Below are 141,907 nucleotides of genomic sequence, written 5' to 3' on the forward strand. Positions count from 1 at the left end.
GTGGTTTGATGATTCTTCAAAAAAATTAATATAGAGCTATGTGTGGTAATGTACATTTGTAATCCTGACACTTGGGAAGTAAAGGCAAAAGGACAGGGGAGTTCAAGAGTTCAAGGTCAGCCTAGCTTACAGGAGACTCTGTCTACAAACAAACAAAAGTCCCCAAAGTTAAGTAGGGAATTACATAACCCAGCAATTACATTATGAAGTGTGGACCCAAGAGAATTGAAGCCATCCAATCAAACAAGTTGTGTTATAGAAGTTATCCGAAAATCATCTACCTAATGAGACTTGTATGTAAGGATGCTCATAGCAGTGATGTGTTCACAGTAGCAAAAGGGTAGGACCTACCCGAGAGTCCATCCGTGGATGAACGGCTAAAGTAATTCAACAATTAAAAGAAGTGAAATATTGGGCGGGCATGATAGTGCACGCCTTTAATTCCAGCACTTGGGAGGCAGAGGGAGGTGGATCTCTGTGAGTTCGAGGCCAGCCTGGTCTACAAAGCTAATCCAAAACAGCCAGGTCTACACAGAAAAGAAAAAAGAAAGAAAGAAATAAAGAAGAGAAATAAATATTAGCTAAACATACATATATGCAAAAACCAAAAACATACAAAGTGAAAGGAGCCAGATACAGAAGGTCACATACTGTTTCATTTTATTTGCCTGGAATGTTCAGGATCCAAAAATCCATGGAAAGAAACAACAGGTTAGTGCCTGCCAGGGGAGAGAACCTAAGTGCCTGGTTCCTGAGGGTAGAATGTCTTTTATAGTTGGTAAAAGTGTTTTAGAACTAGACAGAGGTGTGATTGCACCACTGGAAAAACACTAAAGGGTGCTGGAGTATGCGCACAGTGCTTTTTTTTTCCTTAGTTACATTTTATCTATTTTTAAAAAGCAGAGTACTTGGATCCCACTTTCAATTTTATTTTATTTTAGTCATTACTATTGTGTGTAAGAGAGTGCAGGCCCCTGCATGTCACAGCACTTGTGTAGACGGGTGTTTACCTCCCTCCCTGGCTTCCGGGATCCAACTTGGGCTGCCGCCCTTGCTTGAGAAATGCTTTCACCTGCTTAGCCATCTCACAGGTTGAACGCTCTTTTCATAGACACCTATTCTCACTTGATACATAGGACATGATCTGAATTTTTTGACAAGAGGCTCAAACACTTTTGATAAGCAGCCCAGGGAGATGCATCATTAAACTACTTTAAGCATCCTATATTTGCTGGGCATAAGGGTACACATCATAACCCCAGCATTCAGGAGGGAGGGCCGTAAGGCTGAGCCTAGTCTGGCCTAAAGAGCAAAACCTTGCCACAAGCAAACAAACTACCAACCTCTTGTTAATGTCCACTTAAGCTTCTCTTTTGCTAACATAAATCAGAACTGTAAACTTCCCTGCACCCCTTTCCCCCTGGACCGGCTAGTTTTATGTCCGCTTGACACAGACGAAAGTCATTTGGGAAGAGGGACCCTCAATTGACAAACTGCCCTCAGCAGATCGGCCTGTAAACATATCTACAGAGCACATTCCTAATTAGTAATTGAGGCAGGAGGGTCCAGTCTGTTGTGGGCAATGCCATCCCTGGGCCCATGGTCCCAAATAGTACAAGAAAGCAGGCACATGCCTTTAATCCCAGTTTTTGGGAGACAGAGACAGGTAGATCTCTATGAGTTTGAGGCCAGCCTAGTCTACATAGTGAGTTCCAGGACAGCCAGTGCTACCTAGATGAGATCCTGTCTCAAAACAAAACAAAACATAACAACAAAAACCAAACAAACAAACAAACAAACAAAGCAGGCTGAACAAACCACCATGGGTAAGCCAGTAAGTAGCACTCCTCCATGGCTTCTGCATCAATTCCTGCCTCTGAGTTCCTGCCTCTGAGTCATTTCCTGCCTCTGAGTGAGTTCCTGCCTCTGAGTTTCTGCCTCTGAGTTCCCGCCTTCTGTTCCTGCTCTGATTTCTCTGGACGACGGACTATGAGATGTAAAATGAAATAAACCCCTTTCGTCCCAAGTTACTTTTTGTCATGGTGTTTTACTACAGCAACAGAAACCATAACTAAAACATGCCCTTAAATTGTAAACTTCATGGAGATATTTTATGTCTTTATTGTTTATCATAATATCCCCAGTATCTACAGTATTTAGGAAAAAGACACATGAATATCATATGGGATCAGTAGACCCTGGGTGAAATGTTGTGGCACATCCAACAGAGAAGACTGCTTGTTTAAGCCAATGGAAAGTCTTTATTAGCTGGCCATCGACTACACTGGATGTTTGGGATCCCAGTCTAGCCCAAGCCTATCTCAAGGTGAACTCTTAAGTACAAAACAAACAAACAAACAAACCACAAACATATCTTGGGTTGACATACTTCAGTTAGCAAGAACCATTAGCCAGAAGTACAGACGCCAAAAGGGAAGGCCAGTACATTTAGAGACATTCCCAGAACTAGGTACTTTGATGGATTAGGTCTTTGTTTTCACTTTGGCAGGTGGTGCTGTCTACATGCTGAGTTTTACACCCTGAGTGGTACTTCCATCATGAAGTCATGGAGTCAGTTGTGCTAATATCTGGGGGTTGGGGGGCGGGTGGCAATTCGGAATTGAATGACTGAACTAAATTAACAACAACGAATCAGAGTAAAGTGAGAGGTACCCTAACGGGTCATGAGCTCAGACATCCACAGTGGCAGTGGCTTCAAGCTTTCATCCTGTCGCTGGTACTTTCGCTGGCCAGGGGCTGTGTCAACATACAGGGTGGAAACAGGCGGTGCTGTAGTTTCCATGTTAGTCCCAAAAGTCAACTTGAGAATTGTCACTGTAACTATCTTAAGGGGAGGCCTCCAAGAAAGACTTAAGTCATGAGCACTCTGACAGTGGTTTGTCACTTTCCCTCTTTCTGGTCCTGTCTTTCTGCTTGCTGTGTTTGCTAGTAATCCCTTTTTGCCATCTTATAGTCCAGCAGAAAGGTCCTTGTCATATGTAGCTGCTTTTCTTTTCTTTTTTTTTTTTAATTTCATGTGCACTGGTGTTTGGCCTACATATATGTACGTATTAGGTATTGGAACTGAAAGTTCTTGGAACTGGAGTTACCGACGGTTGTGAGCTGCCATGTGGTTGCTGGGAATTGAAGCCTGGGTCCTCTAGAAGAGCAGCCAGTGCTCTTAACCACTGAGCCATCTCTCCAACCCCCATGCGTAGCTTCTTGATTTTCAATTCTCAAGCCTCCAATACCAAGAGAAGAACACACTTCTGTTGTTTGTGCCTCACTCTGTGGCATTGTGTTATAACAACACAAAGCAGACAGAAATACATTGGAAAAAGAGGCCTTTCCCAGTATCCCAAAGTAGGCTCTGTCTGGGAAGGCAGATCTTGGAGCTTATGACAAGCCTGGTCAGAGCAGTCTTGGCTCTGAGACCCTCAAAAGGATTACATCCAGAGGGGCACAGTTCTGTTGGCATCTCCTGGCTAGAAGACTCTGGCAAGATTTTCCTGGCCTCCCTGGCTGACTCCGGGGCCTTTTGGCTGGGTGAGCACTCTCGCTCTTGGCCACTTCCACAGTCCCTGTAGAGCACACAGTCAGCAGAATGTCTTCCCTCCCCATCAATGAGACGGGCTTGGGCCAACCCACTGTCGCCTGGGTGGGCTTCTGAAGTCTCACCCACCCTGCAGGAAGCCACGACAGAGCCTGGTGGGTTTAGGTGAGGCATCCAGGGGGTCTGCTGGAACCCCCGACCTAGTCCCTTCCTTTGACCCAACACAGATGGAACTTTCTCCTTTCTGCTCTTCTCCCTCTCACCACATGCCCTGGAGTCAACCAATTCCCTCGTTGTTCCTTCCCTCTGTGTCTTTTCTCGGCGGGGAAGGGGGTTCAGAGTAATGTTTTCCAACTCTGCACTGAGTTTGTAACTGTCAGTTTATCTAAATCAGCAAACGCCTCTACCCCAATATATGTATCCACACAAAAATAGGCAGTCAATGCTTCAAACCAAATGGCCTTCCCTTAATGTTTGCCAGTGACTAGGTGGCTTCAGATCATCCCCTCCACATGAAAATCTCTTCCACTGAGTGTGTCCTGCCCACCAGGCAGGATTGGTAGAGCTTAAACTGCATTATCTCCCTCAGTTCACACACAACGTACCAGGTAAGTTATGTTTAAATAATGTTATTGTGAAGTGTAACAAAGCCAGAAGATGCCCAAAATGTACGTAAGAGCAGTTATCCCCCCCTCCCCCGCATATGATTATCTGTCTCACATGTCTGTTATGAATATTCTCTCTCTCTGTGATTTTGGGATCAAATTAGGGCCCTGCTCATGCTAGGCAAGCACTCTACCTCGGAGCTATAGATCCAGCATCTCTTGTTTTTCTATTTTTGGATTTGTATGTGATGTGTATGCTCTATTTCAACAATCTCAAGGACAAATTATGGATTGGATGAGTCTGCTTTAGTTTCCCAATGAAGTCATGTTTTCAGCCTAGGTGGCTTTGGGGCAAAGTGAAGAGGGACAGTCTTTTATATGATCTAATCTTGTCACTGCACACATTTTGAGTGTCCACTTCCTGTGTGCCTGAAAGCACATGCCAAAGTCTCACACGGTTTATCATTCAAAGGGGTTCCAGAAAACAGCGTTCATGGGTGAAGGTTATGGAGGCATCCAAAGGCTCGATAAGCATAGAATCAAATCAGTCTCAGATACCCAGCTGTTATGTGCCTAGCCAGGAGAGGGTCCCTCCAGAACAGGTAGAGGTCAGGCTGGGTGAGACTGCATAGGGAAGGCATGTCAACCCCAGAGCCAGGTACTGTAGTTTAGTGCTATACTTCAAGTGAGCCCAGGTGTTGTAGAATGCTGTTGTCCTGAAATAGCATAGCTGTTGTCCAGTCGTACTCTCAGCAGCTATGAGAGCCACACAAGCTGGGCCCGCTAACATCAATAACAGAGGGAGGAGACTTTGATAGGCTCTGCCCCTCCCCAAGGATAACAAGTACATCGGCAAATACTGGTTGTTGGGGGTGGGGAACTTTTCTTTAACAGTGTACCTTCCCATAAGTTGATAGTGTTCCTGTGGATAAACCATCACCCATGCTCCCAACTAAACTCATTGGTTCATCAGGCTAAACTTGGCTAAATTTTTTTCTTCAGTCTGTGGTTTGTTTCCTACCTGGGATGAAGACATTTGTTCGTTCTTCTCAGGAAAAGGACGCACAACATGGGGAACTCCATTCTGCTCAGAACTGACCTTCATAGCTATAGATAAGGACCGTGATAGGTCTCAAGGGGTGTGGTCTATGGAAACTGTGGTTTGGTTTGTTTGGTTGGTTGGTTGGTTTTCTGACACAGGGTTTCTCTGTGTAGCCTTGGCTGTCCTAGACCTGCTTTGTAGACCAGGCTGGCCTCAAATTCACAGCGATCCGCCTGCCTCTGCCTCCCAAGTGCTGAGATTAAAGGTATGTACCACCATGCCTGGCTGAAACTGTGGTTCTTTTCCCCCCACCCCCTTTTGGTTTTTTGAGACAGGGTTTCTCTGTGTACTCTTGGCTGACCTGGACTCACTTTGTAGACCAGGCTAGCCTCAAACTCACAGCAATCCGCCTGCCTCTGCCTCTCGAGTGCTGGGATTAAAGGCGTGCCCCACCACGACTGGCTGAAACTGTGGTTCTTAACATTCAAATACTCCTATGCCATAATCTCCAGGGCTCTTTTCTGGGGTAGGGTGAGATAGGGTCTCACTGTGTAGCCTTGGCTGTCCGGGAACTCTCTATGTAGCCCAGGCTGGCCTCAAACTCAGAGATTTGCCTGTCTTTGCTTCTCAAGTGCTGGGATATAAGACCACCACACCTGGCTTTACAGGGCTTTTAATGTCTCAAAGTATCTTCCAATGAAATAAGTATCTGTAAAGGTGAAGCACACTGCCTGTCAGAGAGGCTAGTATGGATTAGGAGGTTAAGGGACCCATTGGATGACTTCCGGATTTCTCCCAAGTTTGAACCTATTTTTCAAATTCAATGAATACTGTTCTCAGTTATCCATCATTTTGAACCCTTAACTCCTAGTTTTTTTCCTTCTGCTTCATGGGGAAAAGGCTCTGATCTTGGCCAGGCAAATGGTTTCACGTGGAGTCCTGGGGGAGGAGATGGAATGGAGAAGTGATTGGTAGAGACGCAGGCTTGGATGGGAATGACTTGGACAATGCCCTAAGTTGTTTCTGCATCGTTTTTCTTTTTCTGTAACGCATACTGGTATCAAGAAGGATGTAGTAATTATTCCTATTTTATATGTAAGAAACCCACAGCTCTAAAAAAGTTAATTTGTTCAAGAATTCCCTCTGGAAAGTCATCAAGGTTCAGTCTGACTCCAGAGTTGGAGTTTGTAATTACTGATAAATCACTATTGGGGTGGAAGGGTACAGCGTGAACGGGGAGAGGCACCATCATATTAATATAGATGTCCACTGTTAGATGTTTCCTAGTACCCAGGGGGTGAAAAGCAAAGTGTATGTTAGTATGAAAGGATTGGAATGCAACGTTGAGAGGGAGTGAAAAGCAAAGTGTATGTTAGTATGAAAGGATTGGAATGCAACGTTGAGAGGGAGCAGGAAGCACGAGGAACGGTCCGCACTACCCCCCCCCCTCCGCCTTCCTCCCTTCCTCACTCTACCTCTCTCCCTGCCTCTGGAAGGCTCGAAAAGGCAGAATCGCCACGTTAGCGCAGGCCCGCAGAGCCTGCCCCTCATCGAGGACGCCCAGCACCCCCTCTGCAGGACACCACTGCATCTCCCTGCCCCCAGCAGCCAAGGCTTGCAAGAGGGAGGAGGGCTGCAGCGGTTGCCACGGTTTATGCTTCTCTAGAGCTTCGAAGCAAGATTTCCCCAAAAAGCCATATTAAATAAATAAAGGGAAATTCAGCAGATGGGAACATGAATCAATGAAAACTCCCATATGAGTGAGAAGATTTATGTCAAAAAACAAAACATCAACATCTGGGAGCTGCCTCGTCTCATCTTGGTTGTTCGTTTGGAATGGATTCTTGGTGTCGTTTTCCCCCTCTTTCTGGCAGTGAGAAAAGGCAGGAGGAAGAGGGAAAAAAAGAAGAAGAAGAATGAAACTCATTTAAAAAATAGTCGTTTTAAATCAGAGACGAAAGCCCTCTTTCCCGCCCCATGTCGGGAGGGGATGTGATGCAGGCGGCCGGGCTGTGGGCTGGCTGCTGGAGCCTGGGACCGAGAGGCCCCTGCCGGACGCCGCTGGGCGCCCCTGCCACGGGACCCCCGCAGCTCGCGGCTGCAGCCGGGACAGCTGCGGCGACCGCGCGCACACGCACCAGCGCCCTCCGCACTGCGGTCACGTCCTACGAGTGGAAACCCAGGCCTGAGATTCTGTGACAGCTGCACCGGGCGGTTAACCCCGCCATCAGGGAACTCAGGACTGCGGGAGCCTGGGTTGCCAAGGAGTAGCCCGCCTTTGAGATGCTCGCCTGCCCGCTTTTAGTTCTTTGGCTGGACCACACAGGGTTTAGGAGGGAAGGTGCTGGGTCCTGACGTCTAGATTCAAATCTTAGCTGCTACAGCCCGCTGATCGCCTTTGAGCAGATTTACCTTCGTGAGGCAGCGTGAGAATAATAGTACCAGGCTCCTAGAGGATTGTGGGTGGTAAATGACAAAAGCACACAAGGTGCTTAGCACAGCGTACATATACACAAAATTGAAAAAATGTGAGCTATTATCATTAGGACAGAGGCTCACATCTGAGTCTCATTGTGGCTCTGCAGGATGCGTTCTCCCAGCTCTGCAGCCCTGTAGAAGCCTTGACCAGCTCTGTCACTCCGGCTCCAGTTGCACTAACTTTGTCTTTTGCCCAACAGCTTGGTTCCTCTCGGCCCGAGGCCTTCTGTGGAAGGTTCTTTTTCACCTTTGGCTTCAGTACAGCCTACCCTTCACATCATCCAGGAGACTCTTATTGCTTCGCTTCTTCCCTCCCCCCCAAATGTGCTTTCTCTGTTAGAGCCTGGCCTTCTCCTTCCCTGCAAGGCTCCTGAATGAAATGTATCCTTAGCTTGGTTATGTCCATCAATCCAACAGTTCGCTCCATAAGGTCGGTAGTGCAATCTACTGTGGTCCTTGTGGTTTTTTTGGCCCCCAGGCCAAGCCAGTGACAGAAGCTCCTTCAAGTGCAGTAACCGACCAGAGCGGAAGGTGAGTCACCAAAGCCAGATGAAATTCTGAGGACGACTCCCTCCTTCCAGCCCTGTCATCGCCTTCCTTCGCCCCTCCTCCTCTTCCTCTGTGTTCTCATCTCTCATGACAGGGTCTCACACTGTAAACCAGGCTGCCCTTGAATTTACAGAGATCTGCCTGCCTCTGCCTCCAGTGCTGGGATTAAAGGGGCACGCCGCCACACCTGGCCTTTTCTTCTTGTATTGTTTTATGTACACAGGCATTTTCCCTGCAAATATGTGTGCCATGTGGGAGCCTAGTGCCCATGCAGGACAGAAGCGTAGGTCAGATATGTGGCAGCTTGGAACCAAACTCTGGTCCTCTGCAAAGGAAGCCAGTACTCTCTCAACTGCTGAGCCATCCATCTCTGCAGCCCCTGTGTTCTGGGTCTTCTAAACTGTTCCTCGCCAACCAATTCCTCCCAGTAGAAAAGTCATATTCCTAATACCAAATATGCCAGGCCCTGTGCTGGGTACCAAGTACACAGACACATATAATCTGATCTTTGACCTAGTGGAGTTCAGGCCAAAGGTAGAAATGGACATGCGAACAGAGGGCAACACAGATGGGAGGGGGACAGACAGCAGAGTGTAAAGGGTGGAAGGATAGCTGTTCCACAAAGAACCAGGGCCCTTGGCTCCAAGAGGTAAAGGTGGATCAAGCTGAGTGTTTTCTCTGCATTACCATTGTAAAACTCAGGGCCAGTATGAAGGCCTATCATTACCCCTGCAGCACAGAGGAAGCATAAAGGAATTAACTTGCCCAGGGCCACAAAGATAGCAAATGGCAGCAGAGGGATTGAAATGGGCAGGTTCTGACTCACAGCCAGAGCTGTGAACTACTTAGCCACGTTGCCTGGGAGCAAACAGCTGTGAGGCTGCCCTCCCTGCCCCACCCCCAGCTCTGTGCCTGGTGGGTGTGGGAGCTGCAGTTCCAGCTGCGGGAGTGCCACTGCTCACTCACTCGGGAGCAGGCAGGGAGAGCAGGGCTCTTAGACCCGAGGAAGCCGAACACCCTGTTCCACACTTAGAGACCAGTGAGAAGATGTGCACAAGGGTGCAGAGGGAACCTGCAAGAGCTCAGCAGAATCGGGAGCGCCTCTGGCTGCTGGCTGCTGGCTGCTGGCACTTGAGGAAGGCCCCAGTCTGAGCCTGGCACGATGCCCTGAGCATGCTGCTCTCACCCCTCTCACCTCCTGTAAGCACTGCGGAGCTCGCTACACCTCTCGCCAGCCACCCCCAGCTTTTTTTTTTTTTTTAAGGCCGGATCCCTGTTTCTGTGCCACTCTTCCATGGCAGCCGTACCTAGAGCCTCAGTGTTAGCACAGGCTTTGGGAGCTGGGAGGGCGTCTTCTGAGCTGAGAGCTGGCTGAGGCCAGACAGGGCTTTCTTCAACGCTCTGATGAGACCACCTCCCCAGCACTCAGAAGCCTGAATCCTCCCCAAATATCTGAAATGTCTTTATTTTCTAAAAATTATATTTATTGAATATGTGTGTGAGAGTCTGCATGAGAGTGTGCATGCCACAACACACCCATCGAGGTCAGAGGGCAGCTCGCAGGAGTACCCTCTCTCTGTCTACGGTGTGGTTCCCCGGGACAGAACTCCCTCCGGCTGTCAGGTTTGTGGCAAGTGCTCTTACCACAAGCTGAGCCATCTCACTAGCTATTCTTTCTTACTTAAAAACATTTATTTGGATTATTTTATGTGTATGAGTATTTTGCCCCTATGTATGTCTATGTACCACAGTGTTATAAAAGGTTGTGAGCCACCATGTTGGTGCTGGGGATCGAACCTGGGTCCTCTGCAGGAACGCGAGGTGCAATGTCTCCAACTCTCCTGTCCTAGAGTCTCATGTCGCCAGGCTCGCCTTTAATTTGCTACGTAGCTGAAGATGCAATTTCTGACCCTCTTGCCTGCACCTCTCAAGTGCCTGCATCACGGGTGTGCGGCACATCACGCAGGTTTCCGTAGTACTAAAGAATGAACTCAGTGCTTCCAAGCATGGCACCAACTGAGCCGCATCCCTAGCTTCAGGTAACTGGAGAAGTCCAACAGGTGGATCTGAGGTCACAGCAGAGCACCTGGGACCTCAGATGTCCAGCATCTCAGGGGAAGCTTCTCATGAGACACATTGAAGCGCCTGATGCAAGAGGGTGATTTTTGCAGGACCTAGTGATCAGCTGGGTGTGGGAGTGTCTGACACCTTTGGGCTGTTTGTACAGATCACAAGAAATCCATAAGGCAGGCTGGGGAGGGGCTCGTTCTGTTGGCTCCAGAATCCACATTTCTGGGTTTCTTGGGTTCTGGCTGTATCCTGCTCTTGGGATCGTTAGCTGTCCACCCCCACCCCTCCAGATTTGGATGCAACTTTTACAGACGCTAGCTTCAGTGAGCCTTCAGTATTGACAACAACGGCCAAACTAACATGGGGAACACAGAGATGGGAGTGGAGGCATCCCAGAGTTCGAGGTGGCTTTCCTGGACCACTCGGAGAAATGCAGACAGGAATAAGGAAGTGGGATGATGAGTCTTTGTAGGTGAGATTGAAGGAGTAATATGGTCAACCCAGTCACATATTCTGGGTCCAAATGTACCCTGGTGGCTAATAACACGGGCTTTGATGACCCCAGTGTCCAGTGCAACAGAAAGACAGAAGTGGATGATAAGGCTGAAACCCACGGATTCATACAGAAAAAAGAGGCAGCATTTGTGCTGAGAAATTTGGCAGTGGAGACAAAGAAACAGACTGATAATTGAAGAAGCAGGAGGATCAATTAAATGACTTGGCCAAGATAGGACAGGCCTGTGTATATTTCATAGGCAGAAAGCAAAAACATAGTGAGGAAATGCATGATTTGATATGAGGATCAGGGTAATTATCCTGCCAAGGTTGTAGAAGAGACAGGAGAGGGATGGGCCTGAGAACAAACAACTTGTCTTAGAACAAAAAAGCTCAAACTTAGCCGGGTGTGGTGGCGCATGCCTTTAATCCCAGCACTCGGGAGACAGAAGCAGGTAGATCGCTGTGAGTTCGAGGCCAGCCTGGTCTACAAAGTGAGTCTAGGACAGCCAAGGCTACACAGAGAAACCCTGTCTCAAAAAACAAAAAACCAAACCAAACAAACAAAAAGCTCAAACTTCTCCAACTGAGCCTGGGTTCTTGTGTTTTCCTCTAGGACACAATCAGGCCCTATACCTATTAGTATGGTGTGTGACTAAATCCAAGCATGTTCACAGTGGCTCTCAAGTTCCCTCCCCACCCCACCCCACCCCCCCCCCCGGCCTCATCATACAGTCATCACTCCCTGTGCTTTCTCATGAGATGGGCACTCTTTCATTAGTCCCACGATACAGATAAGAGAGCCGAAGGAAAAGATAATAATTAACCTGACCAAGATAGCCAGGCGGTCAGTGGAGGCGCTGTGCTGGATGGCACACAACCCCTGCTCTTCTACACAGCTTCTTCATACTTCAAAGAGTTGAAAATGGCTGCCTCCAGGGAGCCGGACCGAGGGTAGAGAGCATGTAGCGGAGGTCTGCTGCTTTTTGATATAGCCCTTTAGTACTATTTGACTTCTTGCTAGAGTAGAAACTCTTTTAACGACCTTCTTTGCCCTCTTCTACATTACCTTTTCATTGGTAATGAAAAGATAATTTCAATTTCATATATCTTTTTATCTGAGAGGTCAGTGGCACGCCCCCTGCTCCTTGCCAGCAGGTTCTTCCTCAGCACATTTCACACCCAAGTATAAATTGTTTGACCACCTGACCAACCCCAAGTCCAGGCTCCTACCAGGCAGCAGGTTTTCTGCAAAATGTTCTTTTAAAAATAAACGAAGCGAAACAAAACATTTGTAAGAAGGAGTTTGCATTTAAAAAAAAAAAAAAATCCTGCTAGTAAAAAGCAAAAGGAACTGATATCAGTGTTGAGGTAATGACTAAGCCTTCAGTGACAAATGTGAGGGTCCTGCCTGAAAAGGGACAGGGTGACAGTGAGGACTTGACCTCTTTCCTAGATCCAATCTATTCCACACAGCAGCTGCACACATAGATACACACACAGTCCCTATTTGCTACATATCTGAGGATGACCTTGAACTTCTGATCCCCCTAATGCCTTTGGCTAGTGTTGGGATTATAGATATGTGCCATGATGCCTTGTTTATGAAGTCCTGGGGAACTGAGCACAATTCTTCATGCATTCTCAAAACAAGGGCTGGAGAGATGGTTCAGAAGTTAAGAACACTGGCTGCTCTTTCAGAGGTCCTGAGTTCAATTCCCAGCAACCACATGGTAGGCTTGCAACCATCTGTAAAGAGATCTGGTGCCCTCTTCTGGCCTGCAGGTGTATATGGGGCAGAGCACTGTATACATAAAAAACAAATCTTAAAAAAAAAAAAAAAAAAAAAAGACCCTGTCTTAAAGGAATGAGGTGGTGAGTTACATATCTCTGCATTTAATGCTGCCCACTGCACAAACAAGCTGCTTTGACTTGCTTTGCTGTTGAGACAGGGTCTCCTAGGCTGCCTGTAACTCACCATGTAGACTAGGCTCCCCTCAAATTCATGGCAATCCTCCTGCCTCAGCCTCCTAGTCTCCTGAGTGCTGGGATTGTTGGCATCTGCCACCATAGTGGGTCACATTCATCTTTTTTCCTTTTTAAAATTTATTATTAGTAGTATTTATTCAGATTACATCCCAATTGTTATCCCCTCGCTCATGTCTTCCGGTTCCCACCCTCCCTCCGTCTTCTGCCCTATTCCCCTCTGACCTCTGACCTCAGACCTCTGACCCTCCTCCCCCACCATCTCACATCCATTTTTTTTAAGTTGTTAAGTACTCTAGGCATCCTCTAGCACTGAATAAACTCTTATAAACTTGATAAGTACAAATTAAAAATGTCTACAAAATAAAGGCAACAACAAATGTCTACAATGCTCCCTGTTGTAGGAACAGAATGGCTTGTATACACATCACCAGAAGTAATTTACTAGGTACCCAGACAATAGGTTCTTAATGACAACAGCTGGCTTTGCAAGAGGATTGAATCAACTTGACTTTGGGCCATAATCCAAGAAACAGAGTGTGCGAGCAGCAGCAGAAGATGGCTGATGGCTCCAGGTCTTGGCGCTTCTAGTAAAGGCAAAAGTCGGTGTCGCTCTGACAGTGTTACTGAGGGTTACACTGATCAAGTGAATGGATGTGAGGATTCCAGCGCCCGTCACACTACTCACTCAGGTAGTCTCCTGATGGTCCCAAGAGTCTGGGGAGAAAATAATGATCCTTCTTTCCCCTGGAGCATGGGAAACTCACCCATGGCCACATCCTCAAAAAGACAGCCATTTCCCCTCTTCCACCTAAGGGGTGGGGCCTGGAGAGTAGCTCTCTCAACTATATCAGAATTTGAGCTGGCTTGATCTTCGGTGGATGACCAGAGCTGATGAGCTCATGAATATGACAGCCACATCATGACCTGAAGCCGTGTCTTCCTCCTTCTAGACAGTATCTTACTAGTTATCTGACTGGCCTTGAACTCACAATCCACCTGCTTCAGTCAACCAAGTGTTAGGATTACTGGTGGGATTACTGGTGTGTGCCGCCATCTCTGGCCATAATGCCATTTTGTGTATGGTGGCAGATACCTTATTCTCTTTTCAAGCCCCTTCAGCTAACTTCAAATATGTCAGGACCTGAAGGAAGGTATGTGGAAGGAACACATTTTTGCTCCAATCAGTAATCCCATGATTAGGGTCTGGTGCATCTGGCTGTGTGCAGTTAAAAGACATTATGTAAACATATTTTGTGGGTTAAGTCCCACGTGGGACATAAAATGGGAAGATGCCACCCCTGCCCTGAGGGAGAGAATTGAGGAGACTAAGTCACACAGATGAGCTAATTAAATAACAGGACAACTTATAATTAGTACTAAGCTGTGTAGTAAAAAAGAAGCATACAGGGCCTGGGAAGGAGAGAGACGTGGTGAGCACTGGAGAGTCTTCACTGCAGAGCGGCGATCCAGCTGAGCCTTGAGGAGGAAAGCCAACTGAAGACAGGCTGAGAGGAAGAAGAGCCCAGAAGTCCCAGGAGGAAGAGCTGAACCAGCACTTGTGGTTTGCTTTTAGACAGCACGTGGACTACCAAAGGTGGCTGCCCCAACTCCCCAAGCAAGAACACTTCCAAGTAGCTGCCCACACTCAGGCTCCTGGAGTTTCATGTGGTTTTTTCCTGATAAACACCCTGTGTTTGAAGGACCAACTCGAAAGCGAACCTGTCTGAATCCGTCCAGCTAACCCCCCAGCTCGCTGCTCATGCTTCTGTTTAAAGTCCCCTGCTCAGCTGGGCATGGTAGCGCATGCCTGTAATCCCAGCACTTGGGAGGCAGAGGCAGAGGCAGGCAGATCACTGCTGGTTCGAGGCCAGCCTGATCTACAAAGCGAGTCTAGGATAGCCAAGGCTATACAGAGAAACCCTGTGTTGGAAAAACAAAAACAGACAAATAAAGTCCCCTGCTCACCGCCCTCCACTAGTATAGTTAACACTAATTTGTATCTCTTGGGCACTTTCTATGTCCCAGGACCTATGTAAACATTTATGTTGTTTTGACTCTCACAATTGTGTAAGGTATTGTTTCTGCTATTTTACAGGTAACAGGCTTAGTGTGCTTTAAGAACGCTGCAGCGATAACAAAGCTAGGAAACCAGAAAGCTGGTATTCAAAGCAGTATTTGTGGGACTAGAGCCCATTTGCTTTTTGTCAGTGCTAGAGAAGAGACTGAACTCGGCCTTGTCCAGGATAGGCCTGGCCTCTGACTCTGAGCTGTAACTTCAGCCGTACAGACTCTGTTCTTTCTTTCTGCGACAGGATCTCACTATAGGACTCAGAATGGCCTGGATTCATTATGTCTTGAATTTGTGATCCTCCTATCTTATCCTCCCCACTAGTGTCAGGTTCTAAGAACTCCTTTGTTTGTTTGTTTGTTTTTGTTTTTAGATAGGCTCTCAAGTAGCGCAGGCTAGCCTAGAACTACGTAGCTCAGGAATGACCTTGAACTACTGATCCTCCTATCTCCTCTCCTAAAGCCTCATGTCACCATACCCTACTTCAGTCTACTCTGAATGTACTGGAGCCACGTATTCTGGAAGGCCACAAATGCTTTTCATCAATCTGTCTTCTCAGATCCTAGATTGGTGGCTGGCATATGGCTCGAGATTGTTCAGCAGACAAACACAACTTTCACACCACATGCCTGGGTCTAAGAGTAGGTACACCCAGTACTGTTTTATCCCAGACACTTCCACCCACCTAAAAGTCATGTATTCCAGGGAAGGAAGGAGTGAGGAAGTCTCCACACCTTACATTCTTTTCACAGAATTCCAGAGTGGTCAAAGTGGGGCCAGTTTATAAATACCAACATTGGCTGCAACTGAACTGGAAGGCTCAGACAGAACAGGGCCTGTGACTCCTCGGGTATTTTTTTTAAAAAAGACTTATTTATTATTTATTAAGGATATAGCTTTTTGCCTGAATTTAGACCTGCAGGCCAGAAGAGGGGACCAGATCTCATTATAGATGGTTGTGAGTCACCATGTGGTTGCTGGGAATTGAACTCAGGACCTTTGGAAGAGCAGGCAGTGCTCTTAACCTCTGAGCCATCTCTCCAGTCCTCCTCAGGTATTTTGAAAGGAGCAGCCAATCAAACACCTCAGCCTGTCAGAATAAGAACAAATAGTCGAGACTGCTCCAGCTGAACCTATCCATGCCCAGAGGTCCAGACAACAGAATGCCAGCAGCGAGGGGGCAGGGAAATAGTGCTACACAGCTACCTGGGATCTCTTAACTCTGGCCCCCTCTCACTCCTCCTCCCCCAAGTTCTCCTAACTTTTTATTGACTTTGTGTCAGACCAAACCAGGATTCCTGGCTTAGAGGACAAAAAGAATTACAGGACTAGCCATGGTGACGAAGAACTGGAGATTATTAAGAATAACTTTAGGCCGGACATGGTGGCGCATGCCTTTAATTCCAACACTCAGGAGGCAGAGGTAGGGGGATCTCTGTGAGTTCGAGGCCAGCCTGGTCTACAAAGCAAGACCAGGGCAGCCAGGACTACAAGAGAAACGGTCTCAAAATAAAAAAACCCAAACAAGAATAACTTTAATATAGGCATTAAGGCTTAGAAGGCACACAAGGAAACAAAGGCAATACCAACGTGTAAATATGGACTCCTCAAGGGAGAGTAGCAATTGTCTTTGGATTAGCCATATACCTCTTTGGTGGTTAAGTTACAACTGAAAAATGGCGTGGTTAAGAACACTCCACTTGCTGGGCATGGTGGCGCACGCCTTTAATCCCAGCACTTGGGGGGCAGAGCCAGACAGATCTCTGTGAGTTCGAGGCCAACGTGGTCTTTTACAAAGCGAGCCCTGAACAGTGAAGGCTACACAGAGAAACCGTCTTGAAAAAAAAAAAAGACACTCCACTTCTCTCTCTTCTGCTAAGTGAATTTATAGGGTGGTTCGTTGGATGGAATTACAATCTAACAGTAAAACCAGGTGCCACTAGGGTTGCATAGGGTTCAGTACATGTCCTTTGCCTGTAAACTGGGGTTCTGGTGAAATTCTAGAGAAACAATAGTTTATGGCTGACAAGGGAAGGGAAAAAGGCCTTAAACAACTGTTAACTGTGCTGGAATTCTTGCCGGACCGCTGGCGAAGATTTGTCTTTCATTCCTGCCTCAGAAAGTGGACAGCCTAACGGTAGAGACAAAACCGGGCCAAAGCTAGAACCAGGGGAGCAAAACCTGCCCTGGGTACTTCGTTCCACCAATTGGCCACCATCCGGGATACGCGTACGCTCACGACTCCTGCAATGGCGACGACAGAGGACGACAACTCGGCCCTGGATCCGCATTACGTCCTTGTAGCTCTCACCTCGCCGGCGCCAAGCCCGCCCCATCCGTTACTTCCTCCCCACAGCGCCATCCTTCCGGCAGAGCTTCTTGCTGATTGGCTGGCTGAGGACTCGGCCACTGGAGACAGTGCAGCGTCCACTCTGGTCCCTGTCCCGTGGCCTCGATTTCTCGGCTGCGAGCTCTCTATGGTTCTGGCACGACATGTGGCGCCTGACGGGGCTCCTGGGGCGAGGTAGGGGTCGTCAGCAGGTCAAGTTCCAGCAGGCGATTGACTCGGAACTGCAGTGAGCAGCGATCGGTGGGAAGGCCACCATAGCGGCAGTGGGTGGGGTTAGACCCAGGGAAGGCGGGACATTGGGGGCGAGTCTCCATTTCAGGCGCTCGGGGCCGTTGGAATTGAGACGTGGTAGGATGAAGTAGGGGAGAAGGGTGGAGCTTAGATCCAGGGAGGTGGGTGGAGCTCTAGAAAGAGAGGAGTCAATGAGAGAAAGCCAATGGAAAGATGGGAGTTTAGAGACATGCGTCTAGTCTAGTGAGACTGTGTCCCTGTAGAAGTTTGGGTTCTAGAACAGAAGTTACCACTTGCGTCAGAACTCCGCGAGAACCTTTTCAAAATAAACATGCTTCATCCTTAGGGGTCTTGCTTTATTAGTTCAGGGTGGTGTTATCCCGGGTTCCCTAGTAAGCTAAAGATTTCTGTCTGTAACCTGGTTTAAGAACTACTGCAAGGGCTAGGGGGCCAGGCTCAGTGGTAGAGGACTTGCCTAAAATGTTGGGAGGTCTTCAGCAAACACTGCACAGATGTCAGTGATTCCTGGCCTTCTGGGGGAAGGCTCCCTCACGGACTGGAAGGAAGATTGTGGAGGCCATCGTTCTTCAGTCTATCCCTGTTTGAGTGACTGACGCTTGTTTCTACAGCTCTTCCCCGCCTGCTAGGACCTGGTTTCCAAGGGGTAACACCAAGGCCCACTAGTTCAGATGGGCCTCAGACGACCTCTACTACCCTGCTGCTCCCCAGGCCCAGCCTTGAAAGGTGAGAGACTTATATTGTGTCACACGTGGCCTTCTGCTCCCATTTTGTACAGAACTTAATAGATTTCTAATTGTACCATCTAGGTCAGGCTCTCATGGTCCAAAGAGGGACAGGGACCCAAAGTACCATGGCTGGAAAGATGCCTTCCACTGGGTGTCTGCTCATGTCTCCCCGAACACTCTGCGGGATGCCATCTCATGGGTAAGGCTTCCCCAGCCCCTGTCCTGTACCTTCAGCGTAGGCAAGAATGATCTTGCAAGGGGAAGTACCCCCACCCCACCCCAGAAACAAGGGCAAGATGGTGTTCGCGTGCAAGGCCTGTGACCCTGAGCGTACTCCCGGAAACATTGCTGTGCCTTCAGCCTCTGCAGTGCATTTAGTCTTCTCCGTTTGGTAGACATTTATTTAACACTTCTCAGCTAAGCACTAGGGACACAACAGAAAACAAGAAAGAGAGAATTCTGAACTGGGTGCTTTCAGTGGCACATGCTTTTCAGGAGGATTGCTGTGAGTTCAAGGCCAGCCTGGTCTACAAAGCTAGTCCAGGACAGCCAAGGCTACGTAGAGAAACCCTGTCTCTGAAAAAGAAAGAAAGAAAGAAAAAAGAAAGAAAGATTCTTGCCTTCATGGAGCTTAGTGTAAATGATAATAAATTTCTGATAGATAACATGACTTACCATTGAACTGTTAAACATGCATTATCTTGTTTAATATTTACAAAAGTCTTATAAGGGAAATTTAACCTTCATCTCATATACAAGGACACTCAGACTTTGGAATTGGAGTCACGTGGCTCTTTTTGTATTTGTTTGTTCATTTGTTTCCAAGACAGGGTTTCTCTCTGTTGCCTTGGCTGCCCTGGACTCAATTTGCAGACCAAGTTAGCCTCGAACTCACATCAAAGAACTCACATCAATCACCTGGCTCTGCTTCCCTGAGTGCTGGGATTAAAGGCGTGTGCCACCGCGCCCAGCTCTAGTTACATGCCTCTTAGGTTGAAGAACCAGATTTTATTGGCCCGATAGTCAAGCTGTACTCTACTTCATGGCTGCCTCACCAAGTATATCTTATAGAATCACCTAATCCTATGCCTACTGCATGAGAGCCACTCAGTAAATTATTTGTTGAACTAGATCTCTAAGATTGGGACTTCATCACAAATATTAGTTCTCATGCCAGGTGGTGGTGGTGCACACATTTAGTCCCAGCACTCTGGAGGCAGAGGCAGGTGCGTCTCTGAATTCCAGGCCAGCCTGGTCTAGAGAGTGAGTTCCAGGACGGCCAAGGCTACACAGAGAAACCCTGTCTCAGAAAACACACACTAGGTCTCCTACGGTAGAATCTTGACCCCACAAGCAGTGTTCCATGTAGAGACTGTAGCAATAAGGTATTCTGAATGCTACATCCCATCCTGATACTTGATGCTCTCTACTTTAGGCAAGTGACTTGACCCCTCTGAGTCTCACCTTTTTATTTTATATTTTAAAGTATTTTTTATCTAATGTGCATTAGTGTTTTGTCTTCATTTATATCTGTGTGAGGGGGTCAGATTCCCTGGAACTAGAGTTGCAAATAGTTGCGTGTTGCCATGTGGGTCCTGGGAATTGAACCCGGGTCCTCTGGATGAACAACCAGTGCTCCTAACTATTGAGCCATCTCTCCAGTCCCTGTCCCCCACTCCCTTTTAACGTATAATTAGGTGTCATCAGCAGAGCTGAACATGGACTATCTCTGTGGCTCTTTGGGTCTCTGTGGACTGGAGGCAGATTATACCATACAGAAAGGGGTACTTTTCCGTTTTGTCAAAGATCTGAGCCCTAGGTCAGTACCGCATGCCTGGAGGGGAAGCTTTTTAGTACTCTTCCCTCCGGGCTCTATGTAGCCCCTGGTTTTTTTCTTCTTGGGGTTTAACATAATTGTTAGGTTATTGTATTTGTTTCTCAGTGTGTTTGGGTTTTGTCTTTTTCAACAAAAGATACAAATGTCATGAGGGCACAGATGCTGTCTGACTTACTTGCTATAGCATGTAGTTCCTGTTGCAACAAAGAAGTATTGGGGTGTCTCCAGCACAGCACAGGAAGATAGGGGTGAACAAGCAGCGCCTGGGATAGGAGATAGCTCAGCTGTTCTGTGTCACCTTCTCTAACTTCCACTTGTACATATGTGCTCTTGTGCCTTAGTTGGGGACTCCAACTTGTCCCTATATTTTTAGGCTAAGCTCCAATTTACCCCAGCGTCTTTATGGCCTACCTAGATCCTTTTAGTCTCTCACTTGCTAGCACATGCATTCAGCATGCATTTTTTCCCCCAGGTACCTATTCTCATGTAACACTACCCTGGGCTCCAGGGATACCAGAATGTGCATGGGCCATGGGCCCTGCCTCTGCCATGCTTACAAACTAAATAGGAGTGACAGACCCTAAGTGAATAATTGAAAAGGACTGCAGAACACCAAAGGCCAGGCTCAAGTACTGTGAAAGTACATGGTGTGGAGCCGCCCCAGTTAGTCAGGAAAGGCTACCGAGCAGATGGTGATTGACTGGTGGGGGCTATGTTACTGATGTACCGCTTTCTTTCCCAGGGCACTCTGGCCGTGCTGGGCTTGCACCTGGCAAGGCAGATCCACTTCCACGCACCCCTGGTAGGAGGACCCCAGCCAGCTGAACACTGCTCTTGGCACAGTGCCCTTAACCGCTTCCTCCCCTCTTCCTGGTGGCACCCATACGCCTGTGAGTTCTCGACCCTCAAGGGGCACTTGAGGCAGGCGGGGAGTTTCTCTTGGCCAGGAAGTGTCTCTGGCCACACCTCAGGAAAAGAGCCATCAGCAGCTCCTTGCCTTTCCTATCAGAAGTCAGAGGAAGAGGAGTGTGGGGAAGGGCTGTCCACACTGGGTGTGGTCATGCCTGTTCCTCAGTGCTCCTCAGTGTCCTTCTATCACCTCCCAGAGAGGAAGCCCCATGGCCTAGGCTACTGTAGACCATGGGTGTGGCTTCCTGCCCAATCCTCAACTAATTGGGTTCAGCCCTGCAATCACTCATCAGCAACTGAATCTATTGAGTGTGTATTTTGGTTTGCATGCAGAAAGCATAGAGCCTCAAGATTGAGGCAGTCTGGAGTCAGAGTGTAAAAATTCTAATCCCAGCCAGGCATGGTGGCATACACCTTTAATCCCAGCACTTGGGAGGCAGAGACAGGCAGATGTCTGTAAATTCAAGGCCAGCCTGGTCTACAAAGCTAGTCCAGGATAGCTAGATCTACACAGAGAAACTGTCTGGGGAAGTTCTAATCCTACATCAACTACTTACTAACTATTCTTGTGTATCTAAAGAAATCAGTTTTTAATATCCCTGTGCCTCAGTTCCTTCATCCGGAAAATGGAGTAATAATAAATGTTACCACCAAATGAGGTTATTTTGTGTCAAGGACTTAGCACATCACCTAGCACATAGTATGCACTTGGTCACTATTGGTTGGAGTATTAGTTCTTGTCCTATGAGAACAGATTGTCGGCGTTAGCATTAAGCAGAAAGCTGGGTGCTAGGCTACAATGGTGAATGAGGCAGGCACTCCCTACCACTGCAAGAATTCAAGTGATCTGTGCTCAGGATGGGAGGTCAGCCAAAGTATGGATCCCTGTGGAGAAAGGCCAGTCACGGGAGAGGAAGAGTGGGAGGAAGGTGTCTCAGAGGGTTCACGATTTTTCCTCTGGCCTCTCAGATCTCAGAGAGGACTGACTGGCAAGCCCTTACCCCCTCCCCCCCCAAAACTGACCCCTTTCTCGCCTAACCTTGCTGCCTCTCCCCAGCGCTTCGGAGGCACGTTCTTCCAAGGCCTGACTGTACAGCTCCCAGGGACATTGGCCTCAGGCAACCAAGGCTGGGCCAGGAAGAAGCCTCAGCTCGGCCCCAGTGTGTTCCTGCAGACAGCTCCCTGACAGCTGGCCTGAACCTACCTGAGGAAGGTTCGACCTCATCTAATACCTACAGTTGGGGAGGGGCAGGATGGACCTAACACCCACAGAAGGGGGAGGGGGTTACCTGTGTGTCCAGGTAACCAAATGTCATTCCTGTGAGGCCTCTTGCTTTCTGGGGTGACTTGAGAGTTACTAGACACAGACAGGGCAGACTGGGAGAGAAAAGAAGGGAGAAGTCGTACCCTTCTCCCCCTGACCACCCGGGTGTCGGCCTGTCCCTTACAGAGCCCAGTGACTTTGGCTTCCTGCATGCCAGCGAGGACTTCACATCCCAGGCACAGGCAGCTGAGGCCCACCCCGCTGGAGAAAAAAATGTACGGTCCAGGTTTGGTACCCTGGATGCCACTCCACTCTTGGGGCGGGTGGAGACCGAAGTGAACTGCATCTTGAAGCTGCTTTCTGTTTCTTCCCCACTCCAGGAACAAGACAAGCCCAAGGCTCTTCCCCTAGAGGAGGCTGTGATGTCCATCCAGCAACTCTTTCAGCTCAGCGTTGCCATCGCTTTCAACTTCCTGGGTATCTGGTTCCCTGCCTCAAGGCAGGAGGATGAGGAGATGGAAAGGGCATTGGGTGGCTGGAATATAGTCAGAGTAGGGAATGGTTTAAACAAGAGAGGTTTATCTTCTTTCTGGTAGGTAGACCAGATGTGGCATAGTGGTTCAGTGGGGCCAGGAACCCATCCTTATTCATATGTGTTCGCCAATCTTTTTATTTTTTTGAGACAGGGTTTTCTCTGTGTAACAGTCTTGGCTGTCCTGGGACTCCACTCTGTAGACAAAGCTGGCCTAGAACTCAGAGATCCACTTGCCTCTGCCTCCTGAGTGCTGAGATTAAAGGCATGTACCACCACCACCTGGCTTGTTCAGCCAGTCTTAAAACTAGCTCCCATCTTGAGTTCTGTATTAGTGTTCCAGCTCCGGCCCTCCTGTATATATTCTTGACAGCTGGGAGGAAGGAGCCAGTAAACTAGAGGACTACTCCTTTCCTTTAAGGGCATGACCTTGAAGTTGCCCTTCATGGGGGTACATAAGCCACAGGTAGGCTTATAAGCCATCTGTTATAGAGGAGGCTGAGAAGTGTCTTCAGTTGAATGGCCATGTGCGTCCTTGAAAATTCTGTCCTGTGTAGGCAGTAGAAAATTATTTTAGAGGACACCCAGCATTCTGCCACACTTAGCAGAGAGCAGGTTCCTGCAGTTTGCAGCAGGCCCCAGGTGCATAATGGGTAGGAATCCTTATTAAATCTAGGAACTCCTCATGACTCTGCTATTTGTCCTGGTTCTGTGGTGACCTGGCTCATGTCTCAAGCCACCTAAGGTGAAACCCCGAGTTCCCAGCAGCACCTGTTGAGAGGCCGGGGGTCATTCAGGTGTATTTACTGTACATTTGTTCACTGTGTGCTAGCCCCTGCTCTGTGTTCTGGAGATACTGGTGCTTCTCTACTCTCATAGTGTCCACGTGTGAATTAAAGGATGGTAAACAGTAAGCTGGAATGGTAGAGTGGCGAATAACCTCAGTTCCAGCACTCTGCGGGCAGTGGCAAGCAGATCTTTTGAGTTGGAGGCCAGCCTGGTCTATATAGTGTGTTCCAGGAGAGCCAGGGCTACATAAAGAGGCCCTGGTTCAAAAAAGAGAAACATTAAGCTGGCAAATAAAAAGAATTTCGGATGATAAATGTTATGAAATAATCGAACAAGAGGATGTTTTAGTAACTTAGGCAAGGAACAACTTTTCATGTAGAAGTATGCTGACAGGGAGAGCCTTGAGCTAAGCCTGGCTGACCAAAGCAGGCTGCTCTGGTTCCCATCTGGAGAAAGCTTCCCAGTAGAAGGAAAAGTGAGAGCAAAAGCCATGAGGCAGCATTGAGTTTTACTTGTTAAGGGACAAAGGAGAGGTGAGTGTGGCTGGAACTCAGCCATCGCAGGAAGGACGGGAGGATGAAGTCAGAAGCACGCAGGAGCCAGGTCCAGTAAGGTTTTCTGAGCCCAGAAAGAGAGGAGGGATTTTGTGAGACAGGAAGACACTGTGGAGGAGGAAGAAGGGTGGTCACGTGATCTGACTGACTTCCAAAGATCAGTGTGGCTGTTTACAGACCAGCGTGGATGGAGCTGGGCCAGAAGAGAAACAGGAGACCAGGCTGGAAGACTTGCAAAGAACTAAGCAAGATGTGGTGTGGGCTTAGCTGTGACTAGAGGAAGCAGAGGGCAGAGGAGCAGAGGGATCCGGGTTCCTCTTGCTGAGCAGCGCTGCCACTCACCCTTGTGTCTCCTGTCTCCTTCCCAAGGACAGAGGAAGGACTCTGCTCTGTGGACAGTGACTTTTCAGGAAGCAGGGAAGTAAGTTTAAGTAACTCTGCTTGCCGAGTGGTATGCAACTTTTTCCTGTTTGGCTTTTTGAGATTTTTTGAGGGGCAGGTTCTTCTCAGAACCCTCTTGCCCATTCCTCCATTCATATATTCATTTATTCAGCAAATGCTGAGCCCTGTGGCGGAACACAAAGGCAGCACAAGCTATAATCATATTTTGCATTTATGTAGAATTTTCATCCCGTGCAAAATTACTTCTCCGTTCTTGTTCTGCCTGCCTCGAGGATTTTACAGTATAATTGAGGAGACAGGGCTTTATTCTTTTGTGCCAGCTGCGTCCATAGACAAAGGTTTGGTATATTAGGAAAGTGCTAAAAACGAGTTTAAACCCTGAGTGTGGTCTGAGGTTCTAGAGCAGAAATGACGGGAGGCCGGTGATAGACACAGAACACAACGTCTCAGGCAGGAGACAGTTGGAGCGAAGATGAAAACTGACAAAGTTGAGTCCTTCCTTTTCCCTTAACACCTGGGCAAAGCCTCCTGCCTCCTGAAAAGGACTTCAGAGTTAGCATGTCAGGCAGGTGTTGGGCTGGCTTCTGTAAAAGACTAGCTGAGCAGGATCACCTGTGGGATTCAAGCACTCTGTGGAAACCCTCTTTGGCTAACATAAGCCCAAGATCTCTGGGATCTCTTGACCCGTTGAGCCTTAGGGGGTTGGGAATCAAGGAAAGTCCAGAGACCCAGGGGCCAGTGCTGATAGTGTTTCAAGGTCGGTGCTATCAGAATATACTTAAGGGTTCTTTTCTCTCTGTGACAAGCTTCTCGGCCTGATTAAGAGTCACACTCCAGACAAAGTCTCATTGGTGGGCGCACAGGCATATTGATTGTACAGCCCAGAGGAGGGGTTGTTCCCAAAGGGCAGCCAGAACTATTGGCCAGATCAGCAAGCAGAGCCATCACATCTCTGGCACGGAGCCCTCCAGCCCCACCACCATTTCTCTGGCAGCAGTGAGCCCCGCTGGAAAAGTAAATGCTGCACACGTGAAGAAAGGCATTCTGGGAGGAGATGAGCAGCCATGAGGGTCTGGTTGAGGCTGTAGAAGGTCACAGTGGGAACTGTGTACTCCATGCTCGCCTACAGGGACAGAGAACGTAAAGACGGGGGACTACATGGCAGCCTTCTCCTACTTCCAGAAAGCCGCAGACCGTGGCTACAGCAAAGCACAGTACAATGTGGGCTTGTGTCTGGAGCATGGCAGAGGCACCCCCAGGGACCTCAGCAAGGTACAGTTCCTCCCCAGACCCTGTGAGTTCAAAAAGCAGAAGAGGTCAATAGTCCGCTCCTCTCCCTGACTCTGTTGGAGCCCAGCTATGATTCCAAAGCAAGACATTCCTAACTGACAGCAATGCACTCAGAGCCAGGTGCGGCTGCACACACCTGTAATCCCAGCACTCAGGAGGCAGAGGCAGGCGGATCTACGAGTTCGAGGCCAGCCTGGTCTACAAAGAGAGTCCAGGACAGCCAAGGCTACACAGAGAAAGCCTGTGTCCAAAAGCAAAAACAAAGAAAGAAAGAAAGAAAAAAAGACAAAAGAAAAGTACTCAGGGAAGGCAGACATTTTGCCTTCCTTTGCAACTGTATTCTCAGAGCCTAGATTGTGCCTTGACAAAGAAATTAATTTTAAGATAGAAAGACAAGTATGCAAGGGTGTCATATGTAAAATATTTTGTTGAGCTGTATGTGAAAGGAAAGGGGAAAATCAACTTACTGTTCTTATATGTCTTTGGGACCTTAATGATATATCAGGTCTATATCAACAGGGAAGGACATTCATAGTGTACTGTTTTGTCTTTCACTGTATGAGTGTATATTCATACTTAAATGTATAGGGCTAGAGTTGGCTCAGGAGTTGAGGACTAGCTGCTCTTTCAGAAGACTCAGGTTTGATTCCCAGCACCCACAATGTGGCTCACAACCAGCTATTACTCGGGTTCTAGGAGATCTGACATCCTCTTTGGCTTCCACAGGCACTGTACAAATGTGGTGTACACACATACATGCAGGCAAAATACCCATGGACACAATAAAATCAACTATACACACACACACACAATATAGTCATATACAAACATACATGTGTAAATTTATACAAAGAATCGTCTTAATTGAGCATTGTAACACACACTTGTAATTCCATCACTCTGGAGGTTGAGGCAGGAGGATTTCCACACTGGCCAATCTGGGCTCTATAGGTAGTAACAGGCTGCAGGAACTCTATGTCAAGACTTCATCTCAAAAAAGACAATAGATCAAAAACTGATACTTTTTAGGAGATAGGATATTTTAGGATGTTACATTTGTATTTTGGGTTACCAGTTAAATTTTGACTTACCAGCATTTACCTGACTAACCTACAATGACTGTGTATTTATTTGAATGATTTTTAAAACTTCATTCAAAGAAAGAGGCAAGTTGCGTGCATACTGATTATTTCTCCCATTGCCCTAGGCGATCCTCTTTTACCACCTGGCTGCCATCCAGGGCCATAGCTTGGCTCAGTACCGCTATGCCCGGTGCTTGTTGCAGAGTCCAGGCACTTTGTCAGACCCCGAGCAGCAGAGGGCAGTGTCTATGCTGAAGCAGGCTGCAGACTCTGGCTTAACAGAGGTGAGTGCCCTGGTGGGGTTGATTCTAAGTGAGGTACATGGAGCCTGAAAGTGAACAAGATGCCCTTTTCCTTCCTCCCCAACAGGCCCAAGCTTTCCTTGGGGTGCTTTTTACCAAGGAGCCACACCTGGATGAGCAGAGGGCTGTGAAATACCTTTGGCTGGCAGCCAGCAATGGGGTAAGTATGAGATCTCTGGTTCATGCATGTTAGGGATCAAGTCTGAGAAGAAAAGGGATTTGGGAAATGGTTCTGAGCTCTGGCCTTACAATATGTTTTCCGGGAGCCTTGGGCTGATTCAATAATGCTATCAATAGTGCTATTCAATAATGTCATGGTTTCCACTGCCCCACTCTGCGACCTTGGACAAGGCCACTGGGGTGCTGATCTTTTTTTTTTTAAAGATGTATTTATTATGTATACAGTGCTCTGCCTGCATGTACACCTGCAGGCCAGAAGAGGGCATCAGATCACATTATAGATGGTTGTGAGCCACCATGTGGTTGCTGGGAATTGAACTCAGGACCTCTGGAAGAACAGTCAGTGCTCTTAACCTCTGAGCCATCTCTCCAACCCTGGGGTGCTGATCATAAAGGTGGGGAGATGGCTCAGCTGAAGTTGGAACTACCTGTTCTCTCAGACATTGCGAAGTGTGACACATCAGGGCGGCTGCCACCAGCCACCCGACCTGTTGCTGCACATTCCCCATATATTAGCCATCGCTTCTTGATTTACCTTTTAAAAAAGTATGAAGTGCCCACCTTAACGTCTGCTACTTCACAGGGTTGATGGAAGTGTCAGACCAAGGTATGAGAGTTCTCTAAGTGGTGCCCATAACTAGCGACCATGTGGGGAAGTCAGATACGTGGAGAAAGGGGATACCGGTTGTCTGGCGTGGTGTTGGCATTCAGGTGGCATTGCCCAGTTTGTTCCACAGGAAATCTGGGCGTTGATGAGGAATGCCAGGGGGGTGACTTCTTGGATCTCAGGAGCACTAGGTGAAAATGCCAGGGTGATCTGTGGTTCATCGGATTCCTCCAGTGGTTTGGAGCAGTATGTGTGTTCACTTGCACCTGGAAGGGTCCGGAGTCCTGGACTGGAGCAGGCAGTGTGCGCAGTGCCATTTCCCTGCATAGGCCACTACTGCTTCTCTTTGTTCTTTGGCTGGCAGGCTGACAGCATTATTGAATCAGAATCTTTACCCATAGCCACTCTATGCTGCCCATAGTATGTGTGATACCTGACAGAAGAGGGCGGCTAGGCCAGCCAGTGACCACACTGACTGCTTTTCCTCTGGAAGAGTGGGCCTGGTGTCCAGATGCCCACTGGCCTCCTAGGGTAAGGCCAGCATGCTAAACGGAGGGGCGTACACAGGGGCTGTGTTGGGGTACAGCCCTTCCACTCTTGAACTTTTCAGAAACTAGGTCACTCAGAGCTTCTACTGAGCAGTGCTATGGGGGTAGGGCTTACATATGCCTGTTGCTATGTTCTGCCCTGGCCTGTAGCGCCAAATCTACTGTATTTATTATAGACTTTACCCTGCATATCGCATACGTGGGGACAGAGTATGTGGCTGAAACTTGTGGAACATATAGGAGAAATGGGACCATGGTTGGGAGGCTATAGATTTTTTTTTTTTTTAAATTGGGGGATTCAATATGCTAAAAGCTCTCTAGAAGGGGAAGAGAGCTCAGTGGTGTGAGTAGCCAGAGGGGAGTGTGATGCTAGAGCAAATATTTCTCCTGTTACCCAGAGCCAGGGCCTCTGAGGGAGGCAGATCTGGCTTTGGGAAACCTCCCTGCAGGCTGGCCTTCTGCTCTGTCACTTTTCCTTTCCATCTAGGGACAAACTGTTCTGTGGTCTTTTTCATCCAGTCCCAGCAAGAGAAGCCCTCACGCTGGCAGGGTCTAATCTCCCCAGGCAGAGGAGCCTGACTCCTCGGGCACGCACTGGGCCACTAGCATTTCATGGTTAAGGAGCTTGGAATGTGCAGGCCGCATGGATGAAGGCCCAGCATGCCTACCTGGCTCCGCCTCGCTACTTGCTGAGCATTCTGGTTCTTCAGTGTGTCTGTCTTCTCCTTTAGGACTCTCAGAGCAGATTCCACTTGGGAATTTGCTATGAGAAGGGTCTCGGTGTACAGAGGAATGTGGGAGAGGCTGTGAAATGCTACCAGCAGTCGGCAGCTATGGGGAGCAAACCCGCCCAGAAAAGGCTTCGGACCCTCTTTAGCGTGGAGATAGCAGGTAATGCAAGTCAAGACCTTAGTCCGTCCAAGCTTAGTGCCCTGGGATAAAAAAAAAATCGCAGGTCCCAGTGGTCTCAGGTCTCCATGTGAGTCCTGGCCCTAGTGGTAGGTAGAAGGCTAGCTTTCAGAGCGAAGTAAACTTGTGTTTTGTCCTCTGCTAACCCTGAACTTGGACTCCATGCTTTTCAGCTGTAGTTTCTTATCCAGCAATCAGAGAAACAGTAGAACTTAACTCCTTAGCTTGTTGTAAGCACTAAGTTTCAGGAAAATAAAGGTCTTAGCACAAGTAGCCATGGTGGTGCATGCCAGAAGCTATAAAATTTGGGATGCTGGGGCATATGTTCCAAGGTTGCCTTGGTAACATAGCAAGATACTGCCTTAAAAAAAAAAAAAAAGCATAGCAGAGTGTAGCACACAGTAAGTATTCAATAAACCAATAAATGATGGTGGTTGTCATGGCTTTTTAGGAGAGCCAATGTCTTGAGGCTGCCTGAGCTACCTTTCTAGGGCTTTGAGAACCCAACTCACTTTTGAGTCACTGGAGCTGACTCCATTAACAAGGCCAGGGGAGCCAGGTCCTCTGAAAAGCCCCTGTCCCACAGCCATGATGGGACACGCATTTAATCGAGGGCAAAGGAAGGTACATTTCTGAGTTCAAGGTCAGTATAATCTACACAGTGTTCCAGGACAAAAGGACGAGAGAGAGAGAGAGAGAGAGAGAGAGAGAGAGAGAGAGAGAGAGAGAGAGAGACACTAACAACTAACAAACTAAAACTAAAACTAACAAAGTCCCTGCACTGAAAACTGCTTGAGTAAGCATTGCTGTCATCTCTTTTGTAGCCCCAGGCCCCGGCCATCTGGCCACTACAGGATTGAAGTCTTTCTCGAGCCCCTCCCTCTGTACCCTGAACCCCCTGTTGGCAGGTGCCTCCGGCCTCCCTCGTGCCTCAAGCACTGGGAGCCTTGGCCTCCTCTGCAGAAGTGGCCATCTTGGAACCAACAGTGGTGCCCCCAGCAGGGCCATACCGTCCTTGGAAAGGAGTCTTGTGAGACTGGGTTTCGGCTAAGGTGAGATTAAAGCAGCCCTGGCAATGCCTCGTGGGCTAGGAAGAGGATGGGCTGAAGGTCGGGTGGCAAAGACTGGGTGTTAGTGTCCCTTCTTAGGGTAGCAGTTCTGGTTGGTGCTCCGGTGGCACCTATTTCAAGTGCATGGCTAACTTGGGGCCTTTTTTCCACTTGAGCCTTGAACACAGCAAAAATATTCCTTCAGTGACCCCAGAGACCCCCTGCTTGTCACCTTCACCTTTAATTTTTGAGCAAATAACTAACTTCTGTACCTGTGCCTCAGTTTCCTCACCCTTAGATACCATAGTTTGCCAACAACCTTTGATGTATACATGCCCTTGGTGTTTTACAGGAATTTTTTGTGGCATGAAATTAAGATGCTTTGCTTTAGTGACATGCTTAATATATAATGCCAAATATAATAAACATGCTGGCCTGAAGTTCTTCTGCACTTGTAAACAAAGAGAACCTTAAAAAAAAAATTAGGGAATTGACATAAAACAGATGTCAAATGGAGAGCAGACCCAAAAAGGTGGCAGAAGTGTGGAGATGTTCCCATGAGTGGTTGAAGCTTGGGGAATCCTGAGTAGCACCAACATTGTCACCTTGTCCATTCCAATGATCTCGTGATCATTTTCATCTTTGATGTGGGAGGGAGGGGTAGCCTGAGTGCTTACATGTGTCTGGTTTTTTTTGTTTTTTTTTTTCAGACCTCCACCTTAATGATGGAGCCTGAGAGTTCTCCGAGACCACAACTTGAATCCCAAAGAAGAGGCCAGTTAGCTACTCACCTTCCCAGAACCCATCAGCATCTCCTCAGCACCATAAAGAAGAGATAAGAACGTGTGTAAAGACCCAGGCTCTGGCGCTGCCACCTGGAAGCAGTGACCTGTTTTTTCCAACATTGTTCCCTCAGTTGTAGACCAAGGGCAGCAGCGTGTGCCCCCTGCCTTAAAGGACTGAGGTGCAGCCATTTTACTGCAGAAAGGACCTTACTCCTTGCTTAGGTTCCTGAAGCCAGAGTGGTGCCTGCAGTTCCATGGCCTTAAGAGTCACCAGGCAGCCGGTCATGGTGGCGCACGCCTTTAATCCCAGCACTTGGGAGGCAGAGGCAAGGAGATCTCTGTAAGTTCGAGTCCACGACAGTTAAGGCTACACAGAGAAACCCTGTCTCGGAAAAAAAAAAAAGTCACCAGGCAGCTGGCCATGGTGGCCCATCCCTTTGATCCCAACACTCAGGAGGCAGAATCAGGCAGATCTCTATGGGTTCCAGGGTAGCCAAGGCTATTACAGAGAAACCATGTCTTGAACCACCACCACCATCAAAAAAAAAAAAAAAAAAAAGAGGATGAGGTCTAGCCTAGACTTCTGGTCTACCAGTGCACACTGCAGTGTTATTTGAAATTATTGTCACCCTGCAAACATGGGGGGATCAGTAAAGATTAGCCATGTGGAATCTTGGAGCCAGAGAGTAGAGGCCATGAGTCCTTTTTTGGGAAAGGTCAGCTAGGACCATACAAGTGCTTAATAAAACAGATGGTGGATTGTCTCTTAGTCTTGCCTTTGCGTGTGCTGGGGAGAGCCAGGGAGATGGGCAGGGGAGCTGGAAGCTGAGGCTCCATCCTCTTCTCTAAACTCTCCATTAACCAATTTAAAGGGTCTTAAAAGCTCTCCAAGAGAGAGACTTTGAAAAAAAAAATTACTTCTGAGTCAACGCTAATGACTCCAATTACTGAATTTGTGAATAGCTGTTCCCTAGCTTCTGGAAATTAGCCCAAGTTCAATAGCAGAAATGTGATTGTGAGTAGGGGGTGGGAGGAACTGAGGACCAGCTCCACTCCCTGCACTCCCCCACAACTATCTCCTTGCCTGGCCAGCCTGGTCAGTTCAAAGATAGAAGACTTTGGTTGGGAAGGTAGCGCATTTTCTTTCTTTCTTTTCTTTTCTTATTTTTTTTGGTAGTGCATTTTCTGCTGCCCACCCCTACCTCTCTCAGCTTCTGTGAGCTCTTAGCGACAGCGTGCCAGCACCTTCCTTCCCCTGAAGCCCTAGTGTCTTCCCTGTTCCCTGCTTCCTTCTCAGATTTGCCCTATACACCGACTTCACCTCCATTGGACACCTTACATGCTGCCTTCCACAGAGCATGCTCCTTAGACGGGGCCACTGAGAACAGTGTCCCATGCAAAAGTGAAGCCCTGCAGTATACTAACCTCTGCTGCAAAAATAAGTAAGAAAGGTTGCTGTGGTCGAATGAGTTTGAGAGGCGATGCCCTAGTCGGCCCCTTTTCAATAGGTTCACACATCAGAATAGTCAGTTCCCAGAAATCCTCAGTAAGATGAAGGTTCATCACGGAGACAACAGAGCCTTGCTGGGTGCCCTGAGGAGTGTCACCACCAGTATTCCCAGGAGTCTCACTAAGATCATTTGGGTCCCTTGAGCCCTGCTTACCATGGGTCCAGGTATCCTGCAGTGATAGTGCTCTCCCTGCCCAGATAAACACAGACTGCCTGGGTACCCAAGTTGGGGAGGGGTAGAGTATTTTTAACTTCTCTAGCCTCAGAAGAGCCTCTGCCTGGGGAGAGAGAAAGGTAGATAGAAGTTGTAAGAGATATTATCAGGGGGCCCAAACCTATGGCTGTGCAGTCATTGTGGCCTCAATGCAGTCCTGCAGTCTCCAGACAGCCCCAGGGGACAGACTTCACGGGCAGCCCCAACTGCTGGGCTTCTGCCATTCAAATTCTGTTAATGACTCATCAGTTCCCTGAGAGAAAATGTGAGGACAGGGAGGTGACCTCACAGCAGGGCCTGCTGGGTTTGAGTGCTGGGGCTCGGGGGAGATGCAGGGTTCCAGGCCCGGCCTTAGAACCTGTTCCCTGCCTGTGAGACTGTTGAGCAAAGCTGTACTGATGCTCTGTCCAGGAAGCCATGATGCTGTACTGGGAACACAGCCATTCTGATCATTACCTCATCATTGCTAAGTATATGCAAGGCACATAGTAGGTGCTTGGCAAATGGTGATTTTATGCGTCCCATCTACTCTGTGCCCAGCAACAAGCCTACACGTAGTAAGTGCTTTAAATAGTTTTATGGATGGATGAATGGTTCTTTATGCCTTTTGTCCTCTGTGCCTTTCTCCTCTCTATGCTACTTCTGGCCCTTAGAAATTGCTCAAGAAATGCAAAATATAGCTAAGTGGTGGTGGCTTATGTTTGTAATCTTAGCACTCAAAAGGCTGAGGCAAGATTACCTATAGTTCAAGGCCTACAGTGAGAGTCTCTGGGGGATGTTTATATGTGCCTCATAGTATATACACCATTCTCCGGAGGAACTAGACGATGCTGACCTACTTGGCAGGTAAATATGATGGGCCACATCCTATGCTAAGACTTCCTCCTCCCCCATCCTGTCATTTTTGGGAATTTGGTTCCCTCCAGAGTCCCAAGGGTAGTGTTGCCGTCGTATTCTTGTTTCAGCCAGAGGAGAGGTAGGGTCAGTGAGCTGCCAAGCTGACATTGGGTGACAGGCGGGAAGGCTGCCTGTCAATCTGAGCTGCCCGCAGGCTGAGTAAGCGAACACTGCATCGCACTCTGGTGCTGAAGAACCGTTGACTATTGATTTAAAAAAAAAATGTCCCTCTGTGCTTTCCAAATTAAGACGACATTTAACTGAGTGCTTGCTGGCTCGCCTGCTCTCTCTGTCTCCCAGGGGACAGAACCCATCTTGGTGGAAACTGCTTCAAATATGTCCAAAGCCTCAGCTTTGACATCTTGTCTGATGTCAAGAAATTTCTGTAACCTTCCTGTTCAACACACCCAGTTCTGTCACCATATGTACTGCCTCACTCTGAGCCTATTGCAGGGAAAAGTGCTGGTGTCAGCGTGCTAGGAAGGGACGCGTGATGCAGGGTACAGCACCAGCTCTCACAGCACACCCCCACTCTGACAAAACAGCACTGCCCCACAGATCTCTGGGTTCTGCAGGGAAGGCTGAGGACTCAGAAGCTGCAGTGGTCCTTCATCTTAGTGAAGTCAGGGTCCACTTTGAAAATCTGGTCAAAGCACTATTCCAGCCCAAAGGAAAACACATCCCATCCCTGCTCTGCCTGCAGTTTAGCCTTTCCTAGCTCTTGAAGCCCAAACACCATAGGTTAAGAACCTGCAGTGGAAGCCAGGTATGGTGGCTTCCATGTCTGATAACACCACTCCGGATGCTGAAGAAAGAGAGTTGCCAAGTGTTCAAGTCCATGGCTACACAGTAAGTTCCAAGTTGGCCTAGGTTACACTATGAGACCATCTTTAAAATTAATAATAATAATAATAATAATAATAATAATAATAATAATAATAATAATAATAATCAGTCTAATGGATGGCTCAGCAAAGGAAGATGCTTGACCCTAAAGCCTGACAACCTGATTTGGATTCTTGAAACCAACATGGTAGTAGGGAAAAACTGACCCCTACAAGTTGCCCTCTGACCTCCACACACATGCCCTGTGGCTTGTATTCCACCCACCTCTGCCACAAATAATACAAATTTAAGTGGCCAGACATGGTAACGAGTGTCCTTAATCCTGCATTCAGGAGGCAGAGGCAGGCAGATGTTGGTGAGATGGAGGGAGGCCAGTCTGCTGTCTGGTCTACCAGGCCAACCAGGGTTACACAGTAAAAACCTATTCTGCTGTTGGTTTGGTTGGTTTTGATTTTTCCAGACAGGGTCTCTCTGTGTAGCCCTGGCTATCCTGGGACTCATTCTGTAGACCAGGCTGGCCTCAAATACACAGAGATCCACTTGCCCCTGCCTCTCAAATGCTGGGATTAAAGGTGTGTCCCACCACTGCTTGATGAGACCCTATTTTAAAAAACAAAACAAAAAACTCCACTGTGATGTAGGATACTATATCAGATCCAAAATCCCTGACCCCAGATCTTGCTTTGCAGCATGTGTGCTGTGTGGCACATCACTCGTTGTTTTGTCTTTTCAGATGAGGAGCGGAGAGCTGAGCTCTCCTGCACTGGTGATCCCAGGACTTGGGAGATGGAGTCAGCAGGGTCAAGGAAAGTTCAGACTATGTGTCTGCAATGGTTCAATGTCATGGAGCCGTGCTGCGTAAACTTTTACAAGTCACATGCCTATTTGGGAATGTGCTAAGAACTTTGTATCTTCTGCTCAGATAAAAATGCTTACACACAAAGTTTGTCTGGCACACAGGGGTCCAAGGCCTGGAGTTTTAAGACTAGAATAATGCAAAGGTTTAGTGTTTGGGTTTTCTGTTTTGTTTTTTGGGAGGTTTTTGTTTTGTTTTGTTTTGTTTTGTTTTGTGTTGTTTTTTGAGTTAGAGTTCCTCTGGGTAGCCCTGGCTATACTGGAACTTACACTGTAGACCAGGCTGGTCTCAAACTCAAGAGATCTGCCTGTGCTGGGGTTAAAGGCATGCACCACCACTACCCGGCTTGGTGTAATATTTCTCTGGAGTCTCAGCTTTTGTTCCAGAATTCCTGGGTCATCTGTCCACTCTATCTCTCCCCAACCTGCAAATCCTAGGGTAGCGTCAGCATGGTCTACCCCCCCCCCCCTTTTTTTTTTTAATACAGTATTCAGCCTGCACATGAGTCATATGGCCAGAAGAGGGCACCAGATCTCATTACACATGGTTGTGAGCTACCATGTGGTTGCTGGGAATTGAACTCAGTTTCTTTGGAAGAACAGCCAGAGCTCTTAACCTCTGATCCATCTCTCCAGTCCCCATAGTCTACTTTTATACTATAGTCTTCAGACTTTGCTTTTAGATGGTAGAACTATCCCCACTCCCTTAGTCCTACCTGGAGTACCAACATAAATAAAAGGAAACTCTGATGCAGTTGTTTAACCCATTTATTCATTCATATACCTACTCAACAGGTATTTCAAGTGCCATCTGTGCCAGGCATCCAGCCTGGAATCCAACAGCTCTGTGAGCCAGCTTGACAATGACAGGGCTTGTAAGATCACCCTGACCTCAGTGAGATGACCAGAGACCCAGACCTTGCCTCTGAAACACTTGACATCTTCAGGTCTCATATGTAAGATGGAATTAACATCACTGCATTCTAAGTATGTGCAACAGTCACCAGCCCTTGAGGGGACTGTGGCTAGCCCATCTACTGATGACAGTCTAGAACACTGAGCTCCTGAAGATGGCAGGTAAAGCAGATGTTATCTTCTGCCTTCAGGATCCAGGAGAGCCCCCACACTATCCTAAACCAGCTGTGATTGCTTGGAAATTTCCAGGAACAAAAAGCCTTGGAAAAATATTAGTCCTTTCTTCACTCTTCCCAACCCCAGATGAATGGCTGCTGCCAGTATGGATTTCATAGACCCAGTTTACATCCCATCCTCTGGGGCCTCAAATCTGCCCATAGAGAAAGACTTCCTCAGCTGAGGCTTCAGGTAAGACTTCTGCATTGAAGGACAGAAAAGGACGGACTGGCACTGGGCAGATGCAAGCACCTTTAATCCTGTGCTTGGAGCACAGAGTCTATGGACCTGAGTGCCTTCTATCTGCAGGTCCGGTCCTCACCTCACGGAGTTCCTTTTCTCTTCCTTGGTTGGCAATCTAGTGCCATGGCTGATGGCACGGACTTTGGTCCTGAGCACAAATCAACCTAGAGCCTGCCTCTATACCCTGCTCAATCTTGGGGAGGACACTCAACTTTTCCAAGCTTCCTTCCTGTGAAATGGGTATAATGACACCACCAACTAAGCATGTTGTGGGGGAAAAAAAATCAAATTAAAGCCTAGTTCCTGACTCACATAAATACTCTATTTACAGTCTTGCTTGATTTAGTCCTGTCTGGCTGAGAAGCATACTGTTGAGTAACATAGTGGAATGGAGTCAAGGACACACATGTCCATCATCTGCGTACCTGTCATTGTCATCCAGCGTGACCTACTCATGCAATGACCCAACAGGAGTTTCATACCAGGAGTTAGATGACAAACAGCCCTCACTCTGGTACTCTGTCCTCCCTCCTGTTGAGTGCAAACAGGAGAAGGAGCTGCAGTTTTTCCTTTATTAGTAGGTCAGAGAGCATTGCTTGGCTCCCCCAGGAGCCAGCCCTCTGCCTTCAGTAGCCAACCAGGCCATCCTCCTGCTTAGGATACTACACTCTGTGGAGTCTGTTCCTCCTGAGGGCCACCTCTTTACACTCTGTATTTGTTTTACCACAAACAGCAGAAAGAGAAACAAGCAGTCCGTGTCTTCTATAAAGCTCAGCCACCCATTCCATTACAAGGTCAGCTGCTTGTCAGTTAGTCCCCAGCTCCTGCCTCCTCTGTGGAGGAATAGCATAGGATCAGTCACCCTAAAGTTAGGGCTATCTCTGGCCAGTGAGTTCTACACTTTTAGAAACCAGCTCATTCCCTGAGATCCTCAAGACCTGAGTGCCCTAACATTTCCCAGAGGACCCGGTTCCTGGAACCAAAGGCATCCCAACCAAGCGTGTTCACAGATTCCTGCCACAGCCAAGACTGCCCTCACCTGCCCTCTTTCTACTCAGCTGTGCTTCTGAGCCCGAGGCCGCGCTGGTGGCCAGGTCTAGACTGAGGGTCCTGCCGCACACTGACAGCCGCCGCAGAGCAGCGGACGCAGCTTCCACTGGCACAGTGTGCTGCTCCAACAGCATCTCCAGCAGAGAGCTCATTTCTGACACGAAAGTGCTGGCCAGCCGCGTGCCTGTTGGGCTTAGCTCGGGTCCTGGTCCGGCTGTCTTGCCGAATGTCTGGAAGGTTCTTGGTTCCTCTGAAGCTGCAACGTCAGGGGAAGACAAATTGTCTCGGTAATTGGTGGTGAGGGACAATGACAGTCTCGCCATCCAGGCTGGGTCAGGGGGACTCAGCTTGTCCAGGGCTAGACCTGCAGAGAGGAAGGAGGGACACGGTGAGGCCAGATGCAGGGACGGGCTGGGAAGCCAGGCAGGGTGGGGCTGTGAGTGGGACAAGAACAGTGACAAAGGAGGAAAGGAAATGGTGGGGGACACACTACGGCGAGAGGGGGACAGACAGGAAGGAAGAGGGCTTGACAGGCAAGCTCTCTGGGCAGGAAAGCTGCTGACCAAAGCAGCCGGAAGAGCTAAGTTAGGAGGAGGCGTGAGGACAAATAGAATTGGCCTGTTTCAGCCTGGCATTGAGGAACCATGGGAAACTGAGGCAACAGAGTTAGAGCAAATTTGGTTTTTTGGGGGGAGGGGTTGGTTTTGGTTTTTCGAGACAGGGTTTCTCTGTGTAATCTTGGCTGTCCTGGACTCGCTTTGTAGACTTTGTAGTCTGGTGTCGAACTTAGAGAGATCCTCCTGCCTCTGCTTCCCCAGTGCTGGGATTAAAGGTGTGCGCCACCCAACAAGAGTTAGAGCAAATTTGAAGCCAGTCTCACTTATGCTTCAAGTTTCAGGCTAGCCAAGGCTGCACCATGAGACCCTATCTCAAAAACAACAAACAAAGCCGGGCGTGGTGGCGCACGCCTTTAATCCCAGCACTCGGGAGGCAGAGGCAGGCGGATCGCTGTGAGTTCGAAGCCAGCCTGGTCTACAAAGTGAGTCCAGGACAGCCAAGGGTACACAGAGAAACCCTGTCTCAAAAAACCAAAAAAAAAAAAAAGAAAAAAAAAAAAAAAAAAAAAAAACAACAAACAAAACCCAAAGAAATAATAATGACCGCTTATCAACTGCTCACACGCCAAGAAATTGCATAATTAGCTCATTTCACCTACCCAGGCCTTTGAGGTAAAGAGTCTTAGCTCCATTTTAAGGATGAGGAAACTGAGCCAGGTGCAGTGGTGAACTCCTGTAATCCCAGCACTCTGGGAGGCAGAGGTAGGCTGATCTCTGAGTTCGAAGCCAGCCTGGTCTACACAGGAAGTCCAGGACAGTCAAGACTACATGGAGAAACCCTGTCTCAAAAAACCAAAAACAAAGAAAGAAAGAAAGAAAGAAAAAGAAAAAAAAGAAACGACCCTCAAAGAGTCTTGTCTACTAGGCAACCAAAACTAGACTGGACCTAGGTAGGTCTGGTGACTTTGAAGCCCCTGGTAGTCCCCAACCCTACCCACTCTCTAGAAAGCATGCTCTTCCTGCTCCTCGGGGACTCCTAGGCTCCGCCTCTGGAATTCCCAAGGCTGCCAGGGCCTGCATTGTCACTACCTGGCCCCTATCACCTCCCCCTCACACTGTAGCTTTTCCAAAGGCAGGAAATCCTGGTCTAGTGTCCAGCTGAAAAGGGGCTGCCTGCCTGAGGACTGTCCTGGGAAAGGGACAGGGCAGTGGCAGCGACAGCCTGGTATTTGAGGCCTAAAGGACACCAGCCTGTCTCCTAGATCTCATGCTACCTCACACTTCTTTTCTCATTTCTCCAACAGAAAGTTTTGTCTCAAAATAATAATTCTAAAGGCTGGATGTGTTGTTATATGCCTGTGATCCTAGCACTCAGGAGGCTGAGACAGGAGGATTACTGCGAGTTCCAGAATAGAATAGGTTACACATGGAGTAGTAGGCCTGCTAGGACTACAGAAGACTCTTTCTCAATCAGAACAAACAAACAAGCATGAATTCCAGCCCCCAAAGCAAGAAGATGCTGGAAGGAAATAAGGCAAAATGTTAACTGAAATTCTCTGGCATGAATGATCTGTCCTTTTTTTATTTGTTTGTTTTTGCTTATATTTCCTAAATTGCCAGAATGCTACTTTCGCAATTTGAAAAGGTTATTCAGGGTGCAGCTAATCATTATTTGTATTAGTGAATGACCTCTTCCTGGTTCTTGTCTTCAGTTCTGGACTGTACAGGATGGGCCTGCTCTCCCCCACCCTGCCCCGCCCCCACCCGGGGACTTAGTGGATGTCTGTTGTATGATAAATGGACAGGATTATTGACCCTTGACATTGGGAGACTATGTAAACATTGTAGTTCCCTGAGACTCAGACATAAGGGTTGCAACTCCTACTGGTACAGACCCCAGCCTTTCCTTGTTTATGTCAGCTTCAGAGGAGAGTGGGAAATCACGGGGCATAAGAGAACAGCTGGAACCTGAGTTGTGTTCACTGTGTAACTTTCATTATGAAATTAGTGAGCTGATGGCAACTAGTAAAGTACTCATCATTACCTCTGTGTGTGTGTGTGTGTGTGTGTGTGTGTGTGTGTGTGTGTGTAGCCTTGGCTGTCCTGAACTCTGTTGACCAGGCTGGCCTCCAACTCACAGAGATCTGCCTGTCTCTGCCTCCTGGAGTGCTGGGACTACAGGCGTGTGCATAGGGTTTTTTTTTTATCTGATCACAAGGTCCCCAATCCTAAGCACACCCCTCAGGAGCCCCAGGGCATCAAGTTATTGGACACCAAAGTCTTTCCCATCCCTTTTTCCTTCTTCCAAAGTCACCTTGCCCAGTACCTTCCGGGCTGTGGGGAGGAGCCCACAGGTTCCAGCCACAGCTGGTCCATGATAGAATTCATGATAGATAGCCACCAGCCATGTGTGGATACTGAGCCCTTGAAGTGTAGCTGGTATGACTAAGGACTCGATATTTCATTTTATTTAACTTCACTTAATTTAAACTTAAATAGCCATATGTGGCCAGTGGCTATCATATTGAACAGCACAGTCCTAAAATTTAGAGCCATATCGCCTATGTTAATAGCTATTAGCTGTATGACCCTCAGCCAATTATTAAACACTCTTGACCTTCAGCTTTTTTTTTTTTTTTTTACTTTATGAAATGGGGATAATGAATAGCCCCTTTCTCTTCACATCTTCTCCAGAGAAACTTACAATAGGTGACTTGTGCTTAAAAAGCACTCTGCCCATGCTAGTTATGGTTTTTTAGCCCCAGAAAGGGTAAAACCCCTAGCATGCTTTGCATCCAGGTGGGATATGTGAGAAGTAAACCAGCTGCAGAAAGAGGACGGGGAAGAGCGCCACCTAAAGGAGGCAAGCCGGGTTCCACTGAGGGTGCTTAGCTGGCTGAATCTTGCATTAAAATTCACATTATGTTTTTATTCTTGTTTGTCTTTTGTTTTTTGAAAGGGTTTCTCTGTGTAGCCTGGCTATCCTGGAACTCGTTCTGTAGGCTAGGTCAGCCTCGAACGGCCAGGCTAACCCCAAATTCACAGGTCCAGCTGCCTCTGCCTGAGCCTCCCAAGTGCTGAGATTAAAGGCGTGCACCACCACCACCTGGTTTCCTACCATGTTTACTGTTACTGTTAAAACTAATTGCTTTGTTTTCCTCCTCTACCTCCTTTCCTTTATTCCATCTCCTCCTCTTTCTCCATTGTTATTGTTTGTTTTTTAAACAGGGTCTTATGTAGCTCAGACTAGACCAGAATTCATGCTGTAACCCAAGGAGGACCTTGAACTGTGACTCTCCTTCCTCCACTCCCAAACTGTGGGACTACAGGCGTGCATCAACAAGCCCATTTAATATGGTGTTTGGGGGTGAACTTAGGAGCACTCCACCAAACCAAACTAATTTTTTTCTACCTTTTTTTTTTTTTGTTAATTTAGCTTCAGTGAGCTAATTAAGGAGTCATCTCCTGTCTGGAGGGAAAGGTTACTTAAATACATCAAAGGCAATGGTGCAGGTATGTTGATACTATGCGGGTTTGGGCACCCCAGCCAGGAGCGAGGAGACTCTGGCAGGTGCGCTTGCTTCCTGAGCCGTGTTCCCTTGTACACTGCACTTGATATTATCTGCCCCCCAACCCCTCTACCCCCCAACCCCTCCACCCCCCACTCCCTCGCCCCTGCTGGTTTTTGGTTTTTCAAGACGGTTTCTCTGTGCAGCCCAGCATCTGTTCATTATTTTTAACAACGTTTTTTAAAAAGTAGAACCTGGAAGCCGGGAGTGGTGGTGCACACCTTTAATCCCAGCACTTGGGAGGCAGAGGCAGGTGGATCTCTGTGAGTTTGAGGCCAGCCTGGTCTACAAAGTGGGTCCAGGACAGCCAAGGCTACACAGAAAAACCCTGTCTCGAAAAAACAAAACAAAACAAAACAAAAATATAGAACCTGGGGCCTGGAGAGATGGCTCAGCAATTAAGCACTGGCTGCTTTCCCAGAAGACCAGGGTTCAATTCCCAGCACCTACATGGCAACTCACCACTTTCTGTAAGCGCAGTTCTAGGGGATTCAACACCCCCACAAAGACAAATGTGCAGGCAAAACACCAATGCACCGAAGGGAAAAGCAAATACATATCTTTAAAAAAAAATAGAAAGTCTGGTCATTAAACAAAGGAAAGCTGGGCACGGTGCCCCACGCCTATGATCCCAGTACTTGGGAAGTTGAGCCTCCTGAAAAAGAATTCAAGGGTAGCCTGGGCTACATATTGACAGAATGAAACCCTGTCTCAACTAACTAAACCTACCACCACATCACTAAATAAACAGATAAATAACCATTTTCTGAGACTGCAGAGGAACTAAAACACCAGCCACAACCCTCTCACAGTGAACTGGCCATGCCCCTCTTCACAGTGGACTGGCCGTGCCCCTCTTCACAGTCCTTTGAGCAGAACTCTGGAGCCCGAATGCGTGGGAAGACAATGGACGCACAGACAGCACAAGGGTGACCCCAGGGCATCCCTACCTGTATGGGGGTCCAACAGGCTAGACAGCTCTTCTTCTAGAAGTCGTTTCACAGAAAGGTCCTCCTCAGCAGCCAGGGGCCCTTCTTCCAAGTCAGGTTCTGCTTGAGCACCCGGCCGGATGCCTAGGCCATCTGTGTCTGGGATGGGAGCCCTGTGAAGAAAGCCAACCAGGTTTCACATGAGGAATTCCCATATAACTGTCTGTTCATGGCAGGGTCTGTCATCTATACAGGGAGCTGGTGCAGAGCCTGGCTTACTGAGTCAGGGTGAACTGGGAATTACCCTCCCAGCCTTGCTGGTGACTCTTTCCTCTCCCGTGAAGTGGGGGGTCATAAGTAGTAACGTTCATGGGGTTTTGTAAGATGAGACTGTGTAGGTGAAAGGTTTAGCGTAGTGCCCTGCAACAGTGTCAACAGTAGACTCACAGAGGAGGAACAATGCCATTGGGAGAATTGCTCACTACGGGCCTGGCCCCTCACACCTCGGAGGAGTGTGGCACAGAATGACACTTAGTAAAACTTCTTCAGCTAACTTTGCCATCTACCCAGCACCAGCCAGTCAAGGTTCTTCTGCCTTCCTTGTTCCTTGTTTTCTTGTCAAGTGCTCAGAACGTGGCCTGGCGCGCACTGGGCGCTGGATGGACACTACAGAGTGAGCGACTGCACCTTCCTTCCTTAAGCCGCGTCTCAGAGCAAAGGATGCACCTGGACAGGGTACCCTTAACCTACACACATCTACACCTGCACCCCAACTTCCTGGCTTTACCTGATGCTCAAGGCCTCTCACAGTCACCTCAGGATAAACCCTGGTTCTCAGGGGAAACATCTTCCTGAGGGCCTCTAAGGCCCATGAGGCCTAGCTGATTTTTATTGTCCTCATTTCCCGCTGTGACCATTTGTGCTGCTATTAAGAGGTCAGCCAGAAGGTAGCAAGCTGGGGGTAATAGGAACAACTACCCTAAGCCAGGCCTTGTGCCATGCAAGGCACAGGTACTCACTCATTGGAACCGCTCAAGCCTGTACAGAAGGCTCATTCCCGTTTTACCAACGAGAAAATGTTTTTGCAGCTTGCCTAAGGACCGCGTGGGCTACGTAATTAAGCAAGAATTCAGATCTGGACCCATGACTCCAGAATGTGAGTACTGCTATGGCTCCGGAAAGCATGCCAAAAAGCAAAGGCCTTTAAAACTGCCCCTCTGACCTCCTATTCCGGAGCTTCCACCCCATGCAAGGAGATAGCAATCTAGAATTCCTTTCCTAAAGTAGGCCATAGAAACTAGAACTTTCCCCAAAGCCAACTATAAAACCTAAAAACATGACTTGAATTTCCCCCTGACTTTCTGTGGAAGAGCTGGCAATTAAAAAAAAAAAAATCTCTGACCTGCCTAGCTTGATTGCACGTCTTAAGTCTCTCATTCCAGAAAGGCTCAAGGAATGCTTGGTGGAACAGTCAAGAAGCTATACAGATAGACCTTGCTGGGACTTCCCCCTTGGTCTGAATTTCAATTTGATCACACTCTTTTTATCCAGTTATATTTTCACAGGTATCCCTGAAGCACTGAATACAATCTTTTTTTTTTAAGATTTATTTATTTGTGTACTGGTGTATATAGCACTGTGCCTACATGTACGACTGCATGACAGAAGAAAGCACCAGACAGAAGAGACCATCAGATTCATTACAGATGGTTCTGAACCACCATGTGGTTGCTGAGAATTGAACTCAGGGCCTCTGGACGAACAGCCAGTGTTCTTAACCCCTGAGCCATCTCTCCAGCCCCCACTGAACCCAATCTTAAAAATAGGTCTTTGAAGCCAGGCATGGTTGTGCACACCTTTAATCCCAGCACTCAGGAGGCAGAGGCAGGTGGATCTTTGTGAGTTTGAAGCCAGCCTATTCTACAAAGTGAGTCTAGGATGGACAGCTAAGGTTTCACAGAGAAACCCTGTCTCAAAAAACAAAACAAAAGCCGGGCGGTGGTGGCACATGCCTTTAATCCCAGCACATGGGAGGCAGAGGCAGGCAGATCACTGTGAGTTCGAGGCCAGCCTGGTCTACTAAGTGAGTCCAGGACAGCCAAGGCTACACAGAGAAACCCTATCTCGAAAAACCAAAGCCAAAAACCAAAAACCAAAACAAAACAAAAAATAGGTCTTTGGATCTTCAATCTAAAAGCTGATGTATCATATAAAACTATGATTTTAAAAAAAGTTGTTATGGGGCTGGAGAGATGGCTCAGAGGTTAAGAGCACTGTCTGCTCTTCCAGATGTCCTGAGTTCAATTCCCAGCAACCACATGGTGGCTCACAACCATCTATAACGAGATCTGGTGCCCTCTTCTGGTGGGCAGGCACACATACAGACAGAACATTGTATACATAATAAATAATCTTTAAAAAAAAAAAAAAAGTTGTTATGGAGCCCATGAGATAGAAGTCTCAGTGGCTAAGGGTACTTGCTACCAAACCCAATGACCTGAGTTCAAGCCTTAGTACTTATATGATGGAAAGAGAACAAAGACATCCATGTGCTGTCCTCTGTCCTCCACACACATGTCCACCCACTCATATGCAAAATAAATACATGTAATATAATTTTAAAAACTTTTTAGGCCGGGAGTGTGACACACACCTTTAATCCCTGCACTGGGAAGACAGAGTCAGGCAGATTGCTGTGGGTTCAAGGCCAACTTGGTCTATAAAGTGAGTCCAGGACAGCCAAGGCTACACAGAGAAACCCTGTCTCAAAAACAACAACAAACAACAAAAATTTATGGATATTCTCCTGTCATTGGTCTATTGCCAGTTTATTTCCACAGACTCAAATGTTGAACCTGCAGAAAGAAAATCTGTCTCTCCATGCACGGTGAGGAATAGGATTTGATATCCTCTTAAGGCCTCCTCAATTCCAGTACTGCCCTAAGGGCTACACCCTCCCATCTACAGCCTTATATAGTGTGTTTGTGGGCAAAGAGAAAGAATGGTGAAAGCTGCAGATTTCAAACCAATCAAGTAGCCAGGGGACAGATAGTCAGAGAGGTAAGAGATGAGGTCATTTCCTTAGTGACACTGGGACCTGTAAATATCATAAATACAGTGCCCTCCCCCCAGGATGGAGCTTCCGGAGTGGGGGACTGGGTGCTGCCTGCTGCACGTACCTGCCTGGGCTGGGTCCCTAGGGTATGCTCAGCCTTCCACACCTCACCAAGGCTAGGGTCCCTGAGGAGCCTGTGCTGTGGGTGCTCTGTGTTGCTTACCTGCTGCCGCCAGGCTTGGCCGAGTATTTATTTCCTCGGTGGTTTGGTTTGGGCTGGAATTGGCCCTGATGCAGCAAGGACAGCAGCTGGGAGATTTGCTACAAGACAGGAAAAATCTGTTGACTCCACACAATTCCGACCGTGCACGCTTCCTCGCCGGATGTTTCCCTCAATGCTGGTGCTTTCTTTTTATAGTTTTTCCTCTGGCTTCAGATGCTTCTGTGATCAGATAGGGGGGTGGGGGTGGGGAACGGACCTGTGTGACTGAGCAAGGGACCTGGGGGAGGGTGCTTCCTGGCTTTGTCATGTCACTGCAGGCCCGGGGCAGCTGAAGGAGCTAGCATGGGGACCCGTGGACCCATCCCCCACAAGATCATCCCCTGGACTTTGAGGGTTGGAGTGAAAAAGGCATTTCCTGATGTTACAGCTGTTACTTTGATAAGGATTGTCTTCCAGTCATTTTTTCTCCCTTTGAGCAGTATTCAAGCATTCTGGCCAATTTGTGTAGGGGGAAAAAAAAAAAATATATATATATATATATATATATATGCATATATATGTGTGTGTGTGTATGAATATATATATATATATATGACTGCATTGTACGGGGAAGAAATACTCTCATTTATCTAATTCATTTATTCACCCTGTCAGTCAATGGCCATATATTTAAAAGCATTTCTTTGTGCCAGGCATAGTATTTCTGTGGGGCTTGTAAGAACAAGAAGGGGACACCCCACACACACACACACTGTTGTCTTTGGAAGTTCATGGTTTACAAGGAAAGCAGTGAGAAGGGTGACAGACTGTAGTTGAGTTCTGGGAAGAGGTGAGTGAGGTGTGTAGGAGCAGAGGTCTCAAACCTATTTTGGAGAAGGCAGGAAGCAGGGAGGTACTGCTGAAGACAATTATTCACTTACTTTCTCGTCTTTTTGAGACAGGATGTCACTATGCTGCTCAGGCTGGCCTTGAACCCTTGCCTTAGCATCCTGAGGGCTGGAGCTACAGGCACGTGCCACAAAACCTGGCTTTCAGGCAATTCAACAAACCTCTATTTTTTTTTTTTTTTTTAAAATTCTGGCTGTGCACCAGGAACTCCTGCAGAGACCTAAGGCTGCACAGGAATTCCGCCAGAGACTAAGGGCAGGGAGTGGGGGAGGGGGGGAAGGGGTGGCAGAGGGATGAGGGGTGGGGGGTGGGGTATCTAAACCTTAAGAGAAGACAGCTTCTGTTAAGGGTTCTCAAAGACCAGAAAAATGGTAGGGTTTCGGAAGGTGGGAGAAGGGGGGACTGTCTAGCTGTCAGCCCTCCACCCTAAGGTACTAGAGAGGAAGCTGACCTAGTCTTGGCAGGCTGAGCTCTTCTTCAGGGTCAGGAGCTTCGGAACTGATTTTGAGATCTACTGACACCCTCAGCTTTGTCACCTCTCACCTCTGAAGTGGGCTCACATTCTCCACAGCACTGTCAGTGTTAATAAGATATATTGATATTAAAAATGTCCTGCAGAGCCTGGCTTTGGTGGCACACGTCTTTAATCCCAGCACTTGGGAGGCAGAGGCAGGTGGATTGCTCTGAGTTCAAGGCCACCTTGGTCTACAAAGCAAGTCCAGGATAGTCAAGGCTACACAGAGAAACTCTGTCTTGAAAAACCAAAATAAAAAAACAAAAAGAAAGAAAGAAAGAAAGAAAGAAAAAAAAAAAAAAATGTCCTGCAGACTCAGGAAGATAACGTCTCAAAATGCTGCTTCTGGACAGCAGGGCTGGGATTTCACTGTGACTTGGGAGAGTAAGGATCCCATAGCCTGCCTCAGGTAGATCCTGCCTCCCCACCAGACCCAGAAGCCCTTAGAAGGCAGATACCTGCTACCTTTTACCCAAGGAACACTAGGTGAATGACACCTGAAGGCCACAGCCAGTGCTGCATGCTGGCATCCAGAGTCATTTCGCAGTTAGAACCCAAACTCTGGAGTGGAATCAGGCTCACATTCTAAATCTGTTCCTGCCTAGCCTCCCATCTCCACAGTCCTAGAAAATCATTTTTGAATTCTGTGCCTCAGTTTCCTCAGCAAGGGGGGGGGGGTGGTATAATAATGAGACTAGTGGTTGTGATATTTAAATGAGCTGAGGTATGTGACTCACTTGTTGATAGAGCCTGTGGTAGCACTTAGTAATCACCTGGTGACAACTAATCTCACTCGTGCCACACAATAGCCGCAGGAAGGAGACACCACCCCATGCATTTTGTAGAGATGGAACCTGAGCTTCACGTCCTTGTGGCAATAAGGCCTGGAACTTGAACTCACATCTGACTTGTGAGGCTAAACTGTCAAAAAGGCCCTGGACCTTGAACATCTTACTCTCACCCTCCAGTTGGTTCTAGATGGGTACCTTTCTATCCATCACTTTAGTGTGTCTGCTCTCTGCCGTCATGTCCTGTGGTGTGGCATTAAGAGTTCATTCAAAAAGCAACTGGTGGATGGATGAGTGAATGAATGAAGTCGTTGGCTGAAGGGTAAGATTCCTGAGAGAATAATAGCTAAGCCACCTCCAGGCATTTTCCTGGGAAGAGGGTTGGGGAGGAAGCTGTGTCCTTGCTCCATAAGAAACCTGAGCTGCTAGCCTGGCCCAACAGAAGTATGTCTCTGACGCACAGGCTAGTACAGTGAAAGCTCTCTGGACACCAGAGAAGCAGTTAGGGCTGTGTTAGGCACCATCCCTGAGAAGACCTCCATCTGTGTTAATCCAGAGACATGAACCAGATTGTCCCTCACCGTTCCATTAATCCTCTCCTTCAGGGCAGCAGAGACCAAGTATGTCTGCCATTGTAATTCCCTTCTCTTTTTCTTTTTTTTCTTTTCTTTCTTTCTTTCTTTCTTTCTTTCTTTTTTTTTTTTGAGACAGGGTTTCTCTGTGTAGCCTTGGCTGTCCTGGACTCACTTTGTAGACCAGGCTGGCCTCGAATTCACAGCGATTTGATCTGCCTACCTCTGCCTCCTGAGTGCTGGGGTTAAAGGTGTGTGCCACCATGCTGTAGATAAAGAAAATAAGCCTCCAACTGTCACAGGGTCATTTTCTACGTCCTTCAGTTCTAGGTTGCCATGTCTGAACTTGGGTCTGCCTACCTTGCAGGGTTGTTTTCTACTGGCTCTTTCTGTGGACCCAGTTGGTAAGCTTTGGGGGTGTCTCAGGAAAGTCAAATGCAGCCTCTGGAGCATGGGACAGTGGTACCTAGGCCTGACTCCTTCACAGGGAGGTTGCCTAACCAAGATGAAGCAGTTTGTAGCAGGGATAGAGAGGTGCTTTGTGGCAGTGACAGTATCCATGCACTACTACAGGCCAAACAGACACAGTGGTCCAAGCGTTTCTGCCACTAATTGATTCGCTTGGTTTTCATGCAGACTTGGGAGGGAGCGTGCTGATAAGGTGGATACTTTCAATAGAGAAGCTGAGTGACTTCTCTATGAGCCTCAGGTGGGAAGGGGTAGAGCTAGGATTTGAACCCAGGCAACCTTACTCCAAAGTCTCTGCTGTGTGGCTATATGTGCCAAACATGCTTAAGCACTTTGCATGGCTGGCCTGCACCTCAGTACAACTCTGCAAGGCACACACTTCCCACTGCCATACCTAGTTCACCATGAAGGAAACTGAGGCCCCAGACCACACGGCTAAGATCTGTTAGCCTGGCCACTGTGCCCTTAACTTCTGCATCACAATGCGCTGGGTGAGTCTAAGGATGAACATTGGAAATGAGAATGTCTAATGTTCTTGGGGCGGGGGTTCTGATGCTTCTTTCTGGGGGTGACCAGAAAAAGAGCTGCCCATGCCAGAGGTACCTGGACAGGAGGCGAATCCCCAGCAAGCTCCTCCACAGGGTTCCGTTCTGCAAAGGCAGCCACAGATAGTCGGACCAGGCTCCTCAGAATCTGATGAGGACTGGACTCTCCCTTAGGGGACACTTTGCCATTGAGATTCCGCTGTCGTCTCAGGGTTGCAGAGGAGGCTGATGGACTCTGTGGGGCTTCCTCGCTGCCTTGGTCTCCGGCCAGCCTCGCTATGGGGCTGCCAGGTACCTTCAGAGGCCTGAAGGGTGGCTGGCCCAGGGCAGGTGGGGACTCAGGAAGGCTTAGGTTCTCTCGGGAGGCGTTCCTCTGCCTGGGATGGTTGAAAAGGAAGTTGAAGGTGTCCTGCAGCACCTCCTGGCTCTCTGCCAGTGCTCCTTGGTTGCCTTGGTTACGCAGGGTCCTGTATAGGGTTGGTGTGAGGTGGAAGGGGGCCTGCAGACAGGAGTCCCAGCCCGCCTCCATCAATGCCTCCTTACTGGTATCCTTGTGAGATGGCCTAACTTCATCAGGCTCATCCTCCTGGGCCCTGAGCATAGGCACCAGGTGGATATCTGCCTTCTGAATGTGTTTCTGGGGCCTCTTGGGCTGGTGGCGGTACGTGGACTCAGCTTCACGACAGTTGTAGGCCCTATTATCATTTTTCTGTGTCCGGCAGATGGACACGAACAGAGCCAAGATCAACCCGAAGACGGCCAGCAGTACAGCCAGGCAGATCATCACCAGCTCTGGTATGCTCAGGACCCTGGGCTTGTGACCAGAGTCCCTCAGGTGGTCCACACTGGTGACAAACAGGACCCTCAACAGAATTCGGGTCTGCAAGGAGGGGCTGCCCTGGTCCTCTACCACTATCCCTAGGTCCCACTGACTCCCAATGAGGCTGCTGGCGTTGGTGACATTAATGAATAGCTGCCCCGAGGACGGGCTGAGGACAAAGAGATGAGCATCATTCCCACTCTGAAGGCTGTAGAGGAGCTCCCCATTGGCCCCTGAGTCTGCATCTCTTGCCCCAATTGTCACCAAAAGAAAAGACCAGGAGCTGTGGGTAGCCATTAGTGGTGTACCAGTACCTGCTAGATCCAAGCCACTGGGATCCTCGACAGGCAACAGAAGGTGGCCTGTGGAGGCATTTACGAGCACCGAAAGGGTGGCTTTGCCTTCACTGAGCACAGGATGAATCACTTCCGGGGCATTATCATTGGCATCCAAGAGGCTAACCCACACCGAGATGCTGGATGCGAGCTGGGGTTGCCCTCTGTCCTCTGCTACCACCTGGAACTCAAAGCCTGCATTCTGTTCATAGTCCAGTGATTTCTGAGCAGTGACTTCTCCCGTTTCGGAGTCAATAGCTACTAAGTGAGAAGCGGGCGAGTTCTTGATGCGGTATGACACTTTTCCGTTACTGCCCAAGTCAGCATCGTGAGCTTTGATAGTGGTGAGGTGAAGAAAGGGTGGGTTGTTTTCCCACATGGAGACCTCGTACCGGCTTTTCTCAAACACAGGGGCGTTGTCATTGACATCCCTGACCTGAATTTGGAGTTCCTTCTCAGCTGATAAAGGCTGGGGTCCTTGGTCTTGGGCGAATACAGTGAGAGTGTATATGGGCCACTGCTCTCTGTCCAGTGTGGCATTGGTGAGCAGCATGTACGTGTTGCCATTCGTCCTTTTCAACCTGAAGTGGCCCAGCTCTTGATTCAGCCAACAGTGGACCAGACCGTTGTTTCCTGAGTCCAAGTCATTTGCACTGACAAGGGCAATGAAACTGTCCCTGGGAAGATCTTCTGGCACCAGCGACATCTGGGAAGCCCATGTGACGTGGATGCTTGGAGCATTGTCATTGACATCCAGAACTTTGATGAGAACTTTGCAGTGCCCAGGGATGGAATTGGGACCCAGGTCCCTTGCCTGGACATTCACCTCATAGGCAGGGTTCTTCTCATAGTCTAGGGGTTGGCTCAGAATGATCTGGCCTGTCTTGGCATCTACACCAAAGGTGTTCATCACCTCTGGGGACACGTGCTTGCCAAAGAAGAACTCTATCTCCCCGTTGGGACCTTGGTCCGGGTCCGTAGCAGTCAGGTTTATGAGAACGGTGCCAGGGGCAGTGTCTTCTGGGATTTCTAGTGCTAGTGAACTCTCTGCAAACACCGGGCTGTTGTCATTGGAATCCAGGACATTGACCTTGACCACGCTGGTGCCTGACTTGGGGGGATTCCCATTGTCGTGGGCAGTCAGCACCAGCTCAAAAGACGAGTGGACTTCCCGGTCCAACTCCTTCACCACCACAAGTTCCGCGTGTTTGGTCTCATCAGGCCCCACAATAACATCCAGGGCAAAGTGTTCACTGGGAGACAGGGAGTAGGAATTCAAGCTGTTAGGACCAGTGTCTTGGTCAAGGGCTCTGTCCAAGGGGATTCGTGTGTGCAGAGAGGCACTCTCAGAGATTTCCAGCTCCTGTTCACCTTTGGGAAACTGAGGCTGGTGGTCATTGATGTCCAGCACCTGAATCTCCACATGAATCAGAGCCCCGGTGGCCAGCACATCAAAGGACATCAGGCAGGGCTCTTGCTGCCTGCATAGCTTCTCACGGTCCAGCCGGCTGGAAGTGCTAAGCAGGCCATCCTCAGAGTTCATCTGAATAGGCAGTGCCTGAGGCAGCTGCAGGATCTGGAAGGCTTCTCCTGCCTTCCCATGCCTCTCCTCCACTCCCGGTTCGTGGGATAGTTTCCCTATCTCTGTGCCAGACGGCACTTCCTCTGTCACTTGGAATTTCACTGTGAGAGTGGCCACCTCCTGACAATCCCCTGAAAGGAACAAGTAGCTTCCTGGTCCCAAGAGCCCTAGCAAGAACGGCACAAGTAGCATCATGCTTACCGCAGGGACGGCTGGACGTGTCCCCCAGTGGTTCCTGAATACCTCAGTCAGCCTGGCTCTTCCACTTCAGATCTGCCGGTACAGGTTTGTCCCATAATTAGAAGATGCTGGGAGAAGCAGGATCCCCAAGCAAGGCCATCTTCGTGACAAGTGATCAGAGAGGTCCCATGCCACAACAGATGAATTGCTAGAGACGGTCCCCGCTCCGCTGCAGCACCAGCTGGTCCACTTAGCAGTGATGGGCAAGTACCGGCCTGAGAGAGACTTGACCTAGTAAAACAGGATGTAGGGATCTGACTTCCAAACAGTTACCAGGCTGGGGAAGCGGAGAAGCAGATTTTTCCTATGGAAACCCCACCTACAGGAAAAGGGAGGGCTGGGAGTTTCAATGGCAATTAGAGAAAGAGCATTTCCTGTGAGGCAGAGAGGCCTGTTGCTGAAGAGGATGAGGCCGGGGCTCCTGGGACAGGCTGGATGAGAAGGTGCTAGTCCAGGCAGCAAAGCAGCCAGTGAGCAGCAGGGAATCACTGTGTGGCCAAGTGAGCAAAGAACTTGACCTATACCGATGTCCCTCTAGGGCATGTCAGCCTCCTCATCGCTCTTCCTCATCTCCTTTTTTTGCTTACTTTCCTCCCCTGTTCTTCTACCTTCTGCCCCTGTCTTTTCCCGCACTCGTTGGACATTCGTCCTCAAACTTGACCCCATATTTGTTTCTCTAAAAAGAGCTATGATTAGTAGAACAGCCACAGGAGCTAAATGGCGTGGGTTCAAATGCTGACTTTGCAACTTATCAGCTGGGTCTTCTGGGACAAATGGCTTGACTTCTCTCGAGTTTCTATTCCTTCCTCTTGGGGGTGGGGGTGTGCAGAATAGTTGTCTTCCCAGTAGGACCGGATGAGATGATGTATAGAATCCCTTGGCCTGGTCATGGTCCCAAATCACAAACAATAATGTTGTTTGGCTAAGGGTACTGTGGACAACATAGCCTATCTTACCTGTGACTGGAGTTCTTAACATTGGCCATGGGGCAGTTTTTGTTCATATTGACCCCTGAGGGTGCCAATGGCTCTACGGACGCTGTAAGGACCTGTCTGCTCTGACTACTAAGGCTCCCTACCCACCCCCACCCCCACCCCCTTCCCTTCCTCAGATCCTTGAAATCCATTGTTCTCTGCATCTGGTCCAACTTGAGTCCCTGGCTGGGGAACCCCCAGCCTCTCTTCCTCTGTCGAGAACTTTTCACGTTTCCTTCTCCCACACCTTCCCCCCTTTCATCTGTCTTTCCTTCCCTTCCTCCAATTCTTCTCAACCCACTCTTGTGGATGAGAGTCCTATGAACAACAGCTTCTTCGCTGCCTCCACCCCCACCCCTGCACTTAAGGTAGGTTCTTCCTGCTGTTCACCTTCTCACTTGGGCGAGGCGCAGAAGGCAGAGGAGTGGGAAGGTGGCTTGCATGGCCTTGGTGGCTTCTGTTTTCCTCCTCAGTGTGTTGCCTCCGATATTCTTCCAGCCTTATGCCCAAGCCTTATGTAGGTTTATTCTGGAGGTCTGTGAAATATTTGAAATGGCAGAAATTAAGGTCAACTTCCCAAAGATGGGTGTCTGCTGCTGAGTCCTTGGGGCCAGAGATGCCCCATTTGGACATAGTGACACCACTCAGGGTTTGCTGGCATGGAGACCCATAGCAGTCAGGCTGGGGGTGGCTGAAGGTTAGCCACATGCACTCCCTCCCCTTCCCTCTGCCCTTTCTTTCCTTCCATCCTGCAGTTCACTCACGGAGTTTGCTTAACCATCTCACTGAGCCCACTGAGCCATGGCTAGGGTCCTGAGTTCATAGGGACATTTCCTATGGCATAGCTTTGGGGACTACTGGACCCTCACAGACTTAGAGCACAAGTGACTTGAGTCTCTGGGCCTCCCTTTCCTTCTCTGACAACGTGTTGTCATCTATTTTATAAGTTTAGAGTAAGGATGAAAAAAGTGACACACACGGAGGCCTGGATGTGGGGCCTGGCAGAATGCACTCACCAGGCAAGGACCACCATCTTCTCTTTTTCATCTTGCAGGTTTAATGGCTCATATGCAAATGTGAAAAGTACTTTATGCATTTACCTTTCTGCTTTTTTTTTTTCTTTTTTTTTTTTTTCTTCTCCCATGGTCTGGTCTCTCTTAGTTCTGAGTGGGTAGGATGCAGCCTGCACTAACAAGGAAGCCATGTGGTCCCCTCAGAGCAGACAGGAACACGGTGGGTGCTCATTGCCCTCTGAGGACAAGCCTACATGATGACTTCACTGTCTGACTCTTACCCATCCTACTACCGCACCAAGACCATGAACCCGAAGGGCTTACAGGCAATGTGGAGGTAGGAAAAGTGAAAAACATGAGCCCAATGCAGTTGCTGTGGCCTGGGGCCTGAGAGTCAATGGCAGTGCCTCAGGGCAGGTGCTCAGTGAGCCCTGGTGGACAGGAGTAGTTCATTAGGAAAGGGGAAGAGCAGAAAAAGGCCAGGCAGGCTAAAGAGGCAAACTGGGCAGAGGCTGAAGTGCCCAAGCTGGGTCCTTTCGCTGAATCTGGAGGGTGTGTATGACACAGAAGGAGGAAATGGGACCAGGGTCCCTTGATGATGAAAAGCCAGGGTTCCCATAGGAAGGACCTAAAACTTGTTCTGGAGGCTGGAGGAGATGTGTGAAGGCTCAAAAGCAGGACAGCGAGCTCAGCAATGACTTGCCAGCCTCTGTCCTGAGTGATTTACCTATGTCCTCTCATTTTGACCCCACAGCCAAGTCATCAGGCTAAAGACGATGACACGCAGGAAACCTGTCCAAGGTCCTACAGATGTGCTTTCTGGAAAGCCTCTTCAGCTGCACTCGGCAAGGTAGCAGAGAGAGGGGGGAAGAGGCCAGCTGAGAGTCTACAGGAGACAGGGCCCAGATGCAGAAAATGTTTCCAGAACGGAGACGTTTCCAGAATGCCATCTGGTGGCCAAAGGCAGAGAAGAAGACAGAGGCTCGAAGGTGATAGTCACCACCCTGGCAGGGTTTACAGAGCTGTGCTGCACAGAAGATGAACATAACCAGAAAAGACACCACTAATAATAATACATCTTTTTTTTTTTTTTTTTTTGGTTTTTCGAGACAAGGTTTCTCTGTGTAGCCTTGGCCATCCTGGACTCACTTTGTAGACCAGGCTGGCCTCAAACTCACAGCGATCCGCCTGCCTCTGCCTCTGCCTCCCGAGTGCTGGGATTAAAGGTGTGCGCCACCACGCCCGGCTTTAATGCTATTCTTGAAGTTGTTATTCATAGCAAGTTGGAGGTCAGCCTGGGCTACATGAGACCCTGTCTCAAAATAGCAACAACAGCAAAAGATAACCAGTGCCCGGAAGAATGGAGGTCATGATTCTATGTGTGTTATTTATATTTTTGAAAAGCAATTGCTGTGCATGTATAGCAATGCTATATATAATTATATATAATAAAAGCCAGGCGTGGTGGCACATGCCTTTAATCCCAGTACTCGGGAAGCAGAGGCAGGTGGATCGCTGTGAGTTTGAGGCTAGCCTGGTCTACAAAGTGAGTCCAGGACAGCCAAGGCTACACAGAGAAACCCTGTTTCGAAAAACAAAAACAGAGAGAGAGAGAGAGAGAGAGAGAGAGAGAGAGAGAGAGAGAGAGAGAGAGAGAGACTCTGCCTCTCGAGCACTGAGATTAAAGGCATGTTATGTATGTGGGGTTTTTTTCCTTATTGCTATGTGTTTGTTTTATTGGCATTGGTGACATAAAGCTAAGCCGCCCCTTGAAAAGGTTTATAAAACAAGACATCAGACTGTTCACAGGTGGCTGCCTCTGGGAACAAGGCCTCCATTTTACTGTTTTCATCCTTCCTTCTTCTGAGGGAAGCTGACCTTTTGCAGCAGCCCGCCAAAGAGTGAGTGGAGCCATCACTGGAGTTTGTCTAGAGAGATTTCATTTCCTTGAATTTTGGAAAAAGTTTGGAAGGAGCAGAGGTGGTTATTTGAAATATGTTTGGAACAGCTGAGCATAGCTGCCCTCATGTCCTGGAGAGTTTAAGACCAGGGTAGATTAGGCCTTGTGACTGATGTATTGGCTCACCCAAGCATTGAGTGGACTCCTTGACCATAGGGAGGAGCTGAGAGGTGAAACAAGAAAGATGCGTGTGAACTGGAGGATCTTTTCAGAGCGCTTGGAACCTCCAAGGCTCACACTTGTAAGACGCAGCACGATCTCGTGGGACATTGAGAGGACAGGTAGATAAAGGCTAAGCCCACCCACTCGGGATAGACCTTCTGCTCTGGCCTTCTGGATTGGCTCTTCCTGAGATTGCTCTCTAAGACAGTTCCAGTGAGGCTTGGCAGCATTGTTCTCAGGAAGGTGGCCGGGCCGCCCGAGGCCACCCTCCTTTTAGAGTTAGACCTTGCTGAAGTGAGAGCCAGGAGTCTTGACTAGGGGACTCAGCTTTGTTATTCTGGGTCACTTGCCCCTGGCATGGCACTTCGGGACTTTACTAGGACAGGTGACAAATGTCAAATCTCACACCATGGCACCTCTTTTTAGACAAGTGCAGAAAGAAAAATGGACTTTGCAAGGAGAAATTTGCCAAGATATCAGACTTTTCAAGAGCTGTAAAAGGTGTTCTGTCTTTTCTAAGAGTGGTAGTCCTCAAAGGGGCCACACATGGGAATGACTTGGAAAGCTTTGCAAAATGCCAGAGGCAGGGTAAGGAAATTTGTATTTCTCCTTTCCCAGTCTGCCAAGGATGGTTTTTTAATTTCTAGCTCAATTATGGCACCTTTCAGAAGGCCTCTACTTTCAAATCACTGGGGCAGGGCTGGGGAGATTATGCTGTCTACATAATAAGATGAAAATAATAGCAATGAGCCGGGCGTGGTGGCGCACGCCTTTAATCCCAGCACTCGGGAGGCAGAGGCAGGCAGATCGCTGTGAGTTCGAGGCCAGGCTGGTCTACAAAGTGAGTCCAGGATGGCCAAGGCTACACAGAGAAACCCTGTCTGGAAAAACCAAATAATAATAATAATAATAATAATAATAGCAATGAAAATTGACGACTGTCTGGTGAGAGCACTACTGGAGAAAGTAGGCTGAAAAGGGAGTAGAAGATGAATAGGACTTTGGAAGATGTTTCGGCAAACTATGGCACTCCTTCATGACTTTCAGGAAAAATGTAAAAAATAGATTGTTGTTGTTGTTGTTTTGAGACAGGGTTTCTCTGTGTAGCCTTGGCTGTCCTGGACTTGCTTTGTAGACCAGGCTGGCCTCGAACTCAAATCAATCCTCCTGTTTCTTTGTCCCGAGTGCTGGGATTAAAGGCATGTGCTACCGTGCCCGGCCGATTGATGGTATTTCCAATCTCTCATCCCAATATTCAGACGGGAAGGCACTAATGTACTTCTTTCTTTATTTAATTTTGGTTTTGTTTTCTTTTGTTGTTGTTGTTTTTTGTTTTGTTTTGTTTTGAGACAAGGTTTCTCTGTGTTATCTTGGCCATCCTGGACTCGCTTTGTAGACTAGGCTGGCCTTGAACTCACAGTGATCCACCTGCCTCTACCTCTCAATTGTTTATTTTTGTTTTCAATACATGGTTTCTCTGTGTAGCCCTGGCTGTCCTGAAACTCACTCTGTAGACCAGGCTGGTCTCAAACTCAGGGAGACCTGCCTGCCTCTGTCTCCCAAGTTCTGGGATTGCATGGGCCACCACTGCCTGGCTTAATTTACTTGTTTCAATTCTGTTTTCTGTTTGTTTGAGTTGTTATTATTATTGTTTGAGCTCAGGCTGGCCTTGAACTCCTCGTCTTCCTGCCTTATCTCTCAGGTCCTGGGGTTACAGGTGTGTGTCTCTGCTCCTGGCTTATAGACTTCAATTCTAATATTCTACAGGCGATTCTGTAGCCTCCACCCCAGCTGGACTGGCAACACTGATTAGTTTCTCAGAAGAACCAGCAGCCTCAGAAAGCCAAGTTCTACGACAGATGACACTATAGCTTCACCAGGAAGTGAGATGCTTCCTGACTCAACATCCCCCAGGTCACCTTCTCTCCTGAAGCCTATGTCTCTCTGACCTCTGTAAGAGGAGACAGGAAGACAGACCTGCTTCTGTCTCCACATTGTGCATAGTTCTCTGCTCCTTAGACCCCACCTTTGGCTTTCCTTCCTTCTGGCTCCCAGGTGTAGCATGTCTCCAGTACTGTCCTCAACCCTCTCCTAAGCATTATTGGACCAGATACGGCCAGATTTGGCATACAAAAATGCAGGATGCCCAGGGTTAATCCTGATCTACACAGTGAATTTGAAAATGTATCAGTAAACACAAAAAAATCAAACACTGACTAGGAGCATCATCTGCGCATGAATATTCATAAGCTGACTCTGTCGGTTGGCCTTGTTATACACTCAGCATTTCTGGGTCAGCCTGGGATCGAACTGTTCCCATACTGAAAGAACCAGCCCAGAGGAAGCCCAGATCACACTCCGTCATTAAATCATTCAGTCACCCAATCATTCATTTATTTGATGAAACTCAGCATGTTTGTCTCTGTTTACAAGGTCACTTTTTAGGGGGCAAGGGAAATAGCTCCAGTTGACCCACATTTTTCCTCCCTCTGAACCCTGGGTTTGGATTCTTTTTTTTTTCCCTTCGTATGGAATCTAATCAGCCTAATCCTCTCCTTGCTCCAGAAAGGCTCTTGCAGGAAGGAAAATGAGCCTTCCCATCGTTACATAAATTCTCACGGGGCTTCCCTTTACAAGTTTTTGACAGCTAGGAGTTGAGCCCGGAGCTCCAAGAGAAACTGCCACGTGCTGATTTATGATGGCAGCTGCTGCTAAACCTCACCCTCGTTCCTCCTCACAGACTTGTGCTACCTTGAGGTTACAAAACTCTTTTCACTCATATTCGAGGGAATAATAATAAAGTGCCAGGTTGCAAGTATAAACATGATCATTCTGTGCCTGTTATTGTAATCAAATTTTACCTCGCATCACAAGTACAGGCAATACTCCATGCTGTCAGCCACCTGAAGCCTCTAGAGAGATCTATCTTTAAATCATCCTGGGATGACCCAGGGACGGTTTGGACCACTCTGATCCAGGAAGCTGGCCACACCCGTGATCTGACAATTTTTCCTTACAGGCTCAACTGACCACTTATTTGTGGAAAGTGTTGAGTTGGCCCAAGCATGGCACTGGGGATAATGATGTGGGCTCAGGACTTCTACTGTCCAGGATCATAGCTTGGCTCAGTCATTTACACTGTCAGAGACAATGGCAAATCAATGGCCTTCTCCTCAACTTTAGGGTTGAGGATTTAGCTCAGTGTTAGAGCACTTGCCAGCAATTTCAAGGCCCTGGGTTCCATCTTCAGCTTTAAAACAGGGCACACGGGCATGCGTGCATGAGGGGGTGGCTGGAGAGATGGCTCAAAAGTTAAGAGAACTGTCTGCTCTTCCAGAGGTCCTGAGTTCAGTTCCCAGCAACCACATGGTAGCTCATAACAATCTATACTGAGATCTAGTGCCCTCTTCTGGTGTATAGGTGTACATGCAAATATAGCGCGCGCGCACACACACACATGCACACACACACATAATAAAATATTTAAAAAAATAAAACAGTGTTAAGGGGCTAAAGGTGTCTCAGTGATTAGGAGCATGCGCTGCTCTTGTAGAGGACCCAAGCTTGGTTCCCAACATCCATGTTACATGTCTCACAAGCACCTGTCACTGCAGTTCTAAGGGGATCCGAAGCCTCTGACCTCATATACAGAGAGAGAGACACACACACAATTAAAATGTATAATAATAATAAAATAGGGATGATGACAACTAAGATGATAGTGACAATGGCTGTGTTGGGTTACTGTGTTTAGCTCAGTCAGTACCTACTACCTCTTGCATGCTTAGTGTCCTGTTAATTACTCATAACAGAGTGATTTGCATACTTCTATTTGTCATTTGCTTGTTTTGTTTTGTCTTTAGGATGAAACCTCCACTAAAACAAAACAAAACAATCAAGTTTTCAGATTCCCTTAAGATCTACAGGATAAACAACTACACAGCAACAAGTGACCACAGAGAGTCAATATGGGCCACTGGGGTGTCTTACTTTACTTTCTAATACTGCAGGGTAACCCAACCCCTTCACTCTCGAATCTTTTTCTTTGTTTTGTTTTGTTTTTTGGCTTTTCAAGACAGGGTTTCTCTGTGTTAGCCTTGGCTGTCCTGGACTCCCTTTGTAGACCAGGCTAACCTTGAACTCACAGCGATCCCCATGCCTCTGCCTCCCGAGTGCTGGGATTAAAGCCCTGTGCCATCACACCTGGCTTCACTCTCGAATCTTTTGTGCCTCTAAAGCCAGCACCACTTAAATGACACTGCCAAGGGCAGCTGCCAGCTTGGATGGACCTTGTGCACTTGAATCACATGAATCTTTATTCAGCTATGTTGTAGAGGCAGAAAACAACTTATGCTCTTTTGCAAGTGGGAAGCTAAGCTGGGTGTGGTCTTGCCCTGAGGTCCATTCCTTTTTTCCAGTGCAGAACCTGAGGCCTCTTCTAAGCACTTTACCTCTTAGCACAACCCTGGCTGTAATATTAAGTCTCCTGGTGTTCTCTTTCTCTTCAAACTGTATTTTATTTATTTATTTATGTTTTTTTGAGACAGGGTTTCTTTGTGTAACAACTCTGGCTATCCTGTCCAAGCTGGCCTTGAACTCACGGAGATCTACCTGCCTCTGACTCCCAAATGCCGGGATTAAAGGTGTGCACTACCACTGCCCAGCCAAATTGTAAATTTTGTATCTCTCTCTCTCTCTGCCTCACTGGCTCTTTTTTGTTTGTTTGTTTGTTTGTGGTTTTGTTTTTTGAGATAGAGTTTCTCTGTGTAGACTTGGCTGTCCTGTAACTCGCTCTGTAGACTCGGCTGGACTTGAACTCACAGAGATCTGCTTGCATCTGCCTCCAGAATACTGGCATTAAAGGCATGCAGCACCACACCCGGCTCACTTGCTCTTTTTTATTATAGACCTGAATAGTGGTTATTAGTAATAACCACACCACAAATTCAGTGTTCCAGTCTTGACCTTTCCTCCACCGAATAAATGAGTCCATTGCTGCTTATCAGCCTCAGGCATGCTCCAAGGAAAAGGGTGGAAGACAGCCACATCCTCCCTTACAATATCACAGGAGTGGCGGCTAGCACAAGTGCTGATATTTTTCCCCTCTAAAAATCTCTAGAGCTGAGCCTCCACAGCCCCCATTGCTCTCAGGATCAGCACTCTCTTTCAAGATTCCCAAGACAGCCCATTACACTCTGCTTAAAGCAGCCAACCGCGTTTCTAGTCCTGCACATTCCTCAGAAAATAAAATACAATAAAAAGTTAGGTTCTTTCCAGCAACAGCCCACTATCTGGTATGAACATCTATCTTAGTTACTTTCTATTGATGTGATGAAACACCACGACTAAGGCAACTTAGAGAAAAAGGTTTGTTTGGGCTCACCGCTTTAGAGGGATGAGAGTCCATCATGTACGTACAGAAGCACGGCAGCAAGCGGCTGGCCTGGCGGTGGGAGCAGGAAGCTGGGGGCTTACATCCTGAGCTGCAAGTACGAGTGAGAGAGGAAAACCCTAGAGTGTTAGAGCCCGCCTCCAGTGACGCACTTCCTGCAGCCAGGTCACAAAGCCCACACTTCCCCAAACAGAGGTACCACCTGGGGAACCAAGTGTTCAAATGCCTGAGACTATACTATGAGGCATAGTTCTGATTTAAACCACCACAGTGATAGAATTCTTGGCGTATATATATATATATATATAGTCCCTGGGTTCAATACTCAGAGCTGGAAAAATTAAAAACTTAAAAGTCAATGATATGCTGGGCGAAGTGGCACACACCTGTAATCCCAGCACTTGGGAGGCAGAAGCAGGAGGATCTCTGTGAGTTTGAGGCCAGCCTGGTCTCCAAAGTGAGCCCAGGCCAACCAAGGCTACACAGAGAAACCCTGTCTTGAACGGGGAAAAAAGCAATGGTTCTTCTGTTCTAGGCAGGGGTCACAAGCACCCAGTCTTCTTCAGGGGCTGGGCAGAAATTTTCTTTCCATATGCCATTGTCTAAGCATGAAGGGACTGGTCTAGGGAAAACTGTGAATGGTGGCCCCTGAGAAGGAGGCTGTGATCCTAGGAAGGGAGTCTGGATGTCCAGAGGAGGGCACTGAGTGTGGGGCTGGTGATGGCCTATTGACCTCTATCGTAACTATCCCACTGTGTGACTCACGCCCACTCTCTACTCATCTGACTCCGCTCACACACTCCATCCTTTCACAGCCTGGGCGCCTCATCTGCAGACGGAGGATGGCATTAGGTCTCTTCCACACTCTGCATTCTTTTTGCTTGTTTGTTTTTTGAGATAGGGTTTCTCTGTGTAGCCGTGGCTGTCCTAGACTCGCTTTGTAGACCAGGCTGGCCTTGAACTCACAGTGATTCGCCTGCCTCTGCCTCCCAAGTGCTGGGATTAAAGGCGTGTGCCACCAGACCTGGCTCTGTGTGTGTGTGTGTGTGTGTGTGTGTGTGTGTGTGTTTTAACCTATCACTATGCAGTAAATCTATTATTTATTTAGCCATTTATTTAGTTTTTATTTATTTATTTTTGGGATAGGGTCTTATTCTGTAGCCATACAAACTGGGGTTTGCTTCCCTATGTAGCCCAGGCTAGCCTCAAACTAACAGCAATCCTGAGCTTCCTAAATGCTGGGGTTGATTACAGGCCTGTGCCACCATGCCTGGCTTTATTAAGTCATAAAGTTTGAACTAGCTTCCATAGAGCCTATTTTACAGCTTTGGGGCAGAACTATTTCTTCCTCTGCATTATTGAGTGCAGCAAATTCTAATCCTCTCACAGGCTACAGGAGAGAGTTGGACTGCTAGGAATCACCTCATCTTGGCAACATCACTGTAACAGTATTGGAAACATCACTTCATCCTAGTAACACAATTTCTTTCTTTACAAAATAAGGAGGCAAAATTACTTAAGTCATGGGGTCCTGGGCTTTTAAATGAGGTAACGAGTATAAAATGCTTAATAGACTAGAGAGTTGGTCACAAGGGAAAAGTTCAATCTGAAAAACTAACTAAGCACATGAAACCAAAGAGAGAAAAGCCTGCTGTTTTCATGGAGTCCAAAGACAAAATTTATTAAAAGGTTCTAGCCAATCTTTTTCTTAAAACTCTAAGACTTCAATTTGCTTTTAACTTGCATCAAATTATTGTTTCTGCTTTGAAACACTCTCTTCCTTCCTTTCAGTGCTGTGACCTCTGGTGTGAGGTCATGGCATGATGTCACAATCTAGCCTCAGCTCCAACCTTGGGACTCTCTTGAGCTGATTCTTGAATCCCTTTGCTCTTTACATCTGAGAGGCCTCCAGGTATTTGGTCTCGTTGCAGGGTCTCCTTTCTCTCTTTAAAGGGGTATGTGTTTCACTCGGTATCTATCCCAGAGAATCTCACTTGGTTAAGACCTTAGGAATCCTGTACTTGGCCTAGAGTCCCAGATCTGCAATTCACTTTTTGTTTTTGTTTTCCAGTTGGGGGAGGAGAATACAGAATGAGAACACAGGAGTTTATTAGATCATTAAGAGCACACTAGCTTGATGGCCTCAGGAGTAGAACAACATTTCTGTGCTCTGTTTAAATGTCAGGACCAATGCTATGGAAGTTCCCTCTTGTTTAATGGAGATATAATTTACCTGTACTAAAAAGTAACCCTTAAAAAATATACAGTCAGAGCCGGGCGTGGTGGCGCACACCTTTAATCCTAGCACTTGGGAGGCAGAGGCAGGCGGATCACTGTGAGTTTGAGGCCAGCCTGGTCTACATATTGAGTCCAGGACAGCCAAGGCTACACAGAGAAACTCTGTCTCGAAAAACAAAACAAAACAAAAAAAATATAGATAGATAGATATAGATATACAGTCAGGCAGGCTGGTGGTGGCACATGCCTTTAATCCCAGCACTTGGGAGGCAGAGGCAGGCAGATCTCTGTGAGTTCGAGGCCAGCCTGGTCTACAGAGTGAGTCCAGGACAGCCAAGGCTACACAGAGAAACCCTGTCTCTAAAAACCAAAATGAAAAAAACCAAAAACAGTCTCTGGTGTCTAATATATCCATCAAGTTGTACAATGGTTACTGCTAATTCCATATTATTTTGTTTTGTTTTTTTTGAGAGGGTTTCTCTGTGTAGCCTTGACTATCCTGGACTCATTTTGACGATCAGGCTGGCCTTGAACTCACAGAGATCCACCTGCTTCTGCCTCCCAAGTGCTGGGATTAAACGCCTGTGCCACCCACCCAGCCTAATTCCACATTATTCTCAGCCTCAAAAAATACACATTAACAGTTACATCCCACCTCTCCCTCCTGCTAACCACTGGTCTACTTGCTACCACATTGCTTACTACAGACATTTCATATAAGTGGGAAAATATACAGTGTGACCGTCTATATCTGACTTCACTTGACACAGTTTCCAGGTTCATCCATGTTGGAGCACATATCAGTATATTATTTTTAATTGCTGAATAATATTCCATTGTTGGATAGACCACATTTTGTTCATTCCTTGATGGAGCTTTGGATTTTCATTTTTTGGCTCCTGTATACATTGATCAAGTGTTGATGCAATTTTTCATTTTTTATTCTTTTAGTATACCTAAGAATAGAATTGCTGGGCTGGAGAGATGGTTCAGTGGTTAAAAGCACTACATGCTCTTCTAGAGGAACTGGTTCAATTCCCAGCACCCACACGGCAGCTCACAACTGTAACTCCAAGATCTGACATCCTTATCCAGACATATATGCAATGCAGGCAAAAACCAATGCACATAAAATGAAAATTAAAAAAGAATAGAATTGCTGTGTATTATTATATATCTAGGTTTTCTGAGGACCAACCAAACTTTCCCACAGTGGCTGTATCATTTTTTTTTTCATTTCAGCATCAGAGTGTGAAAATTCCCAGTTATTTATCTATATATGCATCAATTATTTTCTTTTTTTGTTTTGTTTTGTTTTTTTTTTGTTTTTTGTTTTTCAAGACAGGGTTTCTCTGTGTAGCCTTGGTCATTCTGGACTCACTTTGTAGACCAGGCTGGCCTCGAACTCACAGCGATACGCCTGCCTCTGCCTCCCGAGTGCTGGGATTAAAGGCGAGCGCCACCACGCCCGGCGCATCAATTCTTTTTATTTTCTTTGGTCCCACTATGTTTGACAGTGTTTCTTCATGTAGCCCAAGTCAGCCTACGACACTCAGTCCTCTTGCATGAGTCTCCCCGGTGCTATAATATTCAGGCTCACAGGAGTTATACATTTTAGGTGATACATCTTCGTTAGATGTATAATTTGAAAATATTTTCTATAGTGTGGGTTGTCTTTTTGCTTCCTTAGTAGCATCTGTTGAAGTACAAATGTTTCTAAGTTTTATAAATCTAATTTGTTTCATACACACACACACACACACACACACACACACACACACACACACACTGCCTTTGAGTTCTTGAAGGTCCCCACCCCCATATTTACTTCCTAGAGTTTTATGGTTTTGCCTCTCACATTTAAACCTTAGGTCCATTTTAGTTAATGTTTCTATAATGCTGTAAAGTAACAGGAAATGCTTAAAGTCCTGCTCACTGTATCAATAATCATTTGGCTTTTAGTAACTTATTGAAGCTGAGTCTCAATTTCCTTTGTGAATGAGACTAGCTAACAGAACCCGAATCATAAGGCTTTGGTAAAGAGCGGGAAAGTGTACATATAACACTGAGTATAATGCCCGAAGCCTCCAACTGCTCAGAAATTGCGGCAGTTACTATTATCGTATACGCAGTGAGTTAATGAGTTTTTTGTTTGGTTTGGTTTTTGGTTTTTCGAGACAGGGTTTCTCTGTGTAGCCTTGGCTGTCCTGGACTCGCTTTGTAGACCAGGCTGGCCTACGAACTCACAGCGATCCTCCTGCCTCTGCCTCCCGAGTACTGAGATTAAAGGCGTGCGCCCGGTGAAATTGATTGTTAAGCGAGTCTCTGCCCCCTAGGTAGGTCTAGAGTTTAGTAAAAGCCTGAGTTCGCTGGTCAGAACCTGCGTTTGTACCAAATTCGGAGCGATTTGAGCTTTCCGGTAGAGTAGGCGGCGGCGTCTGCAGCTCTTTCCACGGTCTGTGGAGGGCGCTCAGGAGTCAGAGGCGTTCACAGCGGCTGCGCAGAACCCTCCCTCCCCACGCCTGCGTCCGCCCAGCTCAGCTGACAGCTCTGGAGACGGAAGAGGCGGTGCTCGGGTGGAGCCGGGTGTCTCCTGGCCTGGCCGGCGGGCGTGTTGCGGGGCCCAGGGCGAGGGTGTAGTGCGGAACTTTGGGGCCGGGCTCGGAGGGGCGGCCGGAAGGTACGGCGGGGACGCGCTGTTAGCGCGCGAGGCAGAGCCGAGTGGCCCGGCCTGCTCTGGGGACACCCGGCTCCCCTGCTCGGGACGGGGCGGCGGGATCCGTGGGCGCGGAGGGGGACAGGGCGGGGCGGACGGGCCTTGCCCCTCCAGCACGCCCCAGGGCCAAGCTCCTCTGTGCGGTTGCCAACCCCGGCCCCGTGGTCCTGCCAAATCCTGCCCGGTGTTGCTGGGGAGTCGCACAAATAAGCCTGCATGGCGATTGGCAGACGGCGGGGGCCAGACCCGGGCTGACCCCAGAGCCGGAGCCTGCAGGGAGTGGCGAGGAAGATGAGGATTTTCCCAAGCTAGGGAAACCCGGCGGAGAGGCTCCACGCCCCGTTGGAGCGGCTTCCGGTTTGCAACAGTAGTATTATTAAACTTTGGTGCTGCCAGGGTTTATTCTTGTTCCCGGCTTACAGAGGAAAAAAAAAAAAAAAAGGCTTTTTGTGTGTGTGTGTGTGCCCAGAGATACCCCAGAAAAGAGCCCAGGCTGCCATTTGTCTAATTTTGGTTAATGAAGATAGTAATAGGACTTGTTTCATGTGATTGTGGAGTCTAGTGTCAGTTACGCATTGAAAGGGCCTAAGCATAGTGCCTGACGCCGGTAAGAACGCAGTAACTGTTACTGTTCCTACCAGTGTTACTGTGGCAACAGACCCAACGTCCTGCTTCTGGTGGAGTGTGAGTGAGTGCCCACTGAATCCTATGCTGCTAGTCCTCCATTCCAGCTCACTGCATTTTACTCCAGGTATTGACTCAGTGCCCACGACACTGCTAGGTACTTAAGAATAGTAGGTAGATGGAAGACTTGGGCCTGTCCCGTGAGGACCTCGTTCGCGCAGGCGAACAGGAGAGGAGGTGCGAGATTCGATTTTATACTGAAGAAAGTGCCTGTTGGGAAACTGCTCTGTGGAGTTGGGACTTTAGAGGTTGCCCTCAAAGTCTAGATGGACTTAAGAGGAAGTGAAAGCTAGCAGCCGGAAGGGTACGGGCCACCTGTGCCCAGCCGTCAGGTTGAGCTGGCGTCAGATGGAATAGGTGTTCCGAGGTGTAAGGAGCATCAGCCCGGCCTGCGTATGGGAATCATCTGCACTTGGGAAACTAGGCGTGTGCTGTCTTTGGCAGCACATATGCTGAAGCGCGAATGATACAAAGCTTAGCAAGGGCCCCGTGCCAGAATGACATCCAAATTCATGAAGCGTTCTGTATTTTGTATGTGAGAATAGGTTAGGAAACTAGAAAGGAGACCATGAGAGGGGAAATGGAGGGTTTCAGGACGCCAAGTAGTGGAGTAAGAGCATACTTGACATGAACGGGGAAAGCAGAAGGAGTTGCTAAAGGTGGGTGGGTACAAAGGGAGATGGAGAAAAGAGGGGGGGGTTAATTTTTTTATTTTTTAAGACGGAGCAAGGGTTAACTTTGTAGCCCTGGGTGTCCTGGAACTTGTTCTGTAGACCAGACTGGCCTCTGACTCCCAAGTGCTGGGATTAGAGCTGTGCAACACCACCACCTGACCAGGAGTTCAAGGCTGTGTATATGTGTATGTGTGTGTGTGTGTGTAAGTGTGTAATTTCAACAGAATCAAATTATGTATGAAAATGCAATAAATCTATTTGTAGTCTTCCCCCCCCCCCCAAAAAAAAAGTTGTTGGGGGAAAAAAAGCCAACCCAACTGTAGAAGCCTGACTTAATTGTTCTTAAATATGGCCTGGGTATTGGAATTTAAAAAGCAATTTCTTCAGGAGATTTTGATGTGCAGACAAAATGGAGAATGCTAACCTAAAACCAGGAAGTCAATAAATACATCCCTCATGTCTGGAAATTCTTTGTTTACAAAGAAACAAAAGGCTTAATCTGTCCTCACCGTGTGCTACATTCTGGTTAGATTGTTGAAGATTCACTAAGGTAACGTAACTGGACCTAGTACCATACACAGTTGGTGCTCTGTAAGTGTACACTAATTGATACAGATTTATTTGGGAATAATTTCTGAGGACATGGTTTAAACATTAGTGTTATGTAATATTTTTGCATATAATTTCAAGCTGTTCCTCAGGTTTCATAACCCATGTATGGGCCACACTTCTCTAAAAATGAGCTTTAGGGGCCTTTCTTCCACAGTGACCTCAGTCATGGAAGTGTGGCTGTAAACACTTAGAGTAATTCTTTTTTGTTTGTTTTGGTTTTAGTTTTTTTGTTTTGTTTTGTTTTCTGAGATAGTGTTTCTCTATGTTAGCCTTGGCTGTCCTGGAGTAGTTTTGTAGACCAGGCTGGCCTCAAACTCACAGAGAACCAAGTGCCTCTCAGAGTGCTGGGATTACAGGTATGCACCACTGTGCTCAGCCACTAGAGTAATTCTTTTTTTTTTTTTTTTAAGATTTATTTATTTATTATGTATACAATGTTTTTGCCTGAATGTACACCTGCAAACCAGAAGAGGGCACCAGATTTTTATTATAGATGGTTATGAGCCACTATGTGGTTTCTGGGAATTGAACTCAGGACCTTTGGAGGAGCAGGCAGTGTTCTTAACCTCTGAGCCATCTCTCCAGCCCCCCACTAGAGTAATTCTTGACAGCTTATGTGTATACGCATGCCCTTGTTTTAAAATGTTATCCTACTGTCAGAGTTAACTAGATCACGTGCGAGGTTATTTTATAAGCAGGTGAGAATTAAAGGTAGAAAGGATGGGGAGTGAAGTCACAGAAGCAGAAGAGGAAAGGAGAAAGCAAAAAGGAAATTTAAGATGTTCTCTGGGCGTGGTGTCCTGTTATCTCATAGTAAAGTACCTCAGTTCCAGGGCTGAGGGCACCCTGATAAGGTGTCTATACTGGGGGCCGTGCAGGTGCCCTTTGACCACGGGAGGCAGTCTGTCCTGGGAGAGTTCTAGTGGACTAGAGTTGATGTGTTAGAGTGTGTGGTGTGTGACTTAAGTGGGGACTTTGAACCTGGAGTGTCCTCACTCATCTTTCCTGTTTCTTTTTTGCAGATGGCAGAATTTCTGTAGTGTATCTGATTCAAGTCCCACATCTTGATTTCTTACCCAGCTTCAGTCTCAGCTCCACTGGCTAGAAAGTAAATGGGATTTGCACAAATTCCAAGCCGAACTGAAATACAGACTGCAGTGTTGATATCCTTTTCTCCTGGTTGTTACTAACAGGTACTAAGTGACCTAAAATGAAACATGTCACTGTGCTTCAGACAGAGCTAAGCTTAAGCAGAGCGGAACAACTGCTGAGGAAAAGCAATATTTTTTAGAAAATAGAATTTCAGATATGTGGGCGGGGTTTAGAAAAAAAGAAACGAAAAGAGGAAAATAGCGCCATTTAAATGGATGCTCAGATTTTGTAGCATTATCTTTTAGAATGCAAAATACATTCTCACTTTTGCTTGAGACCAGCTCCCATTTCAGTTTCAGGAAGGGTCCTTGGAAGGAGGTAGGCAAAGTTGCTGTTGTTTTTCTGGATTAGTCATTAAAAGCGCCGCCTCCACCCTGTCAGCAGAAAGAGTTGATAAGTCCTCTATAGTAGTTGATGAGGACTTTTATGTACCATGAAACTTCCCCCAACTGTGCCCTTTTTCTGTTCTTAACTGACTTGAATGGTTGTCTTCAGCCCTCAGGAAAGTCAATGTCGTCAGAAGACCTGGAGGCCCAGGAGGATGAGCTACTGGCCCTGGCGAGTATTTATGATGCTGATGAGTTTCGAAAAGCAGAGTCTGTCCAAGGCGGGGAAACCAGGATCTATTTGGATTTGCCGCAGAATTTCAAGATCTTTGTGAGCGGTTAGTTAATAATATCTTAACACAGATCTTCCTAAATAAAAACCATTCACAATTTCTTATTATATTTTACTTGTCATTTGTGTATATAGCCCTAAGGGATTATTGATAAGTATTAGAGGCACAGATTTAATGCAGTTTTCTGTTTTTAAAAGAAAATTGGGTGGTAGGTAAAAACATTTTTTTATTTGATGCTGTCTTTTTGACCACTGAATTGAGATATCCTGCACATTTCATGCAGCTTCGTCTTCTAATTAGTAGTTGATCAGCACAGGCATTGATTATTGGAGGTAACCAAAGAGAACAGACAGTAATGTGCAGTCGTCAAGATTCTTGGAGCACTAGAGTGCCACATGATTGATTCTGCTTAGTTTCTAGAATCAGGGCAGCTGCTGTGGACAGGTGCTGTGGACAGGCATGGGGCATGCTGTTACTCTGCCACCTCAAGCCTGATACTGTTTTGTTGGCACAAACTTCCCCAACTGATTCATGACTAGTTGGCATATGCTGGTCATGGCTGTTTCATAGAAATAAATGTCTTTTTCTCTAGATTGTGTCTTTGTCTACCATAAACCATGAGTGAAACAAAACATTGTGCAATACTTTGTCATTAGTGTTAGGAATTATGCTAGGGAGGGTTTGAAAGAATGAGTTGTGTGACTTTATGCATGACACAGCACCTAAGTAGATTTTTCAAGGGCTCATAGGTGGTGGTTTGCTTTTGAAGGCGGACAACCACGTTAAGGGGTGGAAGGTGCTTTGGGGGGAGGGCTCTTGCCCCTGTACTGAACCATCAGGCTGAGCACTGCTCAGTCCTTTCGGGTACTCCAGTGTTGATCAACTGATCCTTTCTGATTTTTGTTTTTGGTTCAGGCAATTCAAATGAGTGTCTCCAGAATAGTGGCTTTGAATACACCATTTGCTTTCTGCCACCACTTGTGCTGAACTTTGAACTGCCACCAGATTATCCATCTGCCTCCCCACCTTCATTCACACTTAGTGGCAAATGGCTGTCACCAACTCAGGTAGACCCAAAACTTAATTTCTCCTATCCATTTTTAGAAACTTTCGAAAGCATCTTTAATTGAATACTACCTTGGTGATCTTTAACTTAGTGCATAAAGAACAAATGGCTTTGATTTTGTAAATTTTCCCCTAGTGTTCATGAATCCTAATGCTAATGAGTTGAAAATACTTGATGTTTTTAGAAAGAATGGCAGGTCTGGGGGTCTGATCAGTGGTAGAATTCTTAACCTTGCATGTGCAAGGCCCTGGGTCCTAGACTCAGGTACTGGAGAAAGAAAGGAAGAGAAAGAAAGAAAACAAAACTTAATTAATCCTCATGAATTACAGCAGTAGTGATGTTTAATCAAGTGTATTGCTTCTTTTCCTAGAGACAAGTCCTCATTTTCCTTAGATACTGATACTATTTTTCTTAGTTTCTTATTTATTCCATAAATGCTTTAATTGTAATTACAACAGAAAATTGAGCTAAATAACTATAATAAGCAAATTTCCTGAATAAATGTAATAAATGCTTCTCCACAAAAATCTGTGTATTAATAATGGGTAATTGTTACTTAGTATTGCTTAGCTGTAAGTGCACAAAGAGAAACATATGCAGTTCTCGTAGCTGCTTTGTAAGGGTGAGAGCTTCCATTGAAAGCCTTCCTCCTCTCTGGGCTGCTCATCCTTTTCTAATAACCTCAACTGCTCTATTAACAGGTAATAATTGTACATATTTATGGGGCCAAGTGTGACATTTCAGTTATGTACAGCATGCAGAGATCAAACCAGGGTAATTACCATTTCTGTCTCTATATCATTTATGCCTGGAGCCTTCAAGCACCTCTCTTCAATTTCACTATTTGATTACAACATAAATATGACTAAGCTAGTACAGCATTTACGACATAAATATGACTAAGCTAGTACAGCGTTCTGAGATGTGGCAGATCAATAGCTACTTTTCTAGAAGTTATGAAGATTGATAAGCTGATACGAAGACAAAAGCTGTCAGTTGTTGGCCTTAAAGAAATAACTCATTTGTTCTTTCCTCTAATTGTGCGGGGTTTCTTTTTGTTGTTGTTGTTGTTTTTGTTTTTTGCAGCGGGGGTGGGGGTATCGGTGGGTGGGGCGGTGTTCGAGACAGGGTTTCTCTGTGTAGCCTCAGCTCTCCTGTAAACTCTCTTTATAGACCAGGCTGGCCTTGAACTCACAGAGATCCGCCTGCCTCTGCTTCTGGAGTCTGGATTACAGGGGAGTGCCACCACACTTGGCTTTAGTCATATAGTTTTGATATGTTTGTTTATTTTTGGAGGTAGAGTTTTGCACCTAACCATAGGAGGGACTAAATCTTCAGAATCCTCCTCCCTCAGCCTTCTGGGATTAGCTATGTGCAACAACCCACTTGGTCTTATCTTTCCCATAAAGGTACTTTTGCAAGAATTAGGATTACAGTTTAAAAAGGAAGTTAAACTTTAAGGGGATAATGCTTGTAGAATAGGAAGGATATTGTAACAATGTGCCCGAAGTAGTGGGTGGATGGCAGCTCATCATCTCTTGAGACTCACCATTTGTGAGTTTTAAATCCCTGACATTTGGCAAATTCTTTAGGTGTTCAGAGGCTCATATAGTTCCATAGAATTACTGCTACTCTGCATATTTTGACATGCACAAAAGAGGGATAGAGTCTTTGGATAAGTGATGTACTTTCAGATTCTAGTGTCTCCTTAACGCTAGCTTTGGGAGCACCAGGGCTTAGGGAAGGGTTCATTGCTTTTGTCTTTAGATAAAACAATACTAGAGTTCTTTATCAAATACTTTTTTATTGTTGTTTTCTGAGACAGAGTTTCTCTGTGTACCCCTAGCTGTCCTGGAACTCACTCTGTGGACTGGGCTGGCCTAGACCTCACAGAGATCGTCTGCCTCTGCCTCCTGAGTGCTGGGATCACAGGCATGCGCCACCATGCCTACCCCATCAAATAATTTCTTACACAGAGAATTGAGGTGGTTGTGTTTCTTGTTCTTTCTTTCTTTCTTTCTTTCTTTCTTTCTTTTCCTTCCTTTTTCTTTTTTCCTTTTTGTCTTTTTTGGTTTTTTTGAGACAGGATTTCTCTGTGTAATAGCCCTGGCTGTCCTGGAACTCACTCTGTAAACCAGGCTTAGGCTGTCCTGGAACTCACAGACTCACAGACTCAGGAGTCCCTGCCTCCTGAGTGCTGGTATTAAAGGCATGTGCCACTATGCTTGTGTTTCTTTCTTTCTTTCAAGATTTATTTATTATATATACAGTGTTTTGCCTGCACTCCAGAAGAGGGCACCAGATCTCATTATAGATGGTTGTGAGCCACTATGTGGTTGCTGGGAATTGAACTCAGGACCTTTGGAAGAACAGAGAGTGCTCTTAACCGCTGAGACATCTCTCCAGCCAGTTGTGTTCCTTAGATCAATCTTTGTCACTATACCCTGACTGCGGCATTGTGAATTTTACCTGCTGTTCGTGAAGTTGACCCATGGATCTGTCATTTACTCAGTTGGGGTGGGTCTAGTTATCTAGATCTTTCCCAGTCCCCGGTACACATCCCTCTCCCCCTCCACTTCACACTTGTTTGTATGCCTCTTCTGAAGCGGAACTGGAAAAGAAAGGAAGGAAAAGATGGTGACTTGATCAGACCACTTACAAGGCATGGAGAGCTTCCCCTTTAGTGTTACACTTTGGCCCTGGACAGATGACTCAGTGGTCAAGAACATTGGTTGCTCTTGCAGAGGACCCTAGACCAATTCCCAGCACCCTCGTGGCGGCTCACAGCTAACCCCAGCTTCATGGAGTCCGGTGCTCTATTCCGACCGTAGTGGGCACCAGGACATACATACGCCCAGGCAATGTGCTCATACATGTACAACAAAGAAATCGGAACGAAACCACCAACATAAATATTTGTTGCAGTTTACATATTTTAGCAGGTTTCTCAAAAACCATGGTTCATATTAAGTTTCAAGCAAATACAAAAAAGCTTTATTTATCAGTAAGTATTTAAGGAAGTGCTTGTGCAGGACTCTCAGAAGCACCACACAGAGCAAGGAACAGAAATTGGTGGTTTTTTTTTAATTGGGATTTTATTTACAAAATTTGCTTGCCATCTGGAAGCCTTTTTTTTTTTTTTTATGTTTACCGGAAAAAATAAAAGCTTATAATTCCTGAGCCCCAGTTATAAATATTTTACATTTCTAATGGGAAATCCTTTCACACTTGACTTTCTGATGAGATAGACCACATTTAAATGGAAAAGTCAAAATATTTAACTTCAATGGAAGTGAGCGCTTTCTTTGTGGCAACCAAACATGTCGAGGGCCTGTACCTAATGCTCAGGGCCAGTGCCACTCTGCTTCCCTGTTACCTGGATTTGATCTACATCCAGACTTCTTAGTGAAAACAGTATCAAGACCCTGTCAGCGGGGGATTTTGCTGAGTGCTAGAGAGCTTTCTGCCAAGAATGGGGCCCTCGATTCAGTCCCTGCCCAAAAGGAAAAAGTCTATTGTACATGTAGAAGGAAAGGACTCAGGTTAAATTGTACAAGTGGTTATTTCAGCTGACTTGGCCCTTTGATAGAACTAAAAGTTAAAATTAATTTAAAATGTTTGAATGGTGTTTTCTATTTAACAATCACATTTAAAATTTTTAAAGTTTTTTAAGATTTAAAAGAATTTAAGCTGGGTGTGGTGGCGCACACCTTTAATCCCAGCACTTGGGAGGCAGAGGCAGGTGGCTCACTGAGTTCGAGGTCAGCCTGATCTACAAAGCGAGTCTAGGACAGCCAAGGCTACACGAAGAAACCTTGTCTTGAAAAAAAAAACAAAACAAAACAAAAAAAATTTTTTTTTGAGACAGAATCTAACATAGTTCAGGCTGATCTTCAACTCATTGTATAGTTGCTGATCCTCCTGCTCTGCTTCCCAAGTGCTAGGCTTGTAGGTGTACACTAACATATTAGTTTATTTAAAATTATTTCACCTTAATATATAATATAATTTGTATATGTTTATGAGGTGTATGACATGTTGATACATGTATATATATATACTATTTAATTTAAGATTGAACAGCCAATGTTGCTTTTATAATTATGATAAATATGTTTATCTTCTCAAACATTTTATTTATTTATTTATTTTTATTTTTTTTTACTTATTATGTATATAGTACACATCAGATCACATTATAGATGGCTGTGAGCCACCATTGGTTGCTGGGAATTGAACTCAGGACCTCTGGAAGAACATTCAGTGCTCTTAACCTCTGAGCCATCTCTCCAGCCCTTTATTATTTATTTATTTATAGTGAGGACATTCAAAATCCTTTCTTCAGGCTTTCCCCCTTCTAGTTTTTGAGATATACTTTTGTTTTGTTTGAGACAGGGTTTCTCTTGTAGTCCTGGCTGTCCTAGACTCACTTTGTAGACCAGGCTGGCCTCGAACTCACAGCGATCTACTTGCCTCTGCCTCCCAAGTGCTGGGATTAAAGGCGTGTGCCACCACCGCCCGGCGAGATATGCTTTTGTTGTTTGTTTTCAGTCAGGGATTCATGTAGTCTGTGGCCTTAACCCCACAGTAGCCCTGCCTCTCTACCTCAGGGTTAGGATTGTAGGCTTGTGCTATCACATTGTTACCAATGTTGCCTACTGTATGCACATGGGGTTTTTTTTGTCCCGGTAACTCAAATTCTGTGAAATGAACTGTTTTGTGTTTACTTTTGTTCTTTTTTATTATTTAAACATTGTTATTTTATGTGTATAAGTGTTTTGCCTTTTTATGAATGCAGTGTCCACAGAGGCCAGAAGAGGGCATGGCGTCTCCTGGAACTGGAGATGGTTGTGAGCCACCCTGTGGATTCTGGGAACTGAATCTGGGTCTTCTAGAAGAGTAGCCAGTGTTCTTAACTGCTGAGCCATCTCTCCAGCCCCCTCTCCTTAAAAATGAAAGCCAGGCAGTAGGGGTGCAGGCAGATCTCTTGAGTTTGAGGCCAGCCTGGTCTACAGAGCCAGTTCCAGGACACCAAAGGCTATACAAAGAGACCCTGTCTCAACAAACAAACAAAACAAGAAAGAAAAATAAGAAAGGAAGGAAGAGAGAAAGAAAGAAAGGGAAGCTGGGCGTAGTGGAGCACGCCTTTAATCCCAGCACTTGGGAGGCAGAGGCAGGTGGATTGATGTGAGTTTGAGGCCAGCCTGGTCTACAAAGTGAGTCCAGGACAGTAAAGGCTACATAAAGAAACCCTGTCTCAGAAAACAAAAAACAAACAAATAAACAACAAGAAGAAAAAAAAAAAAAAAAAAAAGAAAGGAAGAAAAAAGAAAAGAAAGAAAGAAGATGTGGTTTCATGTAATCCAAGTTGACCTCAGACTCCTGATTCTTCTGCCTCTCCTTAAAGGTATAATACCCTGCCATGCCTAGCTGAGGTTAACTTTTATATTGTACATATGAACAAACTCACTCAGGACTTATGTTTCTGAGTCTGGTTCATTTCACTTAACACAGTGATTCCCAATTTCACCCATGTTGTAAACAAGAGGATTTTCTTTTTTGTAGATAGGCAATATTCCATTGTTATTCACCCAGCTGTTGATGGATATTTAGGTTGTTTCCTTTCTTGGTAATAAGAATACCTCTGCCACATGGGAGAGTGTATATTATACACATAATCTCATATTCTGTTTTTTGTTGTTGTGGTTTTTTTTTGTTTTGGTTTGGTTTTTGGTTTTTTGAGACAGGGTTTCTCTCTCTAGCCCTGGCTGTCCTGGTCTCACTTTGTAGACATGCTGGCCTTTGAACTCACAGAGAGCCACCTGTCTCTGCCTCCCGCTGAGATTAAAGGCATGGACCACCATGTCCGGCCTCAACACTTGTCTTTTTGATGATGGCCATTTTTATTAGAGTAAGTTAGTGCCTCACTGTGTTTGGGTTTTACATCACCTCAGTGACACTGAGCTTTTTTCATGAGCTTTGTCTGAAACTTGCATGTCTTCATTTAAGAATTGTCTGTTAGGTACTGCCCTTGTGTGTGTATTGAAAGTGGTACTGGGGGTGCTGGAGAGATGGCTCAGTAGTTAAGAGCACTGCCTACTCTTCCAGAGGTCCTGAGTTCAAATCCCAGCAACCACATGGTGGCTCACAACCGTCTATAATGAGATCTGGTGCCCTCTTCTGATGTGCAGGTGTACATGCAGGCATACGTGCAGGTAGAACACCCTATGTAATATATAAATAAAAATTTTTACAAAGTGGTACTGGGGAGTAAACCTAGGGATTTGGCAGGGCAGCAGTAGTGGCACATACCTTTAATCCCAGCACTCAGGAGGCAGAGGCCAGCAGATCTCTGAGTTCAAGAGCAGCCTGAGTTCCAGTACAGCCAAAGCTACACAGAGAAACCCTGTTTGGGGGGGGGGGAACAAACAAACAAACAAAAAAAACCCCTAGGGCTAAGTTGCTGGGCGTGGTGCCTTTAATCCCAGCAGGAGGCAGAGGGAGGTGGATCGGCTGTGAGTTGGAGGCCAGCCTGGTTTACAAAGCTAGTCCAGGATAGCCAAAGGCTACACAGAGAGACCCAGAAAAAAACGAAAACAACCCCCCCCAACTCTATGGCTTTGTGCATGCTATGTGTGTTCTCTACCATGGAGTAACACCCCAGGCTTTATTTGCCTACGTAAATCTCACGTTGTTTAAAGCAGGTGTGGTAGTAGTAGCTTTTGATCTCACCTCTTCAGGAAGCTGAGGCAAGAACATCAAAGGTTTAAGGGCTAGATCTGTAAAATCGCTCAGAGCCTTGCCACCAGGCCTGATGACCTGGGTTTCAGCTCTGGAACCCATGTGGTAGAAGGAGAGAACTTATTGCTGCAAGTTGTTCTCTGACCTCAACATATATGCCATGGAACATGCGTGTCTGTGCCCACACATAACTACATACAAAATAAATACATTTTAAAAAGGCAAACATGGGCAGTTTAGCAAGGTTCTGTCTCAATAAAAAATGACAAGAAAGCAGAGAGGCTCAACTCAGAATAGGATGTTTGCCCTGGGTCCCATCGCCAGGACTGTCAAAAAGGGAAAAGAATCAGATTTGTGCTTTTTGGAGCTTGTTGTATATACTGGGCATGGACCCTGGTCAGGTGGTATATGCACCATGACTATTTTCTTCCACCTGTGCCTTGTCCGCTCAGTTGTTCCCTGTGCTCTGCAGAAGTTGTTCCTTTTGATAAAAGCTTTCCTCAGTGGTGGGTTGATTTTGTAGCTGGTGTGTGTGTAGGGGTGTGCATTTAGTGGCTCTTTTGGGTGTGACCATCCAGTTTATCCAGCACCATGTATTGAGGAAGCTGTCCTTTGTCGAATGTTTTTTTCTGTTGTTTCTTATGGACGAGGTAAGCAAGCACTCTACCATTGAGCTGTGTCCCCAGTTCTGAATGATACTTTTATTTTCGTTTATCTTTCTTTTTGTTTCAGCCCATTTACTATTCCTGTGTGCCTCACAAAGTTCTGTTGGATAGATTTGTTATAGGAAGTACAGTTAATCCAAAAGAGGAACAGGAAGGGTGTGGGCGAAGAGACCACAGGTAACTATTGAACTTTACCACCCGAAACAAGTGCTGTGAGACCCTCGGGGCTTCTAGCTCGTGTCCTTCTCTAATCACCGTTCCAGGTCACCCATAAGGAAGGGCAGAGAAACGGTCCCTTTTAGAATTAGATTCCTTTCTAACAAATGAGAGACAGAGTGATGCTAAAAGTTCTGTTTGAGTAGCTTAAATAGGTTCTATATCCTGCAGCATTTGGCATTTCTCTTGTCTTCATGCTCCTGCTAGACTCCAACTTTGATTTACTCTGGCTCCTGTTGCTGAGTAGGTTAAGGAATGATTAGGTGAGAGTGTTGGTACTATTTTGATAGTAAGAAAAAGTAGTGTCTGGGAGTTATATTAACATAAGTCTCAAAGATCCTTAGGAAGATCAGGAACAGGTACAGCATCATCTTTTCAAACTCAGCATCCTTGTGTGCTTTCTCCCAGCTCTCTGCTCTCTGCAAGCACCTAGACAACCTATGGGAAGAGCACCGAGGCAGCGTGGTGCTGTTTGCCTGGATGCAGTTTCTTAAGGAGGAGACCCTCACCTACCTGAATATTGTCTCTCCTTTTGAGCTCAAGATGGGGTCTCAGAAAAAAGTTCAGAGAAGGACGACAGCTCAGGCCTCCTCCAGCACAGAGCTGGATTTGGCAGGAGCTGCTGGGTCTGATGCAGACCAAGAGGAGACTGTGGACGAGAGAGCTGTGCAGGATGCAGACCAAGAGGAGACTGTGGACGAGAGAGCTGTGCAGGATGCAGACCAAGAGGAGACTGTGGACGAGAGAGCTGTGCCTGATGCAGACCAAGAGGAGACTGTGGACGAGAGAGCTGTGCAGGATGCAGACCAAGAGGAGACTGTGGACGAGAGAGCTGTGCAGGATGTAGAATCGTTGTCAAGCCTCATCCAGGAAATCTTGGACTTCAATCAAGCTCAGCAGATGAAGTGCTTCAATAGTAAATTGTTCCTGTGCAACATCTGTTTCTGCGAGAAGCTGGGTAGTGAGTGCATGTACTTCTTGGAGTGTAGACACGTGTACTGCAAAGCCTGTCTTAAGGACTACTTTGAAATCCAGATCAAAGACGGTCAAGTCAAATGTCTCAACTGTCCAGAACCAAAGTGCTCTTCAGTGGCTACTCCTGGCCAGGTAAGCATATACTCTTGATGTCACATGGCCCTGTAGGCCTTTTTCACAAAGGGAAACATCTTGGAAACTTGTCTTTTGTTTCTGTTTGAGACAGGGTCTTTCTATGTAGCCCAGACTGGGCTCAAGCTCATGATCTCCTGCCTCACTTCCTAAGTGCTGGCATTGTATGTGTATGCCACCATGTTTACCACATGAATTTTGTTTTGTTTTGTTTTTTTCAAGACAGGGTCTCTGTGTAGCCTTGGCTGTCCAAGACTCGCTTTGTAGACCAGGCTGCCCTCACAATGATCTGCCTGCTTCTGCCTCCAGAGTGCTAGGATTAAAGGTGTGCACCACCACACCCGGCTACCACAGGAATTTTAATTAATGTATTTGTTACCAGTGTTGAACATCAACCCCAGGCCTTACACATGGTAGGCAAGCCCTCTCCCACTAAACCCATTTTACAAACTTTTATTTATTTATTTATTTATTAATTAGACCAGGCTGGCCTTGAACTCACAAAGGTCCACTTGCCTCTGCCTCCTGAGTCCTGGGATTAGAGGCGTATGCCACCACCGCCAGACCTCACAAACTTTTATAGTACTCATAGGTTAGACCAAGTCCTTGGATGCACTCCACAAGTTTTACATTATGTCTATTAAGAATGCTGTAAGATGGGTGTATAGCCACCCAACCACCTGTAATCCCAGTACTCCAGAGGTAGCAGCAGGAGGATTAGGTGTTCAATATCATCCTTGACTTGAGTAGCAAGTTCAAGGCTAATTTGGGCGGTATGAGATCTCATCTCACAAAAATCAAAACCAGGGCCAGCTAGATGGCTCAGCAGGTAAAGGCACTAGCCACCAAGCCTGAGGACCTGAGTTTAACCTCTAGGACCCACATCATAGAAGGAGAGAACCAACTTCTTCAGGTTGTCTTTTAGCCCACAGAAATATATGTGAGTACATGCGTGCACACACACACATATACAGGCAGGTTTCTATCCTCTCTCTCTCTCTCTTTCAAGACAAGGTTTCTCTGTATATCCCTGGATATCCTAGAACTAGCTCTGTAGACCAGGTTAACCTCAAACTCAGAGATCCAGCTGCCCCTCTCCCCTGAGTATTCGGACTAAAAACATGCACCACCATGCTTGGCCTTTGTTTTGACCAATGTGTGGATCCATGAAACTACAATCCCAGCTAAGATATAGACTGTCACAGAAAGGCATGGGAGGCTGAGGCGAGTGGATGGCTGAAAATTCAAAGCCACTCTGCACTACATAGGAAAGCACATCTCACCCACTCTCCACCCCCACCCCCTCACCCCTGCCTGAAAGGGGTGAACTATTGCCAAACTTCCTTTGATTCTGAAATGAGAATAGAGGTGTGAATTTTGCACCTATCTATTTTATATCAGCAGCCTAAGAATCTTGTCAGGATCAAACTAGTTGGGAAATCATTGAGTCTGTGATGCTTTATGTTCCCTCCTAGGTCAGAGAGCTGGTGGAAGTCATCGAGTCTGTGATGCTTTATGTTCCCTCCTAGGTCAGAGAGCTGGTGGAAGTCATCGAGTCTGTGATGCTTTATGTTCCCTCCTAGGTCAGAGAGCTGGTGGAAGCAGACTTGTTTGCCCGTTATGACCGCCTCCTCCTCCAGTCGACTTTGGACCTAATGGCAGACGTGGTGTACTGCCCCCGACCATGCTGCCAGCTCCCTGTGATGCAAGAGCCTGGTGGAACCATGGCGATCTGCTCCAGCTGCAATTTTGCTTTCTGTACCTTCTGCAGACTGACCTATCACGGGGTTTCTCCATGTAAAGTATCTGCAGGTATGTTGTAACTGTGAGCCCAACCACCATCCTGTATCCCTCTCTCAGAAAGGCCTGGGACTTCCGTTTATACATTTAGAGTCCTCCCACCTGTAATGTTTATATTCCTCTCCACTCAGAGAGCTCTTAGAAGTAGAGCTGCATGCCAACTGTGACCAACTCTTGCTCAAGTGTACCCTGGGCCTAGTGGCAGGTACGGTGTACAGACACATCTTGCTGAGTGCTGGAGGAAATGCTCATTTACCAATTACTTTTGTCAGTTGTTATTTTGGCTGTAGGACAAAGGTGACCAGAGGAGACAAAATCCTTTCATGGACCATCCAGTCTGTGGGGGTGACAGACAGGGAAGTATAGAGAGTAAAGAGTGCTGGGGGCTAAGGAGGAAGAAGAACGTAAGAGCAGGTGAGGATGTGTTCTAATGAGGAAGAGGAGTTAGGGTTCTAGTTAGGAAATCAGGGCAGCTTTGCTGGAAGCACACAGGACCAGGCAGTGGCACCGCAGTCTGCCAGCGAACGTGGATTCACACAGGTCCTAGGTGGTAGATGCGTCCAAACTGCCACCCTTGATTCTTTAGATGTCTTCTCACTGAGCAGCTCTGCTGGAGTGAGTACAGGAGGTGAAGATGCTTGCCAGTTTTGATGCAGGTAGGGCCTGGGGAATTGGGCCCTTTTGTCAAGTCACGTTTTCTGAGGTTAATGAAGATGACAGGAGTACGCCAAAGGTGGTGTAAGATGAGGAGAGCCAATGAAAGTGCCATGCAAGAGTATTGTTACACTTATTTGAGTCTGACAAGGTAGATAGAGAAATTGAAAGTCAGGGTTAAAAACTTAGAACAATTTCAGAATAACTCAAATCTACTACAAATTTTAAGTTTGTAGTTGTCATTAATCTCTCTAGTAATTCCTTTTAATGTATTTTTGCAAACGTGTTGATCCCTGACAGGAAGACTGATGTTTCGTCCTCAGTAAGGTGAGGAGCAATGAGCTGACATGCGAGCTGCAGAGTGGTGGCCGCTGGTGCCAGGGTAGCCGCTGGTCAGCAGTGTGGCCGCTGGTCAGCAGTGTGGCCACTGGAGCAGGGTCAGCAGGCCGCCTTCACTCACAAGGAAGCGTCTGCGAGGGCAGAGTCCTGTGGCCTGAAAGTGTGAGGGCACTTTATGCTTCAGGCTATTCTGAAGCACTGTGTTAGTCTCTATTTCTCTAACCCTGTTGTTGAGAGAAGGGCAATGTTTCATGCATTTGGAGAGGTTCACATAGGCTTGGGGGCTCAGCAGAGTTAGAGTCTGTTTGTGTGTATGTGCACATGTATGTGCATAAGCGCGCATGCATATCCATGAAATAGTTATTTTGAGAGTTTTGAGAGTATTGAGCAATAAATTTTTGTCTTTAAGATGTTTACAAACACAAAAAAATGCTTTGAGTTATTAGATAAGAAAAATGTCCATGATGCCACAGGAATGCACAATATGCTAAGAATTTACAGTTGAAAAGAGGAAGGGTGTGTCAGGCGCGGTGGCGCAGGCCTATAATCACAGCACTCGGGAGGCAGAGGCAGAGGCTGTAAGTTTGAGGCCAGGCTCAATCTACAGATTGATTCCAGGACGGCCAAGGCTACACAGAGAAATCCTGTCTCCAAAACCCAAAAACCCTAGAAACCAGAGAGGGAGGGAGGGAAGGAGGGGAAGACAAGGGAGAGGAGAGGAAAGAATACAGGCTGCCTCAGGTGTCTATTGCTTAAAAGGAACAGATCTCTAAGTAATACGAAGAGCGTAGCCTAATAAATGAACAAGAGCAGGTCTAGAGCGATGGTCAGTGGGTAAGAGTGCTTGCTGTGCCAACATGGGGGCCTGAGTTTGAATCCCTAGCACCCAAGTAGAAATCTGGGAATGACCACATATGCCTGAAACCCCATCATATGTGATGACAAGGACTCACTGAGCAGCCAGCCTGGCTTAAATGGCAGGCTTCTGCTTCAGCATCTTAGGAGGATAAGGCAAAGAGTGACAGAGAAAGATGCTGCATGTCCTCTGTGTCCTCCACAGTTGTGTGCACAGATACACACATCTGTATACTCACATGCACATACTATACACTATCCCCCAAATAAAAAGTCATTAACTAGGACTTTAATGAATATTGAAAAATTAAAGGAATACAATTGTGAACAAAAGCTTTGTCCACAGCTGGGACCTTTGCAAAAGGTTGCCTATTTTATTTAAGTGGTAGAGCACCAGAATAAGCCAGTTGAAGAATATTGGGGTAAAAGCTGAAAAGAATTTTCTTTAAAAAAAAAAAAAAAAGAATTTTCTTAAATTTTTTTTTAGAATGGGTATATACATGTGGGTGTAGTCCCTATGGAGGCCAGAAGAGGGCATTACATTCCGCTGAAGCTGGAGTTACAGGTTGTGAGCCTCATGATAACATTTGTCCTGAAAATGGAACTCAGGTCCTCTGGAGGAGCAGCAAGTGTTCTTAAGTCTCCTACTTCAAGGGAGAACTGTTTTAAAGCTCACATTTATTTATCTATCTGTCTGTCTATTTTGGTGGCAGGAAGCACACTCATCCCTTGGTAAGAATGTGGCAGTCAGAAAACCTGTTTGTTTGTTTGGTTGGTTTTGGTTTTTTGAGACAGGGTTTCTCTGTGTAGACTTGGCTGTCCTAGACCTGCTTTGTAGACCAGGCTGGCCTCGAACTCACAGCGATCCACCTGCCTCTGTCTCCCGAATGTTGGGATTACAGGTGTGCGCCACCACGTCCAGCTGGCAGCCAGTTTCTTTATCCTCTGAGGCATCTCACCTGCCCCAGGAAGAACAGCTCAGCATCTGTAACAAAGCAAAATTTAGTCACTATTATTATATGTCAAAACTTGGAGTTTATGGTGGCTGGTGTTTATATAGTGTAGATCTTGGTATTGGGGATTGAAGTTGGAGCATCGGCAAACACTCTGCCACTTAGCTCCACAGGCTTTTTGTTCTTTCTGACAAACCAGTTCTTACTTCGAATGTGGCCAGCTACCTAAGCATACTGATACTGAGAGATCAAAGTCAAAGGGAAAATGTGTCCCCTTAGCAGACCTGACTCTTCTGGTGGAGGATTCCTTCTCTCCTCTGTCAGGTGTGCACATGTAACTTTTACCTGCTTGTCATGTAGGCATGTTCTCTTGAATCCTATGATACGTGAATAGTAGCCACTTCAATTATCTTTTTGTATGTCTTGATTTCTTTCACCATGTTGAAAGCTTTTTCTAATATGCAGATCTAAAGTACAAAAAAGCACTCACATTTTCACTCACAATATATTTGGTTTTTATTGACATTAATTTTATATACAATAATGGGTTTCATTATGAATTTTTCCTTGTTTGTTTCTCTGTGGCCTTGGCTGTCATAGAACTCATTTTGTAGACCAGGATGGCCTTGAACTCACAGAGAGATCTGCCTGCCTCTGTCTCCAGTGCTGAGTTTAAGGGTGTGCACTACCACCCAATTTCATTATGAAAGTTTTATATATGCATGTATTTTTATAATAGTCACTCCATTGCCCCTTTTTGTCTCCCACTCCTCCCTCTAATCTCCTAAATTTTTTATATTTAAATATTACCGGTGGTTTTTTGTTTAGTTTAGTTTTTGTTTTTGTTTTTTAAGATTTATTTATTTAGCCAGGCATGGTGGCGCACACCTTTAATCCCAGTGCTCCGGAGGCAGAGGCAGGCGGATCGCTGTGAGTTTGAGGCCAGCCTGTTCTACAAAGTGAGTCTAGACAGCCAAGGTTACACAGAGAAACCTTGTCTCGAAAAACCAAAAAAACCCAATTTATTTATTTATTATGTATACAGTAATTTGCCTGCATGTATGCCTGCACACCAGAAGAGGCCACCATTATAGGTGGTTGTGAGCCACCATGTGGTTGCTGGGAATTGAACTCAAGACCTTTGGAAGAGCAGCCAGTGCTCTTAACCTCTGAGCCATCTCTCCAGCCCCTTTTATGGATTTTTGTTGTTGTTGTTGTTTTGTTTTGTTTATAGTTTTTATCTCAAGACAGGGTTTCTCACCCTGGAACTCTCTGTGCAGACAAGGCTGGGCTTCCAACTTCATTAAATGAGATCTGCTTTCCTCTGCCTCCTAAGTGCTGTGCACATCACGTCTATTATGACCATTTTTAAGGTGTTTTTTAGTCAACGCTGCAAAGTAACATAGTTAATTTCCTCTTTTACTTTCTAGAGAAATTAATAGATGTACGAAATGAGTACCTACAAGCAGATGAAGCTACTAAGAGGTTCTTGGAGCAGCGCTATGGCAAGAGGGTGATCCAGAAGGCCCTGGAGGAGATGGAGAGTAGAGACTGGCTGGAAAAGAACTCCAAGAGCTGCCCCTGCTGCGGAACACCCATCCAGGTAACCATCGTAGGACAGACTTAGAGGACGCAGCCACGCCACAAGTCCGTGGGTCAGTTGTAATAGTTATATTATGGAGAAAACATATTTGAGCATCTATTCAGCCTCCTTACTTGGAAAATTAAATTTCACTAGTTACTGACCTTAAGTGCACATGGGTGTCTCTATTCAAAGTGCTTTTATACAAAGATAGTTATCTCACTTGTGTCCACCTCAAAGCTAAGCATCTGGTGCTCCACTCCACTTCCTTTCACTACTAACAGTACCACAGGCTAGGTAAGCTGTCAAGCTCATTTTGGAGCATGTCTCCACGGGCAGTGCTCTCGTAGAAAGCCATCCGCGTCCAATGATGCAGCTCCAGCCTGGTGACCTCACCTCACCTCATCTTCTCCCAAGGACCCTGCTTCTACACACAGTATTCGGGCTAAGTTCCAACGTCACAGTGGGAACTAAATTCCTAACATGAGTTTTGAGAGGGACAGGCAATAGCATGCTACAAAGAGAGCACATTAGCGCTACAGTCAGCTTTAAAAGACTTTATTCTGTCTGTGTGGCTGTTGGCCTTCATGTTTGTCTGTGTACCATGTACATGCTTGGTGCCTGCAGAGGCCAGAAGACAGCTTTGGGCCTTCTGGAACTGGAGTTAGACTGTGAGCCACCGTATAAGTGGTGAAAATTAAACCTGGGTCTTCTGGAATAGCAGCAGGTGCTCTTACCCAAGGAGCCATCTCTCCAGCCCCATTTGTATTTTTTAAAAGTCTTTATCTGTGGCTGGGAGTGTATCTCAGTTGGTAGTGTTGGCTTAGAGTGCAGGAAGCCCTGCAAACAAAGAAGTGCACATTGGTATCTTAGTGTTTGTGTGGGAGGTAGAAGCAGGAAAAATAGAAGTTCAAGGTCACCCTTAGCTATGTTGCTAGTTCAGGGCCAACATGAGACTCAGTTTAAAAAAAAAAAATCAGGGCTGGAGAGATGGCTCAGTAGTTAAGAGCACTGACTGCTCTTCCAGAGGTCTTAGTTCAATTCCCAGCAACCACATGGTGGCTCACAACCATCTATAATGTGATTTGATCATATTGTATACATAATAAATAAATCTTTAAAAAAATTGCCAGGCATGGAGTGTATGCCATTTATCCCAGCCCTTGGGAGGCAGAGACAGGGGGATCTCTCAGTTCAAGGCCAGCCTGGGCTACACAGAGAATCCTGTCTCAAAAAAAAATCTGACTTTTCAGAACTATTTCTTCTTCAAAATAGCAAATGTGTTTAATGAATATGTATTCAGGAAATAGAGGCATTTTCTCCATTAATCTGAGCCAAATAGACATCTATTTCTTCTCACCAAAATCTTAATGGGTTTTAAAATCAAAACATAGCATTCCATTTGATTTGATTTTTCCAGTCCTGTACATTGTAACTAAAACTGATGATAATTCCTTAGTTACATCATTAAGGAAAGTGGTATCAGATCTGACCACTTCTAATATGCCTAAGCCCTATGATAGAATGAAGAACATAATTTTGATTTATATAGAAATTTAAAACTCAATCCATTCTTGTTGGCATAGTCTGTAATCCTAGCCATCCAGGAAGCTGAAGCCGGAGGGTTGCCAGGCCCGGGGAAAACAGAGAGAGATAAAGCTTAATGGTAGAGTGGCTGCCTAGCATGTAAGATAACCTAGATTCCATCTCTAGTACTGAAAATAAAGTGACATCTTAGTCCTAATCTAGGACATGTTCCTTTCATATGCTTCATTTGTGTCTATTTTTATGAGAAGAGATTTTTCTAAGTGTCTAGTTGTAGGAACACCTGCTCAGAATTTCTGTATTTTACTTGCAGTGCAAAATTGTAAGCATAAGTGATTGTCAGTGTGTTTGTTGCCTGTGTATCAGTTGTCCCTGAGAAAGGACAAAGGACTGCGGGCGTGTACCATGTTGTTGTGGCACCTGCATCCTCCTCTGCCTTTACCGCCTTGGTATTGTTCTCCTTTCTCCTTCCCACCAGAAATTAGATGGCTGTAACAAGATGACCTGTACGGGCTGTATGCAGTATTTCTGCTGGATTTGCATGGGTTCTCTCTCTAGAGCAAACCCTTACAAACACTTCACTGATCCTGATTCTCCATGCTTTAACAGGTTTGTACCCACAGGGTTTCCTAGACTTATCAGTTAAAAACGTATGTGCACGCAGGAGTATGTGTGTGCACGGGTATACCTGTGCATGAACAGAGGCCCAAGAGGGCATTGTCTTTCAGAGTTGAAGTTGGAAGTACAGATGTTTGCAGGATTCCTGGTTTGTTAGGTGAGTGCTGGCATCCAGACTCCTGTCTTTGTGATTGTATAGCAGGCATTCTTAACCACTGAACCACTGGTATGTTTTGATACCAGTATACAGGCTAGTTTATTTCCTAAATACCGTTTTGGTTTCTTTTTGTTGTTGTTGTTTTTGTTTTTGCTTTTTCTTTAAAGTTGCTAGAATTGGAGAACTCGTTTCCTCCGTGTGATTTTTAAATCTTCTTGAAAACAATTTATGGTCAGAATAAACACCTCTTGAAAAAAAATTACTTTTTACCCTTACCTTAAAATACACACACACACACACACACACACACACAGCTAGACAGTGGTGGCACAGAAGCAGGAGGATCTCTGAGTTCAAGGCCAGCCTGGTGTACAGAGTGAGTTTCAGGACAGCCAGAGCTACACAGGGAAACCCTGCCTTGTAGGAGAAAAAAAGTTATGCTTATGGGTGTTTGCCTGCGTGTATATGTGCTTGGTGCCGGAGAGGCTGGGAAAGCAGGTTGTATCCCATTGGACTGGAGTACAGGTGGTTGTAAAGCCACCATGTGGGTGCTGGGAATTAAACCCAGGCCCCCTGGAAGAGCAGCTGTGCTCTTAACAGCTGAACCATTACTCCACCCTACCCCCACCCAGAGCATATGTGATACAGCCTTGAATTTTTAAAGGTTTTAAAATTACTTGAGTGGGTGCATTTGTGTCCTGGTACACATGTGGAGTCAGGGCAACTTTGAGCAGTTGTTACTTCCTTCTACCACATTCTACCATGGGTCCTTGGAATCTTAACTCAGGACAAGCAAGTCTTTCTGATGGGCCATTTTGCTAACCCTGGCTTTGAATTCCCCCCACACCCCCCAGACAGGGTTTCCCTGTGTAGCCTTGGCTGACCAGAAACTCAATCTGTAGACCAGGCTGGCCCTGAACTCAGAGACATGCCTGCTTCTGCCTCCTGAGTGCTGGATTAAAGGCATGTTCTACCATGCCCAGCTCACTCCTCCTTTTTGTGGTAAAAATTTTTACGCATATAGAAAGGTTGAAAGACTCCAATATGAACAGCATGAATAAACAACACACTGACTTCCTCTCTCCACTGTCTCAGAGACATTGCTAAACTGCTTGAAGATAAATTGTGACAGTGTTTCAAGTAAATCTATTACTACATTATATATCCTAATAAGAAAATGCCTATAAGAATGAGGATGTAAGCCGGGTGTGGTGGCGCACGCCTTTAATCCCAGCACTCGGGAGGCAGAGGCAGGCGGATCGCTGTGAGTTCGAGGCCAGCCTGGTCTACAAAGTGAGTCCAGGATGGCCAAGGCTACACACAGAAACCCTGTCTCGAAAAACCAAAAAAAAAAAAAGTCAGGTTCAGTTTGGTTTATTTCCTTCCTTCCTTCCTTTCTTTTTCAAGACAGGGTTTCTCTGTGTAGCCTTGGCTGTCCTGGACTGACTCGCTTTGTAGACTAGGCTGGCCTTGAACTGACAGTGATCCTCCTGCCTCTGCCTCCCAAGTGCTAGGATTAAAGGCGTGCGCCACCACACCCAGCTTGAAAAAGACTAGTCAAGTGCAGTAGTGAGATGGGGCAAAGTATAGAGCAGGAGTTCAATCTGTAACTGACTGTGAACAATCAATTGTGATAACTCATTTCCTTTGGAGCAGCTGATTTTTCTCTTAATATAGAAGTTTTTGGGCCACTTATTTGTTTAGGCCAGCTTGTACTGTTAGGTGACATCTCTGGAGTTGTGTCTCCTTGACATCTTCTAGCTTGTTTGCTTCTCTGTCTTCTCTCTTTGCTGTCACCACAAGTCACATCTGGATGGAAGTTTGATTAGATATAGGATCCGTTTTGACAAGGATAGTTCATGTGATACTGCAGATGGTGCCCTCTGTTAGTATGCATGCAAAGTTAATCCGTGCAAAGGTATGCTTTCCCTTTTGTTATCTGAAAACAGTCTAAGGCGGTTCTTTGACGCAGTGTGGGTTAGTGTTGAAAGGCTCTCTAAGGTTAGCGCCAGTGTTCGTCTGTATTACTTTCTGAGGAGAACCCACTCTCATCATTATAGAAGTATAAGAGAAGTGGAGGGAATTAGTCCTGCGTGAGCTGCTGCAAGCTAGTGTTGGAGAGTACACCAACTTTAGAGATTATAAGGGGAAGAAGACAAAATACCACCAGTGGAGAGAGAAGGGGAAGATTAGCACATGGCTGACTTGCTTACTGAACAAGTCAGTCTCTTCAGTCTCTATGACTCTCCATTCCTGACTTCTTCATTCCCTTTTCTTTGGAGTAAATGCCCCTTTCCCCTCCCCCTTGTTCACTTCCTCTTCTAACTCATCTTCTAGCTCTTGTCTTTGTCTCTTTTTTTGTTTTGTTTTGTTTTGTTTTTCGAGACAGGGTCTCTCTGTGTAGCCTTGGCTGTCCTAGACTCACTTTGTAGACCAGGCTGGCCTCTGCCTCCCAAGTGCTGGGAGTCTTTGTCTCTTATTCTCTGCCCTTTGTTCCTCTGGATCAAATAAATCTCCTTTGTGGTGAGAACTTGGTCTTGGAGGTCCTGAGCTAATACCATCTCCTTACACAAACATGTTATAGCTTCTTTAGAAGGACCTAGAATTCAACCCTCCTTAATGAAATGGTTAAAGATTTATGCAGAGATGTTACCAGAAGAATAGACTGTTTTTGAGAAAAGGAAGGACAGATTATGCTCAGTATTGTCCAGTTGCATAAATGTGTACCTTCTTTTATGCTTTCAGATTGTTCCACGCTGTGGATGTTAATGGAGACATTTGGGAAGATGAAATTGAGGACTAGCTCATTCCTTGTGCTCACAATTGAGAAATGGAATGTTTTGCCCTGATCTCCTGTCAAGGACGCAGAGACCTTTCAAGATGCTTAGGGTGCCATAAGTTCACTCCTCCTATGTAGAAGGAAGGACAGGGTTTATATTTTCCTTTGGTACTACTGATTAAGGCATGTACATTTTCCACGTAACAAAATCTGATAAAACTATATGCCAAAGGTTCAGAAATGAAAACTATAGGAGATTAAATATGCCCAAACTGTGGATAGTTAAAAAATAAATATTTATTTCTTCCCCAAGCTTTAGGTTAGGGAAAGGGTCAAGAGTTCAGCTTTCAGATCATGTCCAAGAAGCCTGCTGTTGCTGGAGCACTTTGTGTTCTGTGGGGACAGTCACGGTCCTGTTGACACTGTAGTGGGAGCCTGCTCCATTCTCTGGACACTATTCACTTCTGTCAGTTCTCTCTGGAGCAAGCCTTTTGCTCTGTAACTGATCAGATATCCAAGTGTCATTCAGATCTCCCGCTTGTCAGAACAGAAATCTAACAATACTTTAAAATGTATCTGTAGTACGTCAAGCCCTGTGGGTCACTTAGTATTTATGAATAGTGTGTTGAGTCCACTTGTTTAGAGCCAGATACAGAATTTAATGATGCTGGCTCAGAGCTCCTCCTCCTGCTTGCCTGGGGAGAAGATGCAGAGTCAGATGTCTTCGTCCCATTTTGTTTTCAACTTTCTCCCTTTGCCCTCCCATCTTCTGTTGACAAGGACAGGATTCCAGCAGTGTGCTTTTATTTCCTGTGCTGGAACAGGAAAGAGCCCAGTATACTCCTCAGGTGAATGCTCGCGGCACCTGTGTACAGCACCGCGCTTCCAGCCCTTCCTTCTGAACACTCGTCCTGCCTGGTCACCTGTAGGAATTGGGCTTCCCTCCCATCCCCCAACACTGCAGTGTGTGGAGTGAGAACAGTAGCTTGACAACTGGATTCCTATCTCTGGCTTTTATTGGCTTTTTGGAAAACTGTCTTCCACATGATTCGGTAAGCGGCGTGGTAGTCACTCAGTGGATGTTTTGGAAAGAACAGTAATTCACCTGCAGCTTGTGAACATGTGTTTTCTACTTTGACACTGAAAATTAAGGAATTGCTTTCACTGTCAGCATGGACTGCTGTTGTCAATGAAGGATGCTTAATCTTAACAATAAAAATTATCTAAAATCATCCTATAATTCAAATAGAGATGTCCTGTTGATTCTGTCACCAAAGCACTGATCAAATTTAACCCTAACTTGTGCTTATGTTTGTTGTGTTGGTTGGTGTATATTGTGTTTGTAGCAGATGTGTTTTGTTCTTTGTTTTTGTTCTGGAGATTGACCCAAGACCTCAAGTATGCTGAGCCTGAGCCTGAGTCCTGCCACTAAGTGACCCTCTGCCCCCGCCCCAACATTCTTAAATCAAGAAGGAAGAGTCCCAGAACGCACCTCCCCTTTTTACTCAGGGCACATATGTTGTTGGAACATGTTCTTTTCATGGGTTTCCATCCAGCACATTTTATATAATCATTAGAGTTAAAAAAAACAAGTCGAGGGGGCTGAAGAGATGGCTCCATGGTTAGGAGCACTGTCTGCTCTTCCAGAGGAGCTGAGTTCAATTCCCAGCAACCACATGGTGGCTGACAACCATCCATAATGTGATCTGATGTCCTTTTCTGGCATGAAGGTATATATGCAAATAAAGCACTCATATACACAAAATAAATAAAAATTAAAAAAAATATTAAGTTGAAAAGCCAGGCACAGTGGCACAGGCCTATACTTTCAGCACTCAGGCAGGCAGATTCTGTGCATTTGAGGCCAGCCTGGTCTCAAGAGCAAGTCCAGGACAACCAGAGTGATGGAGAAACCCTGTCTTGGAAAACAAAACAAAACAAAAAACAAAAGAAACAAGGGTAAGAAATGGAAATCAGATGACTGCTGAGTAAATCACTGAGAGAAATATTAGCAGGAATTCAGTTTGGTGTTTCAGTGTAGCCACTGACATGCTCTGGTTCATGAGCTATTTGATAAATTACAATGATCCTTTATTGGAGCTGCTGTGCAGTTTGTTGATGATATCGTAGAAGGGAGTATGAAGCCTTTACAGTCAGGAGGGAAACAGGAAAGCCCTCACTTGTGTGTCTTTTAATGAGTTAGCCTTCTGAGACTTGTTTACTCACCTGAATATTGTAGGCTTTGATTTTTTTTTTTTTTTTTAATCTACTTTTTCAGGGATTCCTTAATGCCTTTACCTCCCTTCCACCCCACCTACCCTAGGTAGGAGAAGAAGAAGGTTAGCAGGGACAAGGGACTTAGACCTTTATAGACTCAGTTCCTTGGGGTGTTTCCACTCTTTGTTGTCAGGATTCCAGCAGTCCAGATAAACAACAAACAACATCAGCAAACGGAAAATAGCAACAACAGCACAAAGCAGCAGCAGCTTCCTTCAAATGTTCTCTGGAGCCTTTCTCTTTAGGAATGTCTTGAAGTGGAGCAAAGTAGTAAAGCAATGTGAAGCCAGGTGACACAAAATGATGCAAAGCAACCTCTTCTCTCTCTCTCTCTCTCTCTCTCTCTCTCTCTCTCTCTCTCTCTCTCTCTCTCTCTCTCTCTCTTTGGACTCTTATTTATACCCTATCAGAGTCCACAACAGGATGTTTTTGCCCCTGGACAAGGCAGTCCCCCAGCTGAAAAAGATCACCCACCTTCTCATGAGGCAGTTTAACATCTCATGTTTGGGACTGAAACAAAAACACCCATGCCTGTAATCCCATCACTCAAGGAGGCAGAGGCAGGTGGATCTCTGTGAGTTCGAGGCCAGCCTGATCTACAAAACAAGTCCAGGACATCCAAGGCTACACAGAGAAACCCTGTCTCGAAAAACCAAAAAAACAGCAACAAAACACCCTTAGATACAAAATAACTTTTTTTTTCTTGAAATACTGGCCATCACGTTGTGTGATTTTGGCCTGCCTTTATCAACTGAGATGCATTTTGTTTAATCTATTTTCAAAAAGAAACCTAATTTTTGATTCCTAGAAAACTATGAAGAAACAAAGCATGGTGGTACATGCTTGTAATCTCACCACTGGGGAGGGAAGATGGGAGATAGAGTTCCAGGCCAGCCTCAGCCATGTAGTGAGTTCCAGGCCAGACTGGGCTACTTGAAACCCTGTCTCAAAAATAGGGAGGGGGGTAAGGGAGAGGGGTAGAAAGGCTGAAGAGATGGCTCAGTGGTTAAGAGCACTCACTGCTCTTCCAAAAGTCCTGAGTTCAATTCCCAGTACTCACATAGTGGCTCACAACTGTCTGATGCTGTCTTCTGGTGTGCAGATGTACATACAAAGTACCAGTATACATAAAATATATATATACACACATAATATATATATCTTTAAATAGGGTGGGAATTTACCCCAAACTGCAAAGCTGGTATTCAAGTCCCTTTATAGCCCATGTTGCTTCCCCATTGTTGACATATGTTAGTGATATGGCACCATCAATGGCCAACACTTATCTGGCCATGTCTTAGACCAATTTTCTTAGGTTTTTTTTTCCTTGTGTGTGTTTTCTGTTCCAGGATCTCTCATCTCTGCATATCACATTGCATTTAATCACCTGTTTCCTTAGATACCTCTTGGCCGTCACAGTTGTTCCACCTATTTTTATTAGTTGTATAGATAAATATCCATTATATATTGACGCATCTGGATTAATGAGAGGCTGAAAACTGCAACATGAGCAAGCCAGTGAAATTATTTTTATTTGTAGCTTTAATAAATTAGTTACCACTCAGGACATTTCACTAGCTTTGTATATAGTTTTAGGTTTTTACCTGTTATTTTGCTGCTCAGTTACCTGAAGAAAGAAATGGCATTTATACACTGGGCAAGTGAATCAATACACGGGGTCAACCCATACCAGTCCTGAGTTGGTGTGAAAGGACAAGCCCACTATCTCAGCTGGACCAGGATGTGCATGACGCATCTTTTCCTGTCTTGAGGTACGACAAGCAGAAAAGCCTGGATCTAGCTGGCTAGATCTGTAGCATGGTCAGTAAGGTTGTTCTAGTTTTTCCTCTTTCCTCCTTCCCTTTTTTCCTTCCTTCCCTCCTCTCCACCTCTTTCTCCTCCCCCTTTTATTTTGAGGCAGGGTCTCTCTGTGTGTCCTTGGCTGTGGTGGGCTGTACTGGAACTCACTCTGTAGACCAGGCTGGCCTTGAACTCAAAGATCCACTTACCTCATCCTCCCAAGTGGTGGACCTAAAGGTGTGCAACATCACACCAGGGCTAAGTAGGGTCATTTTTAGTAGTGGAAGGTTCTAGTTAAAATTATAAATCTCATATATGTTTTTACCAAGAGTAACTAAGGAAGAACCTTAACGCTGTGCATATGCTACCTGCTTTGAAAATGATTGTAAAAAAAAATTGACTAGCAGTCACATTTCCCGAGTACTGTTATGAACACAGCCAGCAGGTGGCAGCAGCAGTTGCTACGTCAATAAAAATAGAGCTACTGGCCCTAATCTTGAACCCAGGAAATTCCACCTTCTTGTGCTTTGGACAGAGGAAGTGAAGGGAGCCACAGAAACATACTTAAAATACTCCAGACCTTGTTCTCAGACAGAACCTTGACGTCAGGGACTATTTTTTGTTGTTTGTTTTTCGAAACAGGGTTTCTCTGTGTAGCCTTGGCTGTCCTAGACTCACTTTGTAGACCAGGCTGGCCTCGAACTCACAGAGATCTGCCTGCCTCTGCCTCCCTAGTGCTGGGATTAAAGGTGTGCACCAGCACGCCTGGCTAGGAACTATTATTTTGGTAGACCTCCTTTGGCCCCTCTGGCCTTCCTGTCACTTGAAGAATGGGGTGGGGGAAGAAAACTAGGAAATTCCCAGCCCAGGGGCTTTCACCTAATGGGATGCGGCAGGGGTGGGAGGGGTTTAATAAAAGATTCTAGAATGTTATTCCTCTGTAATAGGGGCCATCAGCAGGGCTCCTGAGAACCCTGATGACCACTGAGACAGCAGTAAGACTTGGACATAATTAGGATGTTTATGGAAACCTGAACACAGGGTTAGAAAGCAAAGCACGAAAACTCAGGCACCGCTACAGCAACCATTAGACACAGGCTCACATAAGTAACACGAGTGCATGAAAGGCTTTCTGGCTTTAGCTCAAGTTCCCAATACATCAGGTCTAGTTTCCAATATAAAGCCATGCCAGAAGAGAAGCAGACAATGCATACCAGACTTAGATATGATATAGGTTTTAAGTTGACGGAGAAGTAACATACTAAAGTCTTCGATAACAAGAGACGTGAAAGGATAGGAATGTCAGCAAGGTACAAAAGAAAGTTAACAGTTAGACATTGGCAGGCTGGAGAGATGGCTCATAGTTAAGAGCACTGACTCCTCTTCCAGAGGTCCTGAGTTCAATTCCCAGCAACCACATAGTGGCTCACAACCATCTATACTGTGCTCTGATGCCCTCTTGTGGCCTGCAAGTGTATATGCAGTCAGAGCACTGTGTAAGTAATCTTTTTGTTTTTGTTTGTTGTTTTTTTGAGACAGAATTTCTCTGTGTAGTCCTGGTTGTCCTGGACTTGCTTTGTGGATCAGGCTGGCCTCAAACTCACAGAGATCCAACTAGCTCTGCCTCCCAAGTGCTGGGATCAAAGGCGTGCGCCACTACCACCTGGCTTGCATAAATAATCTTAAAAAAAAAAGTCAGCTGGGCGTGGTGGGCCACACCTTTAATCCCAGCACTCAGGAGGTGAGGGAGAGGCAGGCGGATTGCTGTGAGTTTGAGGCCAGCCTGGTCTACAAAGCGAGTCCAGGACAGCCGAGACTATCACAGAGAGACCCCATCTCGAAAAACAAAACAAAGGCTGGAGAGATGGCTCAATAGTTAAGAGCACTGTCTGCTCTTCCAAAGGACCCAGGTTCAACTCCCAGCAACCACATGGCAGCTCGCCAACTGTCTGTAACTCCAGTTCCAAGGGATCTGACACTCTTAAAACAATGCACATAGAATTAAAAAAACAATAACAACAAAACAAACAAACAAAAGTCAGACATTGGCTGTGAATGTTCTTAGCGAGTTCATCCATAGACTGAACACAGCCAGGGAGGAATTATTGAGCTTGAAGACATGCCACAGCCTGTTTGCCCCCATGAAGGCAGTTCTGAGGGGAGGGTTGGGCACAGAGTTTTATATGGAGGGGAGGATAGCTCTTGTAAGTAACATTTGAGTAGGGGAACCTTGGGCTGAGTTCTCGTTTCCATCCCTACTCAGTAGCTGGTGGCATACACATGTCCATGCTGCCTCTTTTTACTACACCAAGTAAAACTTGAACATTCTCTCCATCCCTGCTGAAATGTCTGTACGCGCCTCCACACACCTCGAATATTAGGCTTACTGTTGTACGGATTGAGCTTGTCCCTAACAACTGTGTTATTGAGATAGAGGTTTTGATGTGTGACCCAGGCTAGCCTTGAATTCAAGATCTTCCTGACTTAATAAGGCTTGTACCATACACTGAGCCATTAAGCCTTTTTTTTTTTTTTTTTTTTTTTTTTTTTTTTGAGACAGGGTCTCTCTGTGTAGCCTTGGCTGTCCTGGACTCGCTTTGTAGACCAGGCTGGCCTCAAACTTACAGCATCCACCTGCCTCTGCCTCCCAAGTGCTGGGATGAAAGGTGTGTGCTACCACACCTGGCCATTAAGCAGTTTTAACCAAACTGTTGGTCTGGCAGCTGAAAAACGCAATCCCATTGAGCTGGCTGCCATCCTCTCAACACTGCTGCACACATCTTGAAGCATCTTTATTTTCTAAGGTTATTTCAGGCCCACCATAATCTCTGCCCCAAATGTATGGTGCGCTTCTCTCCAGGGAGCCCACAGTGCATGTCCCACTTGACCTACAAAGGCCCTGGGTGGTACAGGATGACTACCATGGAACTACCAGGAGAATAGACCCCAGAAGCCAAATCTTTGCAAGGTCCCACGTTGCATCAAATGTATCCTATTCACTGGTAACCATTAAGCCTTTTTCCCTATCTCATATGTTTTTCATGTCTATTTGAACCTTTAACATTTTTTATTTTACATTATATGTAATTATACACTCACATAATACACACACACACATGAATGTATGTATGTGCCTGTTGGGTCCCCTGGAGTGGGACTATGGGAATTGAACCCTGGTTCTCTGTATGGCCAACAAGTGCTCTTGATTGCTGGCCATCTCTCCTGCCCTTTCTTGACTGGATAAAAGAAAGTTATCCCACAATGGAACACTGCTGGACAATGAAGAGGAGTGGACTACTGCTACATGCCATGTGAACTAACTTTAAATACCGTCCACTTAGTGTAAGAAACCAAACACAAAAGATGTCATATAACTTTATTTCTGTGACATTTCTAGAAGGAGATGGGAAAGGTGCCTGTGCTTAGCATATGCAACGCCCTAGTTTAACCTTCAACACATACCCCAGATAGAACTATCTATACTCACTTGGAGCTAAAGGGAGAACAGGAAAGGGATGTGGCTCAGAAGTCCCACAACTCCAAACTTAAAACCACGGGATTTACATCGGAAGACTTTACTGGCATATAAATTCTATCAGTACAAGTTTTGAAAAGTAGCTTCCTTCCCCTGTCTGTCATCTGTCTGTCTATCTTGAGATTTTTGAGACAGGTTTTTTTTTTCTGTGTAGCCTTGGCTGTCTTGAACTAGCTCATAGACCAGGCTGGCCTCAAACTCAGAGATCCGCCACCTGCCTCTGCCTCCTGAGCGCTGGGATTAAAGGTGTGGCCTACCACTGCCTGGCATCCCTTTGTTGTTTTAATGAAAAGTCCCAGGCATTAGACTTTCCCAGTGAAGACTCAGGAGCCAGATGCAGGGGTGGAAACCAGCATCAGAGAGGCAGAGAAAGCACCCAGCTGATCTTCCTTCTCAGCAGATGCCCCTGAAGGAAAAAAGCCTTTCTACCCAGCACAAATCCCAAAAGGAAAAGGGCAAAAGCCCAAAGCTCCTCCTTCTCCAAGCTGGCTTAAATCCCTTCTCTCAGTGTCCCTCCTTCCTGTGTAATCCGTCAGCTGGTTTCTTGCTCCACCTCTTGAGGTAGGGTTGATTTTATTTAGCTCTTGGGTTAAAGGTGTGTGTGTTAGGGCTGAGCCATTCCACAACTAGAAACAGATTTTCACAATTCACAAGAGGATGAAATATCCTGTAACACCCCCTACTTTCTTTTCTTTCTTTCTTTCTTTCTTTTTTTTTTTTTGAGACAGGACTTCACTATGTACCTCTGGCTGTCCTAAAACTCACTATGTAGACCAGGCTGGCCTTGAGCTCACAGAAATCCAGCTGCCTCTGTCTCCTGAGTGCTGGATTTAAAGGCAGCTCCTGGTTTCTTATTGTACCTCCTTAATTGGATATGTTGATTCAGAATACTCTGCCAGTGACTTCACTTAACCATACATGCACCTGTCAGTGTTACAATGCTGCTGGGGGAGCATCCACTGAACAGCATTTCTGACCCCTGCCTTATTTTTAATAGCTGATTGCCAGTGTACATCTCAGTTTCTATCAGAACATTAGTGTATCACCCATCTGTTTATTCCAACTGTTTTTCACATATGTGCTTAATTTTTAGTCTTTTTTAGTCTTTAAGACTGAAGAGATCAGATAGTTGCTTTGAGAATAGAGTATAAAGCTATGCTGTTTTATTCATTCCTCACTAGTTTATATAGGGGTGTCACTGTTCTACGGCTGTAAGGAGACACAATGACCAAGGCAACTCTTATATAAAAGCAAGCATTTAATTGAGGGCTTGCTTATTTTCAGAGGATGAGTCTGTTGTCATCATGGCAGGGAGCGTGGCACTGGGCAGTGGTTGAGAGCTACATCCTGATCTGTAGGCAGAGAGACTCTAGGCATGGTCTGGGCTTTTGAAACCTTAAAAGCCACCTCCAGTGACCTAGGTCCTCCAACAAGGTCACACCTCCTAATCCTTCTAATGCTCTCAAATAGTGCTACTCCTTGGTGACTAAGCATTCAAATGTGAGCCTTATTCAGACCATCATAGGTGCCATGTTCACTCTTCATTAGACGCTTTTCCTGCTGGTTAGTTTACCAGTTCTGAATGGTACCTCAGCGTTAACCTGATCTTCAATAGATTTGCTGATGACCTGATTTTCAGTTACTCTCCTGGTGGAGATTGGGGTTCAGTGGCAGCTTTTACTTCCCAAAACATTAAACTCATTTTGCTTTTTCAGTTTTGTCCAACCGTAGACTACAGTAAACAGCCCCCCAAAGCTTCCTGTACATTTTACTGACTCCCACTGTCCTAGTACCCTTCTGTTACTTACTCAGGTTTCTCCAAAGGCAGGCTCTGGGCGAAGAGCAGGTCCTGTGTGCAGCAGCCAGACAGCACCCATCCTCAGCCCCAGGGCCAAGGAAAAACAAGCCAGGCTAGACTGCAGCCTGCTCTGTGACCCACACTCTCTTCTTTCCCTTCAAAGCATGTTTACAGGGGTTTCCCAAATGTATTTCAGAAGATAACCTTCTGCAGTCTGGGGCAGTCTTTCTTCCTTGCCTCCATCTTGCAGCTAAGATGTAAGCTCTCAGTGCCTGCCTGCTGCCACACTCCTTGCCATGATGATGAACTAACCCTCCCAAACTGTACACAAGTCCCCAGTTAACTGTTCTTTCTTCTGTAAGTTGCCTTGGTCATGGTGTCTCTTCACAGCAATGTAATAGTAACTCAGGAGAATGTCAAAGTCCGCAAATGATACATTTTATTTGAAAATACTAGATTTAATAGAAAATATCACATCATAAACAAGTCAATTGATCCATTAGCTTAACATAGAATGACATCACAATCACATATAAAAACTACAAACAAAATGCTGGTACCAGACAGTACTTCTAGAGGGGCCTGGGCCATGATCTGAAAAACTTCTCCTGGAAATAGGCACCTGTAGCTTCAGACAGGCACAAAGACAGAAGAGGAGGCAGCAACTACTCCATAGAGTGAGAATATAAAGACAGGCTGAGCAAAGGAGCCTGGGAAGGGGGCTTGAAGGACAGTGGCTGGAGATTTGTATTTCTGGTGCTCTGAGAACATCAGAGGTGGGAATGATAGGGTCGCTTAAGCAAGGAGATGGTACGGGCGTGTGTATAGTCTTGGCACTCTGAGGAAGTAGGAGAGCACAGCATGTGTGTGCAGATGCCAGGTCTCCACCTTAGGTAAAAAACACTGAAACCATGGCCTTGTCTGAGTGGACCTCCTCACTAGGGAGTGTGTAAGAATGTGGTGAAAGGCCAGGCAGTGGTGGCTCATGCTTTTAATCCCAGCACTTGGGAGGCAGAGGCAGGCAGATCTCTGTGAGTTCGAGGCCAGCCTGGTCTACAAAGAAACCCTGTCCCAGAAAAAAACCAAAACAAAGAATGCAGTGAGAAAAACTGCTTTGATGGGAATAGGGCTTCCTCTTTTCTCTTGTTGGAATCTTGAGAGAAAACAAGACACGGTTGGCCTTTGGAAAGCCACCTTAGCCACCATGCCAAATCCTACCCAGAAAGCCTGCTTACAGGATGGCTAGCTGTTGACAGCAGCGCAAGAGTATCCACTCAGCGGGAAAGGGACAGGCTTCTCCCCTGCTTGGTTCAAGCAGGTAGGGCTGCTTCCTTGTGCCTTATTCAGGTTCTGGATGTGCGCTCTTTCACAAAGATTCTCACGGGCAGCCCTGCACAAGAGGGCCTCTCAAGACTCCAAAAAGGCTATGTCCGAAGTGCACAGGCCACCCGAGAGTGTACTTCCAGATAGGACTTCCTGACGGGAGTGTGCCCATGTGCGTGGGGGCAGAAAGGAAAGCGAGAGTCCTCACTTGGGTATAATGACAGGCAATGACAGAGATCTTCTCTTGATAGTTACCAAAAAAATCATGAAAAGGGGGCAGAAGGTTGGGAACATAGCTCAGTTAGTCAAGCACTTGCCTGGCATGTACAAGGCCCCATGTTCAACCCCCAGCACTGAAGGAGGAGGGGCAAAGTTACAGTGCTCCCCATAGCTAAAGCCCCCAGACAGGTGTTCCCAGCCCAGGATCTGCAGCAACCACAGTGGACTGAAAAGTAATTCTACTCTCCTACAGTTTCCAGAAAGACCTGCCCGTCCCTCTGAGGTACTCAGCGCCACGCCCAGCACAAGCTAGTCACTGTATGGCTTCTTAGCAGACTGGCTTTTCTCAATTTCCTTCTCCTTGATACTGTACAGGGGGTCCACCAACTTGTTGTGAACGAGCATTAAACCTGTAACAAATTTAAAGCAAACAGTAGTCAATGCAGGTGAAAGTTCCACAGGTCTCAAGAGGAACACCATGAGGCTCTCCAGTGGCCTAGAGCAGACCTTGAGCTCTGTGATCTCCAAACACTGAATATAGTTGGTTTCTGGGAAACAACGACAGAGCTCACAGCTTCTGTCAGCCCTGCCACTGTGGGAGTGGGCTGCATAAAGATTATTCTTTTCAGCAAAGGGCAAATCCTAATTTAGCTGCTTAACGAATGAGGATTGCCATTTAAGTGCTTAAAACTAGGGTTTTACAATTATGGGGCAGGCACTCTAGAAAAGCTATCCTCTCAACTGCTCTAGCAGGCATCCTTTTAAAGGAAACAAAGTTCCCCATAGAGCTGGTTCAGTGCCCCAGCTATGGAGTAATGCCTGTACAAGGTCTGATAGAAAAAGCTTGAGGCTCCATGTATTGCAGGGTTACCATATGGTCTGTGACTGCATCTCCCTGACTCCCCAGTAACACATCTCCAGAAACAGACCCTTCCAGTCAAGGACAGAAAGAGGAATGACCATAACATGGAGCAGTACAGTTTGACTATTACTGAGGTCATAGGTGGTGGGCTAGCAAGATGGCTCAGTACAGGTATTTGCTATACAAGCCTGGTCACCAAAGTTTGGTCCCCAGAACCCATATAAAGTTAGGTACAGCCAGGCGTGGTGGCGCACACCTTTAATCCCAGCACTCAGGAGGCAGAGGCAGGTGGATCGCTGTGAGTTTGAGGCCAGCCTGGTCTACAAAGTGAGTCCAGGATGGCCAAGGCTACACAGAGAAACCCTGTCTCAAAAAACAAAAACAAATAAACAAACAAAAATAAAGTTAGGTACAAAGAACCAACTCCAAACTTGACCTCCGATCTTCACAGGTATACCACAGCATGCAAACATGCATAGATCACATACGTCCACATATACACAAAAGACCATAGATGTGGATTAAAATGTCCGGAATAAGTCGGGTGTGGTAGTAGTGCCTCTAATTCCAGCACTCAAGGGGCTGAGACAGGATTTGGAGGCTACAGAGTGAAAATAAAAATAAAATAGGAAGCCGGGCGTGGTGGCACACGCCTTTAATCCCAGCACTCGGGAGGCAGAGGAAGGCGGCTCGCTGTGAGTTCGAGGCCAGCCTGGTCTACAAAGTGAGTCCAGGATGGTCAAGGCTACACAGAGAAACCCTGTCTCGAAAAACAAAAACAAAACAAACAAACAAAAAAAATAGGGGCAGGGTATGGTGGTACACACCTTTAATCCCAGCACTCAGGAGGCAGAGGCAGGTGAATTTCTGTGAGTTCGCGGCCAGCCTAATCTACAGAGCTAGTTCTAGGTCAGCCAGGGCTACACAAGTGAGACCCTGACTCAAATAAATTTAAACAAATGACATAAAACCCAGAACAAAAGTCAGGTCATCCCTCCTTCCTCCCAAAAGCCTGCCTGGGGGTTTGTCCACTGCCTGGGCCCCACCTTTGAAATACTTGACTGTCTTCACTTTGAGCTCCAGGGTGGCATCCTCGTCACATACAAACACGGTTCGGGGATGCTGCTGGAAGGCCGACACAGTCCACATATGGTTCACGCCCTCCTCAATGGCTTTGTACAGAGCGAAAGCCTTGTGAGCACCTGTGATGAGGATCATCACCTGGGGGTCAGAGAACAGGCCAGTGATGGAGACACGCAGCTTGGGTAGCCATGGCAGGAGTCATCTGCAGGCCCCACGGTTGACTCTCAGAAAGGCTGTCCCTGTGTCTGCTCTCTTTCAAGGTCAGAGCATTGACAGTGCTAGTGTGACTGTTATAGTGTGCTGGTGTTTCCTGTTATAGAAAGCAAAGGCAGGGCTCTACTCCAGAGCTAAGATACCAAGAACACGCATGCTGAGAGGTGACCCTAAAGAACTCAGCTTTACAGACTCCCCTTCCGTCTGAAGTCCTCTACTCCCGCCATAGAGTGGCCAGTGGGAGACAAGGTCTCACAGCGTGTAGTGATACCTGGCCTAGAACTCCATCTGCAGACCAGGCTGGCCTTGAACTCAGGAGATCCTCACGCCTCTGCCTCCCGAGTGCTGGAATTAAGGAATGCACTACTGCTCTTAAAGGCAGAGGGAGGAGACAGATGCCAACTTATTTCCTGTCCTTGGTCCTTTCTCAGGTCAGATGCCCTCTGTGGTATGACTGGCCTCCAAACCCTCATGCTTTCAAGAGGCAAGCAGACCCTGAGGGATGGATTCAGGCCACCCAGTGGAAATCCAGGCACCACAACTCACTAACATCCACCTTTCCTCTGACTTAGATGCTTGCTTACAGACTTGAGCAAAGAGACTGGAGAGTAAACGTCTACAGCCATTTCTCACTGAGTATAACGACTCAGAAAGAGAAAGAAAATGCTTTAAGATTCAAATGCACAGGCTAGCGAGTGGCTCGGTAAGTAAAGGTGCTTGCAGCCAAGCCTGACAAGGAGATCATCCCTGGGCCCCACATGGCAGAAGGAGAGAAATGACTCAAGTTCTGAGCTCCATGAGAGTGCTGTGGCATGCATTTGCATACACACAGATACATGTGCAGAGACTCACACATGAGATATATGATTTTGAAAAATAAGAAAAAGTAAAATTCAGACACAGTAAGGAAACTGGAATCACAAAACATAAAATTAAAATGATGTCTGATTTTCTAGGAGAAAACTCCAAAAAAAAAAAAAAAGCCGGGCGTGGTGGCACATGCCTTTAATCCCAGCACTCGGGAGGCAGAGGCAGGCGAATCGTTGTGAGTTCGAGGCCAGCCTGGTCTACAAAGTGAGTCCAGGATGGCCAAGGCTACACAGAGAAACCCTGTCTCGAAAAACCAAAAAAAAAAAAAAAAAAAAAAAAAGAAAGAAAGAAAGAAAAGAAAAAGAAAAAGAAAACTCACTAAAATCATCCCAAAACATTCTAATTACATTTTATTGCCTTGTTGCCCTCAGGCACAGGACTAAGGATGTAGCAGCAGTCTTGGGCTGCAGGAAAGGGGTTCTTTCAAACAGTGACTAACCACAGGGACCAAAAGTGTCTGCTCAGTACCTGGGCATGTACAAATTCTTACTCCTCCATTAGTGGTGCTGAGAGCCTCTGCCCACAAGCTGTGTGAAAGGGGTACATTAGCAGAGAGATGGCCAGGCCCTGGCCCCTAAGACACAGGCAAGACCTCAGGAATGGCCTCACCCCCAAGTTGGAGGAAAAGCAGTGTCAAGACCAGCTGGCAGTTTATCTTTAGTTGTGAAGAGTTCGTCTTTAGTAAGAATGCAGACTTGGTGCCTGCATGGCTTAAAATGTACAAGAGAATGACACTTGGCCCAACCCTAGCAGAGGCTGGGGGACTGAGCCTTGAACTCTCACCTCTTTAGCGTCCATGACAGTGCCGACGCCCACGGTTAGGGCCATGGTGGGCACCTTGGCGAGATCTCCATCAAAGAACCTAGCGTTGGCCAGGATGGTGTCCATGGCCAGAGTCTTCACCCGGGTCCTGGACACCAGACTGGAGCCCGGCTCATTGAAGGCAATGTGTCCATCGGGGCCAATGCCTGCAGAGATGGCAGAGCAGCTCTGAGCCCCAAGGACTGAAAACTTCAGTCTCCTCTGCTCCAAATAAAAGCTTTGAAAACTGCATTTCTTCTCATTTGTACCCTCAATCAGGTCTACCTCAAGCATGTGACCTCCCTCCCCACCTCGTCTACTTGAGGCACACACAGACTCTGGTAACTTGCTTCAGAACTGTGTAAAGTAGCTCCCTCCCACCCTGGACAACTCCCTCCCTCCTGCCCAGAGTTAAAAGTGCTTAGGACTTGCAAACTCCTGCCCTCCCCACTACTATTCTTTTCTTCTTTCTTTCTTTTTCTTTCTTCCTTTTGTCCTAGACTCACTTTGTAGACCAAAATGGCCCCGAACTCACAGCGATCCACCTGCCTCTGCCTCCTGAGTGCTGGGACTACAGACGTGCGCCAGAGCGCCTGGCTTAGAACTCCGTATGTAAACTCAGAGATCTACCAGCTTCCGCCTTCCAAGTGCTGGGATTAAAGATGCTGCCACCATGCCCAGCCCTCTTCTTTCTCTTATAAGAGTTAGAGTAAGGAGTAAAATACCATCCAACTTTAAGCCGAAGGTGACTCCTAACATGACAGCGTGTGGACACTGTTGGCAGCCCAGGGGAATAAGAGCACATGTCCAAGAGGCAGGAGCCCAAGTTCCCATGCTTCTGGGGCCTGGGGTTCAACTGATGACAGCACGCAAGGACTGAACAGTATCTTCTGGAACTACAGAGTCTATGACTAGGTTATGTGGCTGTTTGAAAAGGCAGTCTTTTTTTTTTTTTTTTTTTTTGGTTTTTCAAGACAGGGTTTCTCTGTGTAACCTTGGCCATCCTGGACTCACTTTGTAGACCAGGCTGGCTTCGAACTCACAGCAATCCGCCTGCCTCTGCCTCCCGAGTGCTGGGATTAAAGGCGTGCGCCACCACGCCCGGCCTGGAAAGGCAGTCTTGAGGCCATCAGAAAGAGGACTCCTCAGGTCACAGTTCCTGAGCAAAAGGGCTGAGGCTGGACCTGGGGCTCCCACCCTATACCTTCCCTGCCCCACATGGTGACAGACAGTGTTGCCAGCACTGAGAGGCCACATGGGGGTGGGCATGGCATCCTCTTCTCCTGCCCATGTACTGCAGCCACTCTAGGCCTGGGCCTGGATATGCACTGCAGAACGTGCCACCTCACCTCCAACAAAGAGTTCAATCCCGCCCGCAGCCTGGATCTTCTCCTCAAAGGCGTCGCACTCAGCCTGCAGGTCAGCCGCATTCCCATCCAGAATGTGGGTGTTTTCAGGGTGGATGTCAATGTGCTTGAAGAAATTGTTCCACATGAAGGAATGGTAGCTCTCTGGATGTTCTCGAGGAAGGCCTGTGGGGTTGGGGGACACTCACTCATCTGAGACTGAGCCACAGCCCTCCTCCCAGGGAGAATGCCAGGAGATCACACTGGCTTCAGGGTCACTTGGGAGACTGCCCAGCTGACCCTCCACCATGTAGCTAAGACAGACTGAGCTGGTGTGCAGTCACCCGTGGCCACTATCTGTGGCTGCAGGGCTGGGCTGTGGCTACAGATGGGGGAGGGTGCTGGGAACTAGGAAAGCTTGTTCTGACCCCACTGCAGCTCAGTGGTAGAAGAGCATTTGCTGGGCACATGAGATGCTCAGTCTCATCGCCAGCACCGGCTCATCACCTTTTTGTCAGGAAATGATTACAAGCTGCGGTCTAGAGATACTGTGCAGCAGGAGGCAGCCTGTCCACCCGGGTGGCAGGACTGAGTCCACAGGGAAGGACGCTAGCCATCCCACCTCTCACTCCATTATCCCACTAACCCTGAGCCCTGGCTTAAGCATGAAGTGAGTGGAGAGAACATCAGAGCTTCTCAGAACTGTTATTTTTTTTTTTTTTTTAGCCAGAAGGCTGTTTAAAGACAATTTCAATATTAAGAATATTTAAAGTCAGCTGGGCAATGGTGGCCCATGCCTTTAATCTCAGCACTCGAGAGGCAGAGGCCAGCCTGGTCTACAGAGTAAATTCCAAGACAGCCAGGGCTATTACACAGAGAAACCCTGTCTCAAAACAAATAAGTCAACAAACAAACAAACAAAAACCCAAAAAAGAATCTTTAAAGTCATGCCTTTAATCCCAGACAAAGGCAGACAGAGGATCTCTAGGAGTTCAAGGCCTGCCTGATCTACGCAGTAAGTTCCAGGCCAGCTAAGGTAGCAATAGTGAGGCCCTGTCTCAAAACTTTTTTTTTTTTAAATCAGAGACTGAGAATATTCGTCAGTGGCAGAGCACACACTTGTAATCCCAGCACTCGAGAGGTGAAGTGTGAGGATCCTAAGTTCTAGGCCAACTTGGGCTACACAGCAAGAGCCGACCTCAGGAAACCAAAAGGAAAAAGAAAAAAAAATTCTGTTACATACCATGCATGGATGAATCTTGCAAACATGCTACACAAAAGCCAGGCAAAAGTAGTCAAATTCACAGGAGATGCCTGGAGAAGTCAGATGCTGGGGAAGTGGGTTCTGGCACCCTGAAAGAGGGGGAACTGGGAAGTTGTGTGACAGGAAGTCTCAGCCCTGCAGAGTTGAGAGTTCTGGAAGGAGTCTCAGAGTTGAGTGAGGGCATTCAAGACTTCTCAACTGTACATTAAAAAGTGCTCAAGAAAAAGATGTCCTGTGTGGTGGTTGGGGGCATGAGTGCGTGAATGTAGTACCCTTGGAGGCCAGAAGGGGGTGTTGGATCCTCTGGAGCTAGAGTTATAGGTAAGCCACCTGAGGTGGGTGCTAGAACTGCACTTGGGCCTCTGCAAGAGCAGTGTGTTTTTTCTGGCAGGGGTGGGTGTTCACACAGTCTATGCAATCCTAACTATCCCAGAACTTGCTAGGTAGAACAGGCTAGCCTTGAACTCACTGAGATCCTCCTACTTCTGCCTTCCCAGTGCTGGGGTTAAAGCCAGCATGTGTTCCTAACCAATGAACCATCTTGCCAGTCTTGAGTTTGTGCTTTTTAAACAGAAATGTCTGTTTCCCAGGCTGCCCTCAACCACCTGGGATAAAGCACCCCTGCCTTACCCACCCTTTCCCTAGGCCCTAGTGGTTGGGCTACTTCAAAACACCCAGGTTTGAAGACGGGAAATGTTTATGTATCTTACCAGGTTTCTGTTTGTTTGCTTTTTAATGTTTAAAATGAAACCATCACAAAATGATTGGGTGACAGAAGATCAAGGGCCCAAGTCTCGGCCTCCGCCAAGGGTACCTGGCAGAGAGACCAGCTAAAGGAAAACTGTCCAGTCACAGAACCTGGATCCCAAGCTCTCATGGGCAGGGGTTCCAGAGAGAAGTGGCATGGAGTTGGGGATCAAACAGAGGGGGAAGTGCACCCTCTTATTTAGCAAGTATTCGCTAAAATGGCTGCTATGCAAAAGAAGCCTCTGTATTAACTACGGCATCTTTTAACACAGCTACCAAGGTGAGAGCCATTTCACAGCTGGGCAAGCAAGGCTGTTAGAGACAAGTGCCAATAACTCAGCCATTCCTCCCCAAGGCTGAGCCGGGGAGAGAAGGAACGTGAGTCCCCTAGAACTGAGAAGAACACGAAAGACACTCACCCACGTACTCGTCCATGTTGAAGGTTTTCACGTATTTAAAGGACAGGTCCCCATTCTTATAGTATTCGATCAGCTTCTGGTAGCAGCCAAGTGGGGTGCTCCCTGTGAGTAGCAGTTAGGAGCGTCATCACAACCACAAACATCCTTCAGCTCCCAGGAGGATCGAGAAGGATGTGTCAGATCTGCAGGGCCCACTATGTGCCAGCCCCATCCACCGTGCATCTACTCCATGCTCGGTGGGTGGCTGTACGCTCCAGGGGGCGGGGCTGTGAGGGTCCCACGGGCCCCGCCACACAGCTGACAGAAGTCGCGATTAGCACCTGAGCGAGGGCCAGACTTGATTACTGATGAGATGTTCTAGCAGCATCGACTATGTGCAAGACACAGGGCTGCAGATAGGAAGATAGAGGTTAAGTGCCCTAGAAGTGACCACTGTGTGGAAATGAGGACACAGCCGGGCTGTCAGCTGTGATAGGGCCACCCTGTGCTTCAGAGCTCAGGGGAGACGTATCAGAACAACAGCAAAGTTCTGAGTTGAGCCTCATGAGCAGGTAAGCACACAAAGAGGAGGAGCACAAGAGAGTAAAAGGCAGAAGAGCTGAATTGTGGGTATGGCTCAGTGATGGACCCCATCTCCAGCAATGCTGCAGAAGAAAAAAAAAAGCAAGAACCCAGATTGGATATTGGGTTACTTTAAAACTAACCTTCCCAGATGGGCACAAAGTCAAGGGGAAAGCTTAATGATGGAGTACTCCCTAGCCATGTCTACAGATAAGGAGAAGGAAATTAAAAACTAGTCACCCAGCCGGGCATCGTGGCGCATGCCTTTAATCCCAGCATGCAGGAGGCAGAGGCAGGCGGATCGCTATGAGTTCGAGGCCAGCCTGGTCTACAAAGTGAGTCCAAGACAGCCAAGGCTACACAGAGAGACCCTGTCTCAGAAGAAAACAAATAAACAAACAAAACTAGCCACCCATACATGATTACTGTAGACTCCCAGGGAAAGGTTCCAATATAGGTTTTGTATTAGGCGATATTGCAGAATACTGTGGCAGACCTGTCCTTGGGCCTACAGTGGTTATGGGGCCTGTGAACGAATGCCCTCATTCTTGGGAGGTATGGGCTGCAAGATTTAAAGTGTCAGGGTGTCTGGAACTTTCTTTTATGTGGTTCCAACAACAAACAACATGGGTATACAGCAAATAATCAGAGGGAAAAAAGCAAATGTGCCAAGGTGCTAACTAGTGAATATGGACAAACAGTACTATACTGTTGATTTCAGTTCCTTTGCATATTTGAAATTTTTCAAAATAAAACAACAGAAGGAAAAAAAAAAAAACTCAACCTCATCCAACTGAGATAACTCACTCCTCCTTTTCAAAACTGTCTATTGTCATCCTTCTGCCTCATGATAAACAATCTCACAAAGGCTGCCAAGCCCGCTCTGGGCTTCACCCCAAGGGGTCTGCACCCACCATCCTCTCTGCAGGCCATGCTGTTCCTTCAAGTAACTTCAAGGCCAAGTCACTTCTTCAGGCTGTCCCCCATGCAGCCTTCTCACAGACCTCCTCTGCCACCACATCTGACACAGCTCCCCCTAAGCTACCCCCAGCCTCTCTCCTGGGTCGCCTTTCTCCCCTCCTGCTGCCTTCTAAAACACTCTACATTTTGCTAATTAAGTTGTTTACTCTGTCTTTCCCACTATAATTTAAGCTTCAACAAGTAGGTAGTTATGCTCCCTCCCTACCCCCCTTTTCCTTTTCTTTTTAAAAAATGTTGCTGTTTTATCCCCAGAACTTTAACTGCTTGGCTTACAGCAGGCACTCAAAAACTTATCTACTGAGTGGGGCTGGAGAGGTGACTTGGCAGCTAAAAAGACTCACTTGCCAGGAATGGTAGTACACACCTTTAATCCCAGCACTGAGGGGAGAGGCAGGCAGACCTCTGAGTTTGAGCTGGGTCTGGTCTAGCTAGCCAAGACTACCTAGTGAAAGATTTCCTTTTAACTCTTCGTATATCTTTGTGTGAGACTCTGTGTGAGCGCAGGTGCCTGCAGACCCCAGCAGAGGGCTCTGACGCCCTTGGAGCTAGGGTTGCAGAAGGTTGCGAGCATACCGGTAAGGGTGTAGGAACTGGACTCAGGTCCTCTGCAAGAACAGCAGTGCTCTTGACTGCTGTGCCATCTCTCCAGCCCAAGATAGTTTTAAATGTTTAATTATTTTTTAATCAAAAGAATACTTCAAGCCAAGCGTGGTGGCACACGCCTTTAATCCCAGCACTCGGGAGGCAGAGGCAGGCGGATCGCTGTGAGTTCGAGGCCAGCCTGGTCTACAAAGTGAGTCCAGGTTGGCCAAGGCTACACAGAGAAACCCTGTCTCAAAAAAAAAAAAAAAAAAAAACACACACAAAAAACAAACAAACAAAAAAAAACTTCATGACATCAAAATTCAAACTTCCATGTCTATAAAGTTTTATTGGCATATAGCCACACACATGCACATACACACTGTCTGTGACTATATTCCCCCAGCCTACACTGGCAGAATGAGCTACAATAGCGAAGCCTGAAATATTTTACTGCTAGGTTATTTGCTGCAAAAGTTTGAAGGCCTTTTTTTAGTGGATGGGTCAGACAAAACCACTAAGGCCAATCTATCTCCCCAACTGTGAAAGAAATATTTAGGATACTTTTGAGGCACCTGGCCAACATATCTTCCTGTAAAGGTAACATTGCGGCTTTTTTCAGAAGACATTGGGGGTTTATAATCAAGCTTTAGAGAAAATTTGTTATGACTAACTTCTTAGCTCTCCCATGACCAGTCCTCAGCCTGTAGCCCCTATATGCAGGTAACAGTTATCTCATAAAAGGAATGCCTTAGAGCGCCCAGGCTAAGATAGGATGGAAGTCCTGCCTCCATCTTAGGTTTAAAAGCCATCTTATACGAAAGACAAACCAGGTTCCTTCCGGTTTATGATTAAGCCTCTGTTTCTCAAGGACTGCGTTAAGCCCCACCTGCGACTTTAACTACAATGGCTCTTTACTGCCTGTTCCAGGAATGGCAATCACGCCTTTGTTTTTAAAAGTTATTTATAATCAACCCTACCTTTGTTTCCAAAGGTCATGTGACCCACCCCCACTACTTTATTATGACTACCTGTTATGGTTACCTTGTTTTGACCATCTGTTCTGTAACCCCATCTATCCCTCCTCCCGCAATTTGGAAGCCCGCTACCGCCGCCCCCCACCTCTTTCCCACACCTTACCGGTGGGGAGCCCCAGGGTGAAGTACTTGTCAGGCCCTGGGTTAAACTGGATGATGCGGTTCCTAATGTACTTGGCTGCCCACTCGCTGGCCTGTGAATAGTGTTCCAGGATGATGAGCTTCATTTCGTCCTGCAGCGTGGAGATGACAAGGTGGATGAAGGCTAGGGCAGGGGGCAGCAAAGGCTGGGGGTGGGGGTGGGGGGTGGAACAGAGTTTCTTTAGTCAAGCTACAGCTTTCTCCCAGCTCACCGGTGAATAGGTTTGGGTCACGGGCCTCCGCGAACCAACCACCAGGAGGCGGTAGTGAGCGGTCAGTCCCTGGCTGGGGAGGACCTCACAAAGCCCTAGCATTTTCTGGGCCCGTTCCTTCCTGCGTAGAGCTGGAGTCAAGCAGTACCTGCCTCTTCGATTTCAGGATAGGGCAAGGTATAAAGAGAGGCCGCCCGTGAACCACAACGCATACAGCTGGCGGACCTCTGTCAACTACCGGCCGGGACCTGCTCCTGCCCACATGCCCATCCTCACCCAGGACAGGTCCTCTGCCTCGTCTGCCTTCGCTACCTGATGTGCCGCGAGGTCACCTTGGGGTACTAGAGGAGGACGAGGTGAGGCATGGGGAAGGGCGGGGGTGCTTTCCGCCCTCCAAGCTTTTCAGAGCTTTCAGGGGCTTTAGTCCCCCACCCCCCACCCCAAAGCACCAAGGGATACAGATAACCCTGCGGCAGGAGGATTAATGGCTCGCCGTCTGTCCGCGCGGCCCAGCGTCCCCCTCCCAGACTGCGCTGGCGTCGCCCCTCGGGTCTGCCAGTGATCAGGTTCCGGGGTGGCGGTGGCGGGGTCGCTCCCACTTACGCGCACGCGTCCCCCCCGGCTGCAGCGGCTACAGTACTGGTGGCCGGGTCGGCGCGCGTCACGTGGGCCCAAGTCACGCGGTGCGCGCGCCGCCAGCTGACTCAGGGCCTGCCCTGCCCTGCCGGGCCACGCCCCCTGGGACAGCCTAATGCCGCCTCCTGACCTAGGAAAAGAAGCCAAATGTGTGTCCCTTAGATGTTAAGTGCAAGGTGGACAATGACTCTGGCTGCTGACTGTGCGCCCGCGGCACCCCTCAGCCTGGGGTGGTGGGCACACAGACACAGCAGCAGCCAGGGTGGTTGTCCACTAAGCCCTGGACAAGGTGCCCGGGTGCGGGCCTTAGGAGAGGTGCATTCTGTCTAACCGAGCGCTGTGTGCTTTGGGGCCTTTGATACAGCTTAATCTACAGCTAAATCTGGCTGTTAGGAAAAGTATGTGCTTTTTTTTCTTATTCACATAATTCTGACCTTGAAAAGGACACTTGTTGTTGCTGTTGTGTTTTGTTTTGTTTTTTGAGATAGGGTATCTCTGTGTTATCTTGACTGTCCTGAACTCACTTTGTAGACCAGGCTGGCCTCGAACTCATAGTTCTCCACCTGCCTCTCCAGCCCCAAGAAAGGGCTTCCACATCACTGATCATCATTGGAGGAAGTCAGGACAGGAACTCAAACTGGGCAGGAACTTGGAGGAGCTGATGCAGAGGCCATGGAGGGGTGCTGCTTCCTGGCTTGCTCCCCATGGCTTGCTCAGCCTGATTTCTTATACAACCCAGAACCGCTAGCCCAGGGCTGTGGGGACCCGTGCCAAATTCTGCCATGTCAGAAATCCTGTGCTTAGGCTGTATGCTGTGGCCTTGGAGTTGCTGACCTTTACCTCACCACGAGGTCTTGTGTTCTAGGCTATCCTTGGACTATTTACCTTTGAAAGAAGTAGAGAAGTCTCAACTAGGAACTACTCAGAGAACTAGGAAGTTCTACAGGGAGCGGTTTAGGCTATTGCATTCTTGCCCAGGGGCTAGGGTGAGTGAGATAAGAATAGATCCTATTGACCTTGCCCTATATATGTTCCTGCTAGTCGGCAATAAAGTGAATCTTGATCAGAAATGTCCTGACTTGATTCGTTATTTCTCGAGTCTCTGTATCCTACTTTCAATCCCCACTCCCTCTTTCAGGTGAACCCTGATTTGATTTTTCCCACGGGCTGGGACCCAACATAGGCGTGGCTCTCTCCACAATGGGCTGGGCCCTCTCACATCAATTACTAATTAAGAGAATGCCCTACAGGCTTGCCTGTAGCCTGATCTTACAGGGGAATTTTCTTAGCTGAGGTTCCTTCTTCTTCTCCTCCTCCTCCTCTTCCTCTTCCTCCTCCTTCTTCTTCTTTTAGGTTCCCTCTTCTAAGATGAATATAGCTTATGTCAAGTTGACATAAAACTAGCCAGCACAACTGACCCCTTGTGTACTTGATATACAAGCCCATCACAGTTAAGCTACAGCCTTTCCTTCCTTGTTCATTCCCAAGATCGCACCTTAGTAAAAACATCACAATAGAAAATATTTTACAAACTTAAAAGCTGTTGTTTCAAGTGAGCCCTTCCAAGAGTCAGGTGCGACTGTTGGCACTTTATAGATGTGCATATTTATGTGTGGCCTCACAGGCACAGTCTGGGACCCATGGTAAGCTCTTTATAACAGGGAAGAGATTTCCTAAGTCCATCTAGCTCTCCCAACAGCAGTCTGAAGGTGTCTTGTCCTGTCTCCTGGTGACATGGCCTTTCTCAAACCACAAGGTGGCTGTAAGGTTAAAGGAAACTCCAATTCCCTAAACTCCAAAGGGCAGTCCAATATCCAGACAGGAGCTGGACCTGGGCCAAAGGAGGGTTTCTGATACTTAGATAAAAGCCAGCATTCCTCAGGAAATTGTGGAACTGGTTCCCATCTGCCAAAAGGAGTCATTTCCCCTTACCTCTGGCAGAAGGGAGATATAGCTGTCTATGAGGCTAGCGCGCGCGCGCACACACACACACACACACACACACACACACACACACACACACACACAAACCATGCTGGTACCATAGGTACCTGTTACACATGTCAGAGTCCATGCTCGTCTCCCAGCCCTTCTCATGCCCCTCCCCTACCTGACACTGCCTTCATTTAGCCCATGGGCTCCCCCAGTCCCCACCCCTCAGTTACTCATTCTCCTTATAACCCTGCTATTCTCACTATTTTTTGCTATTTTCTCTCCCTGGCTGTTTTCCTTTCTGTCACAGAGAGCCCTGATCATGTTCAATCTGCTGGCCATGTTCAGTCTATTTCTTTCTCTCTCTGCTCTGGCTGTTCTCTCATATCTACAATAAAAACCTTCCCCTTAATCATTCCATGGAGTAGTCATATGCTCAATTTATACAGTGGCCATATTTAGTTCTCTTGACTAGTTTTACAGTGGGAAGACCTAGGGCTCATCTGCCTCTTCCACTGGCTGTATGCATGACTGTCTTGGTCAGCGGGAGGGGTGTGTGCTAAAACCAGAGGTGGTGGAGTCCATGCAGGAGACTGAGGGACTTATTCTTTGCCATTGTGAAAGGCATTATTATTATTGCTATTATTATTATTTAGTTATTTATTTTGGTTTTTTTTGAGACAGAGTTTCTCTATGTGGCCCTGGCTATTCTGGACTAGCTTTTGTAGACCAGGCTGGCCTCAAACTCACAGCAATCTGTCTGCCTCTGCCTCCCAAGTGCTGGGATTAAAGGTTTGTTTGTGCCACCACACCCAGCCCTGGCATTTTTTTTTTGTTTTGTTTTGTTTTGTTTTGTTTTTCGAGACAGGGTTTCTCTGTGTAGCCTTGACTGTCCTGGACTCACTTTGTAGTCAGTCCAGGCTGGCCTCGAACTTACAGTGATCTGCCTGCCTCTGCCTCCCAAGTGCTGGGATTAAAGGCGTGCGCCACCACGCCCGGCTGGCATTATTATTTTTAATCTGCTTTTAAACTTAATCAGAAATCATATCTCAGCATGAGGACTGCAGATGCTTCACAGGGACATTCCAGCCTCGATCTCCAAAGTCATCGGGTAGCACAGGCCTGGGCTGCAGCATCTGCACCCAGATCTTTGTCTCTATGCAGCTGACCCCATCTCCCTTGAGTTATTCCTTCTGGCCTTTGTTCAGCCTGGAAGCCCTGGAGCTAGCCAGCCTGGGGACTAATCAGGAAGGTCTGGGGTTGTGACTGATCTGGCTGCTCCTATGCTCTTGAGGCAGTAATACAAGCAAATGGCCTTTTATCATCTACAGTAGTGTTAAATGTATTACAAAGCTATGTAGCCAATCTCTAGAATTCTTTTTCTTCTTTGAGGGACAGGGTCTTGCTACATAGCCCAGGTTGAGCACATGTGCAAGCTCTCCCTCTCTCTCCCTCCCCCCACCCCCACAGAGCTTTTTTTTTTTAGGTCCTGGACATTGAACCTAGGACTTGATGCTTACTTCGCAAGTGCTCTCCCACTGAGCTATACTCCCAACTCAAGGGCTTGCCCTCATGATCCTCCTCCCTCAGCTCCCCGAGTGCTGGCATTACAGGCCTGTGCCCCCATGCTCCAACTTTCTCATCTGGCCAAACTGGAAGTGAATGCCCACTAACACCAGTTTCCCATTTCCTCTTCGCCCAGGCCTCCCCACCCACCCCCAGTTGCTGACAGCTACCTTTCTAGTCTCTTGTCTTTGGTGTTTGGCTAGTCTAGATTGCTCTTGTATAAACAATGTGTCCTTTTGTTGTTTTTGTGCTCCAGGGAAAACGCAAAGTTAATTATCTGCCTTCAAACTGAGATGGTACCAACAGCCCAAAGAGTGACTCATACAAGCTTACCTGATGAGTAAAATGAGTTTACTGGGGTTACTTTCAGAGTAATGAGCTGACTGCAGGCTCCCACCCCACACCCCATTTCCTGAGCTTCTCTTTTCTATGACTCAAGAGCAAGCGTAGCTTAGAGCCCAGTGAGAGAGTGACGCACACAGAGCCAGACTCTGATATGTTCATGTGGACTCTATCTCTTATCAGGGATCCGTTGGTCTCATCTGACTGGGAAAGCTGTCTTGTTTCATTGCAATCTGGCAAAAAGATGAGATAAATTGAAGCTTGCAACAAAATGGAGTTACCCAGCCCGGGAGTCAGAAGACAAGTCTCATTACGTTGGCTTGTTTCATATAACCATGTCTACACGGTTCGCTTATGTTGGAGTGTGGGGCAGAACTTCCTCCTAAGACAATGATATTTCACTTTATATGACATACTTTTAGCCGCTGTCTTCTATCCATCAACTTAACTGCTCAATTCTGGTACAGACATATAACAATATCAGGACTGCAAACGCATGCGACCCCTGCAAAACAGCTTTGTCAGAGAGTACAGGGCTGTGGAGGCTCTAAGCGTTTGATAAACTCCTCTCATTTCCAAAGATGCCCAAGTTAGTGCTTTTTCCACACTCCCTTCAGTCCAGTTGTTTCATACATTTTACTACAGTAATATGATGTTTTGTTGCTCACCTGTATGCCTCTATGCCTCCGCTTTGTGTCACGGCAGCAAATATCTGGGACAATCAACTTCTTTAAAAGGAAAAGACTGTGTGTGTGCGCGCGTGTGTGCTCGCCTGTGTGTGTGTCTGTGTGTCTCTGTGTATGTGTTTGTGTGTGTCTGTGTGTGTGTATGTCTGTGTCTGTGTGTTTGTGTGTTTCTCTCTCTGTGTTTGTGTGTCTGTGTGTGTGTGTGTGTGTGTGTGTGTGTGTGTGTGTGTGTGTGTGTGTGAATTCAGGTGCCCTCAGAATCCAGAAGAGGGCATCAGATCCCCTGAAGCTGGAGCTAAGTGCATTGGAAGCCACCGGACTGAGGCACCAGGAGCTGCCCTCGGGTCCTCTGCTGAAGCAGTACAAAGTCTTAACAGCCCTGAGCTCACAGTGACACTGCTTCCCAAGTGCTAAGATGATTATGGGTATGTGAATTCAAGGCTAGACAACATGCAGCTAGTGAGTTCTAGGCCAGCCACCAACGCTACAGAGTGATACCCTGCCTCACACAAAATTAAAACAAAGAAAGAAAGGTTTATAATTCTCAGGGTCCCAACATTCTCTCCAAGGACATGCCTTCATTTGCTGGAAGACGTCTGTGGTGGCTAATTTTGTGTCAAATTGACATAGTCTAAAGTCATCTAAGAGGAGGCAGCCTCAACCGAGAAAATGCCTCCATAAAACTAGACTGTAAACAAACCTGTAGAGCATCCATTTATGCTTTCTTTTTCCCTCCCTCCTTCCGTCCCTCCCTCCCTCATTCCTTCTCTCTCTCTTTCCCTCCCCCTCTTGCTCTCTCTCCTCTTTCTCTCTTTCTTGCTTGCTTGCAGGGCATGGGGTTTTGAGGCAGCGTTTCTCTTTGTATCCTCAGCTGTCCTGGGATTCCATCTGTAGACCAGGCTGTCCTTGAACTCAGAGATCCACCTGCCGTGGCTTCCCGAGTGCCGAGATGAAAGACCTATGCCACCATGCCCAACTAGTTAGCTTTGCTAGTTGGGGGTGGGGTGGCAGTTTGAGACAGGATTTTTCTATGTAGCCCTGGAGCATTTTCTTAACTAGTGATTGACATGGGAGGGTCCAGTCCATTTTGAGTGGGGCTACCCTTGGGCTGGGTCTATAAAAAACCAGGCTATGCAAACTATGGGAAGCAAGCCAGTAAGCAGCACTCCTCCATGACCTCTGCATCAGCTTCTGCCTCCAGGTTTTCATCCTATTTGAGTTCCTGTCCTGACTTCCATCAGTGATGCACAACAGATGTAGGGATGTAAGCCAAATAAACCCTCTCCCCCCCCCCACCCACCCAAGTTGCTTTTGGTCATGGTGTTTCTTCATTAGCAAAAGCAACTCTAGCTAAGACAATTTCCCAGTAGGTCTCACCTCTTCAAGTTTCTATCACCTCCTTCTAGGACCAAGCTTGCAACTGACTTTCTGTACATGGTCATTTGTGGGGGACAAGTATCTAAACTGATATGGGAAACACAGCTCAGTGGTAGGACACTTGACTGGGATGCACATGACCCTTAGTTCAATCTCTGGCACAGAAAAGGAATCTGAACTGTAGAGCCAGCCTAGCATCTCTCAGTCTCATAAAGGAATTTTTAAAAAGATTTATTTTCATTCTGTGTGTATGAGTGTTCGCTTGCATTTATATATGTGTATCATATATGTGCCCAGTGCCGAAGACAGCCAGAAGAGGATGTCAGATTCTCCAGAACTGAGGTTACAGAGCTGTGAGCCACCATGTGGGTATTAGAAACTGAATCTAGGTCCTCTGCAAGAACACCAAGTGCTGCCAACTGCTGGGCCACCTCACCAGCCCCTCCGCGATAACTTTTAAAACTTTATGTAGAGCAAGCTTCACTCTTTGTGCTAAAGTTCTGCAGAGTTTAGCAAATGCACAGTGCCACATGTCTACAACTATAGTATCATGTGACGTAGCTACGCTGCACAAATCCAAATGACAGCAGAGAAAACCTCTGCTTCGCCTATTCAGTGTTCCAAACTCTCGGAAGCCGCTCAGCTTTCTACTGTCAGGGGAGGTTTTGCCTTTCCTCACCCAGCTCTATGTAGCTCTTCACCCGACGATGGATGCTTGGTTGGCTCCACCCCTTGGCCATTGCACAATTTCTTTTAAAAGAGAAAAATGAGGAGAAACTTCTGCTGTTAGTATGTCCAGAAGACGCCATGGTGGGGCAGGTGCGAGTGATGCCTTTGAGAAAGGACACCAGAGTCACACTACATAGGTGGCTGTTGTTACAAGTAGGGTCTTACTGAGCTCAGGGGCGTCTGCAAGTGGAGAGTCTCCCATCTCTGCCCGCCCAGCTCTGGGATTTTGGTATGTGCCACCACCTCTGGCAACGCTCAGTCTGGTTCTGAGCCCCAGAGCTACCACTGGGGAATGCCTAACTTCTGATAAGCTACTTCATTTCTTTGTGCCCTCATTGTTTTGTCTGCAAAATAAGAAACATAAATTTTACTGTATGGTATGAACTATTATTTTTTTTTTGGTATGAACTATTATTATTATCGAGGGTGGCAGCTCTAGAGAGAAGTAAATGCTTCATGTGTTTAAAACACCAAGCAATGGCTCCTATTGTCATCACTAAGATTTTGACTTGGTTTGAAAATTAAATAGGATTTGATTTTGTAGAGGAGGAGGGCATCCTGCAGCCAGACATGAGCAAAGGCACAGAGGCTCCTGTGCTGGGGAAGCAGGTTCTAGAGCCAATAAACAAAAACACAAGATTCAGTGTGACACATTTGAATTGTTTCTAATTTTCATGAATGTGTGCATTAAGATAGAGGCAAACTACTGCTACGTTCAAACACACTCATATTGAGTATCTGAAATACATTATAAATGTCTTAGTCACATACCTCTGTTTCTTTGATTATTTGGTTAATCTTAATTCTAGATTATTTTGCAGAATTTTCTTGCAGACATGTCTACATTTCACTAACACTTTTCCATGGCTTCCCAGTGTCATATCAGTGTGTATGCATGTGTGTGTGTGCGCGCGCACGCGCGCGCTCGCGCAGGCATGCATGCATATGTGCATCCCATGAGCTTCTCATCTCTTCACAAGAGTAGGGATTACAGATGAATGTGGTTTGTTTGCCGCTTTGGGGGATTTGAACTCAGGACCACATATTTTCTCTTTTTAAAAAAATATTTTTATTATTATTATTATTATTTATTTATTTATTTTGGTTTTTCGAGACAGGGTTTCTCTGTGTAGTCTTGGCTGTCCTGGACCCGCTTTGTAGAACAGGCTGGCTTTGAACTCACAGCAATCCACCTGCCTCTGCCTCCCGAGTGCTGGGATTATACGCATGCACCACCACACCTGGCTTTATATATTTATTTTGTCTTTTCTTCCCCCCAGAACTGAGGACCGAACCCAAGGCCTTAGCGCTTGCTAGGCAAGTGTCTACCACTGAGCTAAATCCTCAATCCAATTTATATATTATATATACAACGTTTGCCTGCATGTGCGCCTTCCCACCAGAAGAGGGCACCAGATCTCATCATAGAAGGTTGTGAGCCACTTGTGGTTGCTGGGAATTGAACTCTGGACCTCTGGAAGACAGTGGCCTTAACCTTTGAACCATCTCTCCAGCCCAGCACCACGTATTTTCACAGCAAGCATTTTTATCCACCGAGGCCCCTTCTCAGCCTCAGCTTGGTTCCTTTGGCCATTACATACTCCCTAATGAGAAATCATGCTCATGACTCGCACCTGCACTGACTTAGATTTAACAGTACTGAGAAATGTGGTCCAGATTTGATTGTGGCATTTTGTGGCATATAACTCTCTTTCTTATGCTCTGGGCTACATGCAATGTCCAAATCAATGGCTTTTTAAAATGCTGTCCCCTGACAAGAGGGATCTTTGTCCCCACTCATTCTTTCGGCAGCGGAGTACTCCAGTGACACCCTCTGCTCTTCAATCACATAATCCTGTCGCTAACTTGACACTGAAAACTCTGAACAAGAAGTAAGCGGGCTTCATTCAGTGGACTATTTAAAAGGTCAAGAATTTGGGAGTTCTTTTATGTAGGATTAACAGTGCTTCAAATAAACGAGGGAGTCCCTCAATGGCATTTGTTACAGATTGCCCTGGATTTTCAAATGTGAGGAAAATGAAACTTTTCTGAATGCCAATGACACCATTAAAATCCCAGGATTGCTGGGTTAGAAACGAGAAACGCTGACTCAGGCAAAGCTTCACAACAATTACCATAGTCTTGATGGAAGATACCAGGTGCTGTTTGCGTAGCATCACACAGAGTCTGGGCAGACAGCTGATGCCTTCTATAAAATCAGTCATGCTTTGCTTCAACTTTGAATAAACCATTTGTACTTTTGTGCACATATTCACCGTAAGTTCTATTTGCATTATACGAAAGCAGGGAAAGTTTCCCCATTAACTGCGAACTCAATAAGGGACTGTGAGATTTGTTGGTTTCTCAGGTCTCATCTGGGAAGGGCTCTACTGAGCAATCCTTCTCTGTGAGGAAAACACAGCACGAAAGAGCCGCCTCTGCATGCTGACCACTCTTGTTGTGGCTACAGCATGCCAAGTGGATATTTTGTGATAAGAAATGGGGCCAACTGCTGCTTTTATTTTGGCAACAGATCTTATTCCAGCATTTGAAATGTGCTTCCAAGTTTAGAAGTAGAAAACGCAGGACTGGCAAGATGGGTCAGTGGCTAAGGACGCAGCCTGCTCTCCCTGAGGACCCAAGTTCGAGACCTAGCATTCATATACACGTCAGTTTCTAACTCTGTAACTCCAGTCCCAGGGCATCAGACACACATGTGGTGCACAGACACACATGTAGACATAACACTCACATACACATAAAACAAAAACAACCCCAAACCCCAAAAAACTAGATGAGGTTTCCATTAGCAGTTCAGGTGGGACGCCCTTTAAACCTCCGCTTCTGCTCCTCCCGGGTTCCCTCACATACCTGCCCCTCTTTCCTCCTCTTCCTGTCTTCTTTTAAGATTGTCTAAATACACAGCTCAGGAAGCTTCAAACTTACAATTTCTTGCTCCTGACTTCTGAAAACTGGGATTAAAGGCTTGTGCCTTGTATTTAAATTTATTAATTTAATTAAAGTTATGCCTGACTTCCACTATTGCCTTTTTTCTTTCTTTCTTCTTCTCCCCCGCCCCCTCCAGACTGTGTATCCCTGGCTGCCCTGGACTCACTTTGTAGACCACGCTGGCCTCGAACTCACAGCGATCCACCTGCATCTGCCTCTCGAGTGCTGGGATTACAGGCATGCGCCACCACGCCAGCCCCACTATTGTCTTAATATCTCCCTCCCTCCCTTTTTCCCCTCCCTCCCTTCTTCCCTCCCTCTTTCCCTCCCTCCCCTTCTCCTCCTTTCTTCTTTTTCTTTTCTCTCTCACCCTCCCCCCAGGGGTTCTCTGTGTAGCCTTGGCTGTCCTGTATTATGTAGACCAAACTGGCCTCGCACTCACAGAGATCCGCCTACCTCTACCTCCCCGGAGTGTTATGATTACACACAGTGCCATTGCTGCCAGGCTCATGCATTTTCTTTATGCCTGTGGCGTATGCTAGTTATTTTAGTCTTTCCACTGTTTTTATATTAAGTGAGCCACCGTGTAATGCGCAAGGAGCATAATGGTGCTCTTTCCGCACTTGATGAATGTCCGTAAGACACTACACGTTTCCTCCCAGGCATTTACGGGTTCCTATATGAACAAATAGAAGAACAGATAATAGAAGCCACCGCAAGAATGGAAGATACTGAGTTTACCAAATGCGGAGAGCTTTGTTTAATCAGTCTCTAACAATTCTGAACTCACAATAAACCATAAACACGGATGGAGGAAGGGTGGAGGTTTCCAGATGTTAAGAGTTTTATAAAAATGAACTTGACATCTAATAGAAAAAAAAAAACTTCCCATTTGCCAGAAAGAGACATCTGCGCATGTTCACAAAGTCTCCCCAAGAGCCCAGAATTGGTTTTATGAGGCTTTTGGGAACTCGGCATTTCAGAGCCTGGCCAGCTTTTAAAAGAGGAAGTATCGAGGCATCTCAGGACTTTTCAGCTGTGCTAGCTCACCAGCTCAAGGCTGCCTTTGACGTCACCAGAGACCATAGCATACTGGCTGAGGTCTAGAGGAGCTTCCGTGATTGGCTATCTTTTTTGACTCTGGCTCTGGAGCATAGTTACTGGAGTGAGGCTGTCTCTGACTGGCTGAGGCTGAGAACGCCTGCGCTGTTATCTTCTTTAATTAACGGTGGCTACTGTTAGGGCTTCTGCTGAGAACAGCGCTTTCCTTCCTGAATATGGATTTAATTCTAGGTCTTCCCGTCTGTTCTTCCCTGGCCCAATCTGCTTCAGAGCAGAAGGAATTTTTCAGCTCTTTATTTGTGGAGATAATAAGCTTCTCAGCAAAGCGCAGCCACTAAAGTAATTTAAGTGTTGCTGTGGAAGAAAAATAGCGCAGACAGAATTACGAATGCATTGGAAGAAGAAAACACAAGGATTTCGAATAGGGGCGGGGGGCGGGGAGGGACTACCTTGACAAAGTCAGTGTAAATCATAGGACAAAATACGAGATGTACTCAGTGTATGCAAGCAGCTGGGTGAGGAAGAGGCGGGGATGGTAGAGGAGGCCCACCCCAACAGAAGGAAGTGCGATCCTTATCTCCTTTGAAAAGGACCCGACTTGGCTCGAGGAACGCTTTGGAAAAGCCAAACGGTTTGGTACAGATATAATATAGAATAAAATGCAGCCATTGAAAGGTCACAATTAGGACTGGCATGATAGCTCAGTTGGCATAGTGGCAAACTTGTAAGAACTGAGTTCACGTGCCCAAAATACATGCTTTTTTTTTGTTGTTGTTTGCTGGCTTGTTGTTGTTTTAAGGTGGGCATGATGCCATTTACTTGTTTTTCTTTTCTTTTTCTTTTTTTCTTTTTTTTTTTTTTTTTTTTTTTTTTTTTTTTTTTTTTTTTTTTTTTTTTGAGACAGGGTTTCTCTGTGTAGCCTTAACTGTCCTGGACTCACTTTGTAGACCAGGCTGGCCTCGAAGTCACAGTGATCCACCTGCCTCTTTCTCTCGTACTCTTTTACCTGTCTCTATCTCTCTTCTTGTCTCTCTCTGTCTCTGTCTCTTTGGGTGCCTCCCCTTCTTTCTCTCCCCATGCTCCTATAAACCACTTCTTCTCCATATCAGATCTGTTGCCTGGCACCTTATTTTTTAATCATTACACTGGTGCCCTGACTTGGATAGGAAGATAAGTGCCGTTTCTCCCGCCCGGCACCTGCAAGCTTCCTGGTCAACTGCTCTGGCATAACTGTGTGAACATTCATTTGTTTACAATGTTTCAGCCTTACCCTTATTCTCGAAGCCTAAAAAATCACTGCCTTAAAACGTGTTTAGCTTTATTTTCTAAATATGATGTTATTAATCATACAGGAAACTGTTCTGCTCTCTTTATGGACTGTGTTTACAGGTTTTAAGGCTCCAACTTAATAGGGATAAAACCTGAAGTCCTAATCTTTCATTATTAAGATCTTATAAATGATCAAGTCATTTAACATATTCAGGAATGTATTTTTAGTCATGCTAAGAACCAATGTGATTAATTATATTTTCAAGGTCAAACATAGAATAAGATCATAACATTCTGTTTTATGTTTGCAAAGTATAGTTTAGAGCAGATAACTAAATACAGACAAAGATTCCTTAACACAAATATGCTAACCCTCAAACTTATCAGAGATTTTCTGTCTTTTTTTTTTTTTTTAAGACTTACTCATTTATTTATTCTGTATACAGTGCTCTGCCTGCATGACAGAAGAGGGCATCAGATCACATTATAGATGGTTATGAGGCACCATGTGGTTGCTGGGAATTGAACTCAGGACCTCTGGAAGAGCAGGCAGTGCTCTTAACCTCTGAGCCATCTCTCCAGCCCCTCAGAGATTTTCTGAATATGGCATTTAACATGTGTAAGTTTATGAGAGAGAGAGAGAGAGAGAGAGAGAGAGAGAGAGAGAGAGAGAGAGAGAGAGATTTTCTCAGATCATAACCATAACAGCAGTTCCCCAGGGTCTCAAAAGATTTGGGCACAATGGCAGGTGATTTCAACCCTGGATTATGGTGTACTGGCCACTGGGCAAAACTGCTCCCAATGTCTTGCCCTCTGCTGGGGCCCAGCCTGAACTTTGGACAAACTGTCTCATGTTGCTGAAGATTAAGTGTAGTCAGTCTCTCCCGTCTCCTCCTTCCACAGAAGCAGCCTCTGGTCCTCTGTGCCTGATGCCAGACTGTCTCTGCCCATCGTGCCATGCTGCCACAGGAGACAACTGGGACAACTGTCTATATACTGGCATATGACGAACTAGTCATCTCTGTCATTTTTTATTAATACATAGATTCATTTAGGTTACAATTTATCCTTCTCAGGTCTCTGGTCAGCTAAAGCTGATGTTAGCTTGATAGCCAGAAAAGAGACAATTAGCTTAGCTCTTTTCCTTACCCCAAGGTACCATGTTAGTTCATTGGTCAATTCATTAGCTAGTTAAAACTACTAGATGCTAGATCTCTTATTTAAAGAGGCAAACAAGCTGGGTGGTGGTGGCGCACGCCTATAATCCCAGCACTCGGGAGGCAGAGACAGGCAGATCTCTGTGAGTTCGAGGACAGTCTGGTCTACAAAGTTAGTCCAGGACAGCCAAGGGTACACAGAGAAACCCTGTCTCGAAAAACAAACAACAAAATACATAATAATAATAATAATAGTAAAAAGAGACAAACAGATGTGCCTTACAGTCCTCAGGTTAAAGATGAACAGGCTTCAGATTCCTTCCCAGTCTCTTCATATGGAAGAAGCTTTAAACCTCACTCCTAGAGCTCCTGTCAGGTCTAGATACAGTCTACCTGGGTGCCAGACTTCCTTTTATCATTCTTTTAGCTAAAGAACAGTGACTGCTTACGGCAATGTCACCTATGTCTTAAAGCTTCCAAAAAGTTGTTTTATGAATGTTAGAAGGTCTAAGAAGATGTTTTATGAATGTTGGAGGGTCCAAAAAGGTGTTTTAAGGTTGATACATGCAAATTTTGAATGTAAAAAGGTCTAAGAAAGTGTTTTAAGGTTGGTAAATGAAAGTTATAAAGGTCAAAATGTCTAAAGGGATGTTTTGTTTCCTCCTATTGCTAAGCTAGTGCCGCGCTGAGACTTCTTAGGGTGTTGACACTGATCAACAGGGCTCCGATTTATTAGTCTAACTATGGTAAAAACATTCCACTATAGGGTCATATTTCCAAATTCAAGACTTTACATTTCCTTTGGTTTGTCTTTTTCTTAAAATATCTTTCACTGTGCTACAATTATATACCTCCAGGCTTCTGAACAGAGGGAAGGAGCCCCTCTTTCATGATGTGTACTGATACTAAAAACCAAGATCAAGTGAGCCTTTGCCCTGCTGCTCTACAGGAGGTTTCTGTTCTCCCCAGGTTACTGCTCCACACATATCAAACAGTTCCATAAGGCTTCTGACTTTCCTAAGCTCATCTCAAAGAGCATTTGTACTCTTAACACAAAGTTTTTTCCCAAGCCTCTGCTATGCTGATATGTCTACTGCCTTTTTTTTTTTTTTTTTTACAATGTGTATTTCACTGCAGATTGCAAACAATGATGATGCTAACTTGTCTAAAATTTATCTCCCTTTATGAACTTAAAAGGATTCTTGTAAGCTACAGGAAATCCACCTCTCAGGTCAAATGTAATCCAGATAAGTACTGTCAATCAACAGCCTAAGTTTCCCACCTATCGCCTATCCCTGAGGGTGAGATTTGCGCTCCCCCAGCTCCCCTGCCCCCCACTCCCTCCACCCCACCCCACCCCGCCCCACCTTCCCTGGTTTGGGGACTTCCCTAACTACCCGATTGCTACATTCTTACACCCAACACCAGCTGATCGCTGGTGGACATAAACACTTCCTGACATTCTTGGCAACCGACATCCAAACCCTTCATCTAGGACCTTCTCCCTTGGGTGAGACCTCCCTCTACCAGCACGGTTCCATCTCCCTCCCCTCTCCTTCATGTTTGAAACTCTAGTGCTAGGTAACCATTTCTGCTCTCGAGCCATGCCCTTGGTCTCTGACTGGCGCTGAAGAACTGCTGAAACATTGTACCAATCTCATTGAGTTAAACCTTCCTCAGGGAACACCCTGACAGGTCACTGACTTCTACTTTCCCATGGGAACAGTCCACTCTCCACCCCTTAAGGCTTCTAGAGACTTTCAAATCTCTATGCCCACATAAAGGACTGCTAAGCTTACATGCCTATGCAACTAAACTTGGACAGATCCAAAACGAAACTTTTAATTACAGCCAGCAATTGGGTAAAATGAAAGAAGGCTGTCCGTATTTTCAAGTCTTTTTTTCTCTCCTTTGCTCTCTCAAACATTTCAAATGTATACCTAAAGGGAAATTTCTCCTTAACCTACTAATTTTGTCTTCTGCCCACATATATGTTCCAGTATCCTGCCAGACTTCCTCCACCTAGGACAGCGCCAAAACAGCTGCCCATGGGTGCTCCAGTCCAACCTCACAGATCATGTCAGCTAGACCTGCGTTTCCCCTCCTAGCTGAAGATGTTCTCAGACCCTGGACAGCAGATACAACAGCCTGCTCTTCCCAGACTTGGCCAACATTTCAGCCTTTTAACCTCCTGTTGCCACCCTACTGTCAGCAGGAAGCAGTCAAAGCAATAATCCATTTACAAAAGGCTGAAATGGTGTGCTTCAGACAGAGGACAAACCAGCTCCAGGCTCTCCCAGCATGCCTCGGTCCCGGGCTGCTGCAGGACATGGCTGACACAGCCTGCCCTCTGCCCTGAACTTTCCAGGGTGGAGCTTTTCCTTCCCCTTCACCGCATCATCTGGACAGTTTATTGCTGTTGCTTTTCTCTCTCTCCTTTCCCCCCTTACATGGCAACCAAAACCTGCTTCCAATGAGTCTGTAGAGTTTAACAACCCCCTCATTTTTTAAACTTTAGGAAAAGGGAGGAATGTTAGGATTCTGCCCCAGCCTGCCGACCAACCTGTGACATCTTTGCTTACCTGCCACTGGGTGTCCCCTGCCCAGGACTACACAAAAGGACAAACCCACCTACCTCTTGCTTTCTTACTCTCATGCTCTCTTACCTGTCTCTATCTCTCTTCCTGTGTCTCTGTGTCTGTCTCTCTCTCTTTGGGGTGCTCCCCTTCCTTCTCTCCCCATGCTCATATAATAAACTTCTCCATATCAGATCTGTTGCCTGGCATCATACATACATACACACACACACACACACATACACACACACATACACACACACACACATACACACACACATACACACACATACACACACACACACACACACATACCTGGCCCTTTCTTCCAGATAAGACTAGCATATTTGGCAAACTCTAGGCCAATAAGAGACCTTGTCCTGGAAAGGTAATGAATAGCAGATAAGGAGTGACAGCTAAGATGGTCCTCTGGACTCGATGTGCATACATACACGTGCATCTGCATGGAGACACTCACACAAGGACACATAGGTGTTGATGAATAAATATTCAGTCATATATTTAGTAAAACCTTATTTACTAATCAATGATTTCCCCTAAATAACCACACAGTGAGACTATGATTCACTCAAAATTAAGCACAGAAGTGAGCATAATAGTTAATCTAGCATCCCACTATCATTTTGTCTCCCTCCCATCCGGGGTCCCAGGTACTTGCATTGTTATTTTCTTTGGAATCAGCCCACTCTCCTCCTGTCCTGCACTTTCTTCTTGTGTCCCCCAGACCTCCAGCCTCACAACCTCAAAATTCCACCTCCTCCTCTTCTGCTAAATCCTGAGCTTCAGCATTTTTAAAAATTAACCAATCAAGTTTAAACTAGGTGGAGCAAGATTTACACTACTAAGGCAGGTATGGGTGAGAATGTGCTTCTCTGAGCAGGGAGCAGATCTTGGTGGCCAATAATTAGCATTAAAATACACAGCACCAGACCAGCTCCCACAGGCCTATAACCCCAGCTATGTGGAGTTTGAAGTAGGAAGATTGTAAATCCAAGGCTTGTCTGAGCTACAGAGTAGGTTCAAGGCCAGTTTGAGCAATGTAGTAATCTTGACTAAAAAAAAAAAAAAAAAAAAAAGGTTGGGGCTGGAGAGATGGCTCAGATGTTTAGGGTACTTGCTGCTCTTACAGATGACCTCACTTCGATTCCCAGCATCCACATGATGGCTCATAGCCGGCTAGAACCCCAGTTCCAGGGCATATTCATTGCCCTCTTCTGACCTTCATAGACACCAGAAACGCACATGGCATACATGAATGCATACATACATACATTCAGGCAAACATTTATACACATAAAATCAAAAATTTTTTTAAAAACATGCAAAATAAGCCGGGTGATGGTGGTACACGCCTTCAATCCCAGCACTTGGGAGGCAAAGGCAGGTGGATCACTGTCAGTTCAAGGCCAGCCTGGTCTACAAAGTGAGTCCAGGACAGCCAAGGGTACACAGAGAAACCTTGTCTCGGAAAAACCAAACCAAAACAAAACAAAAAAACCAACCAAACAAACAAACAAAAAAACAAAAAACAAAACCTATGCAAAATGGGCTGAGGATATAATTCAGTAGAAGAGCATTTACCTAACACGCCCGAGGCCCTGGGTTCAATCCTCAGTACTGCAAAATAAATAAATTAATTAATAAAACCAAAGGGCCCAGTTCCATAAACCTCTGTGAGGATGGTGCTCAGCCCAAGAAAATTAAAATAAGCTGGGCATGGTGGCGCATACCTCGGATCCCGGCACTCAGTGAGTTCGTGGCCAGCCTGGTCTACAGAGGAAATTCCAGGACAGTCAAGGCTACACAGAGAAACCCTGTCTGGAAAAAAAAAAAAAAAAAAGAATGTTAAAATATGCATAAGGGCCTGGCCTGAAGTAAGAAAACCCCGATGCTCCCAGATACACAGGCTGTCTCTGGAGTGATGCTGAGCATGAGGAAGAGATGCTCGAAAGCAGTGATGGCTCCTTCTGATGCTGTTTGATCTGCTTTGTGACATGTTTTAAGACTAAGTCTTTTTATTTTGTTTATTTATTTTTTTATTTTTTTGGTTTTTCGAGACAGAATTTCTCTGTGTAGCCTTGGCCATCCTGGACTCACTTTGTAGACCAGGCTGGCCTTGAACTCACAGCGATCCACCTGACTCTGCCTCCCGAGTGCCGGGATTAAAGGCGTGCGCCACCACGCCCGGCTTTATTTTGTTTACTATTATTATTTTGGTGGGGAGGTTGAGACAAGGTTTCTTTGCCCAGCTTTGGCTGTTCTGGACTCACTCTGTAGACCAGGCTGGCCTCAAACTCACAGAGATCCGCCTGCCTCTGCCTCCTGAGTGCTGGGGTTACAGACATGTGGCACCTTGCCCGGCTTTTAAGACTAAGTCTTAAATTTGTCACTCGGGCATTGTGAACTGAAGTCCCCAGACAAAGTCCACACTCGTGTGAAACATTCTACAGGCTGATTTGCTGACTTGAACTTCCTGATTGTTTCTGGAGAGCTGGGATCGTAGAGGTTGGGAGCCAAACTGTCTTTGGCTATCTTCAGTCCCCATAATACACATTTATTGCGAACCTCTGTGTGTGACCTAATATCCTGTGACTACTGGGTAAATCTTTCCGGAATGTACAAATAGACCCTGGCTTGCACCAATCCAAAGGCTAAGACTGCCATCATGCACTGTCTGTAGCCTCCTAGATCAAAGATTTCCCAGCTTTGCTGGAACCCACCTACCTGGTGTTTCCACCAATGTATTTGAAAAGTTCCTTGATTTACAACTTTCTTTTTTTCCTTCCTTCCTTTCCTTTTTGTTGTTATTTTGGGACAGAGCCTCATTAAGAAGCTCTTGGTGTCCTGGAACTCATTGTACAGAGCAGGCTGGCCTCGAACTCACAGAGCTCTGACACAGAGATCCTCCTACCTCTGCTTTCCAAGTGCTGGGATTAAAGTCATGAGACACTCACTGCCTGGTTTTTATAACTTGCTATCTTTTCTTCTTCTTCTTCTTCTTCTTCTTCTTCTTCTTCTTCTTCTTCTTCTTCTTCTTCTCTTTCTTCTTCTTCTTCTTCTTCTTCTTCTTCTTCTTCTTCTTCTTCTTCTTCTTCTTCTTCTTCTTCTTCTTCTTCTTCTTCTTCTTTCTAACAAAGCTCCATGAAACTGTTGCCATGTTGGAATATTATATTTGGGGTAACCTAAATCTCTATTTGCAGCCTTTAGTCACTCATATTTGGCTCTCCAATAAACTCTTACTCTCTCTAAGGTGAGATCGATAGTTTCTGCATCGATAGCCTCACATTTGTTTATCTGAGGGCAGTCTTGAACTTTTGATCCTTCTGCCTCTGCCTCCCGAGGGCTGGACACAGTCACGCAGTACTGGGAAATGAATCCAGGGCTTGCTGTGTGGGAAGCAAGCACCCTACCAACTGAACTACACCCTCAGCCTGAAAAATGACGATTTTAAAAATAAGTACTGCTGCCAGAGCAGGAAGTATATATAGACTGGTTTCTGTGTATAGTGCCTTGTGACCATTCTGCAACAGTGTGATCCTGTGAGCCTGGCCGTGCAGCCAGGGGATGAAAAGGGAGAATATGAGGCTGGGGGTGGGGTGGGGTGGGGCGGGAGCGGGGTGGAGAGCTGAGGCCAGGTTGCAGAGTCTCTGATAGAACGCAGAGCACAAGAAAGATCCTGAGTGAGAAAGGTCGTTCTTGCTCAGAGCAGGGCACAGTGTTATGCTCTCCATGAGCCCCCGCTGAGTCAACACACAGCCAAAGAAGTGGAAAACATTTTAACTGTTGTGTGGCGTGATCACTTCCTGGCAACTGTCTTCTGCTGATGGAGGCAAAAATCAAGAGGGAGTCTCCAGAGCTTGCTCGCAATTTCACCACCATGCTTGGGAGTCAGCCTGTTTGAGGATACTAACTCCTTTCCTAACAGAACCAGGTCTCTGCAGTACAGAGGCAGCAAGGCAGGGAGGTAATGCTTCTGTGGCATCCTGCCGGGCCTTCCTCCTCAGAGAGGCAGCTGAGCACTCACTGTGTCCTGGGGTCAGTCCGGTTACTTTGCACACATTGTCTTTTCACTTTGAACATCCCCAGGCATGGCTGTCATGATATATAATGACGCGGTGAAAAAGAGCCATGGCAGACCATGCCAAGGTATGTCCCTGAGGAATTAGGCCATGCAACAGATCTGGGGATAAGGAAGTTTATTGGATGTAGGCAGGCAGATGGGAATAGAGCCATGAGGGCAGAGAGAAGTGTGTGCGTGCGTGCGTGCATGCGTGCGTGCGTGCGTGCGTGTGTGTGTGTGTGTGTGTGTGTGTCGGGGGGTAGGGGGGTGGCAGGGGTCCTTATATCCTGAACACACCTGGCATACCTGGCAGCAGCAGGTGGTGATGTAAGCAATTGCTAGGGCCCTGAAGGCAGGCCAGCGGAACCCCCTGAATGCTAGCATTCCTCTCTTTTTGTTTAATTAAATATGAGGGACTAGGAAGGGGTGGTGAGGCAGGAACGAGGGTGTCATTATATTCTTTAGACTGCTACTTGCTGATGGGGGATAAAGACATCTTTTGGGGACCCTGAGAAAACTGGGATTCTGGCAAAGTCCTGGGAGAGCTGGGTGTGGCCCTGCTGTCCAGGATCCATGAGACCGGCTGCAGCTTAGCTGAAGCAGTCTTCGAGGCTGGAGCATCTGTGGGCAACTGCTTTGGAGCTGCCCTGGATTCAGGAAACACCTGGACTTGGCAGGATACTGGAACACACACACACACACACACACACACACACACACACACACACACACACACAGGTTTAGAAAATAAAGTTAAGTAGATTAGGGAGAAAATTTTTTCTTGTGCGTACATTTGAAACCTTTAGGCTCATGGTCTTGGTAGTTGTGGGAAGGGGAGTCCCAAAACCAGGGAAAGAGGGAGGGACCCCACTCTCTGAAATAGGTAGGTCAGGAGGGAAACAGGCTCTTGATTGACAGTAGTTATCTGGAGTCTATTTGGCCTGTGAGAGGCAGATTTGAGTGGATTCTCTGAAGCTTACAAGCATCTTTCCCCCTCCCAAGATAGGGTTTCTATGTGTGGTCTTGGCTGTCATGGACTCGCTTTGTAGACCAAGATGGCCTCAAACTCACAGCAATCCACCTGCCTCTGCCTCCCAAGTACTGCGATTAAAGGTTTGCACCACTACGCATGGCTGAGATAATTTTTAAATATGTTTGCATTACCACTGTTTGTAATTTACATCGAAACTCACATAGTAGAAAGAATCTTGAAAAATGATTTTGGGTTAAAAGCATGAATGTCCTTTGAGGTACACTCAGAGAAGACAGAAAGAAGACTTCTGTGGAGCAAAACGGGCAAAAACTCACTTGATCTCGATTTTCAGTATGACCATACATCATGAAAGATGAGCTTCTTCCTCTAGCCAGAATGTGGACGTATATACATTTAGCACAATGAGTAACACTTGAAGTCTATACTTAAAAGGCAGACCAAAGGAAACTTAAAATAGCTTGGAACTATTATAGTGGATCATACAGTGGAATGTTTTACCAGTGTTAGATTAATAAATCAGAGCTCCATCGATCAACTTTTTTCTTAAGATTTATGTATTTATTTATTTTTGTATTTATTATGTATACAGTGCTCTGCCTGCATGTACACCTGCAGGCCAGAAGAGGGCACCAATCTCATTACAGATGGTTGTGAGCCACCATGTGGTTGCTGGGATTTGAACTCAGGACCTCTGGAAAAACAGACAGTCCTCTTAACTGTTGAGCCATCTCTTCAGTCCTCTCCCCCAATTGATCAATGCTACAGCTCTGAACTTTAAAGTATTAATACAACGGTAGCATGACAATAGGAAGAAATCTAAAGCATTTTAAAAATTCCGTTTATATACCTTAAATTACTTTATCACCATTTAGGCTTTCACTTGTATTTATCAACCTAAAAACACCTTCTTAGGCCCTAAAATACTGTCTTAGGATCTCATAACTTAAGCTTCTGTATTCTAAGGTCTTACATAAGCTTTAAATCTTTTTTCTATCTAGTTGTTCACCATGATACACAGGTGTTTGATTACTGGGAGTCGTCACTGTAAAGTGAGTTCCTTTAGATAAAGGAATAATAAAAAGTTACTTTGAAATCTGTTTTTTTTTTTTTTTTTTTAATTCTGGTAACAAAGTAGACTGTGTCTAGACCTAGCAGTAGAGTGAGGCTTGAGGTCTGATGCTCACACATAAAGAAGACTGACAGAAGCTGGCTGGTCTCTAAATCTTTTACTAATCTGGTCTTCAAACCTATCGGAGACCTGAGGAGGATAAATTTCACCTAGGTAAGCAAGAAGTGCAGAGTCTAAAAACCAAATGACAGAGTCTTACTACCTGAACAGTCTCAGTTCCTCTGCGTCAGTGGGGCATCCATCTTCGGCCACCAGTCTCAGACGATCTGATAGACTTCTCTGTGGAGCAGGAACTTGGAGGGCCTGACGTATATTTGTCTTAGCAAAATAATGCAGTCAGCTTCCCAATGTCCTGCCTGTCCACAGTTTGGACAATGTGCTGTCAGCAGTTGAGGCAAAGGGCCGTCTACAGCCCAGTACCAGCTTTGCAAGTTTCAGATAGAGTTTCTTCTGTGCCCATCATCTTTTTTGGAGGAGATTGGGGGTACTGTCAGGAGCTGGCATGTCTATCATGAAAAGCTTTTTTTAATTAAACATTTAAAATCTGCAGATCTCTCAAGTGTTTGAGGACCACATGTCTATCTACAGTACAAACTTTGCTTGTTTCTAGTTACTTGCTTTTTGCTTAACTTCACTAAGACATGACCAGGAGGCTAAATAAAGCTTAGTCTTGTACTTTATCACATTAGTTCTTAGCACGACTACAAATATATTTCTGCACACATTAAAAGATTTGATCATGCACCAGGAGTGATGGAGCACACCTTTAATCCCAGTACTTGGGAGGCAGAGGCAGACAGATCGCTGTGAGTTTGAGGCCAGCCTAGTCTACAAAGTGAGTGCAGGACAGCCAAGGCTACACAGAGAAACCCTATCTCGAAAAACCAAAAAAAAAAAAAAAAACCCAAACACACACACACACACACACACACACAAATACAAATTCCCTCCCCCAAAAAACAACAACAAAACAAAACACCAAAAACCAAGGCCAAACATTTTAAGTATTTATTTATACTTATGAGAGCTCTATCTGCATATGCACCTACATGCCAGAAGAGGGCATCAGACCCCAGTATAGATGGTTGTGAGCCCCCACGTGGTTGCTGGGAATTGAATTCTGGACCTCTGGAAGAGCAGTCAGTGTTCTTATCCTATGAGCCATCGCTCCAGCCCTACTAAACATATTTTTAAGGCAGTGCTTTTTTTTTTTTTTTTTAACCCTTTTTATGTTGTAAACCTCCAAACAAAAGAAAAGTTGAAAATCTCTGTCTTTCAGTCTCTCCTGCTTTCTGTCTCTGTCTGTCTCTCCATCTCCCCCCACTCCCCACCCCCGGTTTTTTGAGACAAGGTGTAGCCTTGGATGTCCTGGACTCACTTTGTAGACCAGGCTGGCCTCAAACTCACAACAATCCACCTGCCTCTGCCTCCCGAGTGCTGGGATTACAGGTGTGTGCCACAACACCCAGCATGTTCTGGTTATCCTAGAACTCACTATGTAAGGCAGTCTGGCCTCAGCCTTAGAGAGATCTGACTGCCTGTGCCTTCCACGTACTGGGATTAAGGACATGCACCACCATGCTCAGCTCAACAAAAGCATTTTAAATTTTTAATTGAAAGTTAGCTAGTGTGCCATTGAAATCCTTTGGTATGTATACTCTATCTCGGGAATGCTTAGAGTAATCACAGTCTATGGCTGGAGCATCCTGATAGACCTTGATCTTGGAAGCTAAGCAGGGGATGGGGGAATGTTTAGCTTACATCAATGTAGGTGGGCTCCCCTCAGACTTAAACAGTACAAGGACCAACTGTGTTTTACCCTTCTTAGTGAGTATATGAGGAATCTGGTATGTCTTCTAGGATGTTCTCTTAAACCCTAGCCCAGTTATAAAGCACTGGGAATTGAACCCATGGCCTCATGCATGCCAGGTAAGTACTGTGCTGAGCCCCCAAGTGTCTGGAACTGGTCTAAACTTACTCTGCCACACACCCTGGGTCACATCTAGCCTACAGGAAAATCAGCCAACTGGAAGGGTTGCCGCTGACCTGTGTCCTGGGTCCCAGAGTAGGTAAATGATCTGAGCAGCCACAGGCAGTTTTTATGCTTGATATAATTAAATTCTTTTTTTTTAAGCCACATATTTGTATTTTTTTAAGTGTAACTTTTATGTATTATAGATATACAACTCAATTTTCATTTAGTAGTGTTTTTATTTGTTTCCTTGTTTGTTTGTTTGTAGGTTGTTTTTTGAGTGTAGGCAAGGCGGGGCCTCCTAACTTATCTTAAAAGTTAGGATGACCTTGACTCTTTGAAACCTCTGCCACTACTTCCGGATTCCAGGCCTGTGACTCAATCCCTGGCTTTATATGGTCTTGAGCATTGATCCCAGGGCAAGCAGTCTACCAACTGGATTAAATTCTCAGTCCTGATTTTTGTTTTTAACTTAAATATACATTGATGAAGCTAGCTCAAAAATAAAGTCTCACACTGCTCATCACAGCAGCCACCAGCTGCATGGAGCTGCTGAGTGTTTAGTTGTAGCTCAGATGCACCACTGGCAACTCAGTACCCGAAAAGTATCATAGATCACTGATGGTTTTGCTACTAATTAATATCCAAATAAACGAGCTTCCTACATATCCTACTGAGGAAAGAAAGTCTTTACTATTTCCCAATTTTTTTCTTTTATATCTTTATACATGGCTAGTGGATTTGTTTTTTGTTTTTGTTTGTTTGTTTGTTTTTTGAGACAGGGTTTCTCTGTGTATCCTTGGCTGCCCTGGACTCACTTTGTAAACCAGACTGGCCTGGAACTCACAAGAGTTCCACCTGCCTCTGCCTCCCTGAGTGCTGGGATTAAAAGCGTGCACCACCAGGTGTGGCTCGCTAGTGGCTTTTTTTTTTTTTTTTTTTTTTTTTTTTTTTGTTTTTCGAGACAGGGTTTCTCTGTGTAGCCTTGGCCATCCTGGACTCACTTTGTAGACCAGGCTGGCCTCGAACTCACAGTGATCCGCCTGCCTCTGCCTCCCGAGTGCTGGGATTAAAGGCGTGCGCCACCACGCCCGGCTGCTAGTGGCTATTTTTAAGAAATGCTGATTGCATTTCTTTGAGACAGACTTATGAAAAACAGTGCTAGCACCATTGCACTGAAGTTCCTTCCTTGTCCATGCCACCTCTTAAGATAAGCCTTGATTGGTGTCACCCTCCATCCAGTCAGCTCCCATGTGACCTTCATAGAATTGGAACCTTACGGTAGGTATTCTTTGACACTAGACTCCCCCCTCCTCTCCCCTCAACATTTAAACTGTGAAATCCAGCCACCCTGTTTGTTCTTTCCCGCTGTTTTGTAGTACTCTATGACATGGGTAGGCAATGTTTTTCTTAATTGTCCCATTAATGACTAACATTGGTGTTGTCTCCAATTTGGGGTTGTGATTAATGAAGTTACGATCAGCAAGTTTGAGTTTTGGTGTTTAGTGAACACCACGTTGTTATGGCTCCAAAGCAAATGCATTCAGTACTCTGTGAACTTTGCTCCTTTTGCTAGGCTGGGGGATGTGTACTGTACTGCTCCCACCAAGCTGGACAGCAGCTTGAGGTTGTTGCTCCTGCCTGATCCACAGAGATGAGGAGGAACAACCAATACTCAATGCCAAGCTGTGTCAGTGAGCTATGATGTTCAGCCAGTTACCATTATCAACACAGCGTTTCTAGTTTACGTTGGGTTTGTAGGGATGTAGCTCTGTTACAAGTCAGGGAGCAGCTGTACATAAGCAGTCATTCTACTGGTATTTAGGAAAGGAGTTGCTGGGTCACAGAGCAAAGAGACATTGTTGCTTTAGCAATACAGACAACAGTTTGCCAAAGTTGTCCCTGGAATATACACTTTTCTCTGCCTCGGTGAAGAATTCTGGTCCTGCCTGAAGCCATGCTGGTGCCCATGGTCCATGCTGCCGCCAGAAGCCATGTGGGAGGCTGTGGCCCATGCTGCCACCGGCTGCTATGGACAAGGAAGTGTCTTTGGCAGTGGCTTCAATAACTGCAGTCTCATAACTGAGAATGAGAGACACTGAGGCCTCTGCGACAACCTCTCCCCCAATCCCCTAAAAAGAAAAAAAAAAAAAAAAAAAAAAAAAAAACCAATAAAACAAAAACAAAAACCTCAGAAGGAAGATATTGAATAGAGTCCTTAAAAATTGTGATCAGGGGGGGCTGGAGAGATGGCTCAGTGGTTAAGAGCACCACCTGCTTTTCCAAAGGTCCTGAGTTCAATTCCCAGCAACCACATGGTGGCTCACAACCATCTGTAATGCTGATGTCCAAATAAATCTTTAAAAAAAAAAAAAAAAAAAAAAAAATTGTGATCAGGGTGCTGAAGCTTGCCAGCGTGGTGGCTCACACCTGTAATCCCAGCACTCTGGGAGGCAGAGGCAGGAGGATCTTTGTGAGTTCCAGGCCAGCCTGGTTTACAAATTGAGTCGAGAACAGCCAAGGATACACAGAGAAACCCTGTCTCAAAAACAAAACAAAACAAAAAAACAAACAAAGATGCTAAAGTACAAAATTGATGACTTCTGGTGGCGGGGGCGGGGAAAGAGTCAGTTCTCTTTGAGAGGCTGGTCACTCGGAGTTTGACCGTGCTCCAATGAGTATATGGTCAACACCAACTGGACTTGGTGTATGTTTTTTCTTTTTTGGTGGGGGAGGGGAGCTGTTGGTACACAAGGGTGGGACGGTGATCCAGGGAAGAATGGGGAACAAGTTTGATCAGGGTGCATTGTATAAAGTTCCTAAATAATAAAAATATTATGCTGGAGGGAAGGAAGCATCCCAGGTCCTAGCTGGACTTGGTTGTGAACACCTTTAATTCCAGTACTTGGAGGCAGAGGCAGGTGGACCTCTGTGAGTTCAAGGCTAACTTGGTCTACATAGTGAGTTTCAGGATAGCCAGAGCTGGGGAGAGAGAGGAAAAAAAAAAAATCTCTGTTAAAAAAAAAAAAAAATTCACCAACCTGGCACTATCAGTCTTTT

The 141,907-nt window shown here is 46.4% G+C and overlaps 4 protein-coding genes and 1 non-coding gene across 6 annotated transcripts; 3 read left to right on the top strand and 2 right to left on the bottom strand.

Moving 5' to 3' along the window:
• The first annotated feature begins 17,239 nt into the window (after positions 1–17,239).
• On the top strand, positions 17,240–31,540 carry Dele1 (DAP3 binding cell death enhancer 1). The gene is made up of 13 exons (XM_051163154.1): positions 17,240–17,373; positions 18,060–18,174; positions 18,258–18,375; positions 20,756–20,903; positions 21,980–22,135; positions 22,373–22,461; positions 22,567–22,663; positions 25,593–25,735; positions 26,961–27,119; positions 27,205–27,297; positions 29,204–29,363; positions 30,206–30,433; positions 31,141–31,540. The coding sequence occupies exons 1-12, from the start codon at positions 17,343–17,345 to the stop codon at positions 30,430–30,432; spliced, it is 1,536 nt and encodes a 511-aa protein (XP_051019111.1). The 5' UTR covers positions 17,240–17,342; the 3' UTR covers position 30,433; positions 31,141–31,540.
• A 6,115-nt stretch (positions 31,541–37,655) lies between these two features.
• Positions 37,656–53,018, bottom strand: Pcdh12 (protocadherin 12). Of its 2 annotated transcripts, XM_051163104.1 has the most exons (4): positions 50,128–53,018; positions 46,295–46,392; positions 43,038–43,189; positions 37,656–38,325 (listed from the first exon to the last, which is right to left on the bottom strand). In XM_051163104.1, exons 1-4 carry the CDS (start codon positions 52,999–53,001, stop codon positions 37,916–37,918), a joined length of 3,534 nt encoding a protein of 1,177 aa, XP_051019061.1. In that variant the 5' UTR covers positions 53,002–53,018; the 3' UTR covers positions 37,656–37,915. The 2 variants fall into 2 exon arrangements, with proteins under 2 accessions (XP_051019061.1, XP_051019062.1); XM_051163105.1 differs by lacking the exons at positions 37,656–38,325; positions 43,038–43,189 and having other exon boundaries at positions 46,374–46,513.
• A 14,280-nt stretch (positions 53,019–67,298) lies between these two features.
• Rnf14 (ring finger protein 14) lies at positions 67,299–93,580 on the top strand. Its single transcript, XM_051163065.1, has 10 exons — positions 67,299–67,465; positions 70,494–70,664; positions 71,119–71,287; positions 72,158–72,309; positions 80,339–80,596; positions 80,759–81,037; positions 82,621–82,849; positions 87,069–87,241; positions 89,244–89,374; positions 92,286–93,580. The coding sequence occupies exons 3-10, from the start codon at positions 71,134–71,136 to the stop codon at positions 92,341–92,343; spliced, it is 1,434 nt and encodes a 477-aa protein (XP_051019022.1). The 5' UTR covers positions 67,299–67,465; positions 70,494–70,664; positions 71,119–71,133; the 3' UTR covers positions 92,344–93,580.
• On the top strand, positions 68,614–68,717 carry LOC127204872 (U6 spliceosomal RNA). The gene has a single exon (XR_007832557.1). It is a non-coding gene; the product is annotated as a U6 spliceosomal RNA (small nuclear RNA).
• A 9,948-nt stretch (positions 93,581–103,528) lies between the features above and the next one.
• On the bottom strand, positions 103,529–114,581 carry Gnpda1 (glucosamine-6-phosphate deaminase 1). The gene is made up of 7 exons (XM_051163402.1): positions 114,391–114,581; positions 114,141–114,270; positions 110,877–110,978; positions 108,450–108,632; positions 107,083–107,267; positions 105,180–105,354; positions 103,529–103,681 (listed from the first exon to the last, which is right to left on the bottom strand). The coding sequence occupies exons 1-7, from the start codon at positions 114,490–114,492 to the stop codon at positions 103,581–103,583; spliced, it is 978 nt and encodes a 325-aa protein (XP_051019359.1). The 5' UTR covers positions 114,493–114,581; the 3' UTR covers positions 103,529–103,580.
• Positions 114,582–141,907: the final 27,326 nt, after the last annotated feature.

This window comes from Acomys russatus, chromosome 20 (assembly GCF_903995435.1).
Source record: "Acomys russatus chromosome 20, mAcoRus1.1, whole genome shotgun sequence".
NCBI lineage: Eukaryota > Metazoa > Chordata > Mammalia > Rodentia > Muridae > Acomys > Acomys russatus.

Bases quoted from the DNA above. Each gene is read 5' to 3' on its own strand.
- Gnpda1 (XM_051163402.1), bottom strand. From the start codon at position 114,492: ATGCTAGGGCTTTGTGAGGTCCTCCCCAGCCAGGGACTGACCGCTCAC. The intron at 107,268-108,449 runs GTGAGGTGGCAC...CCATCTCTGCAG, and splicing joins GATTGAACTCTTTGTTGGAG to GCATTGGCCCCGATGGACAC. The intron at 103,682-105,179 runs GTGGGGCCCAGG...AATTTGTTACAG, and splicing joins GACAGTCAAGTATTTCAAAG to GTTTAATGCTCGTTCACAAC.
- Dele1 (XM_051163154.1), top strand. From the start codon at position 17,343: ATGTGGCGCCTGACGGGGCTCCTGGGGCGAG. The intron at 27,298-29,203 runs GTAAGTATGAGA...CTTCTCCTTTAG, and splicing joins GGCTGGCAGCCAGCAATGGG to GACTCTCAGAGCAGATTCCA. The intron at 29,364-30,205 runs GTAATGCAAGTC...TCTCTTTTGTAG, and splicing joins CTTTAGCGTGGAGATAGCAG to CCCCAGGCCCCGGCCATCTG.
- Pcdh12 (XM_051163104.1), bottom strand. From the start codon at position 53,001: ATGATGCTACTTGTGCCGTTCTTGCTAGGGCTCTTGGGACCAGGAAGC. The intron at 46,393-50,127 runs GTACCTCTGGCA...CCTGTCTTGTAG, and splicing joins GGGATTCGCCTCCTGTCCAG to CAAATCTCCCAGCTGCTGTC. The intron at 43,190-46,294 runs GTAAGCAACACA...CTTTCTTCACAG, and splicing joins GCCAAGCCTGGCGGCAGCAG to GGCTCCCATCCCAGACACAG.
- Rnf14 (XM_051163065.1), top strand. From the start codon at position 71,134: ATGTCGTCAGAAGACCTGGAGGCCCAGGAGGATGAGCTACTGGCCCTG. The intron at 72,310-80,338 runs GTAGACCCAAAA...GCTTTCTCCCAG, and splicing joins AATGGCTGTCACCAACTCAG to CTCTCTGCTCTCTGCAAGCA. The intron at 87,242-89,243 runs GTAACCATCGTA...CCTTCCCACCAG, and splicing joins GCTGCGGAACACCCATCCAG to AAATTAGATGGCTGTAACAA.